General features: G+C 42.3%; 4 protein-coding genes across 5 annotated transcripts; 3 read left to right on the plus strand and 1 right to left on the minus strand.

Moving 5' to 3' along the window:
• Positions 1-38163: 38163 nt before the first annotated feature.
• Positions 38164-73317, minus strand: HEATR4 (HEAT repeat containing 4; the record flags this gene model as incomplete). Its single annotated transcript, XM_079700228.1, is given in 17 exon segments — positions 38164-38322; positions 52390-52448; positions 53858-54017; positions 55351-55429; positions 56111-56300; positions 57161-57230; positions 57795-57975; positions 58681-58799; positions 61148-61252; positions 61897-62057; positions 62937-63116; positions 67196-67339; positions 68687-68890; positions 70195-70226; positions 70228-70258; positions 71284-71474; positions 72422-73317. Coding segments are annotated over 17 exon segments (2946 nt in total). The 5' UTR covers positions 73303-73317.
• RIOX1 (ribosomal oxygenase 1) lies at positions 50302-52655 on the plus strand (the record flags this gene model as incomplete). 2 transcript variants are annotated; one of them, XM_079700230.1, is made up of 2 exons in its annotated part: positions 50302-50661; positions 50758-52655. In XM_079700230.1, the coding sequence occupies 2 exons, from the start codon at positions 50302-50304 to the stop codon at positions 52273-52275; spliced, it is 1878 nt and encodes a 625-aa protein (XP_079556356.1). In that variant the 3' UTR covers positions 52276-52655. The 2 variants fall into 2 exon arrangements, with proteins under 2 accessions (XP_079556356.1, XP_079556355.1); XM_079700229.1 differs by having other exon boundaries at positions 50302-52655.
• A 10601-nt stretch (positions 73318-83918) lies between the features above and the next one.
• LOC307050290 (acyl-coenzyme A thioesterase 1-like) lies at positions 83919-92408 on the plus strand (the record flags this gene model as incomplete). Its single annotated transcript, XM_079700231.1, has 3 exons — positions 83919-84504; positions 89184-89386; positions 91803-92408. 3 exons carry the CDS (start codon positions 83919-83921, stop codon positions 92406-92408), a joined length of 1395 nt encoding a protein of 464 aa, XP_079556357.1.
• Positions 92409-106555: 14147 nt separating this feature from the next.
• LOC307050291 (peroxisomal succinyl-coenzyme A thioesterase-like) lies at positions 106556-109447 on the plus strand (the record flags this gene model as incomplete). Its single annotated transcript, XM_079700232.1, has 3 exons — positions 106556-107012; positions 107878-108080; positions 108857-109447. 3 exons carry the CDS (start codon positions 106556-106558, stop codon positions 109445-109447), a joined length of 1251 nt encoding a protein of 416 aa, XP_079556358.1.
• Positions 109448-138127: the final 28680 nt, after the last annotated feature.

Consider the following 138127-nt stretch of genomic DNA (forward strand, 5'->3'; position numbering starts at 1 on the left):
CCACAACCAGAGAAAGTCGAAGTGCAGCAACGAAGACCCAACACAGCCTAAATAAATAAATAAATAAATAAAAATAACAAATTTTCTTTTTAAAAGTATCCTATCATTCCCTACACAGCTATGCTCCACCTCCTCCCCATTTCTTAGTTACCCTTTACAGCCACACTTCTCAAAAAAGTATCAGCTCTCACCATCTCTAATTCCTAATCTTCCATTCACTATTCAACCTGCTCCAAACTGGTCTGCCTCCACAAATTTACTGAAACTGCCCTTTAAACAGACTTAAACAGATGGCACTCTTAAAGGGATAAATAGAGTTTAAATGGAAAGACTATTTACAAAGGTGTGGGCAGGATTAAGGAGATTCTCCCCCTCCCCCTCCCCCTCCCCCCTCCCCCTCTGTGTATGTGTATCTCAGGGACCAGCAATCAGGAAGCTATTAACTCCTCTAAACTCGTACAAGGTACAAGAGTACAAACTCTCACGTTTGCGAAGCCTGAGGTTACCAGAACCAGAAAAGGCACCATGCAAGTACAGGTAGAGAAATGCAACCTTTGTCTAAACTTCAGCCAGGCAGGAAGGAGGAAAGGGAATAAATATGCTATTTTTCCTTCTGCTGTCCAATCTCCTGTCAATTGTACCTCTACTGGCTGAATGCAACCTGAAGTCAGAAGGCAAAGAAGCCTGAGTCATGTAATCAACAGAGGTCAGCCTTCTGAGGCACAAAGCAGGGAAGAAAAGGGCAAAAATGAATCTGGAGGGACACACAGAGAATAACCAACACAGGATCACCAATAATTTCCATTTTGGTAAATCAAATGAGCACTGATCTTCCCTCCTCTCTTGGTTTCCATGACATGACAAATCCTGGTTTTCCCCTACATAAAAGTCACTTTTCCTCCTTCACCAGACAGCTATATTTGGAGTTCTTCCAAGCTGAGGACCAGACAGTTGATCTCACCCTTTCCTCATGGCTCTCAATCCCATCTATATAATGACAATTTCAAGCAGTGCCTCTCCTTAAACTCCAGCTTCCCATATCCCAACATTATCACATTATCATTTAGGTGTCTCTTGAAAATTTAGAGGTCCAAAACAATGATTCTCACCCTCTTTAAAAAAAAAAAAAAAAGTTCATTTCTCAGTCCTCCTAGATCTCAATAAATACCAAGCCAGTAATCTGAAATAACCCTTGATTCCTTTGATTCCTTTTTCTCCTTCACATCTAATCCATCAGTAAATCTTGAAAATTCTAATGTTATCTTAAATCCATCCACTTCTATCTCTACTTCCACCTCCCTTCTAAATTGCTCTTCCTGCTTTTTCTCTCTTGCTCCCTACCCCTACAATCAGATTATTAGGTAGTAGCCATAATGATCTTTCTAAAATGTAAATCATATTTATATTATCCTCTGCTTAAAATCCTTCAATGGCATCCCATTACATTTAGAACAAATCCAAATCCCCTACAGCAATCTACAAGGCACTCTGTAATCTGGCTTCTTTATATCTAACTTCATCTTAAAAACTATTCTTCCTCACACTCATTAAGCTCCAGCCTCACTTCAGTTCCTCAGAAATTCAAGCTCTTTCCTACTTTAGTCTTCCCACATGCAAAAAATGCTCTACCTCCAGCTCTCCTCAAGGTGGCTCCTTCAAATTCTTCGTATCAATTTAAATGTCAACCCTAAGTGTGGCCTTCGCCAAAAAGATAAAAACTGGTTCCCCTGCCATTCTCTCATAATAACATACTATTCACTATTTTCATCACATATTTTCAAATGGTAATTTTTCTATTTATTTATCTTCTTATTGTACATCACCTTCCACTACTCCATAAGCTCCATTAAGGCAGAGATTATTAAATTAATTCAATTCAAACACCACTAAGGACACACTACACACAAGAAACTATGATAGGCAACTGTGGGAGTTACAAAGAATAAGTCGAAGTAACACGGATCCTGTTCCCAGTATGTACATAATCTAGTTAGAGGGGAAAATGTATACTTCACTATAATGCAAAGCAGACAATATGCCATATAACATTGGTATAAAGTGCTATAGAATCAAAAGAGAAAGAAAAAATGTAGAGAAAGTGATGAATAAGAAAGCCCTCATGTAAGGAGATGGTTCTATTATGGCTTGGAAGGACAACAAAGAAAAAGTATTCAAAGCAGACCAAACAACCTTAATGAAAAGACAAAAAGGGAGAAAGTAAAGGGTATATAAGGAGAAGAGGTTAAAAAGATCAATGCAGCTAGAACTGAGGAACTACAGAGTTCTACTGCAATGTTTGATAATGGTAGTTAGGAAATAGGAAACAAAACTTTCAGTGAGTGTGATATAGAACTCAACTTTATCCACTATAAAATTAAAATATGAAATATTTTCAAGTAAATGAAAACTAATGTCCTTTCCAGGTCTAAATTCCAAATGATGGAGCTTATATAGACAACTAGTTTTAAAGTAGAAGGTACTCATAAAGCATGTTTCATCAATTTCATGTGAAATTTATCATGACTTTTAAAGTGGTTTTAAACTATTTGTCTAAACTACAATTTTTCAAAAATCCTGCTTACTCTTTCCAAAACTGTAATCAAAGAGAGTATGGAATGGGGCAGGGAGTGGGGGGAGCATTCAAGATATTTAATATTACACCCAGCCTAAATTTCAAAGTAATTTAATTAAACATTTCCACAAGGAAAAGCCAAGTATTTTAGTGGTATTCTCAAAAGTCAAGAGTCATATTTTTACTGATATTAACTTGTGACACGTTGTTGTCCATAAGCTTTATAGAGCTTAACTGGCTGTTGTTCATTATACTCATTCAATAAGTAAGTATTGATTACCAAGCAGTATTACAGTACTACACACAAAATCACAGAATTTTACAGGCTAACAGAGAGAAGAAAAATCAAGATAATTTTAAAGACTAATGAAGTGGGGGATGGGGCCTCACCATACCAGACATCTAAATTTATTACAAAGCTACAGTAAATAAAGACAGTGTAGTACTGCCTCATGGATAGGCAAACAGAGCATAAAAACAGGCCCATGTGTATACAGAATATGACATATGACTTAGATTCTCACTGTAGGGCATTCCCTGGCGGTCCAGTGGCTAGGACTCGGTGCTTTCACTGCCGAGGGCCTGGGTTCAATCCCTGGTTGGGGAACTAAGATCCCACAAGCCACGTGGTGCGGCCAAAAAAAAAAAAAAAATAGATCCTCACTATAGATCAGTGAGGAATGGATGCTACTCAATAAATGGGGTGTTAGTACTACTTATTTTCTATATGGAAAAACTGAATTATATTCATTGTATTATTCACTATAATTTTTAGAATAATTTAAATATTTCAGCATCAAAAAAACTTTAAAGATCTAGTCCAATGTCTTTACTTTATTAAAGAAGAAACAAAGACCCAGAGAAGTTAAAACATTTAGCCAAATCACAGAGTGTGGCAGCACAGGAATTAAACTCGTATCTCATGATTTATTCATTCGGGAATTGGCATTCCCTCATTTAATACACACAAAACACTTCCCACTCACCCCAACTTCAAGTTACCCATGATATCAACATATCAACAGACACAAATCAGAAGTGGAGGAAGCCACAAAAGGTGTGGTGAAGGAAAAAGCCGATACTTCTTTCATTTTCTTCCATCTCCAAATCTTCTTTCAAGGAAATTAGCCCAAAAATATAGTCCTCCCCTCAAAGATTAATCTTATCTAAACCCAAACTAATGACAAAGAAGTGTTCCATGGGTCAGTATGCAGGGATTTCAGAAAGAAAGAAAAGAATGTCAAGAACTGTGATTCCCCAACATAAGTATCTATGAACATTAAGTATTTTAGATAGTGCTGTTATTAGGCCCAACATTTTTCAGGCACAAGTTCCATCAACCTCATATCTCACTCAGTTTGTTTCCAGAGTATGTTAAACATTTACACTTAGAGATTTTCACAAAGACCAGTTAAACAAACACTACTGAAGACTGTCCAAAAATAAATGCTCCGATTCCAAGAGTCGATTAAGGTATAGAGAGAAATGACATCTTCTCTAGGAAAGCACTCAATCTCAGGTTACTAGGGTTTCCATCATCTGTTAATTCAGATAAAACTTTCCTTCCATATATCACCCCCCGGGAAACATGACAGGAGTACTGATAGTGAAGGGAGAGAGACTGGTAGACAGCCTATGTGCAAACTTAGAAAACCCAGTTTAAACTCTGACCACCACTACCACACATTCTATAAAGAATGCAAAATTGACTGCATTTGATTCAATTACTTTAGCACTGAGGGGTAAGAATATGAGTCCATCACTTGCTCTATGATTTGGGGCAAACTGCTTAACCTCTGTGCTTCAGATTCCTCAACTGGAAAGTAAGGATAATAACAGTACCTACTCTCGTAGGGATTATCGTAAGGATTAAATTAGTGCATGTAAAGCACTTCGAGCAAAGCCTGGAATACAGTGTTAGCTGTTGGCAGTATTATTATTATTACCTGATACCCTTACTAGACTATCAGTTCTCACGTGTGGCTCAAATACAGAATAGTTTTTGAGCCAGATCATGCAATATTAATGTTCCTGAATCAATGATTCAATTGCAAAAATTCAAAAAGCAGCTCTACAACACACAGTCTGAAGTCTTCCTTTTGAATCATTTACTTATCAAAGTTCTCACAAATATTAATCAATAGCAAATGTTTACTTAACTCCAAGAAACCACTATGAATTATCACTATGATATGGAACTTCTGAAAAATCTTATACTTGAAATATTTTTCATTTTACTTTTAATTACAAATTAATCTCTGATCTTACAAATCAGATAAGTCTAGATCCATTATACAGTAATAAAACACACTGAACCTTCTGTTAAGGTATTTACTATCAATCTGCAAATTTGCCTTTGTAAAAGATTTTAACCAAAAAAAAAAAAAAAAAATCAGTAAGTGCTCAACATCTTTAGTCACCTGGAAATTGCAAATTAAAACCATTCTAAGATATCACTTTACACCCACTACAATGGCTAAAAGTCAAAAAGACTAACAACCCAAGTGGTGGCAAAGACATGGAGCAACTGGAGAACCATTCAGCAATTGCTTATAAAAAACATATATCTGCCCTGTGACCCAACAATTCCACTCCTAGGTATTGGACCAAGAGAAATGAAACATATGTTAAAAAGACTTGTACAGGGCTTCCCTGGTGGCGCAGTGGTTGAGAATCTGCCTGCCAATGCAGGGGACACGGGTTCGAGCCCTGGTCTGGGAAGATCCCACGTGCCGCGGAGCAACTGGGCCCGTGAGCCACAACTACTGAGCCTGCGTGCTGGAGACTGTGCTCCGCAACAAGAGAGGCCGCGACAGCGAGTGGCCCCCGCTTGCCACAACTAGAGAAAGCCCTCGCACAGAAACAAAGACCCAACACAGCCATAAATAAATAAATAAATAAAGCAAACTGTCAACAAGTAAAAATAAATAAACACTATTATATTAAAAAAAAAAAAAAGACTTGTACAAGAATGCTTACAGAGTCTTATTCATAACAGGCAAAAAAAAACAAAAACAAAAAAACAGAAAAAATGCAAACGTCTATCAACAGGAGAATGGAAAAACAAAGTGTATTATATTCATAAAATGGAATACTATGCCATCTAGGAAGTTATCTGGTGTTTACAAAAATGTTTTGAATTTACTATTCAGTGAAGAAGTCTTTTTATTTTCTTCAAATTCTCTCTCATTTTAAAATGCATTTTAAACAATCCCTAGTTGAAGATAATTTTTATTCAGAAAATAACCTTATTTTTTGTTTGTTTAGTAACTAACTTGAGTTTTCTTGCCACAATATAAACTTTTGAGAAATTTTTTAATTGGTGCTTTTAAGAGGCAAATAAATCCCAGGGTTTTATTAAATGATTCTCCCACAGAAACTCTTCAATGTACTGGCACATATATATTTTTTTTTCTTATGCATTCCTGGTGCATGTTCATCCTGAGTAGAGAGCTCTCTCCAGAAATTACCCATGTATAGAAATAAGACTGGCTTAAAATGGCTACTGTGATGGAAATGGTATCTTAGGGAGATACAACTTGGACCTGAGGTAAATTAAATAGTTAACAAACTGTGGTTTAGACAATGCTTTAATGGCATTTTATTTAAAAGGTCATACCATTGCTGTAATTTTCTATTGGTTATGGTTTCCTTAGTAATAAAAGTGTACAAAACAAAATGAATCTCAAAAACATGTTAAACAAAAGAAGTCAGATAAAAAGAGTACATATGGGGTTTTGGTTTGTCTTTTTGGGTTTGGGGGGGTTTTTTGGCCACACCATGCAGCATGCAGGATCTTAGTTCCTTGATCCTCGAACCGTGGCCCCTGCATTGGGAGTGCAGAGTCTCAACCACTGGACCACGAGGGAAGTCCCAAGAGTACATATGGTATTACTGCATATATATGAAATTCAAAAACAACAGTAACTTAACTTAAAGGAAATACTTAAAGGTTAAAGATCACATTTAAAATATTTGGTTAGTGCTCGAATAAATTCAAATTGAAGAAATCAGTTACTATTTTCTCTTTATGTTAACTTTTAAATATTTAAAATACTTTAAAAGGTATATATCTCAATCTTATGTATCGTTAAAGGGAATGTAAATTGGTCCTACAACCTTTCTGGAAAGCAACTGTGCAATGTTTTGCTCTCTTCAAAGCCCTAAGAAATGTATACCTTGACTTGATAGTTCCATTTACAGGAATCTATCTTAAAAATACAGAAATGTGGGACTTCCCTGGTGGCGCAGTGGTTAAGAAGCCGCCTGCCAATGCAGAGTACATGGGTTCGAGCCCTGGTCTGGGAAGATCCCACATTCCGTGGAGCAACTGAGCCTGTGAGCCACAACTACTGAGCCTGCGCTCTAGAGCCCGAGAGCCACAACTACTGAAGCGTACGCCTAGAGCCCGTGCTCCACAACAAAGAGAAGCCAGTGCACCGCAGCGAAGAGTAGCCCCCGCTCTCCGCAACTAGAGAAAGCCCGCGGGCAGCAACTTAGACCCAACGCAGCCATAAATAAATAAGTTTATTTTTTAAATACAGAAATGTGGACAAAGATTTGGGTTTTGCATATTCACTAAAGTTTTGTTTATAATAATTGGAAATTAACAATCTAAATGTGAACACTACGGACACTGGTTGTATAAATGATGTATCCATTATTGGAATATTCTTCAGCTCTTTTAAACTGTTTTCAAATAATTGTAATGATATTAAAATGTATGTTAATAAAAGCAGGTTCCAAAATTATGTATACAGTAAAATATGCAATGAGAAAAATTAAAGACAATAAATGTTAACATCATTAAAAATAATAATTCGGGGCCAACATCATAGAAACTAGTATTATATTTCACAAGTATCTGGATTTTATTGTAAGAACACAAGTGATATCCCTCACTAACTAGGTCTACTGGAGGGGGAAAAAAAGACCAAAAGAATAAGAACATTCATTAAAGGAACACACCATTAGTATTATATTATTTCAGATACGAACAGCAAATGAAGTCAAAGTCCTTCAGGGTATGCTAACAAATCTATAACAAGAAAAACTCACAGAATTCATTGCAGTGCAAGTATATATCAATCATATTTAATTTGAACGGGGGAAAATAATTAGATAATTTAGTGATTTTCCACAGGACTGAGCTCAGCTCTTTTACAAAGCAACAAAAGAAGGGAAAGGCACAGCAAGAAGTCAAGCCAGCAATCTGATTTCCCAGGAAATTAGCTCTTTCTTGGCAAAGTACTGGCCTCATATTCTAAAGAAGCAGAACTCTACAAACAGAGATGAGACACATAAAGTTCAAATACTCTGTAAAAGATGTATACTTTTCCCTTTGCTTGTAAGACCTCCAAAAGAGAATAATTAATGCCTCTTAAAACATAGGAAAAAAGTTAAAAGCCCAATTTAGAGTTAAATGTTCTATAAATAATGTTTCTTTCAAAATGCTAAGTAATCTCACAAGTTATAAAATAACTGTATTTTTAATATTTTTTAAATGAAAGGAAAATACCATGCTATTTCTAACCTTCAACTAGGATTACATGGAAAAGGAAACTTTGATATTATTGATATTAATTCTGGATTTTAAATTTACCAAGGTCAACAAAAATACTTACAATTTCTCTATAATGTTTTCAATCGTCACTATAAAACATTTCCTTCAATCTCCAACTCAAAATAAAAAAGTCTTAGTATTTGATCTTCCTTCAGAAAAAGACTATCTGTTAATAAGCCAAAAGAGTCTTCTTAAGATAAAAAGGTAATAGGATAGGTGAGTTAAAGAAGGAAAAGGGGGGGAGGCGTAGGAAAAGGGGCCATAATAGAAGCTTTTCTTCTTTTAAGTCACATGTTTAAAAATCTGACCCTGATTTCCATTAAATGGTCCAGCACTGAAGCTTCTGCAGAACTATGGGACATGGTTGTTCAGTAGGCAGAAAAATGGCAGCTGAACTTCATTTAGTATTCAAGTATAAAGTAATGTAAGGATGAAATTAGACAACCATATATTTAAATCAGTGGGTTCATTTATAACCCACTCTTGCAACTCTAAACTGTTTCCCTCAGCACCATGACCCCAACTGCCACACTAGACCAAAAGGCCAACAAAATGCTACTTCAAAGAATCAGTAACAAAGCAGAAAATTTTATTAAACTTTTCTAACAAGCCAATAAACAAAAAGTAATGGTCTCAACAAATGGTGCTGAGACAACTGGATAACCATATGTAAAAGAATTACATTGGGCCCCTTCTCCATACCATACACAAAAATTAACCCAAAATAGATCAAAGAACTAAACATAAGAACTAAAATTTGTATAAACTCTTAGAAGAAAACATAGGCATAAATATTCATGACCTTGGATTAGGCAATTGTTTCTTAAATATTATACCAAAAGCACAAACATAGCGCTATATCAAAATGAAAAAGGTTTTTTTTGTTTTTTGAGGTTTTTTTTGCAGTACGCGGACCTCTCACTCTTGCGGTCTCTCCCGTTGCAGAGCACAGGCTCCAGACGTGCAGGCTCAGCGGCCATGGCTCACGGGCCCAGCTGCTCCGTGGCATGTGGGATCTTCCCAGACCGGGGCACGAACCCATGTCCCCTGCATCTGCAGGCGGACTCTCAACCACTGCGCCACCAGGGAAGCCTCCAAAATGAAAAAGTTTTATGCTTCAAAAAAAGTTTTGTGCATCAAGAATGTGAAAATAGGGGCTTCCCTGATGGCGCAGTGGTTAAGAATCCGCCTGCCAGTGCAGGGGACACAGGTTCGAACCCTGGTCCAGGAAGATCCCACATGCCGCGGAGCAACTAAGCCCATGCGCCATAACTACTGAGCCTGAGCTCTAGAGCCTGCAAGCCACAACTACAGAGCCCGTGTGCCACAACTACTGAAGCCCGCACACCTAGAGCCCATGCTCCGCAAAAAGAGAAGCCACCGCAATGAGAAGCCCGCACACAGCAACAAAGAGTAGCCCCAGCTCGCCGCAACTAGAGAAAGCCTGCATGCAGCAACGAAGACCCAACGCAGCCAAAGATAAATTAATTAATTAATTTTAAAAAAAGAAAGGAAGAAAGTGAAAATACAAGCCATACACTGGGAGAAAATATTTGCAAATCATACATCTGACAAGGAACTTGTATCCAGAATATATAAAGGTTTTCCACAACTCATAACTCAATAATAAAAGATGACCCCGTTTTTAAATGAAGACCCAACGCAGCCAAAAATAAATTAATTAATTTAAAAATAAATAAATAAAGTCAATTCCAGTTTTTCTAACTGCCACATTGCTTATAATCACAGTATCTGGGATATTAGCCCTTCCTAGAAAGAGAAGTCTAATATTGTTATAATTACTAATAAAAAAAATTAACATCATCATGTGTTGAGTGCCCACTATAAGCAAGGTACTACATAAAATGCTTTTCATTTAATTCTCAGCTTAGTTAAGGAGGATAAGCTCTATTTTGTAGATGACAAAACTGAGGCTACAAGAGATTTAATAAACTGCCCAATTACTCAATTAGTAAATGACAGATCCAGGATTCAAAAACATGGTCATACAATGATAAAACTTGGACTTTTCTTCCATTCTATCATTCTTACTCAGAACACAATGATGCTTTTTTCAATTTCATAATATGCTAGTTACAAATGTACTTCTGTGATCATCAGGCTATTCTATGACTCCGTGAGATTCCAGGTTGAAAAAAAAGTTTATCTTGATGAAATAATACTGGGAGCTAAAATTCCTGATAACAAAGTCAGCTATATTAAAAATAACTAAGTAAATAAACCCTTATAAATTATGCAAAGCAGTACCACATGACACAATTGAAAGGTACCCATGGAGTACTTGTGCACAGCTGACCAGGACAAAAGCATCACTTTTACTTTTCTAAGGTCAAAGGAAGTCAATCTTAAAGATATAAATTTTGCTTTTTTCTGTGTTCCTGACTTCTCTGACTTTGCCTTTATTCAGGAGCCAAGCAGTGTTCTACGGCTTTAAATCCCTCTTCCTCCCTAACTAAACTGGAAAAAAACTGGATAATAATCATTTTCTTAATTAACTATATCCACCTTAATATAAACAACTTATCACAATTAATATTTTGCTATGTAATCAGAGAACTCAAGACTCTGATCCTGAAGGTAAGGTATCAGCAAGCAAGTAGGGAGAAACAGAGTTTCAGTAGAGAGGGAAAGGGAAGTCACTGAACATTAATTATTAAGCAGCCCCTTGGTTAATCCATTTAAGATGACTGGGAGTCTCTTCCTACTGCCTAATCCCAGACTCCATTAGAAAGGACAACTGGGAAGACTTGGCCTAGTTGAAATTGTTGGGCACCTATTCCCAAGAACTGGAGAAGCAGAGACAAGTGTCCAGCCTTCTAAATCCACATGGTCCTGCAAAGGCTCCCATCCTAGGACTAGCAATTCTCAGTGTATTCATTTGTATTCTGACATGCTTTCCTGAGTGGAACACAACAAAGAAAGAGTTCTAACAAGCACAGCGAAAAATATGTCCCTGCGAGAATGTTGCAAATAGGATCATCCTCCTTTACATATGTCACTCCAGGAAAACTGCCAAGAAAGGCTCACTTCCCTAGACATACTTCCTGCAGATCCTCCGACTCCTCCTCAAACATATCAATATTCTCCTCATTCTCCCTTAGTCTCAAACCTTTTGCCCCAAGATTTACAAGTGCATATTTTATATTCTCAAAAATATATGGCAATAGGATAATGACATCCTATTTATCAGTACCTGTGTCTCATATCTGAACAAACATCCTAAAGCCTTATATAGAATTTCCATCTTTAATAATGAGATTTCCAATACATTATATTACTGAATATAAATTTTCTTTGCAAATAAATTTTTCTTTATTTTCAAAAAATTGTATTTCTTTGCAAATAAAGGATTTATCATAATGTCAAGATAAAAAATAAGATAGCAAAAAAAATTTAAGGAGTACAATTGTTTCCTTTCTCCCTAGCCCCACCAAGGAAACATATATCAGAGTTCAGAAACTGGCAGAATTCAAGATCCATTCCATAGAAATCAAAATTTACTAAACACAATACATGTATTTTGGCAAGTCCAAAATAAAACGTAGCTTTCCGGGCTTCCCTGGTGGTGCAGTGGTTGAGAATCCGCCTGCTAATGCAGGGGACACGGGTTCAAGCCCTGGTCTGGGAGGATCCCACATGCCGCGGAGCAACTGGGCCTGTGAGCCACAACTACTGAGCCTGCGGGTCTGGAGCCTGTGCTCCGCAACGAGAGGCCGCAACAGTGAGAGGCCCGTGCACCGCGATGAAGAGTGGCCCCCGCTCGCTGCAACTGGAGAAAGCCCTCGCACAGAAACGAAGACCCAACACAGCCAAAAATAAATAAATAAATTTATTTTTTTTAAAAAAACACGTAGCTTTCCAAGTACTCTATTAAAAGACTTTTTTTAAGGTAATAAGTTTACCAAGGGACCTTTTCTGATAAAAGGAATTCTCCCAGCAAACTAGAAACCAGACGTTGGGGTTTTGTACTTTCACAGAAATAGATCTTCAGGCAGCACATTTCCATTAGGATTTATTGTATGAGTAGTTGAAGAGAAAGAAGCAGAGAAAGCAGATCAGAAGCAATGTGTAAAAGACAAAACTTTACTGAAATAGAAAATAAACTTAATGAACTAGTGTTAATTGAACTTCCACTTTTAAAAACCATTTACCTGAATAATCTTTGAAACTGGAAAATGAGCCTCACTAAATTGTACCATCAGGAGCAATTTCTCTGGGATTTAAAAACCACCATTTTTTCAACTACAAATTAACAAATCTCACTGTAAAACCGGTTGAGCAATCAGAGCTATTCCTAGATAAGTATGATTAAATTATGGGTGAATAATAAGTCAACTGAATAAAGTCCATTCATTAAACAGAAAGTAAGTAATCAAACTAGTTAAGGTCCACAATTATGATGAATGAATTTTATATTTTTCCCACACTCAATTACTAAGATTTTACATTCTTCCATCAGTTAGTAAAGAACTGAATGATCGGGCTTCCCTGGTGGCGCAGTGGTTGAGAGTCCACCTGCTGATGCAGGGGACACGGGTTTGTGCCCCAGTCCAGGAAGATCTCACATGCCGCGGAGCAGCTAGGCCCGTGAGCCATGGCCGCTGAGCCTGCGCGTCTGGAGCCTGTGCTCCGCAGCGGGAGAGGCCACAACAGTGAGAGGCCCGCGTACCGCAAAAAAAAAAAAAAGAACTGAATGATCTATACAAAAGTGCCCATCAACTGTACAATGACTTAACAACCATTTTGGTGGGAGGGATACTTCATTTAACTCAAAGCAAGGAATTCAAAAGCTTTCATCCTTGGAACCTTGTCACAAAAAATTAGTAAATTTGTTTTATGAAAAGACTGCTTATGTTTTTCAACTCAAAAATGAAATAATTACATGTTTTATAGTCTTCCAAACAAAAATTAAAATTTTGTAAAAATATAATAAAAACATGAAATAGAACTAAAAATTATTTTTGAGAGAAAAAAAATCTAAAAATCCTGATGCAAAGCTACTCCAAAAGTTTCTTCACAATTTCATAAAACATTAATGAAAGGGTTATAAATCCCCTAGATTAAAGATTTTAAAGAGAGCTATAAGACTCTCAGTTTTCAATACTGTTTTCTCTGTCCTTACGTCCATTAAAACAAACATAAATCAACTCTTTCTAAATATAAACCATCTAGTCTTATAGAAGAAAAATCAAACGAAGAACAGCACAAAACATACATATATATTCTTAATATAGCTTAAAATAAGTATATAGATTACATTTGGGTCCCTCAAACAAGTTAAATTTACAACTCTATGCCACATCCAGATCATTCTCAAGGGAGAAAACCATCAAAACAAAAGCTCCTGCTTAATAAACTATTTACTTTGTAGTTAAAACTCTAACCCAGGTGCATCTGAGCATTATTACTATGTCTTCTCTCTTCAAAAACCTAGAAATCTAAAATACACAAGTATATCTGGTTCTCTTAAAAATGTTTTTATATTATATATTTTGTATTAAGGCCATGAAAACTTCAGAATTCCTTACTCTCTAAAAAGGAAACACCCTTTTGCTTTTCTCTTTTGAAATGTGTCTTATTTGGTTTTTGCTTACTTTCTATACACGAACTGTTCTCACACCAGTCTATTTGTGTTGGTTGTTTACTGTCAATACATCTGTGTATACTTAGGTTTTATACAGACAGTGCTTTACAGTACACTGGTAAAAAAAAAAAAAGGTGAACAAGAGGGCATGAGTGAAACAAAAGTGGACCACATCTGAGAAACACCACTCAATTTCACCTCTCTACCTCAAACTCCCTTTAGTCTTCATGTTAAAAGTCTCAGTATTTAAAAAGAAGCGTAACACAATGTATGATAAGGCAAACACAGGAGAAACCAATCAGAAACTGAAGAAATTTAATAGAATGTATCACCACCTGATAAAATTACCACAAAAAGAAAAATAAATAAACAATAAACCCAGTCCCTGGATGTCCCTACTGAAGGGCTGCTTTTGCTGCACTGCATGGCTCAAAACAGTTTTACAAACTCTTTTTAATGTAAGAAATACATTTTACATTGTGACCTAGTACACACATGTATGAGCAAAATTTCCCAAAACAATATTTTTCCTTGCCACGTGCAATGGCAGTCTATTCTGTTCTATTCTATTTTATTTTTATTCTATTTTATTTTTAATCAATTTAACCCACTAAATTGATTTTATAAATTACTAATAAATCATGATCCACAGTTTGAAAAACACAGGCTTAAAATAGGGCATCCCTTATACATTATTAGGATCTTTTTTTTGCAATTTGCTTCTACCTGTCTCTAGCAGGGTAGACAAGTATTTTAAGGTTGCTACATCATTACTGTTTTCAACAAAGCAAGTGGTTCCCCTGACCAACATAAGCCATCACCTGAGATAAATACAAACTCTCAGGCCCCATCCCAGACCTACTGAATCAGAAACTCTGGGTGGAGCCAGCACTCTACATTTTAGCAAGCCGTCCAGGTGATTCTGGTTCAAGTTAAAGTTTGAGAACAACGCATTAAAGAATTCAGGACTTTATTCTCTACACATTTAATAATCCAGTACAGTGCTTACTTTGTGCCAGTCACTATTCTAAAAGTTCCACAGATATTAACTCATGTGAAAAAGCGACCCTAAGAAGTAGGAAGTATTGTTATCTCTATTACACAGATGAAACTTCCACACAGAGAGAGGTTAAGTTGTCAAAGCTAAGTGGTAGAACTAGAATTCAAATTTATTTCTAATTTGGCGAAAGTTAAGCCTGTTCTCTTCATGCCTCTCTTCTTTCTGATTAAGTCCCCGGTCCCACTCCTTTAGTTCAGCTATCCCCTTTTCCCCTTTCAAATTACCCATATTGTCAATGTCCTTATTTTCTAACATTATTGCTCGCGTCCTAAAACAAATTTCTTTTCTAAAGCATTGGAATGTAAGTCACAACCTTGCTTTTAGAACCCTTTCTCTGGTCCTAGATGGCATCTTAGTATTATGAAGCTGAAGGTTCTACTATTTCTGAAGTCCTTAGAACCTATTAAGGGCCCCATGCTAATTTCTCATATCTACTGTTCCGGCCAGTTTCCACAAGACCACTAGCCTCTTCCTGAGCAACTTTCTCGCTCCCTCCTACTACACCCTACCTCCCACTCCCTTCCTACAAGGAAACAACTTCTCCCGCCCACCCCCGTGTCATTTTGCTTGACTTATCTCCAACTGAGAGAACTTCCATTCCTCAGCTAAACCCCTCACCACAGTCTCAAGCCCGAGCTACCACTCCAGGACTTTTTTCAAAACCCTGGTTTCCTGGGGACCCTCAGACCTAGGGGTTCCCAGGCCAGTCTTGGATTTCCCATCCCAGACCAGCGGTGGGGGGCAGGGCGCTCCCGCTCCTCCCCAAGCTGTTCAAGGTCTCCACGGGTCCGACACTCCAAAGCTCCGCAAGAACCCCAAGAGCGCTCCTCTCTCGGACGGCCGCCTTTCTCAGGAGGATCCCCAGGTGCCTCCCTGCCTTTCCTCGACGCCCTCGCTGAGACCCCGGCCGCCCTCGGCCTCCCTTCTCCCTCGGACCCGGGCCACTCCCAGTCTCCCGCCCCCCCAGCTTTCTCCTCTCGGGCCGCTCCCGGGCTTCCCGGGTTCCCCTTCCTCCTCGCACCCAAGCTGTCCTGGGTATTCCCGAGTCACCCCGCCCGCGGACCAGGTCGTGACCGGTCACCCCGGGTCACCCCTTTTCTGGGACCCCAGACACCCCCGTCTCCCCAAGGACCTACCCCTCACACACCGGACGCCGGGCAGTGCCCCAGACCCGCGCAGCTAAGCGTCCCAAGGGACCTCCCGGCCTGACCCGCTTGGGTCCGGCCCCAGCCTACCTTGCCACCACGAACTCCGCCGCCAAGAGCCGGGCTGCTCTCCCACCAGCCCAGTCAGCGCGAACTCGCCGCCGCCGCCGCCGCCGCCGCCCCCGCCCTGGCCCCGACCGGGGCCCGACACGGCCCGCAGTCCAGGCCCCCTTCCGCTGGCTTCCGCCTCAGGAGCGCCGAGCTGTAGTTTCCGCCCCGCGACCGCCCCCAGACCTCAGGTCCGCGTTACCAGTACCCACCTGCCGCTGCCCCCGGCCAACTCCAGTGCCACTGCCTCTACCTCGGGCGCCAGTAGCCACCTAGCGCCACCACCTCCCCCATGACAACAGGCCCACCCCGCTTCATACTTCCTATCTCTCCATTGGGTAGTGGGGCGGCATCTCTCTGCTCTTATTAGTTTAGTTTACCCGTCCGTCAAAGCTTCCTTACCACCCCTTTTCCTGACCCGGTATTACCCCCCCTCCCGGACCTCGCGCGTCCTAGACCAAGCTTTAGTTGTAATTGGTTGATGGTTGGGCAGTTCAAAGTTTTGATAGGCTGCCGAAAGTGTCTGTTAAGTCAATTGGCAAAGGCTGCGGTGGCCATGGTTGGTTCGAGCTTGGGCACAGTTAGGTTGCGCAGTAGAAAGCAAGGGGCAGAAGCTCACGTCCGAGGGGATGGGTTAACTCTTTGTGGTAGAGTGGACTCTGGAAACTCGTCCCTTTTTCCAACTTCCTCCCTATAAGGAGAAGCTTATCACTGCTAGCTTACCCAGAGGGTAGTACTTACAAAACAGCAACATCAGAGGTTGTGTTTAAAAATCATTTACAACCCCTTGAGAGAAAAGCAGTATACAGATTAAAATTTCCCCTTCTTGAGGTCCTAAGATGCCCAGTTTCCTTGACGTTCTTTCCAGAAGTCTCCATGCTAAAGGGCAAAGCACAACCGTTTATTTTGCAGAGGTCAGTCCACTTTGGTTGCAGTTAATAAATTGAAGTGGCGCGTTGAGGGTTCTCCAGCTTCCAGACTCACCCCTGGCTGGCTCCTGCGAAGTGACCAGGCAACCAACAGCAAGTTTGGACTAAATGGGCCATATTTTACCCTTGTGATGCTCTGAACAAGAGAATTCGGCTCCCGCAACTTGATTTTTATGCTCAGCAGTTCTTAAATAGCCCTACTAGTTGTGTGTCAGATACTGAAAAACTTGTCTTTTTTTCTAAACCTCTCCTCTTCCTAAGCAGTCTAAATTAGGACCATTGAAAGACTGCAGTTCCTTTCGCATATTGGCACAATGCACAAGAATAAATGATTGCATTTTTACTCATTTGGGTACAAATCACAGTAGACACTTTTGAGAAATGTGGTGTTGCTATAAAAACTCTTGCGCTCCTAGAAATATATCCATCATTAGTTTTTTGCATTTCTTTTTCATTTCCACCCCTTTTCCTGCTCCTAAAGAGCAAAGTGCTGGCCTAATTATTCTTTCAATTTCTAAATCAGATTTAAATGTATCTTCCTCACAACTCCACCTAGCATACACAAACCTGTGGGTCATGAAACATACACTCAGGAATGGACTGGGACAGGTCAAGGGTACTTCCCTCTTAAGCATCCCTTTAGTGGTTGTGGACTTTCTGTGGCACCAAGAATCTGGACTTTGCCCCTTTCTTATTCCCACTAACTCTTTGTTCCATATCTCTTCTATTTACCCTTCTATCCTGTTCCAGCAAGCTACAGGGAGTTTAAAACTGCATGGTTCATTATCCAAAAAAAAATTGTCTATTTTCTAACATATATTTTTAGTCAGGTTTAAATAAACTACATACCTCTCTCACCAAACTAAGCGGAAATTATTCCTCCAGTAACTGTACATAACAATAAGGTGTCTTTTCCCAGTTATTTTCCGGAACTTTCCTCCCCCTTCTCTCATCCTCACCTTCCAATTTAGAAATAACCTCCCCTTCAATTCAATGACTCATAAAAAGCCTGTAAAAGGAAAGTGGAAAAGCCAAAATAACTTCAGAGATGTCTGAATCATTCAGTTGAAGGAAAGATCAGACATTGACCATGATAAGATGGAATCCAAGACATAAGGCAAGCCTGAACTAACATCCCATAACAAAAGAAGTAACATGTAAATGTGAAGAACCTCCAATGAGAAGAAGGAGGTAGCAGTACGTCCTTTACCCAGCTTTTTAATATATTACCAGCAGCTTTCTTCTCTCTAACCTTGGCAGTGTGTCCTACCTACCAATTTTAGAGCAAGTTAGAAGGCAATTAATGTCCTGGAAGATAGGAAACAATAACGTCATAGGAGGACATGGTCATTATTATGGTACTTTGGGTAATAATGGCTCTTGCACAGCCATAGTGACTATGTGCCATAGAGAACATAGAATTAGGCCAGCCTCACTAAGAGGACTTGTCATCTAAGTTCAGGAACTCAACAGAATTACTATCATAAAACCAGGGAAATTGCCACAAAGGTCAGCTATTCCTTCTATTTCATTTTATTTATTTATTTTTTTTATTTTTTGGCCACACCACACGGCATGTGGGATCTTAGTTCTCTGACCAGGGATCGAACCTGTGCCCCCTGCAGTAGAAGAGCAGAGTCTTTTTTTTTTTAATGTTTTATTTATTGCTGTAATACAAGTGCCTAGAACAAGTGCCTGGCATAGAGAAGATGCCATTAGTGGCTTTGGGGATTTCTGTTTCCTCCTTTTCTTGGGGACTTAAGGAGTGGACTAGGGGTGCATAGTCCCTGGTACCGTCTGCTCACACTGACACCCACAGCGATGGCAGTCACTTGGACTGGGCTTTGAACATCAGCCAGGCAGGGTGCTGCAGAGGTGTCCCTAGATCCCAGCTATATGACTCCTTCAGGTCTGGAGGGCCCCTCTGTGACTTCCCCGCTACTCTCGGGGACACAGAAATCATTTGGTTGCTCCCATGCATGAGAGGGTACAGCAACTCTTCAAGGCTGTCCATCTGCCCAGGTGCTTGCTGAGACTCTCCTTACTGGGCTCTTTCTTTCTTTCTTTTTTTTTTTTTTAACATCTTTATTGGAGTATAATTGCTTTACAATGGTGTGTTAGTTTCTGCTTTATAACAAAGTGAATCAACTATACATATACATATAACTCCATATCTCCTCCCTCTTGTGTCTCCCTCCCACCCTCCCTATCCCACCCCTCTAGGTGGTCACAAAGCACCAAGCTGATCTCCCTGTGCTATGCGGCTGCTTCCCACTAGCGATCTGTTTTACATTTGGTAGTGTATATGTGTCCATGCCACTTTCTCACTTCGTCCCAACTTACCCTTCCCACTCCCTGTGTCCTCAAGTGCATTCTCTACATCTGCGTCTTTATTCCTGTCCTGCCTCTAGGTTCTTCAGAACCTTTTTTTTTTTTTTTTTAGATTCCATATATATGTGGAACAACGCAGTAAGAAGAGAGAAAACCTTAAAGAAGGAAGGTTTTAAGGAACATTCTTTGATCCAACAGAAGGCTATTTTGTTATTGAAGCCCATGCAGTACTGGAAAAGTTAATGCTTGAACCCTACGTTTTAATTTTGTTTTGATTTTGTGTGCACAAAGTAATCTTGTAACGTAATTACTCCATCCAGCTTCTCTTTTCTTTCCTGTGTTATGTGCTTCTCCAACACTCTCAAGGCCCTCTCTTAAAAAGCAAGAGCCCCGGGGTCGGGGAGTCTGCAGCTTTGCGACGCGTAGCTGGCTGTGGAGGTGGTGCAGATGGTATCTGTGCAAAACCACTTGAGCAAGACCAGGACGACAGGAATATTACAGGCAAAAATAACCTTTATAAATCCTGATGAAGCGGAAAATGATGGACTCAGAGTGACGCCCCAATATCTGAGTGGTATGGTTTGCCTTGGGCTCTAGTGTGTGCTGGTGCTTTTTGTTCTCTTTTCTTTGCTACTCCTCTCTTTTCATCACATCACTTTTCAAGGGAGCAGAATCTAAGTCTCTTTTCATTTCTATTTTAGCCCAGGGGTCAGTCTCACTATGGAAAAGCTCCTTTTGGGGGGTTTTGTTTGTTTGGTTTTGGATTTTTTTCTCCCTGGTTTCTACACACAATTCCAAATGGATTAGAGAAACAGACAACTGGTGGAGAAGACAGTCACTCAGATAAGCAGACAAGGGCCAGAGCTGCCTGCTGCTAGCAGTTAGGGGCAAAGCCATGATATTTGATAAGCGATGGTTCCCTGAGTTTGGGACCCCTGAAGGTGGAGGTTGACAGGGATGAAGGCATCAGAGAGAAGGGAGGAAAGACAGAGAAAGAGAGACAGAGACAGAGGAAATGAGAGCTGAGAGAGAGAGAGAGAAAGAAAAAGAGAGAGAGGGCCCATAGAGAAGAGGGTAATGAAATCGAGAAAGAGTCAAGAGGCCACAATCAGAGTGCTGAGCCAGCTTAGAGTCCTACCCCCACCTCTGCAGCTATGGACTTTACACCAGGTTGCACAATTGCACCAACCAGGTGCAGCCTCTGCCACTGGTTGAAAGGAGAATGGGGCCAGAAGGCTACCCTATGGGATCATAGTTCTCCTGCCACCTGGAAATCCCAAGGTGCTGCTTCCGCACCAGGGCAAAGCTGACAAGGAAGGATAGATTCCTGCAGCCAGCCATCGAGTGCATCTTCACTTGATTTCATAAAGGTGACCACTGGCATGAAGCTCTGGATAAACAAAGGGAAATTTTCTGGAAGAAGATGTTTTTGCCATCCAAACTGGGGAGCTTCCAACAAAGGGACGTGCCAAGCTGCTTTCCATGCTGGAACAAAGCACTGTGGTTTCAAAGTTCAAGGCTCTGTTCCATGGAGGGAAGAAGAAAAAAAAAAAAAAAAAGTCAGTGGGAGAGGGTGTTCCCTCAGGCAGAACCATTTGCTTTCCAATTCTAGGGCTTACGTGATTTTTTTTTTTTTTTTTTTTTTTTGCAGTACGCAGGCCTCTCACTGCTGTGGCCTCTCCCGTTGCGGAGCACAGGCTCCGGACGCGCAGGCTCAGCGGCCATGGCCCACGGGCCCAGCCGCTCCACGGCACGTGGGATCCTCCCAGACCGGGGCACGAACCCGTGTCCCCTGCATCAGCAGGCGGACTCTCAACCACAGCACCACCAGGGAAGCCCTTACGTGATTTTTAAATAGCACACCATACCTTCCCATTACTCAATGCATGAATTTTCATCCTCAAGAAAAGTGTGTGTACCCCTCTACCCACCTTGCATAGCACAGGTAAGATAGCTTGAGTGCTTGTAAAATGGATGGGCTGCAGCTCTTAGCTCTGCCATTGTGCTATTGAATGGAACCCCTGGTTACTATCACCAGATCTATGGGTGGACCAGCCATTCTTCTGCAGCAGGGAGTGGGCCGCTCAAAGCACTTTTAAACTTTTGTCCATCCCAGTTTTACACACACACAAAGAGTTTCCTGGAAACATGGCTACACTCCAAGGATTTCAGAGAGTAGAATACCTTCTAGAGCTCCAGTTTCCTAATCACTTGGAATCTCATAAGAAAGTAGACTTGAACTCAGACTCTTGAACCTAAATGTGTTCAGATCCTGGCTCTGCCATTCGTAGCTGTGTGACTTTGGGAAAGTTGATTCATCTACCTAAACTTCAGTTCCTTCATCCACAAAATGGGATATGTATTAGTTATCTCTTGCTGCACAACAAATTATGCAAAAACTTAGTAGCTTAAGACTGCAATTATTATCTCTGTTTCTGTGGTTCAGAAATCCTGATGTACCTTAACTGGGTTCTCTGGCTCTGGGGGTCTCACAAGGCTGCAGTCATCTCAAGGCTCAGTTGGGGGACTTCCCTTGTGGTCCAGTGGTTAAGACTCCATGCTCTGAATGCAGGGGGCCCGGGTTCAATCCCTGGTCTGGGAACTAGATACCTCATGCCGCAACTAAAGATCCTGCATGTCACAACGAAGATCCCCCATGCGGCAATAAAGATACTACGTGCTGCAACTAAGACCCGGCACAGCCAAAGATATAAATTAATTTTTTTTAAAAAAGGCTCAATTAGGATGAATCTGCATCCTAGCTCAGTCATATCATTGTTGGCAGGGTTCCTTAGCTCACAGGCTTTAGGCTAAGGCCTTAGATCCTCATGAGCTGTTAGCTCAGGACTTCCCTCAGTGCCTTGCCTTGTGGATCTCTCCATAGAGCACCTCAAAACATGGCAGCTTACTTCATCAGAGCAAGCCAGCAAGAGGGCAAGAGAGAGGGCCAGTAAGAGTGAGACTGCTAAAAAGACGCAAGTCATAGTCTTTTGTAATCTAATCACAGAAGTGACATCCCAAAATTCTTGCCACATTCTATTAGTTAAAAGCAAGTCATTAGGTCCAGCCCACACTCAAGGAAAGGGGATTACACAAGGATGTAAATACCAGAGAGGGATCATTGGAGTCACTTTAGAAGCAGACTATACCTACTTGTAGGTTCTGTTTAAACATTAAGGGAGAGAATATGTTCAATTCAGGGCCTGGCATATATTATGTACCTGGTGTATACAATAACTACTATTACTATTAATGTTATTATTGAGTATATAATGATTGGTTTTCTCTCCCTTCTAGCTACTAGGAGGAAACTTTTATGAGCAACAAGCAAGATGGGCTAAGTATGGCAGCACCTTCCAGTATGCAGAAATCTGAGCCTGGATCCATTAAAGTTCCAGAGAGAGGGGAGTGTGCCCAGAATGAGCAAGGACTTGGCTGTGTGACTTTTGTCCCTTTCAAAAGAAGCTGGTCACTGTGTAGTCTGCTGTCAGTCATTAACTGCGGATGAGAGAAAGGGGGATTCTACCCAGGCACCGTGGATGGAGTAAGGGCACCCAAGAGGCAGATTGCACACCTGGATTGGGAGAAGTCAGAATCAAGAGACTGAAGAAAGAGAAATTTTGCAATTAGAAAGTTGGAAGAAGAGAGTCCAGTTTGCAACATGAACAAAAGATCACTACAAGGTTAGAGTGACCCAGCAGGGCTGCGTTGAGTGGATTCCTTGTAAGGGAGGAGGATATTGAGGTCTGGCTGGTGGCCAGAGAAAATGAGGAACTATCATCAAGGAAACCCCGTTATTTTGGCTTTGAGTCATTTCTCAGGGCTCACCCATGATTATTATATAGAAAAATGGCAGAGAAATACCCCTAAAGCATAAATGATCTTTAAACCGAAAACATTGTAGAAGAACAAAGGTCCAAGTGCATAGCTCACCTCATCTTTTCAGGCCAGGAGTATCTACTCAAATATTCTCTCCCTCCCTCCCTCCCTCTCTTTATATTTGTACATGTTCTTTCCTTTTGTCTGTGTTCCAGGCAGAAGAACAAACTATCCTCACAAGGAAATGCCCTAGCATCTTTTCAACTGGAGCTGTTTCCTGATCCAGAGTCACCATCTCCAACAGTTCCTTCTGTGGTGCTAGACCATTAGAGCTCAATAAATACTCGTAGGTAATAACAGTTACACCTCTGCCTCCAAATCAAGTCACCTGTGCAGCTGTGATTTAAACAGGCCCCTTGATTTTCTGAGATGCACCAGCTCTGGTCCCTTCTCCTCTGGGCATGTTCCCAGGTGTTTCCAGATTTGCGCACAGAAAGGCTCAAAGCAGAAGTTGCTGGGAAAGTTCTGTGAGGTTAAAGGAGAGGTGTATAGCCACATCAAGTTCCTCTTCCTGTCACTCTTGTCTCTTCTTCTAACTCTGTGTTTCCTCTGTGTTTGAGAAAGGGGAGAATTATAAATAAGGCTCAGTACCACTCAGCAGCCAGAGAAGATCTCTGTCTGCTTTTTTGCAGGATGGCCAATTTTAGAAGGCAAAGAAGGGCTGAGGAGATGAGGACTTGCCCCCAGGAAGTCTGCCTACACAATAGGGATGATGTGTTTATTTATTCAGCCTTTTCCTACAGGCAGCCAGAGCAACAGCCATTTCATTTTGCCCTCAGGAAGTGTATTTAGTGGTAGGCTTTCTTTCTTTTCCTGTTAGTTTCCTGCAAAAGGACATCAGTGTCTTCTCAGAGCAGCAGCTGATAAGAAGGATTTTGTTGCTCAAGTGAAGGCAGACAAACATATTTCCTGAGGCAGACCCAGCACATCCCAAGGGCATGGAGAACTGAGCTTGGGTGTGGAAATAGAAGAACTTGATTTTCACACCTATTTCCCTCATGCCATCTTCCTCCCTGAAATAGTCTCTCTAGTGGGATACAATAATTACATCTTGCACTTCTGTAGAATTTCACACTTACCCAAGGTCTCGTCACACTGTACAGAAGCAGACTCCAAGGCACTGTATTTGAAGGAGCCTGGGAGTTACTTTGGAGGGTTGATATAAGGAGGCAGCTTTGGGTTTAACTCTATGTTCTGGGGAAATTATACCAATAGTATAGGTTTACCCTAAGCTGGATTCCATTTACTAGCTGCTACTCATCCTACAGATCTCACCTTCAAAGTCACTACTACAGTGGGGCCTGCTGACACCTCCTCTCCCAGCCATCACTGGGTTGGATGACCCTCTTATACACACTGCACTTCTGTGTGGAATACACATATCCCATGTGTAAACTTGCACAGTGCCTATCTCCCCTGCAGCACTGTGATACCAGGAAACTCATCCATCCTGCTCACAGCTCCTAGCACGAGGCCTGACCCAAAGTAGCTCACTAAATGTTTAGTGAATGAATGACAGTCAGGAGTTGTCTCTAGGAGCAGCCTTCCCACTCTACACCATCATTTATTTTGGGGTGGTGCTATGGGAGTTATAAAAAAAGGCATGTGCTAATTATCATACAATGATCACTAGTGGCTACAGTAATTAGTAGGTAAAAGCACAGTGGGGGGACATGACTAAATAAAGCCTTCTACCAGTGTGTACAGGGCCTTCCCTGCATTATGAATTTGAAATCTCATTGCCTGTCTCTGTTGGACTCCCATAGAGAGACAGGGTCATTCCTTCAGTTGCCAACAGTGGGGAGAGGGAGAACTCAGTTTCCTCTGACTCAGTGAAACTGTTCTGGTCTGAAAATTAAATTAAAATGCTGGGCTGGTGTGGCCCTCTGCTACTTCCCTTTCAGGCTCTGGGATGGATTTCCCCATCAAGGGTCTGCACTGAGTCATTCCTGCTCCAGACAGAAAACAAAAAAATTCAACTCCCTCAGGATGAGTGATGCAAGCAAAGACTCATCCTGCTAATCCTCCTGTTGGGGGTCATTGTTGATGGCCTCGGCCTCCTCCTTGGGAACAAGAGGATAAACTGCGAGAAAAGACAAAACTTTTCCTTCCCATTCCTTCCTACCTCGAAAGCTCTTGGTCTGTGGTTTTTTCTTCTTCTGCAGAGGGGAAGTGAGGATGGAAATAGGGAAGGAAGAAGGATACACCACAGGACACAGCACTCTGATGGCCCTGAGATTGTGGGGGAGCTGTGAATGGGGATGAAGGATGACAAGACATGAAGAATCCCTAGAGATCCTCCAACAGTTCTCACATTCCAAACAACCAAGGCACAGCCCACTTGCCAGGACACAGGGAATCAGAAATGCAGTCAGTGGGAAGTGATGACAGCAAAGAAGCAGGCAGATCTGACACACAGGCCCTACTAAGAAATATGCCCCATGGGAGCACAGATTGCTGCAGATTGGGTAGTAAAGAGAGGGAGTGAGCGTTGAGTGTGAGGTCTTGGATCAGGAGGCCCACACTCTATTTCCATTAGTTGATGGAAGGACCCCACGCAAAAGATGATTGTCAGAAATGTGGCTTAATCAGCTACCCAAGGAATGGGCAGATGTTTGTGAAACGCTTTGAAATCTCTAGATGAAAAGACATGCCAGGAAAAGTTATTATGTTGATTGTTGATTCTTAGAGGACCCAGAGCATCTTTGAGCTCCTGTACTGGAATCAGAGGCCACAGTATTTTCATCTTGGGTGGACCAGTCCCTGGAGATCTGTTTTCTAATAACCTCAGTTGAGAACATGTTCATTGCCGAGGTCTGTAAGGAATACAACCAAAAATCCCCATCATTGGAGTATTGCAACTTTCCAGCCAAGCACCAGTAAGTTTTCTGCGCAACAGATCCTGGCCAGGCCTAATTTGTGTGGAGGGATGTGTAGGCTGTGACCTGGTAACACTTCTCCCTCTCTCTCTCTCTCTCCTAAGCCCTCTCTCTCCTATCCTCTTTTTTACATGTGTGTAAGGCTACTTAGAAACTTTGACTTATCAAAGGATATTTGGAGACTCCAAAATGATCACCCCAATTGTGGCTCTCCATTTCCCACCACTTAGCCCTTTTTTTTTTTTAAGGAAGTGGTTAAACCAGACCCTTTTTCATTCTAGTTGGCAGGTATGTGACCCTGGTATTCTACTTCTCTATTCACTCCCTTGTATACTTTGCTATAAATGCACTACCTCTTCTGGTCTCTGTTCCACAAACCAACCAGACTGTCATTCCAAAGTGATATGTTAGTCATTGAGTTCTTAAGTGAAAGTATATTCCCCTTCCTGGTGTCTCCAAAGCTAACAAGCTGACTAGACTCATAACAGGACTTTAACCTGAGCCTGTAACAAGTACTTACCTGTCCTGAATGACCTAAGCAGTAACAATCCCGGGTCACAATCATCACAGGAACAGATATTATTTTTCTGCTATTGCACAAAGTGGACAAAGGTTGTCGAACTGATGCAGAATGGATCACTTAATAAAGCCAGATCTGCTTGTAAACCAAGAAAAATCTCAAGAATGGGCATGTGACTGCTAGGCATGCTTTAGGGGGAGAGCTGAGCTAACTCTGTAGTATCACAAACAGCATGGGTAAGATCAACATGAACTCTGCTCTCAAATCCCCAAATCCTAGGATTATAACATCATTGACAAACTTCCAGTAGAGTTAAGATGAGGACTGGTAAAAAAAAAAAAAAAAAGAATACTTTAAGGTGTAGGTAATAAATGCATGGAACTCATTATCCAGGGAGGGAATATAGTCAGAATACAGAAATGATTAGAGCAAATTTATGAATTGCAGAGCCATACATGAATGAACCAGTCATTTTTCAACCCCAGTCCTACTGCAGAGTCCCAGATCCCTTTCCTAGTTCCAGGGGTTCCACTTCATTAGGTTGGAATAGGGTCCAGGGATCTGTACTTTATTTTTGCAAAGCTCCACCAAGTGATTCTGATTCATAACCAGGTTTAAGAACCACTACTTGAATAACCTTTCGTCCAAGGTAAGAGAATATTAAATGGACTATAGGTCTGTCTCAACCTGGTAATCCTTATGGTCCTAACTGTCAAACTGCTTGGTTAGTGAATGACAACTCAGAGACATAACAGCTGGTATCTTTGTGATACGGAGCAAACTCCAGAGTAGCCATTAGACTCTGGATCCACTGATCAAATGTAGTAATATAATAATTCTCTGGCCCCTGGCTCATTTAGAACCTTCTGCAAGATCTGTGAGACTTTCCCACCTCAGGGATGAATCAACTGGAGCTTTTTAGAACAACCTTTGGAAGGAAATATTCAAATCTGCTTACCAGAATACAGTGCAGACTTCTTTTTTTTTTTTTTTTTTTTTTTTGTGGTACGTGGGCCTCTCACTGTTGTGGCCTCTCCCGTTGCAGAGAACAGGCTCCGGACGCGCAGGCTCAGCGGCCATGGCTCACGGGCCCAGCCGCTCCGCGGCACGTGGGATCCTCCCGGACCGGGGCATGAACCCGTGTCCCCTGCATCGGCAGGCGGACTCTCAACCACTGCGCCACCAGGGAAGCCCCCAGTGCAGACTTCTTTAAACATTTCCCTTGTGACTCTTCATGTGCAGTGCTTAGAATACTAGGCATTCACTCATTCAGTAAATATCCATTGACTAAAAATTAGACACATACTCTATGCTAATAGTTTGCTGCTGAGGGTGTAAATAAGCTAATAAGACAGTGGTAAAACAGATGTGGTCCCTAGCTTCTTAAGTAACTAATAGGCTCTCAAATTCTTTTTGTTTTTTTATAATGGCTGGGTACAGTGGAACAGCCATCCCAGGAAATTCTATGAGGGCCATTCTACCCTCTTAGGGACATAGCATTTGAGTTATAGATATAGCTCGCCTGAGGCCAAGAACAACTGTAAAATGAGATGCCCCCCCTTTTTTTTCCAAATGTACCTACAAGTAAAGGATAAAATGAGCTTCCAGAGGATAAGAACTATACTTTGTTCACCTTTGGATCCGCAATTCCGTGTATAGTACCTTGTGCATAGTAAGGTTCAGTGTTTTTGAATGAGTGAATGAATGAATGAAGCTTGAATCTAAGTTCTGCTGCTTACTGTGCATCCTGTACAAGTCACGGAATCTTTCTGACCCTCTGCTTCCTCATGATAGAGGCAATAACTACCTTGCCTACTTGTCATACGATTAGAAATCACATGGTCACTAGTTCTGTAGCTGGCATAAGGCAGGCAGGTACTCAACAAATGGTTGTAGGGATGGAACATGGCTGTTACTGTGAGAACAGGTAAACAGAAGCGTCCAGGAACCAACTTGTATGGTCAGACTGACACCTGGTGGTGCAATCTTAGAACCTATGCCAAAAGTATAGTCAATTGCTGGATTGAAATTTAAGTTAGGGAGTAACTAGGAACTAGTAAGACGGGCTTTACCCAAGTAACAATTTTTTTTTTTTTACACAAGTAATATTATTTAATCCTCACCAGTGATTTTCAATCCTGACTGTATATTAGAATAATCTACAGAGCTTTTATAATCTACTGCTATCTGGATCTCACCCTCAGAGATTTTGACTTAATTTGTAGAACAGGCTGCCACATTTTTTTTTAATTAAAAAAATTTTTTTTGATGTGGACCATTTAAAAAATCTTTATTGAATTTGTTTCTATCTTTTTTTTTTTTTTTTGGCTGTGTTGGGTCTTCGTTGCTGTGCGTGGTCTTTCTCTAGTTGTGGTGCGCGGGCTTCTCATTGTCACGGCTTCTCTTGTTGTGGAGCATGGGCTCTGGGCACGCAGGCTTCAGTAGTTGTGGCATGTGGGTTCAGTAGCTGTGGCTTGCGGGCTCTAGAGCTCAGGCTCAGTAGTTGTGGCGCACGGGCTTAGTTGCTCCATGGCATGTGGAATCTTCCCAGACCAGGGCTCGAACCCGTGTCCCCTGCATTGGCAAGTGGATTCTTAACCACTGCGCCACCAGAGAAGCCCACTTCTGTCTTATGTTTTGGTTTTTTTTTTTTTGGCTGTGAGGCATGTGAGATCTTAGATCCCCAACCATGGACCAAACCTTCACCTTCTGCATTGGAAGGTGAAATCTCAACCACTGGACCACCAGGGAAGTCCCAGGCTGCCACATTTTAAAAAGCAATGTTAATGTGCAACCAGGTTGAGAACCACTGCAAAAGACCCGTGAGATAATTATCATTCTTCCCATTTTACAAATGATGAAAGTAAAACTCAGAATGATAAAGTACTTTTCACAGAGTCACAAAGTTATTCGTAGCAGAAGGGAGTATGAACACGACTCTACCATTTTTCTCTATATCACATTTTCTTTTTTTATTTTTTTAACATTTTTATTGGAGTATAATTGCTTTACAATGGTGTGTTAGCTTCTGATTTATAACAAAGTGAATCAACTATACGTATACATATGTTCCCATATCTCTTCCCTCTTGCGTCTCCCTCCCACCCTCCCTATCCCACCCCTCTAGGTGGTCACAAAGCACCGAGCTGATCTCCCTGTGCTATGCAGCTGCTTCCCACTAGTTATCTATTTTACATTTGGTAGTGTATATATGTCCATGCTACTCTCCCACTTTGTCCCAGCTTACCCTTCCCCCTCCCCGTGTCCTCAAGTCCATTCTCTAGTAGGTCTGCGTCTTTATTCCCGACTTGCCCCCTAGGTTCTTTTTTTTTTTTTTTTTTTTTGCGGTACACGGGCCTCTCACTGCTGTGGCCTCTCCCGTTATGGAGCACAGGCTCTGGACGCACAGGCTCAGCGGCCATGGCTCACGGTCCCAGCTGCTCCGCGGCATGTGGGATCTTCCCGGACCGGGGCATGAACCCGTGTCCCCTGCATCGGCAGGCGGACTCTCAACCACTGCACCACCAGGGAAGCTCCCTGCCCCTCTAGGTTCTTCATGACCATTTTTTTGTTTTGTTTTTTAGATTCCATATATATGTGTTAACATACAGTATTTGTTTTTCTCTTTCTGACTTACTTCACTCTGTATGACAGATTCTAGGTCCATCCACCTCACTACAAATAACTCAATTTCGTTTCTTTTCATGGCTGAGTAATATTCCATTGTACATATGTGCCACATCTTCTTTATCCATTCATCTGTTGATGGACACTTAGGTTGCTTCCACGTCCTGACCATTGTAAATAGAGCTGCAATGAATATTTTGGTACATGACTCTTTTTGAATTATGGTTTTCTCAGGGTATATGCCCAGTAGTGGGATTGCTGGGTCATATGGTAGTTCTATTTTTAGTTTTTTAAGGAACCTCCATACTGTTCTCCATAGTGGCTGTATCAATTTACATTCCCACCAACAGTGCAAGAGGGTTCCCTTTTCTCCACACCCTCTCCAGCATTTATTGTTTGTAGATTTTTTGATGATGGCCATTCTGACCGGTGTGAGATGATATTGCATTGTAGTTTTGATTTGCATTTCTCTAATGATGAATGAGGTTGAGCATTCTTTCATGTGTTTGTTGGCAATCTGTGTATCTTCTTTGGAGAAATATCTAGGTCTTCTGCCCATTTTTGGATTGGGTTGTTTGTTCTCTGATATTGAGCTGCATGAGCTGCTTGTAAATTTTGGAGATTAATCCTTTGTCAGTTGCTTCATCTGCAAATATTTTCTCCCATTCTGAGGGTTGTCTTTTCGTCTTGTTTATGGTTTCCTTTGCTGTGCAAAAGCTTTTAAGTTTCATTAGGTCCCATTTGTTTATTTTTGTTTTTATTTCCATTTCTCTAGGAGGTGGGTCAAAAAGGATCTTGCTGTGATTTATGTCATAGAGTGTTCTGCCTATGTTTTCCTCTAAGAGTTGGATAGTGTCTGGGCTTACATTTAGGTCTTTAATCCATTTTGAGTTTATTTTTGGTATGGTGTTAGGGAGTGTTTTAATTTCATTCTTTTACATGTAGCTGTCCAGTTTTCCCAGCACCACTTATTGAAGAGGCTGTCTTTTCTCCACTGTATATTCTTGCCTCCTTTATCAAAGGTATGGTATCACATTGTCTTGGTAGAGGCTTTTGGAAGTCTGATGTGCTCCACTTAGCTTCTGCCTGTGAAAGTCTCAAACTCAGAGGCACTGGAGAATTCCATGACCCTATGGGGTGAAGTACTCCAAACAGCATTTTGGTGTTGAGAAGGTAATATGGCCTAATGAAGGCACTGACTTCCTGAATTCTCTCTATAGAATCCCTCTTCCCAGAGCTTTAAACTCTACTGCTCTGTTGATGGACAAATGAGCAATGTAAATTTGTTTGACTTTGAATTGAATAGCTACAAGATATATTTAAAGCTTTTTATTTCTTTTCTGAGATCTGGGATATGTTAGAGAACTAAAACAGATTAATTATCCATTACTGAGTTCCAGGAAACAGCCTCCCATACAACTAGTGTGCACTTATATGTTTGGTCAAAAACAGTTGAGGTGACAGGTATCAGCAGATAAAGAAGAATGAAAGGGCTAAATCCTAACATCTGAGACTGTGTCCTAAATTGGCCTCCCAAAGAGATTCTCAGCGTACAGATGACCTTGAAAGGTATGGGAAGCACAAGTGCCTTCCAAACCTACCCTGTAGAAAGTGCCAGCTCAGCCCAGGCATGGAAAATGAATGGTGCCTCATTGGGTCATTGAGGAAGCCTGCAGCATCTTATAGAGATGGGTGAGATCCAGGCCACTGCCCAGCTCAATTACTTGCTAGGACGATTTTCCTGAATTTTTGAGGAATTTTTCTTTGGTTGGTGCTGGGCAGCACATGGGAACAGGCTGAGGGTGCTGAGGTTCAGCCAGGTGAGCAATAGCCTAGAAACTCACCATCTGAAAAGCCTACATCAGGGGTCACAAACTCTCAGCCCAAGGGCAAAATTTGGCTCACAGATGTGTTTTGCACAGTGTTAGTTTTCAGTGTTTTTAATATTTTTAAAGTAATTGCCAATGTTTTACAGTGGACAAGTTTCATGTAAAAATCTAGATTTTTTTGCATGAGTTATAATGTAGAGAGCCTTGACTATCCTGGTCACTGCTGTATCCCAGAACCTAGAACAGTTCCTGGAATGTAATAACTCTTTAATAAATACTTTTTGAATCAATGGTTTTTTAAAAAAAACAAAACCCAGTCCTATGAAGTGGGAATTATTGTCACCATTTTACAGTGAATGAAAGAAATCTCAGGGCTTCCCTGGTGACAGAGTGGTTAATAATCCACCTGCCAATTCAGGGGACACGGGTTCGAGCCCTGGCCCAGGAAGATCCCACATGCCGTGGAGTAACTAAGCCCGTGTGCCACAACTACTGAGCCTGCACTCTAGAGCCTGCAAGCCATAACTAGTGAGCCCATGTGCCACAACTACTGAAGCCCGTGCACCTAGAGCCCATGCTCCACAACAAGAGAAGACACTACAATGAGAAGCCCGTGCACCACAATGAAGAGTAGCCCTCACTTGCCGCAACTAGAGAAAGCCCGCACGCAACAACCAAGACCCAATGCAGCCAAAAATAAATAAATAAAATAAATTTATTTTAAAAAAAAGAAATCTCAGAGAATTTAAGTCATTCACCTAAGGTCGCATAATTAATAAGCAGCAAAATATTTGGACTCAGGCATGTTGACTTCCAAAGCCAGTGTTCTGTTCGCTACTCCACACCGCACAGCAACCTACACTTGTGGACCTTTCACAGTCACAAAAGCCTTTCAATTTAGATTTTTTAAAAACAGCCAAATTGAGGTACAATTAACATACTATACAATTCACCCATTTAAAGTGTATGATGGGGCTTCCCTGGTGGCGCAGTGGTTGAGAGTCCGCCTGCTGATGCAGGGGACACGGGTTCGTGCCCCGGTCCGGGAAAATCCCACATGCCGCGGAGCGGCTGGGCCCGTGAGCCATTGCCGCTGAGCCTGCGCGTCGGGAGCCTGTGCTCCACAATGGAAGAGGCCACAACAGTGAGAGGCCTGCATACCGCAAAAAAAATAAAAATAAAAAAATAAAGTGTATGATGCAATGTTTTTTCATTTTATTCACAAGGTTGAACAATCATCACCACAATCTAATTTTATTTATTTATTTATTTTAATTAGTTAATGTATTTATTTATTTATTTTTGCAATACGCGGGCCTCTCACTGTTGTGGCCTCTCCCGTTGCAGAGCACAGGCTCCGGACGCGCAGGCCCAGTGGCCATGGCTTACGGGCCCAGCCGCTCTGTGGCATGTGGGATCCTCTCGGACTGGGGCACGAACCCCTGTCCCCTGCATTGGCAGGCGGACTCTCAACCACTGCGCCACCAAGGAATCCCACCACAATCTAATTTTAGAACATATCTGTTCCCCCACAAGAAACCCCATTAACAGTCAATTCCTATTCCCCTCTCCAACTCTCCCTCCCCCATTCCCACCTCTCCCAGCCCTAAGCAATCACTAGTCTACATTTTGTTTATAAATTTGATATTCTGTAATCTACTGCAAAGGAGGCAAGAATATACAACGGAGAAAAGAGAGTCTCTTTAGCAAGTGGTGTTGGAAAAGCTGGACAGCTACACGTAAAAGAATGAAATTAGAACACTCCCTCACACCATATACAAAAATAAACTCAAAATGGTTAAAATACCTAAATATAAGACATAACACCATAAACTCCTAGAAGAGAACATAGGCAAAACATTCTCTGACCTAAATCGTAGCAATATTTTTTTGGACCTGTCTCCTAAGGCAAAGGAAACAAAAGCAAAAATAAACAAATGGGACCTAATCAAACATAAGCTTTTGCATAGCAAAGGAAACTATCAACAAAATTAAAAGACAACCTATGGACTGGGAGAAAATATTTGCACATGATGCAATTGACAAGAGATTAATATCCAAAATGCACAAACAGCTTATGCAACTCAATATCAAAAAAAAAAAAAACCCAACCCGATCAAAAATGGGCAGAAGACCTAAACAGACATTTTCTCCAAAGAAGACATTCAGATGGCCAACAGGCACATGAAAAAATGCTCAACACCGCTAATTATTAGAGAAATGCAGATCAAAACCACAACTGGGCATTACCTCATACCGATCAGAATGGCTATCATCAAAAAGTCTATATAAAGATGTTAAAAAAAGAAAAAGTCTATAAAAAAATGCTGGAGAAGGTGTGGAGAAAAGGGAACCCTCCTACATTATTGATGGGAATGTAAATTGGTGCAGCCACTATGGAGAACAGTATGCAGGTTCCTCAAAAAACTAAAAATAGAGCTATCATATATCCAGCAATTCCACTCCTGGGCATATACCTGGAAAAGTTGTTGAAAAGACACATGCGTGCCAATGTTCATAGCAGCACTATTTACAATAGCCGAGACATGGAAATAACCAAGTGCGCATCAACAGACGATTGGTTTAAGAAGGAACAGACAAATACAAAAATTTGTCTATTCTGGAAATTTCATATAAATGAAATCATACAATATGTGATCTTTGGTAACTGGTTTCCTTCACTTAGCATAGTGTTTTCAAGGTTCAGCCACACTGTAGCATTTATCAGTACTTCAGTACATTGATTTATAATACATTAGTTTCATGTATACAGCAAAGTGATTCAGTTATACATTCTTTTTCAGATTCTTTTCCATTATAGGTTATTACAAGATATTGGATATAGTTCCCTGTGCTATACAGTAGGTCTTTGTTGTTTATCTATTTTGTATATAGTAGTGTGTATCTGCTAATCCCAAACACCTAATTTATTCCTCCCCACCCCTTTTCCCCTTTGGTTACCATAAGTTTGTTTTCAATGTCTGTGAGTCTATTTCTATTTTGTAAATAAGTTCATTTGTATCATTTTTTTAGATTCCACATATAAGTGACATCGTGTAATATTTGTCTTTCTCTGTCTGACTTACTTCACTTAGTATGATAATCTCTAGGTCCACCCATGTTGCTGAAAATGGCATTATTTCATTCTTTTTTATGGCTGAGTAGTATTTCCATTGTATATGTGGGTATACATGTATATGTATGTATATGTGTATATATATATATATATATATATATAATCACATTTTCTTTATCCTTTCTTCTGTCGATGGACTAGTACTTGATTACTTTTTTTTTCATTACTTTTTATTGACAAATAATATTTTATTGTATGGATACACCAAAGTTTATTTATCCATCCATCAGTTGATGGACATTTGGGTTGTTTCCACTTCTTGGCTATTATGGATAATATTGCTATGAACATTCATGTTAATTTAGATTTTTGACATTGTTTCAAAAGTTAGTCATTGCAATTTTTTGTGTTAAAAGCAATAATTTAAGTGTATACATTAAAAACCTACTGTATTTTTAGAAATTTCATTTTGGCACTTCGTTTTTAAAAATATAGCTGAAGTCTTAAAAAAGTCAGAGTATCCAGCTCACTCTTGACCTCTGAGAGGCCCTGATGCTGCTGCCTCCAACAAATGAGCCCCTTTTATCCAGTAAGAGAACAAACTCCTCAGAGTCAGAAAAACTGTCTGACACTTCCTGGCACAGCCATGATGCCTAAATATAATACATGCATTTGGTAACTATCTGCTGACAGTATAGCTCTTCCAGAAAGGATGCAATGGAGTGGGAGGATTAAGTGATAACCAATGGGAGGTTGTGGGATGGGAGAGAACAAATTCTAATGCAGGTGTTTTCCTTCTGACCCACTGCCCCCTCTTTGCTGTTAGTCTGGTCAGGAAGATTTCTGTTGATGTAGTTCACTAAGGGATGCTAACTTAGATGGAATATGTAAACTAATAAGGACATGAATCTTTGTTGAAAAATGGAAAATTTCTCTAGATCTCTACCAAGAGAAGGTCAGCATAGCGTTTCTCCCACAAACTGGGCCAAACAGAAGCTTCCTTTTAAAGTAGGATAGGCGTCCGCGTACCGGGCGGTGGGGTGGGGGGAAGTAGGATAGGCAGCAATCCCTTGTCTAATCAACGTGTGGAGTTAGCGAATGTCTGTGGCAGAAGAAAGGAGACGAAAAATGGAAAGAGGAGCAATGGAAAGGAGACAGCCGAAACATTCTGTGCGGGAAGACTCTCCTACAGCTGCCTCAGTCTGGAAGGACAGGCAAGGATCTCTGCAATATTTTGTCATTATAACAGTTTATTAATATGAATAGATACAGCTAGAAAGCACAAGGGCAAGGAGACTGGATGACCTGATTCTTTATTGTGAAGCAACAAGTGAACCAATTTGGAAGCAGAAGAGGAAAATGGAGCTGTCGTGGAGCCCTGCCGAGTTCTGTCCTCCAGCTTTTCTCCTGTCCTTCCCCCGACCTGGAAGATCTTCCCTCCTCCCCTCACTCTATCTAAGGCTCATGCTATCCCTGAGACCCATGACTACTCCAGCGCCCTTCTCCCCTGGACTCCTACAACACATCTGCTGTGTACCCCACAATTCCTACTAGATTAAGCATACTGTCTTTCAAAGGTTCTTATATGTGTGTTTTATAGAATCCTTTGTACACTCCTCAAAGACAAGGGCCATTTCTGCTGCTTCTGCTACATCTCCCAGAGTGCCGGAGGCCTAATAGACCCCCTGTTTGGCCTTGCTGACTGACTGAAGGGTTCCGTTCAGGCTTCTTGTTCCTGCCAGTGATGCAGAGAGCACAATAAAGTCCTTTCATTATGAAATGACACAGTCAAAGATAGAGGGGCTGAGAAAGTACTCATACAGAATTATTTATTGTCTCAAATGTCTCATGGCAGCCAGATCTCAGAATCTTCAGACTTGATAGATGTGGAAATAATTTTGATGTATGTGATGGTGCTTTTTGGATTAGTATTTAACTTGAAGTGTGTAAATTAATAAATAAAAACGTGGGTTACATGAGTCAGGAAAAGGGAAGATTTTCTTTTACATACTTAACTGATATCCCCCAAAGTTCTTTTTCCCCCCATGTTCAATAGCTGCTAGATGTTCATAGTGGAAATTACTGCTTTTTATATTTCTGATCGTAATGGTGCAACCAGAAGAGAGGATCTGATTAGGGGGAGAAAAATGGAGAGAGAGATTCATATTGGCTTTATTTTAATCACTGAATGTCCCAAAGCTATTTAGGGTGTAAACAGCAATCAATATTTAGGAAAGAAAGCTGGATGCACACTACTATGAGTTCTGGATCTTTCCTCTTCCATGGCAATTTTTTGGGTGTTGTGTGCTCTTACGGGATCCCGGCTTAGGATACAGATACAGTTTGTAACTCTCCCATGATGCCTTAATCTTTTAAGCATTAAGTACATTAAGGAGGCTCATGAGAATTGCTAATCAGCCTTGTGAAACTGCAGCAATGCTTCCTAGGGATCTAAAAGTCTTCACACCCAACCACGCAGTACAAGGTGGAAAATATTGTACTAACTCTGTTTTCTTGTAACAGTCCAGTGACATGGCTTCCTTATTGCCTTCTGGGTTGCAGTTAAAGAACTTGCTCTAGAACAAGACTAGACTTGTAGATAGAAAACATCACTTAAGATTTTCTTTCCTAGACTAATGGGATTCTAGTTTGGGTTTCAAAGGGCTCTTTGTATAGCTTACAAAAGATTCTGGGTCTTTGAATATTTCTATTCTAGTAAAATTTGGAGTTCTGACCTATATTTAGTATATGACTTTTCTGGGTTATGGAAAAATATGGACTGTCACCTAATGTGATGTCAATTTTCTTTAACCCTCTGTGTAAATGGTGCACATTATAGAGCCAGGTTTACTGTTAAACAGATTTTTCTTTATAAACATAATGACAAAGAGATTACACAACATCAGTTAAAGAGAAGAATGTGACTAGGTCCACTGCTGCCTGTGTCTTGGAGCAAGAGGAGGGCTCATCCTAGAAATAATTACCTTTCCTTCTAGGGGAAGAGGACATGACCCTGGAAAAAACTTGAGTTTTTACTTAGCTAGAGATCTTGGTTGTCAGATCCAAATGCTCCCATCGCAATCCTTTTTTCCCGGACAGTGCGTAGATCTTTGACAAGTGATGGATGACCTCTGCTTCTTGTGTTTAGGCCCGGGACTGGACTCTGTGACCAGGGATTTGGTGTGCGGGGCCTCACAGGCTGCAGAGAGATATTAACATGTGAGTGCATGTGCAAAATGTGGTCTCATGTGACAGATCCAAAGAGGAGGCCTCTTCAGCCATGGTTTTATCAGAATAGCTCTGTGAACTACCATAATAAATAAGGGAATAGAATCTATGAGTCCAAGACCTGCCTGTTTTGATTGCAGTCAGCAGCCTAATGTGGAGAATATGCCTGAATTTCCCATCCAAGGCTTGGACCTCCACATGGTGATCTTTGGGGTTAGCCTGTGTTTTCTATGTCTTTATTAATATGTAGTAGCAGCAGCAGCTATGGGAACTGTAGTAGCAATGACTAAAGAGCTTTATTCTTCATGTGTGCTAAGGTGGATTCACTCAGGGTGAACAGCCCCTGGGGACACAGCACTGCTTTATTTTCACCTTATAAACCAAAGTATTGATGGCCATGGTTGAGTTTGTACCTAGGTTAAAGCGTTCCCAGGAATCTAGGCTGTTCTAATGTTAATCTAGGTTTCTGTATTACTCTATGAAATAGTAAGAGAGTTATCTATCTCATTCCCAAATGTATTCTTAGCTTAGGGCCAAAGTACAAATGGAATCCCATTTACTAAATGTCTAAATATTTAAATGTTATAAATCAAGCTAGCGGGGATTTCCCTGGTGGTCCAGTGGTTAAGACTCCCACTGCAGGGGGCCCGGTTTGATCCCTGGTCAGGGAACTAGATCCCGCAACTAAAAGATCCCGCGTGCCGCAGGATCTTCTAAGACTGGGCATGGCCAAATAAATAAATAAATATTTTTAAAAAATCAAGCTAACAAACTGTTTTTTAAAAAATATATACATTTATTGACTTGGCCGCACCACGTCTTAGTTGTGGCATGCGGGATCTATTTCCCTGACCAGGGATCGAACCCGGGCTTCCTGCATTGGGAGCACGGAGTCGTAACCACTGGACCACCAGGGAAGTCCCCAAACTGTTAACTAAAATACATACTATCACCTACATTGACAAAAAGACCAGGTTTAAATTTGTAATTTTTGCAGTCTTTGGAGCTCCTTACCAGAATGTGGTGGTGCAGGAAAACTGCATTATAAATAAATGCACCATGTTTTTCTTTTGTGATAGGAATCAAGCAAAATAGAATATATCAGAATTGTGTATTTGCAGGGAGCAAACCTGTAGTGGTACTACAAATGGTGAATTTTTTTAAAATTTAATTTAATTAATTTTTTTTTGGCCATGCTGTGAAGCATGCAGGATCTTAGTTCCCCAACAAGGGGTGAAACCTGTGCCTCCTGCAGTGGAAGCATGGAGTCTTAACCACTGGACTGCCAGGGAAGTCCCTTGTGTATGTATATATCTTCCTCCTTCATTAAGTAAATAGGAAAATTTTTATTATGATGTCTAATGAATTTAATAGGATTATTTCTGATTTTATATATTGGGTTGGCCAAAAAGTTCATTCGAGTTTTTCCCATAAGATGCTACAAAAACCCGAACAAACTTTTTGGCCAAGCCATACTTGACTATTCTTTAATTAATCTCAAAAGCCTAACCCCAAAGTTTGATATATGCCCACTTACATATATGCAGAAAGAACACCATGCCTTGTATAATATTTCTTATTTTACAAATAACTTACAAGTTCAGCTACATATTATATTGTATTTTTGCTATTTAAGGAATAAGAACCAACACATTATTTATTATCTTGTTTTTCATTAGTGAAAAAATTGAATAAATCAATTGTGACTGGCCATATCATTTTAATTTTAACTTTTAATTTTGACTTTCAAGATTTATTCCTCTGTCAATTACTTGTATTATATTCTTTGAATATTATACTTGAAATGAAAAATGAAGTCAAAATAAAAAGTAAGTCTCACCTGCACATGAATGTTTGTAGCAACTTTATTCATAATCATTAAAAACTAGAATCAACCTTCAGTAGGTGAAATGAAAAACAAACTGTGGTACATCCATACAATGAAATATTGTTCACAGACAAGAAATAAGCTCTCAAGCCACAAAAGACTTGGGTGAACCTCCTTGAATATGTATTGCTAAGTGAAACAAGTTAGCCTGAAAAGGCTACATATGTATGATTTTAATTATATGACATTCTAGAAAAGGCAGAACTACAGAGATAATAAGATCACTGACTGTCAGTTGTTTGTGGGGAGGAAGAGAGGATGGAAAAGAGGAAGCACAGAAGATTTTTAGCGTGGTTAAACTATTCTGCATGATACTGAAATGGTGGATACATGGCATTATGCATTTGTGAAAACCCGTAGAACTATACAGCACAAGAATGAAACTTAATGAATATAAATTTAAAAAAATCATTTAGGAGGTCAGGGAATCCCAGGAAAAACCCAGGCTATGACGAGAATATAACCGTAACCTCAATTTAAATACATATTTTTATTACAGAAAGTGTTATGAGGATGAAAAATATTTTCAAGCATAAACATATAGTATATTAGAATAAAATTCTGTCTGGAAGTTATTTCAAAATGGAAATGTAAGCTTAAAAAAAGACATTAAATTTTCAACTTCAAAGAAGAGCTTGTTTATTTTATAATTTTTTAAAATGGATGATGGTAGGTATCAAACTGTTATAGATTTAGTTGGATCCATTTTAAAGTGATGTAACAGTTTTTTGGGTTTTTTTTTGCGGTACGCGGGCCTCTCACTGTTGTGGCCTCTCCCGTTGCGGAGCACAGGCTCCGGACGCGCAGGCTCAGCGGCCATGGCTCACGGGCCCAGCCACTCTGCGGCATGTGGGATCCTCCCGGACCGGGGCACGAACCTGCGTCCCCCGCATCAGCAGGCGGACTCTCAACCACTGCGCCACCAGGGAAGCCCGATGTAACAGTTTTAGTTTAAAATATCAATATATATAAATGCTGGACTATGTAGATGTTAGAAATTAGATGCTTTGTGTCTATTTAAACTTAAAAAAAGTTTGATGTCAATGAAAAAAGGTGAAGAGGTGACATAGCTTTTCACAATTCTTTTAGAGGGTCCATGAGCAAAAGAGTTGGAAGTTCAACATCCTAGACAGCATCTTACATGATGTACTGCAGGACTTGGCAGACTTCTGTGAAGGGCCAAATATTAATAGTATATATTTTAGGCTTTGTGGGCCTGATGGCCTGTGTCAAAACTGCTCAGCTCTGCTATTGTAGTATGAGAGTAGCCACAGGCAGTTTGTAATGAATGAGTGTGGTTTTATTCCAATAAAATTTATCTGTGGGCACTGAAATTTGAGTTTTGTACAAATTTTATTTCAGAAAATATTCTTCTTCTTTTGATTTTTTCAACCATTTAAAAATATGAAAATCATTCTTAGTCCACAGGGTGTGTAAAAACAGGAGCCAGGCCACATTTGGCCTGAGAGTTATAATTTGTTGATCCCTAATTTACAGTAATTTGGTAAGAGTTTTACAAATTAGTGAGTCAGTAGTCTCAAAGTTAGACTGTGATCTGTCTCACATTTGCCAAAGCAAAGTTCTATATCCTTGAGGTCTTAAGCAAAATTATTCAGAAATGTATAAAGTTAAACATGAAAGTTCTTCTATTGCCAATAATGTCATTCCCCAGAGGCAACCTCTGACTTCAGATATTCAACTGTGCAGTCACACACATAAATACAACATATGTGGTTTTAAAGAAACTATATACAAATGTATATGGATTTTTTTAAAAAGGGACAACATATATTGTTCTGCAATTTGATTTTTCAGTGTACAATATATTTTCAACATCTTTCCTAGTCATTATTTTTAACAAGAATTCTTGAAACTTAGTCGACATTTGAGTCATTTCCAATTTTGAAATGATAAGCAATGAGCATCTGTATATATCTGTCTCTATTTCTGTCTCTATCTCTATATCTATATATGTTTGTACACATGGGTGAATATTTTTGTAGGATAGATTCCTAGAAGTAGTATTACTGGATCAAAGATATCCACATTTTTATGTTGATGGGGTCATCCAAAAGTTTATCCTAGGGTTTCTCAACCTTGGTACATTTAGGGCCAGACAATTCTTTGTTGTGGGGCTGTACTGCACATTGTAGGATGTTTAGCAGCATCTCTGGCCTCTACGCATTAGACGTCAGTAGCATCTCCCCTGTTGTGACAACCAAAACTGTCTCTTAATATTGCCAAATGTCCCCTGGAAGGGAGGGGGGCAAAATCATCTTGGGCTGAGAACCATTACCCTGGACACTTGTTTTTCTTTTTTCTTTAATTTCTTTTTCTCCCTATCTCCCTTTCAACAACTTATCATGTTATCCTTCCTTCAAAAAGGAAAAGTGCTTAAAGGAATTTGTGACTTAGTATATATCACCCCTCTGTTATGGGATAAATTGTGTCTCCCAAAATTCATGTGTTGAAGTTCTAACCCCCAGTACCTCAGAATGTGACTGTATTTGAAGATAGGGTCTTTAAAGAGGTTATTAAGTTAAAATGAGATTGTAAGAATGGATCCTAATCTAATATGACTGATGTTCTTATAAAAAGGAGAAATTTTAACACAGAATTGTACAGAGGGAAGACCATATAAAGATTGGGAGAAGGCAGTCATCCACAAGCCAAGGAGAGAGGCCCCAGAAAACAGCCCTGCCAACACCTTGATCTCGGACTTCTAGCCTCCAGAAATTGTTGTCTGAAAATAAACTTCTGTTGTTCGAGTCAGCCAGTCTGTGCTACTTTGTTATGGCAGCCCTGGCAAATTAATACACCTTCCCAGTGTATTTGAATTTTAAATAAAGAATGAATGAAAAAGGCAATGACTTATCCAAAGGTATAACTATCTAACAATGAGATTTGGTGGGGGAGATAACTTTTCTGAGAGGATTCAGATCATTCTATGTAGATTTAAACATGGGATTGGCTCTATTCAACTTCTTGTCTACAGCAGCTTCTCTGATGAACAATTAGTAACTTCTATAATCTCAATGTCAAATTTCTTTCATTAAACAAAGATAATATCAAGTCAAAAAAATAAGAGCAAGGCAAGCAATGATTAGATATCCGAAGAAATGAAATGAATTAGGGAGAGTGAAGTTTGTTGTTTAAAACAACACTATATATGTTTTTCTTATTTTTTTTGGCCATGCCCTGCAGCTTGCGGGATCTTAGTTCCCCAACCAGGGATGGAACCCATGCCCCTGCAGTGGAAGCACGGAGTCCTAACCACTGGACTGCTAGGGAATTCCCAAAAAACACTATATTTTTAATTGCACAAATGATATGTACAATGTAGAAAACCCAGACCATGCAAATATGCAAAGAAGAAGAAAATAAAAATCACCTGAAATCCCACCATCCAAAGACGATCACTGTTAAATATTGTGGCATAAAGACTCCCAAACTTTTTTTAGTATTACGTATATATGGATGGATGTATAGATAGATAGAAATACACATACATATCGACACACACATATATATCTCCCAAATGGGATCCTACCGTAATACCTATTTTGTCTGCTTTTTTTCTTATTCAATGATATATTGAGAACATTGTTCCATATCAGTAAATATATTTCTTTTTCTTTCTTTTTTTTGGCTGCGCTGGGTCTTCATTGCTGTGCGCGGGCTTTCTCTAGTTGCAGCGAGGAGTGGGGGCTACTCTTCATTGCGGTGTGCAGGCTTCTCATTGCAGTGGCTTCTCTTGTTGCGGAGCATGGGCTCTAGGCGCACAGGCTCAGTAGTTGTGGCTTGCGGGCTCTAGAGCGCAGGCTCAGTAGTTGTGGCGCTTGGGTTTAGTTGCCCTGTGGCATGTGGGATCTTCCTGGATAAGGGATCGAAACTGTGTCCCCTGCATTGGCAGGCGGATTCTTGACCAGTGTGCCACCAGGGAAGTCCCAGTAAATATATTTCTGAAAATGGTTATTAATAGCTGCTTTTGTTGAACTACGTAGAGCCACAGGAAAATGATGAAATTAAAAGTAAGTCAGGGCCTCCCTGGTGGCGCAGTGGTTGAGAGTCCGCCTGCCGATGCAGGGGATACGGGTTCGTGCCCCGGTCTGGGAGGATCCCATATGCCGCGGAGCGGCTGGGCCCGTGAGCCATGGCTGCTGAGCCTGCGCATCCGGAGCCTGTGCTCCGCAACGGGAAAGGCCACAACAGTGAGAGACCCGCATACCACAAAAAAAAAAAAAAAAAAAAAAAAAAAAAAAAAAAAAAAAAAAAAAAGTAAGTCAGTCTCCAAAAGGTGTCTCCCAGTCACAAGGGAAACTAGAAGACAGATAGCAACAACATTCTTTACTTGAGGAAATCACAAAATGTTGAAAAAAGAAAAGGATGAGGTCACAGGAAAGACTAAGAGGAGGAGATATTGTACAGGATGTGGAAAAGACAAATTTACAGCTCTCGTCTAGCTAAGCCCAGTGTTTCCCAGCTTTGCCAGCAGAGAAGCATAGCTCATCCCCCCAGTTCACTACAGGGTGTGTCCACTGTCTATTGAAAACCACTCCCTTTGAAAAAGCAATGAAACCTCCCAGTGACATCCTTGACCTGCCCTTTGCAATATTTCCCTGGGGAATCTGATATCAGGGTCTGGCCAGCACACACAGCCTGTATGTCAATTAGGAAGAGGGCACCCCCTCTGCTGGCCCTTCCTCCAGACACTGCAGCCCTAGAGTAGGGCACGGGACTTTCAAGGATAACATCGGTTGGTTTCAGACCTTACTCTGGCCCTTGGCCAGGTAACTTTGTGCAGAGCGATACCTCACACGATGGCCTTGTCTGAAACGGTCCCACTGACCCATTTAAACTTCCACGGGGCACAGGCAAAAATAATCTTAATCTTCCCATCCCATGCTGTCATCCTGGCCAATTCAAGAACATCTCTGACTCCCCCACTCCTAGTTTCTCTGAACTAGGCCAGAGGAACAAAAGCCATCATACAGGTCCTTTCTCCATAATAATAAATTATAGCTACAATTTTTTAAGTGTTTAGATCTGTACCAGATCCTGTGCTAAGTGCCTTGCATGCATTATTTTATGCTCACAACCAAACATTATTTTCTCCATACATCTATGAAGAAGTATGTTCAATGACTATTCCTACTTTACAGATGAGATTACCGAGATCTGAGAGAGTAACTTGACTGAGCTAATGCCACAGATAATGAGTAGCAGGGACTCATTTCTGGTTGGTCTGCTTCCCACAAACATTTCCTGTGCATCTACCCTGTGAGAGCAGTGTGCTAAAAGCAAGAGAAAGAGGCATAAGGAAGTCCTTTGCTTGAAGGAGTTTACAGTTTAGGAAGTTTAAGAAGGAATCTGACATATAATACACCAATACATGCACAATGTGCTAAAGCAATGTGAAAGGGCCAAAGTTCTCCTGTGACTAGGGAGATGGGAGAGCCTTTGGGGAGGAGATGGAATGTGAAATGCGCTTTAATAAGGGTATTTTTTTTATTTAAGATTTTTTTTGATGTGGACCATTTTTTTTTTTTAAATCACAAACATTTATTACGTTCCCCAAAGCAGTTTGCAAAACATTTGGGAGGCAATGTAGAAGGCCCACTAGGTAGAATTAAAAGGCTTCTTTCTTTCCTTTTTTTTTTTTGAAATATAGTTGATTTACAAGGTTGTGCTAGTTTCTGGCGTACAGCAAAGTGATTCTGATATATACATATTCTTTTCCATTATAGATTATTACAGGTATTGAATATAATTCCCTAATTCCTTGTGCTAAACAGTAGGACTTTGGTGTTTATCTATTTTATATACAGTAATGTGTATATTAATCTTTTTTTTTTTTTTTTCTGGTACGCAGGCCTCTCACCGTTGTGGCCTCTCCCGTTGTGGAGCACAGGCTCCAGACGCGCAGGCTCAGTGGCCATGGCTCACGGGCCCAGCTGCTCCGCAGCATGTGGAATCCTCCCGGATCGGGGCACGAACCCGCGTCCCCCGCACCTGCAGGCAGACCCCCAACCACTGCGCCACCAGGGAAGCCCCTGTATATTAATCTTAATCTTAATCTCAAGATCCTAATTTATCCCTCTTCCCCCCTTTCCCCTTTGGTAACCATACGTTTGTTTTCTATGTCTGTCAGTCTGTTTCTGTTTTGTAAATAAGTTCCTTTGTATCAATTTTTTTAGATTCCACATATAAGTGATATATGATATTTGTCTTGGTCTGACTTATTTCACTTAGTATGATAATCTTTAGGTCCATCCATGTTGCTCCAAATGGCATAATTTCATTCTTTTTTATGGTATATATATATATATATATATACACACACACACACAGACACAGACACACCACATATTCTTTATCCATTCGTTTTTGGACACTTAGGTTGCTTCCATGTCTTGGCTATTGTAAATAGTGCTGCTATGAACATTGGGGTGAATGTATCTTTTCAAAATAGAGTTTTTGTCTTTTCTGGATATATGCCCGGGAGTGGGATTCCTGGATCATATGGTAGCTCTATTTTTAGTTTTTTAAGCACCCTCCATACTGTTCTCCATAGTGGCTGCACCAACTTATAGTCCCTCCTACAGTGTAGGAGGGTTCCCTTTTCTCCACACCCTCTCCAGCATTTATTATTCATAGACTTTTTGACGATGGGCATTCTGACTGGTGTGAGGTGGTACCTCACTGTAGTTTTGATTTGCATTTCTCTAATAATTAGTGATGTTGAACACCTGTTCATGTGCCTTTTGGCCATCTGTATGTCTTCTTTGGAGAAATATCTATTTAGGTGTTCTGCCCATTTTTTTAAAAAGATTTATTTATTTATTTTGGCTGCGCTGGGTCTTAGTTGCAGCACACGGGATGTTCTTTGCAGCATGTGGGATCTTTTAGTTGCAGCATGCGGACTTCTTAGTTGTGGCATGCATGCGGGATCTAGTTCCCCGACCAGAGATCGAACCCAGGCCCCCTGCATTGGGAGTGCTGAGTCTTACCCACTGGATGACTAGGGAAGTCCCTCTGCCCATTTTTTGATTGGGTTTTTTGTTTTTTTAATATTTAGCTGTATGAGCTGTTTGTATATTTTGGAAATTAAGCCCTTGTTGGTCACATCACAGATATTTTCTCTCATTACATAGGTTGTCTTTTCATTTTGTTTATGGTCTCCTTTGCTGTGCAAAAGCTTATACGTTTGATTAGGTCAAAAGGCTTCTTTCTTGAACTGAAGTTTCTCTCCTATTCTTGATCAGGTCTCTTGTTTTGAGTTCCAGAGAATATGGCAGGGGAAACCAGCAACACTGTTTCTCATCAAGGCCCAGTATAAGCCCACATGTTGAACTGCTTGGAGAGTTTGCAATTTCTTTTTTTTTTCTCTTAATCATTATTGGAGTATAGTTGCTTTACACTGTTGTGTTAGTTTTTACTGTACAGCAAAGTGAATCACCTATATGTATACATACATCCCCTCTTTTTTGGATTTCCTTCCCCTTTAGGTCACCACACAGCATTGAGTACAGTTCCCTGTGCTATACATTAGGTTCTCATTAGTTATCTATTTTATACATAGTATCAATAGTGTATATATGTCAATCCCAATCTCCCAGTTCATCCCAACCCCTGCCTCCCATTTCCCCTTTGGTATCCATAGGTTTGTTCTCTATGTCTGTGTCTCTATTTCTGCTTTGTAAACAAGATCGTCTATACCAATTTTTTCAGATTCCACATATATGTGTTAATATACGATATTTGAAAGTGTTCCCTGGGGAGGCAAAATTGCCCCCACTTGAGGACCACTGTAATAGACCATGTGAGAAATTAAAAGGGTAGATGTGACACCTGGGTAGGGGTAAAATCTAAATGCTTTCTCAAGGGTTTGGATAGGAATGTGAGGAAGAGGATTGAGAGATCAAACAGAACCACAGAAAAGGCCCTAGAGACCATGTAGTCTAACCTGCTCATAATTGCTTGCAAGGTTGTAAACTCTTTGGGAGGGAGTTTGGTAAAACCTATAATAATCACAAAAATTATCTTGCCCTATAATAATCACAAAAATTAAATTCACCCAGCAATTCCATTCTTGGTAATCTATCATAAATGATTCAAATGAAGACAAGTAATCTTTATGTATAAAGCAACAATAGTTACATGGGGACAGTGACCATGTTCTCAACAATTGCACCCTCATGCCTACCACAGTGCCTGTTAATGAGAGGCCCAGATTTAAGAAGTCGATTTAAGGTTCAGAGGAGGTGAGTTTGAAGATTCTGGAGAGAGAACTTGTAGCTAATAAAACAAAATCCCAGAGTGGGTGGGAAGGGCAGTTATCAAGAATACAAGAATGGTCCCGGGGGCTTCCCTGGTGGCGCAGTGGTTGAGAGTCCGCCTGCCGATGCAGGGGACACGGGTTCGTGCCCCGGTCCCGGAGGATCCCACATGCCGCGGAGCGGCTGGGCCTGTGAGCCATGGCCGCTGAGCCTGCGCGTCCGGAGCCTGTGCTCCGCAACGGAAGGGGCCACAACAGTGAGAGGCCCGCGTACCACAAAAAAAAAAAAAAAAGAAGAATGGCCCCGATTCCCCCGAGGCGGCGCAGGTCGGCCCCCTCCCCACCCCTGCCACCCGAGTGAACTGGCTTGACGAGGGACCAAAGTTCCCCTAGACCAAGCATGGGCAGCTCGGAGAGAACACGTGGGACTCAGAGTTGGTCTCCCGCAGCCGCTCCGGGACACAGGAAATTTTTTGGATGGACGCTCAACTGCCACCAAAAACAGTGAAGATGTCGCTCACCTCTGCGTCCCCGGTGTCTACAAGAGCGCCTGGCATATGGTCACCTCTCAAGACCTTCTGAAGTAGGATAACACTAGACGTGGACTCTAAAAAGATTCTTAGGCAGCCTGTCTGTATAGTGAAGCTCCTTTGAGCCACTGACTGGAGAAACTTGGGTCACTTGGTTAAGCACAAGCCAATCATTGTGGCCTTAAGATACGGGATTCCACTGATGCTCCAGGCCTTCCATAGTCTGGGAGCATTCACTGTGTTCTGCAGCACTTCTGGAGACCAAGTTGAGCCCCAGCACAGGATGGTTCTCCAGAGGAAATTCAGTGTCTTTCGTGGTGGTGGGGGGCGGGGAGGGGATGGCCAGGATGGATGCCGGGCAGGTAGAGTCAGCATATGTTCACTGAATATGGAATTATTAAGTCAGAAAATATTCCTTTCCAGTTTAATTAAGAAGTAGCCTTGGAGATGAACTTGAAGTTTGAGCTGGATTAAACTAGCAAAGATGAAGGGAAGAAAAAGGAAAGTGTGCATTTCCTTGCAGGTTGATCGTGTGCTCTGAAACGTTAAGCCCCATGAAGGCAGGTGATAGTCTGTTTCGTTGTCTTGTTTATGATTGTTACCCCGATGCCATCGCAATGTCTGTCACTTAGTAGTCAGTAAACATTTGTTAAATTAAAAAAATAAAATAAAAAAAGAATACAAGTAGAAAAGTCTGTAGCTTCATTTTCAGAGAGAGAGAGCAATGACTGAAAATTTGTAATGGAGAGAGGAGGAAGGGAAGTTAGGCGGAGGAATTTAGGGCTTCAATCAGTCTGTAAAGAGACCCAGGTGGACCGAAATTTGAACCTAGAACTTTGCCTGAGGGCATTCCTTGAAACCAAGAATTGTGCGCTTTCTCATGCAAAGCTGCTGGGGAACGTGTTTTTCAGAAACGGGGACCTCCCGAGGAACACTGCAATTTGCAGACACTAGAAGGAAAAAGTTCAGTAGCTAACTCTTTCTCCTGGAGTCCCTGGCAACTTGATTTGTAAACTGCCCCCTAAATATGGAATCCGTGTTAATTTGGCAGAGACTCCGCCGCTCTAGCGGGAAGCCATGCATTGAATTAACATTTTCTAATGGGGCCAGCGGGAGGCGCCGGCGGAAGAACGGTGGGCGGGGACAACTCAGAAGCGGCTGGAGCCCCACCCCTTTCCCAGAGTACACTGCGGAAGCCGCCTGCCTGAGCCGGCTTCTCGCCATCTCCCGCCGTGCTCGGGAGAAGGTAGGGTCATGGACGGGCTCCGGGCCAGCGCTGGGCTGCTGAGGCGCGGGCGGTTGAGGCGCCGGCGCCAGCCACAGCCACATAGCGGGTCGGTCCTGGCCCTGCCCCTGAGGCCCAGGAAGATCCGAAGGCAGCTGAGGAGAAGTGTCGCGTCCCGGATGGCCGCGCTGAGGGCCCAGGCGCTGCCGAGCGAGGACTCGGAGGACTCGAGGGTGGAGTCGATGGTCGACGATCGCAGGGACCCGCTGGCTGGAGGGGCGGCGGCCCTCTCGGATGTGACCCGGCGGGAGCCGTACGGCCACCTCGGGCCCGCGGAGCTGTTAGAGGCCTCGCCCGCGTCCCGCTCCCTGCAGACTCCCCGCGCCCTGGTGGAGGCGCAGACCCCGCCGGCGCGCTTGGTGGAGGCGCAGACCCCGCCGGCGCGCCTGGTGGAGGCATCCGCCCTGCCGGCACGCCTGGTGCAGGCCTCGGGCCCCCCGCCGCGCTTGGTGGAGACCTCGGCCGTGCTGTGCTCTGCCCAGCACTTGGCGGCCGCCCCGCCGTCCATGGCTCCAGCGACGCTGTCGGGGCCGCAGGGGGAAATCGCGGGCGGGGAGCTGCCCTGGGACTCCCCTTTGCAGCGCGTCTTGGCTGAGCTGAACCGCATCCCCAGCAGCCGGCGGCGGGCGGCGCGCCTCTTCGAGTGGCTCATCGCGCCCATGCCGCCCGACCATTTCTACCGGCGCCTATGGGAGCGCGAGGCTGTGCTGGTGCGGCGGCAGGACCACACCTACTACCAGGGTCTTTTCTCTACCGCCGACCTGGACTCAATGCTGCGCAACGAGGAGGTGCAGTTTGGGCAGCACCTGGACGCCGCGCGCTACATCAGTGGGCGGCGCGAGACCCTGAACCCACCCGGCCGCGCCCTGCCCGCCGCCGCGTGGTCCCTGTACAGGGCCGGCTGCTCCCTGCGCCTCCTCTGTCCGCAGGCTTTCTCCACCACCGTGTGGCAGTTTTTGGCTGTGCTCCAGGAGCAGTTTGGAAGCATGGCAGGCTCCAACGTTTACCTCACGCCCCCTAACTCGCAGGGCTTTGCCCCCCACTACGACGATATCGAGGCTTTTGTGCTGCAGCTGGAAGGTAGGAAGCTCTGGCGGGTCTACCGACCGCGGGTTCCGACCGAGGAACTAGCCCTGACATCCAGCCCCAACTTCAGTCAGGACGACCTAGGAGAGCCGGTGCTACAGACGGTGCTGGAACCTGGAGATTTGCTCTATTTTCCCCGAGGCTTCATTCACCAAGCCGAATGCCAGGATGGAGTGCACTCTCTGCACCTGACCTTGTCCACATACCAGCGCAATACCTGGGGCGACTTCCTGGAGGCTGTATTGCCTCTGGCAGTGCAGGCTGCAATGGAGGAAAATGTGGAGTTTCGTAGGGGACTGCCCCGAGACTTTATGGATTACATGGGGGCCCAGCATTCGGAGTCTAAGGATCCGCGAAGAACTGCTTTCATGGAGAAAGTGCGGGTCTTGGTTGCCCGCTTGGGACACTTTGCCCCTGTCGATGCTGTGGCTGACCAGAGAGCCAAAGACTTCATCCACGATTCTCTGCCCCCTGTGTTGACTGAGAGGGAGAGGGCACTAAGCGTTTATGGGCTCCCAATTCGCTGGGAGGCTGGGGAACCTGTAAACGTGGGGGCCCAGCTGACAACAGAAACAGAAGTGCACATGCTTCAGGATGGTATAGCTCGGCTGGTGGGTGAGGGAGGCCATTTGTTTCTCTATTATACAGTGGAAAACTCCCGAGTTTATCATCTGGAAGAGCCCAAGTGCTTGGAGATATACCCCCGGCAAGCTGATGCCATGGAACTCCTGCTCCGCTCCTACCCAGAGTTTGTGAGGGTAGCAGACTTGCCGTGCGACAGTGTGGAGGACCAGCTTTCCTTGGCGACCATGTTATATGACAAGGGGCTGCTGCTCACCAAGATGCCTCTAACCTGAACTAGTTACTCCTTGATTGCCAGAAACAAGACATTAATGATTCTCTCCTACCACCACCACTTTTTTGGGGGAAAAATTCATTCTTACCTTAATCATCACTGTGCTTACATTTACCTTTATGACTGCTTCAATGTCACAGAACTCAGACGGTCTTCTAGGAAACACCACCTCATCTAGGCACAAAAGTAAAAGCAGAAGTTGGAGGTGGAAGAAGGAGCTTTTTCTGAAGTAACCTTGATTCCTGATCGTTTGAGAGTACCAACTTCATCATCACCCTCAGGCTTCCGTGTACTGTGTGGCATTTGCTGTGTTACTCTGCTTGAGACATTAGAAGTTTTTATTTGGAATTTGCATCCTTCATTTGAGTTATCTTTCATCAGTTTGGGGGGAGGGTTGGGGTCAGTATCCTGTTTATTACTGTGAGTTTGTGTGAATGTTAGAAAAGTTATTAAAGTGCCAGAGAATGTTTTCCTTTTTCTAGGGCTAGATTATTATGTGGCATGGTCTGAAGAAATGTGGGAGGAGGGAGGTCGATAGGGAAAATCAACAGCTGAGGTGAAAGGTAACTTGGGGCCGTTGTAGGATTGGGACCAATTCTGCAACTTTGGGGATAATTTATTCATTTTAATCATGTTACTCGAACCCCAAACAGCACAATCCTATTAGAAAAGTTATGAGTATATTATGTTTTAAAAAGTGTATTATGGTTTTGCTCAGTGCTTGCTTGCATCAGTGGCTGGCACTGCTCCCAGAGAGACAGAATGTCACCTAGTTGTGCTGTCATAGGCCTCAGTCAGCCAACTTGTAGCAAGCTGGCCATGAGGGAAGGCTGGTGTTCAAGTTACTTTCCACTCTCATTTTTTTCTGGCAGTTGGAAGAAACTTCCCCAAATCTGGCAAGTGAATATTCTCATGGTTGGTGGAAAAGAGCCTGGTGTACCAGAGAGAGCACTGGACTTGGAACCAGAAGACCTGGGTTTGGGGTGGTGGCTGGTGGGCAGCTGGCTGAATGACCTGAGGCTGCTGCTGCGCCTGGGCACACTGATTTTGTAAGTATGTTTTGGTACAGCTTGATGTCTACACCTCATCATTTAGGTTGTATCTGGAACTTTTAAGATCCTTTCACCGTAACTGATAGGTTGAGTTATGTAAAGCTGAGAACTTTATGAAATCGTTTTTTCTTAAAGTTGCAAAAGCGTAGATGTACGTATAATCTCACTTTCCAGAGGTAATATTACTGTTCAAGGTTAAGCTTCAAGGATTTTTCTGAGTGCTTAACCAGTCGTACACATGGCAGTTTTTTGTTTTTCTAAGGCGTCCTTTTTTTTGACCTAACTTTCAAATTGGTTCAGATAGAATTACATCATTTTTTTTTTTAAGGGGCAGATAGCAAATCAGAGCCTGGGGGAGGGGGACAAGGAAAAGATAACAGAAGGACTGAGAGGATGGTGGCCAAGAAGAAAAGAAAGTGTCCTTTCCTGGCTCTCATCCTACAGGGCTCACAACTAAGTCCCCAAACATCCAATCCTGAAAAAGGCTTGTTAAAGGAGTCAAGGCGTAGGATTCACCCCTAGAAAACTTACCCTGAAAAGTTTCTTGGAGAAAAGTACGGAATTTCAGTGGTTTTTGCCCCTGTTTGGGTTGCATGTAAACACGTTTTGCTTCCTCCTTCACTTTTCCTATGACTGTCTCAATCTTGAATATTTTCTGTATCAACAGTTCCTTTTGGCTTAGTGTTTGAATCTGAATCAGAACAAATGTTGAAAAAATCAACTATACTAGGCTGTAAATCATCAAAAAACGTTAATAAAGTAGCATTGCCTCATGCTTATTAGTATTAGGTGGTACGTAAATGCCTGAGAACATTGTTCTCTGGTGATATTGGTTGGACATTTTTCACATCTATTATTGAAAAATTTACTTTAGCTTTTTGGGCATGATGAAAGGAATCTGCTAAGAAATGCTTGCTTGATGTGAAATTGGTTTTGTGAATTATATGAAGAATCTTTTGCCTTTTTAAAGTCCTTTTCCCTCGATTTTTCTTTTTTTTTTTTTTTTGCGGTATGTGGGCCTCTCACTGTTGTGGCCTCTCCCGTTGCGGAGCACAGGCTCTGGACGCACAGGCCCAGCGGCCATGGCTCACGGGCCCAGCCGCTCCGCGGCATGTGGGATCTTCCCAGACCGGGGCACGAACCCGTGTCCCCTGCATCGGCAGGCGGACTCTCAACCACTGCGCCACCAGGGAAGCCCATCCCTTGATTTTTCATCTCCTCTAACAGCTTTGAAAAATTAGAACCACCTATTCAGCTAGAGTTCCTTTGGTGAAAGAGCCCAGATTAGGAATTAAGGAAAGTTTAAAAGGAAAAAAGAAAATCTAGGGACTTCCCTGGTGGCGCAGTGGTTAAGAATCCGCCTGCCAATGCAGGGGACATGGGTTCGAGCCCTGGTCCGGGAAGATCCCACATGCCACGGAGCAACTAAGCCTGTGCGCCACAACTACTGAGCCTGTGCTCTAGAGCTGGCGAGCCACAACTACTGAAGCCCGTGCGCCTAGAGCCCATGCTCCTCAACAAGAGAAGCCACCGCAGTGAGAAGCCCGTGCACCGCAACAAAGAGTAGCCCCCACTTGCAGCAACTAGAGAAAGCCTTGTGCAGCAACGAAGAACTAACGCAGCCAAAAAAAATTAATTAAAAAAAAAAAAATCTAGGGTGCCTATTCCAGTCCCTCATTCCTTCTTTATGCCTATCTGCAAAAAAGAAAGAACTTGGGTTTAGAGGATGGTGGGGAAAAAAAGGGAAGGAAAGGAAACAATATGTCAGAAACAACTGATTTTGAGGGCTACTTGATAGGACTAAGGGGATTTTTGCTTTGTTTTACTTTTTACTAGTAGGATTTTATAATCCTATCTTGCACAGATGTATTTTGTATCTTCAAGTGAGATATTGTATCTGGGGCTATAGAAAGTATTTCTGTGTTGGGGAAGAGGGTACGTACATGCTTAGGGGGAAAAAGGGGCCTGAGGAACTCTTGAGAGCCCTGAATTTTTTCTTGAAAACATAGCTTGTACTTATCTACCCTGTTCTTGATCTTCTGAAGCATTTCTTGGTTTCCTTCATTTTCTAAGTTGAGTATCTTCATTGCATGATGAATTTCTCTGAAAGGTAAGAAGGACTTCTTAGGTTGTTCTTCCTATCCTTAAAGCATGGAGGTGGAAAATACAGGACTTGGAATCAGACAAGAATCCTAAGTTCCAATCCTAACTGCAGTTTTGCTGAGCTTTATTTTCAAAAATCGTATGATGCTTAGCTTGTAGGGGTGTTCTGTAGTTTTTGAGATGATATACTTGAAGGTACTAGTAGATATTATTTATTGAACACCTTTATGACAGGTACTAACATGTTATCTCATTAATCATCACCACAGACCCATAAGGCAGACTGCCGTCTGCATTTGATACATGAAAAAATGGGCTCAGAGAATTTAAGTAACTTACCCAGACTCACAAAGCTAGAACATGTCTGAGCTGGGGTTCAGATCCTGGTCTTTTTGACGCTAAAGCCTATTGTCACTAAGTAGGCACTTGATAAATGTAAGTTGAATAAAAAAACCCACCTGGGATGATGAACAAGTACATAAACTACATGAGCTTGACTTTTAATCTAATTCAGGCCAGTTTTTTTGTTACCCACTTGCTAAGTAGATGAATGGCCCAGGTGAGCCTGTGCTTTTTACAGCCATTAAGCAGCCTGGAAAGGCAGGCACATACTCTGTTAACAAGGGTGGGAGAGTTGGCAGTACAAGAGGTCATGGCAGGAACCAGAGGGTTAGTGCTTACTTTAGAACAGCATCATGGTTCTCTAGGAGCAGCACGTCTAGGAAGGTGTCCCTGACTTTGTCTCCTTGAAGTTTGAGGGCTAGGATGCTGCGGCAAGCCTCTAGTCGTACACCGGGTGATACTTCATAGTGGATAGCCCAGAGCAGGAGGTCTGTCAGTTGGGGACTCACGTGGCCAATTTGTCCCAAAGCTGCAGAGATTAGAGGGCAGCGTGTTCCACTGTCACTTAAGATTGAGCTTGCTATATCCTAGCATCCAGAAATGGCCTTATTAATAAATAATAATAATAATAAGGTATAGGCAACCACTTGCTAAATTAAATATTGCAAATACTAAACTAAGTATTTTGTCTTTACCGTCCCTTTTGGATGACAATTACCATTAGAATTTTAGGAATGGGTTAGAATAGGACATTATCCCCAGAGAATTCCCAGAAGGGGGGTATTCCATGCCATCCTTGTCCATTAGGATGTGAGAATATACTAATTTACCTATTTATCTAGGAATGAGATATGGGATAGATAACTCAGAAGACCAACCTAGTCAAGGCAGGGTAACGGGGAAAGAAGGCACAATTACTTCGCAGCTTAACCCAGGGCTGATTCTTATAGGGACCTGCCAGGCTGTCAGAGAGAAACAATGCCAAAAATCCCTAAAAAGAAACTCTAGGAAATTTGAGGGCAGAATTTTAGGTTTGTAGCAGTCTTGAATCTGGTCTGACTTTTACAGAGTCCTATGGTTGAAACCTCCAGGGAAAGCAAGTATATCCAACAGTGGATACCTACTTGGAACTCATACCTAATTCTGTTGGCAGGGATTGTCCTGTCAGCCCTTTGCCTTAATGCATTTGACATAGACCTAGACGCCTTAACTAAAAATTAAAAAGAACAAAAAAATAATCTTTAATTTCTCAGGCAAGGAACTTCTGAGAAGCTGTGATTATCCCCTCCCTTACACTCTACTTTCTTCCTAAAGAGATTCTGGGGATCATCTATACTAAAATACAGGAAGGGATTAGAGGTTGAGGAGCTGGGGCCACTCCTGTAATACCTTGAATGGCAAAGGCCTTGATTTTCCAGCAGGGATCTCTCTGTATGAGATTCAGAAGGCATTCAAGGACCTGGGATGGATAAAAGGCAGTGCTGAGTGGAGAGAATCAGAGCAAGAATGAACCAGAGACAGGGACCCCTCTTGTCTAAATGTGCTTTAACTGGAAAAGTGGCCTTCTATCAAATCTAGTGAAAAAATGAGCTGGAGCCAGAAGTACTGGCTTAGGCGCATAGTGTTCTTATCTCCTATCTGTAGATTGATTTTCCCAGCTCACAGATCTATGGCCATATAGGCTTCTTTGAATACCTCCATCAGCTTTTCCACTAATAACTAGGGATTATAACTCGATTCACTGGAGTCGATCCCTAAGCCTATCAGCACCCATGTAATGAGAAGCTAGTTAACTGAGGTGAGAACAGGATTCAGGGGTGTGCTCTAAAATGAAGTCTAGGCTGGCTTGGAGCTAAGTGTGGTCCTAACTGTTGTTGTGGCCTGTATATCTCCTCACCTTCCCGGTTCTGATCTCTCATTCTGTGTCCCCACAGAATGGTGAGTATACTATGTACGAATGAAGCACAGGGTAATGCCCTCTTGGGTTAATCAGGTAAGATGGGTACATGTTTCCTTGACTCACCATATTATCATGGATCTGCAGGGCACCAGCAGCCAAGCAAGCTGCCTGCCGAACTGCCGTGAAGTCATCAGAGAAGCAGTTCAGGAAGCTTGGGAGAAGTTTGGCGGTCATGAGCTTGAGCCCACGAATCAGGGAGAGGGCTTCCACACGCTCCTGGAAGTTTCCTTGGCCCAGCTTGACTCTGTAAGGCACAGGTGCTTTTATTTTCCCTCCTTAAACTTTTGGTCCCTCTCCTTACACCCACCCCCAGTGCCCCCAGGATAAAATCCAACTTCTGTAGGCTCTCCATTATCCATTCCCACCCTTTCCTACTTAGCCTTATGCACATTAAGTTTCACCAGGTAGAGAGACCTCAACTGTTTTATTTACTTGAATCCCTATTACCTAAAGTATGCTAGGTGCTAAACTATGTTGAATGACTGAATAAAGGAAACTTTAAACATGGATCTCTTGCTACAGTCAAGTTCTCTTCCCCACTGCCCTCACATGTGCCACGTTCATTTCTGTATTTGGCTCCCGGTGTGGAAGGTCTTGCCTTCTCTCTGCCTACGTAGTCTTACCCATCCTTCATGAAACTTGTCTTTGCTAGGCATTTGTGTATCCTGCCTGCATAATCAGAATCATGTCATACATTTGAACTCTCAAACATCTAAAACAGTGCCTAACACCTAGTGGGCATTCAATTAATGATTCTTCCCTTAGCCACATTGTTAGTGTCTGTAGGGGCTGTTAATGTTTTATTTTATTAAAAAAAAAATCCTGCAATGGGATCTATACAATGCTGAGCAGACAGAGCAGCTCAACAAATGCTGGCTGGCTGGAGCCCAGGCTCCCTGAACACTTTAAGAATAAAAAAGCTTCTTTCTCCATGTTGACAAGGTCTTACCTGATGGTGTCATGCACCTCTTTCCCAAGGCTCATTTGCCCCAGAGCTTGGGCAGCTGCTTGTCTCACTTTCTTATTCCAGTCACTGAACATCAGCTGGATCAACTTATGTTTCATATCCTACACATAGGTGTAATAATTAGCTACCATTTATTACCAAGTCAATTTTGTACTTGGCCCTGTGCTAATAAGTATTCTTACCCATCACATAATCCTCTCAAACAATCCCATAAGGCAGATATTACCATTTATAGGTGACAGAATGGAGGCTTAGATTTCTTGCCCAAGGTTAACCTGTTGAGTGCTGGAGCCAGGACTCAGACCCAGGCCTGTTTTTGGAGCTTATGCTTTATTTATTCATAAATTTATTTATATTTATTTATTTGTTTATTTATGGCTGTGCTGGGTCTTCGTAGCTGCATGTGGGCTTCAGTAGTTGTGGCTCGTGGGCTCTAGAGTGCAGGCTCAGTAGTTGTGGTGCACAGGCTTAGTTGCTCTGCGGCATGTGGGATCTTCCCAGACCAGGACTCAAACCCATGTCCCCTGCATTGGCAGGTGGATTCTTACCCACTGCACCACCAGGGAAGCCCGAAGCTCGTGCTTTAAACTACTATATTATATCGGGGCCAGCATAATCTGTACTTGAGACTCTTAAAATTTGAAAGTGATACATTAGTAGGGTGACCAACTCATTCCAATTTGCCTGGGACTTTTCCTGGGTTTAGTACTCAAAGTCCTATGTACTGGACAAGCTAGGACAGTTGGCCACCCTATGTGTTAGTACGTCTCTCAAAGGGGAAGGGACGAAGATTACTAGTTGGTGATTATGTAATGTGCCCAAAGCTATTCTCCCTGCCTGAAACATCTCCCTTTTCCACCCCTATCTGATACCTGATGTTTTCCTCTTCTTTTAGGATTGAACTCAAAAAGCATCTCCTCAGTGAACTCTCCTCTGCCTTCTGTAAGCAATAGGAAATCCCCATACTACTTTACAGCTACTTCTGTTATAGCTATTTACATGTAACATTTACCAAGATGTGTTATCTTTGCATCCCCAATGGTAGCATGCTGCCCAGCATGTAGGATGTGGTCAGAAACTGCTTGCTTACTGAATGAGTGAAAGGACTGATGGACATTATTGCTTAACCCCAGCAGTCTGATGTGAAGTTCTCATCTTTACCCCGCCCCCTGCTTGCTCTGCATGGCTTTTCATTTTCATGTCTTTTTTTTTTTTTTTTTTTGCGGTATGCGGGCCTCTCACTGTTGTGGCCTCTCCCGTTGCGGAGCACAGGCTCCGGACGCGTAGGCTCAGCGGCCATGGCTCACGGGCCCAGCCGCTCTGCAGCATGTGGGATCTTCCCAGACCGGGGCACGAACCCGTGTCCCCTACATCGGCAGGCGGACTCTCAACCACTGCGCCACCAGGGAAGCCCGGCTTTTTATTTTCAGTTGGCCATCCTGAGTAACAAGTGCTGAGGAGGTGAATGTGCAAATTAATCAGATGTTGTGAAAATGGTATTGTTAAATGCAGGTTCTGATTGAATTGACCAGAGGTGAGATTTTTCACTTCCAGCAAGCTCCCAGGTGATACCTATGCTGCTGGTCCAGGACTTTAGCAGCAGGGTACTACTATGGCAGTCGAGGCAGAATTAACCCAGACGAGAATTATACTGATTACACTGAATGGCCAGGTTTTGTGCTTCCCACATCAAAATGTGAGGGTCAAGATGGAGGGTGCTCTCTTCTCGTGGGAATGGCAGTGTCCTGGCCATTTTGGAGTTACTCAGTGTTATAAGGAAAAGACAGTGGCACATAGGAAGAAGGGAAAAGTCCCATTTGGACAGCTGAAGTTGATTTTAAAATAATGGCAAGAAGGAGGTCAGGTGAAAGCCTAAATGATGGTCACGGTTTCCCATGCCTGGAAGTCTTTTTTTCAGTTCTGTCCCAAGTCTTGCTCAGCTGACCCACACTCCTTCCTTCACAGAACTTTAACGGATAGGTTCAGCCCACACTAATCTCTCTCTGAAAAGCTTTGAGTACATTACATTTATCACTTGTTCTTGAATCATTTGTGTATGTTAGTCTTGTTACTCTAACTCTAATGTCACGTTTTTGAAAGTAGGGACAGTATTGACTGATACTTATAAAGTACCTTGATGTGGAGGCAATGCCAAATTACTATAAAAGTTTCTAAACTTTTCTCTTTTTTTTTTTCTTGCTTACTTCATTGTAGGTAGGTTACAAACAGTTTGTGGACTGCCACCAGGCTGAGAAGCAGTGGCTTAAGTAATAGAACGATATGCTGGCATTTGAAGAGGATTCTGGGTTAGGAGTAAGAGGTAGCAATATGGGAACAGAGATCTGTTTGGCAAGAATGGGATACTAGATAGCAGCAAAAAGTGGAAGAGCTCCCTAGCTCAGTTTTGCTTAGACTTTCTGTCCTGGAAACACAGGGAGAGAAGGCTTACCACACTGACATTTCCACCAATCTGGGAGAGAGCTCGGCAGGCTACAATCCGGTCTTTCCATTGATAGCTATTCAGCTCCACGGCAAGCATGGTATGTATCAGGGTCTGAGGAAATGGAAGACGTGTATGGATATCCATGATCACTTTTAGAGATGCTGGGACCTTGAAGAAGTTATATCCTAACCTGGCATCCAGCATAGTTAATGTCACAAACACATGAGATGCCCGTTGCTAGCAAAGGAAAGAGTGGGTTTACAGTGGGGCACTCTTCCATCCAAGCCAACTGATTTCTGGGGAACAAATCAGGGAACAAAATACAGATTTAGTAATCTGAACAGAAAATTCCTGGGACCTTCTCTTCTTAATTTAACTATCTTTCCCCCTAAAATGATTTGTATATGCCTCAATCTGTGAGTTTCACATTTCTACTGGAAGTAAACAGAATTGTAGGTCTGTGTGGTTTTCAATGGTAAACTTCTAGCAGAAGCAAATTCTGCATAGCACAACTTTTCTTGCCTACAAAGTTAGAAACCATCTGCCGCCTACTTTTCTCACCTTTCTCAGCTAGCTGTTGTCACGTTTCCTTGTATACACCCCGGTTCACCCACACTTAGTCCGGTTTTACCTGTGCTTGAGATTGTCCCTACCCAACCACCTGCATTTTCAGTTCCTTCCATGGGCCGACCTCAAAGACCCAATTGTTCCCCCCAAACTCGGTTTCTTTCTCTGACCCTGTAATGGACACATACTGTCTTCCCACTTAGATGGCTCAGGAGCATACAAGACTGTTGCTCAGTGTCCTCATTCTTCTTGTTAAACAGCTGATGGAGGATCCTCTTAATCACGGGGTAAGTGGCAGCACCTTCCAGAGCCAGGCACTGAGCTGCAGCCCAGCTGTCCACGCTATTACCTGCCACAGTGGGGTGAAAAAGGAGTCCAGAATGGCGGTCTCTTCTCCCCACAGAGAGAGCAGCCTTTGGGTTGGTACACAAGGCTGCTACCTGCCTGATATCTCACTTCCCTCTGCCCCCTGTCTCGAAATTCAATCCCTTATTTAAATCACATTTAAATGGATTGTATCAAGGTTCTAAATATAGACTGAAAATCTTAACCTGAAAAGTCAAATCCTAATATGTTTTTGTTAGGTAACAGCAGGAAGGCACTTCCAGCCTGGGTGAGAGATACAGTTGTCCCTCTCACTAGAGATTGGGAAGTCTGGAGTGGAGGCTTTCTTAAGACAGACGAGTTAAATTGTTGAGTATCTCCATGCCGAAGGCCAAACTGGTCAGCCAGTTGTCCTCCACCCCTGCCGCCACGCAAGGAGCAGGTACATCTTTCAGACAGCATTTGGGCACCTTGGGCCTATCATCTGACAGAACCTTTTTGCTTGTATTACTCCAACAATGCTTGTGGACAATGCCTGTAAGTTAATGTGCAAAAATGGAAGCAAGATGTGTTCAAGTGGTGATTTAAAAAATTTTTAGAACCTATTCTTTAATATTATTACATTATCTTTTCAATTGGAAATCTGGTTGTATGAAAGGGGACATGGTTTCTGTTCAAATGCACCTATGAAACGTTTAGCCCAGGTACCACTAGGTGGCAGTATACCTATTTTGTAAAGTACCTGGGAAGAACAAATCTCTGAGTATCTAATGGAAGCCCAGACCCAATACAGTAGACATCATAGAGCATGATGGTGGAGAGGAAAGAATTAGGAAAAGCTGATGGTGAGATGTCCTCTCTTTACCCCATACTTCCAGGTCAGAAGTTACAAGGAGTTACTCACCCTTCAAAAGGGCAGTCTGCATGATTTCCCGGGCAAGAAGATTATGTGACTGTATGGCATATTGGCATACTGCTGCTGCCATCCGCACATTGGCATTCTTGTCACAAAGAGCAGCCTTTAGCGGGGGCTGTAGAACCTCTGGCAAGTCCTGGATAGATGGAGCTTTGACGGTTTCCTTGTCTGTGATCAAAAGAAAGCCAGTAAGAGGGTGCTAGCTAGCCCCTTTGCTTTTCTCTGAAACACAGCTTTTTCCTCTAGTCACATGGTGGCCAACCTCAGGCTCAGTTGCAGATGCTTACTGCTTCTTAATATAATTAGAGTTTAGCTGAGCCCCTACAATGGGCAGGATTTTAAGGCTGACTTTTGTGCTGGGTATTCCTGTTCCCAATCCTTTATCATCTGGCCTCTACAGAGCTGTATTTAAGCCAAAGGAGAATGTTTCCAGCTAGGCTATGGTGACCATCACCATTAGTTTTAGTGATGAAAATCAACCTATTTATATATTTTTGTATTTTTAATAATAATAGCAAATATATTTAGGTAATGCTTTGCTGCTTATATAGTGTTTCATATTCATTATCTCATTCAGTCTTCTAACCCTCATTGAAGTAGGCAAGGCACGTATGATTGCAGAGCTCACCTGAAATATGTGTATTGCAGGAGTCCTTTCAGGTTTAACTAAATAGTCTCACAAGACTATCATAGGCCACACATGGCACTAATCTTTGGAAGGAAATAGGATGGAAGCATAGTTTGCCAACAGGACAGCATCAGGTGTTCCTTTTGGCAAGAGTTCTTGAGGTGGTTTGTCTAGCGTTCCATGGAGCCTTCTGGGGACAGCGCAGGAGCATGGAATCGATCCCCAGGTATGTATGTGTCTTATGTTCCACCAGAGTTATTATCTCTTTTATATAACAACTCCATAGATATAACTCCAGGGTCCTCAAAGGGCATGCTTTGACAAGTTACAGCATTCGTGGGAGCCCAGAGGATGGTGCCTCCTTCAGGCGTGTATATTTCACTTACAGTTCTTCCCAGTCCAGATGTAATTTATCAGTCAGGGTTCATTTTTATCATAAGCAATGTTGCCTACAAAGATAGTTCCTATCCTTATCAGGTTATCGGGACAACAGGTAGGCATTTAACTAAAACTCATTTCTCAAGTAAGAGGGGAAAGCGTTTTGTTAACCTTTTGTCCACAACTAGTTTCATTTTATAGATAAGGAATTTGAAGTTCAGAGAGGTTAACTGACTTCCCAAGATGTGGCAGAGCTAGTTCTATAGCTCAGGTTTTAGAATTTCTAATCTGTCCTTTTTGCTACTACTGTGGGCCACTGTGCCATCTGTTAAGAATGGGCTAGGTGGAAATATGTGCATTTCAGGGGAACAGATAGAAGTCAATTATTTCAAGAAATAATGAGTAAGATAATTTTCTTTGGGAAGTTGTGGGGAGGAAACAAGACAAATCAAAATCTAGACACCCAGGAAAGGGATCACATGAAAGGGAATGACAAAGGTGTTCTCTAATGTATGTGGAAGATTTGGGGATAAGATAATCTCTTGCCACCTATTGAAGGTTTTCTCTATGTACCAGGCACTAACACACATCATCCCATTTAATACCCAAGGAAATAAGCGTTTAAAATAAAGAATGTGTGGGCTTCCCTGGTGGCGCAGTGGTTGAGAGTCCGCCTGCCGATGTAGGGGATGCGGGTTCGTGCCCCGATCCGGGAGGATCCCACATGCCGCAGAGCGGCTGGGCCCGTGAGCCATGGCCGCTGGGCCTGCACGTCCGGAGCCTGTGCTCTGCAGCGGGAGAGGCCACAGCAGTGAGAGGCCCGCGTACCGCAAAAAATAAATAAATAAATAAATAAAATAAAGAATGTGTACATGTGGAAGCATATTAGCAGGGACATCAAACCAAGTCTGGGTGGTGGGGCAGGGAAGACTCCTCAGAGGAAGTGATACCTTAGCTGAAAATTGAAGGGCATGTCTAGAAGTTAATCAGGTGAAGAGGGAGAGGTAGAGTTTCCCAGCAGAGGGAGCAGCAAATTTGAAAACCTGGAGTTAAAATGCCCGTATCTGGAACTCAGAAGACAGGAAATAAGTGAAATGAAACTTTAAAAACCTGACAACTTTGTAGAGATAAAATTACTTCCCACCTCTAAGAAATTCCTTGTTTGGTAGAGATGGCAGAAAAGTAAACAGACAATTATGACAGAATAATAAACACTAGGGCAGAATAATATCAGGATGCTACCGGACTTCCCTGGTGGTGCAGTGGTTAAGAATCTGCCTGCCAGTGCAGGGGACACAGGTTCAATCCCTTGTCCGGGAAGATCCCACATGCCGTGGAGCAACTAAGCCCCTGTGCCACAACTACTGAGCCCACACACTGCAACTACTGAAGCCTGCATGCTGCAACTACTGAAGCCCATGCGCCTAGAGCCCACGCTCCACAAGAGAAGCCACCGCAATGAGAAGCCTGCGCACCGCAGCAAAGAGTAGCCCCCGCTTGCTGCATCTAGAGAAAGACCTCACGCAGCAACGAAGACCCAGCGCAGCCAAAAATAAAAATAAATTTAAAAAAATTTTAACAGGATGCTACCATCAGCAGAGAAGGAAGAAGTATCAGCCCAGGCTTCTCACAAAAGGTGGTATCTGAGAGGGCACTTGGGGGTTAGTAAGAGTCAGTTGGTTTTATGTCCTTTCAGCAGCATTTTATAGTTTCTGTCGTCTGGGTCCTGTGTCTTGTTAAGCCAGCTCCTTGGTAGATTACAGTTCTGGCTCTTGTAGATGGGAAATTTTCCTTTTTAACTGCTTATTGCTAGCAAAGAAAAAACTATTGACATTTCTTTTTCAAAAGATTACAGACCATTGGGAAAAATGGCCAAGTCCTTAATTCATTTTACAAGGCTAGTAAAAACTAAAACTTGATAAAGATAGTATAAATAAACACAAAACCACCGATTTCACTTACAAATGTAGTAAAACATTCTAAAATATTAACAAATCAAACCCAGTGGAATAGTAAAAGAAAGATCCATTAGGATTTTTTCTAAGAGTTTAACAACAGAATTCATTATATCCACAAATTAAAGGAGAAGAAACTAGAAAATGGCTGGTAAAATTCAACACTCATTTTTGTAATAAATAGAAAAGCTCACATGTATGTGGGCATATGTTTGTAAAAGCATAGGGAAAATGGTGGAATGCCAAACTAAACATTAATTACCCTGGGGAATGGCATGGGGGTGGGATTGGGACTGGGAAGTGAGTTGGGGGAAGGTAATCACCTCTTTTTTTTTTAAATTTTTTTGTCTGCGCTGGGTCTTCGTTGCTGCATGCGGGCTTTCTCTAGTTGTGGCGAGCAGGGGCTACTCTTCGTTGCGGTGCGAGGGCTTCTCATTGTGGTGGCTTCTCTTGTTGTGGAGCAGGGGCTCTAGGTGCATGGGCTTCAGTAGTTGCGTGGGCTCAGTAATTGTGGCTTGCGGACTCTAGAGCACAGGCTCAGTATTTGTGGTGCAGGGGCTTAGTTCCTCTGTGGCATGTGGGATCTTCCTGGACGAGGGATCTAACCCATGTCCCCTGCACTGGCAGGCAGATTCTTAACCACTGAGCCGCCAGGGAAGTCCCACCTCTTTTTATACTCCTCTGTGTTGACTGATAATGACACTTTATATTTCTTTCGTAATAAAAAAATGTTTAGGAAGCAGAATCTGTAGAATTTATTGGTCGATTGGTTGTGGGAAGAGGAAAGATTATATCCAGGATGACTCCCAGGGTCCTAGCTCAGACACTGCATGGATTGTGGGGATGCTGATTGCGATGTGGAATGTAGGGAGGGGTCTATGGAGAGGGTGATGAGTTCAGTATGGGACGTGTTGAGTTTGAGATGTGCTGTCAAAAGAAGAGCTAAAATGGAGTCGGGAGAAAAGTGTGTGCATTCACACACACATACACATATACTTTTTGGCTATTACGAATGGGATCTCTCAAGGCAGAACAATGTGAACTTACTTGTAAGCTACTGAGCATCAAAGGGTGATGAAATTCGTGCAAAAAGCACTAGACTAGAAGTCAGGAATTTAAAATTCATCTCTATTGCTGATAAGTTGTGTATATTCAGGCCAGTCTCTGGGTCTTGGTTTCCATTTTGTGAAATGACCTCAGATAAGCTTCAGGGTCTGCACCAGTTCATAATGTCTATGGCTCTGTGAATTGCTTATATTCTCAAGCAGTCCAGTTCTGGCTCTCACCTGAGTCCCCCTGGCTGATGGCAATACGGGGCCGTTCTAAAGCAGCTGTGGCACAAGTGATGATGGCTTGGATGCGGATGCCATCATGGATGTCCACCAAGCTCTGCAGCAGGCCCTCTATTGTCTTATGGTGCCACTCGATGACTGTACCATGAGGAGGAAAATCAGAAGAGAACCACCTGGTTAGGGCTAGACATTGTGCTTCAGGCAGGTGACAAGAAGTCCCCTTCCCCTAGGACAATTCAAGCAAAACAGCTCAGAAGAATAAAGGGCTCCAGAGGTGGAGTCCTGTCCTGAGGGGAGTTATTTCTCTGATGATCCATGTACCCTCTTAGGTAGTTCCCAAACAAAACTCCTAATCCCATCCTATATTCTTTTTTTTTTTTTGGCTTAAATAACTCTTTATTGTTATCATCTGGTAAATAGTTAGGTACAATAAAACATAGCAATTAAGGGTACTTTGTCGTCAGACATACTTGGTTTGGAATCACAGTTACTAGCTATGTGACCTTGGACAAGTTACTTAACCTCACTGGGCTTGAGATTTCTCATTTGTAAGATGAGAATAATGCTGGAACCCATTGTATTGAGTTACGTTGAGTGTTAAATGAGTTAACTGGACAAAGTGTTTAGCAAAATGCCTGCAAGATAATAAGGGCTCACATGTTAATGATTGTGGTTATCATTAGGTTTCCTTGACTTCTAGGGCTCTTCCATCTGGCTTTCAAGGGCTTCTTCCTTTTATTGCTAACTGCTCTCTTTGTAGCTTTGGAACTTTTATTTTAGTGCTCCCACCACCTGTAGGTGCTCCCTACTGGTAGCTTTTACTCAGAATCTCTTTTTCAACTCTTTTTTTGTTTACCTGAACCAGTTTATGTGATGGATCACCTCTCTTTTTCCTGCACTAACTAAACTAGTTTTTCATGTTCTGAAAGCCAGCAGCCCTTGAGTCCTCAAATCTTGCAGCTTTCAACACTCCTTGCTGGGCCCTTCCTCTGTCCCAGGCACTCAGCCTTCTATTCCCGTATCGCTGAAGGCAAAGTAAATATATGATAATCCCAAATTTACAAATGAATTTTGGAAAAGGGTTGTATATACCACAGCCAACTGAAGTTTCTTTTGATCACTGCATTTCCATTGCTTGGGCAGCACATTTCACCCTTTCTTTCATGCATCATTTATTGAGTGTAAAGTTTCAGAGGTCAGTAAGATAGGGTCTCTGCCTGTGAAGAGTTCTCAGCATAGTGAGTTTCCACAAATTACTGATGTAAAACCTGCCCATGCAAAAAGTATCTAGATAAATGCAACTGTCATTGTGTGAAAAGCTCTTATCTAGTCTAACCTTGATGAGGCAACCAGATTTTTATGTCTCACAAGAGAGGGATGGATTTTCAAAGATTGAGAAACACTAGTCCAAGGTGAGAACCTCCTCCTTCACAAATAACATGCTGAAATGTCAGGACCCCCGCCCGCCCCACCCCCTTCACTCACTTAGAGCCCAGGCCATCTTCCATTCCTGCAGCATCCTCCGCAGGACCATCAGTTCCCAAGTCACATTCTCCTTCAGTGACTCTGCCTGCTTCTTCATTCTCCTGCTCTTCATGGGCATGTCCTCCTCACCCACCTGCAGCAGCAGATCCTTGGCCGGTATGGGCAAAGCTGTCCAGCGCATGGCTCCTTTCACAGGCCTGCAAGCTGTGCGGGGCAGCAGTATGAGGTATTCTGCCCACTGCCATAAGCGTGTGTTCCCAGACAGCATCACATTTCTATTCCTGGCTAGCACTAAGGCAAAACAAAACTGTCAAGAGCCAACTTTCCTGTGATTATGTAGGAAACTGAGTACAAGTCCCACAGGGAGTTATGAAAAGTCCTGACTACAAACATGATAAAGCCATGATGATGGGGCAGAGAAATTTGGGGAAGAAAAGTTGAGATACATATAAGCCTTTTTATAAGTTTAATAAATCTTTAGGAATATAAATGTTTATATGTAACAACGTTTGCTTATAAAATTCAATATTTGATATATTGCCATTTAAAGTAGAATCTAATTGGCCATTAATTCCTAATTTATTAAGTTTTCTTTTTAATGTTTTTAATTTGGGAGGAGGAATGGTGCTATAAGCTGCTAAGTGTTTACAAGTGCCTTGCTGTAGGAATGACTAGTGTCTCAGTTTTAATGAGGCAGCTGAAGCCCTGGAAGGTGACTTGGCCAAGACCCAACCCAAGGCTTTGCTACTTGCTTTCTTCACTGCTTTATAATCGTAGCCCTCAACAAAGGAGGAGGCTGTGTGAGTTTCGTGGAAGCTGCCCACACCTGCTGTCATTAGCACCTCCTCTGCTTTAGTGGCTATTGCCTCTAGAGCCAGGCGGCACTAGAGACAGAGGTTTGGGGCTGGTGGGAAAAAGAATGTTTCACTACTGCTGCTAGTTTCTGCACACCAGCGGGCCCATCTGAACGGTGACATTGCAAAAAAAAGAGTCATGGGGAATGGAGACATAGTCTCTGGAGGATGGGCACATTTTGTTTCATAAGTTTATTTCTTGGTTAACTCCTTTCCCTCTACCTTACCTAACTTACAGAATGAAGGATGATGTACTCATGAAACAGAAATTTGAAACACAGGTTGATTCTAGGGCCTGAAGCAGGTATGGGCCTGAGAATGGAGTGGGAGGGTAGAGCCAGCCCAAGGAAAAAGGGCAGAGTGCTAGATCAGGGGTTTGATGTACTTCCTTTGGAAGCATTAAGGTGGGATCTGTCTTATTAGGAATTACTGGCCCTAAACCACTTGGTTACAACTAAGTTCCGTCTCATTTCAGCTGAATGGGCCACAAAGGCTTTTCCTGTTACAATTAGTATTTTATAATTTTATGAGATTATTTTTAGTTAGTAGGAAGGGACTCCCCTAGATGCTGGTGGTGTCCCAGCCTATGAAACAGGGGCCTTAAAGAACTAACCCCACTTCCACCTTTACCCCCATTATCAGCTTCCTGCTTACATGGTTCAGGAACTGGCTGGGAAGTCCACCTTTGCACCAATCTGGTGGATGATCTGGACTTTATCTGTGAACAGATAAATAATGAGTCCCTAGAACCCGCCTCCTTCCTCTCTTCCTGGGTTTTTGGTCACCAGGATCAGACCCAGTTTCCTTTTGCCCTACTCTAAGCCTCTAGGACTCATGACTACCATGCTCTGGGGGCATCCCTTGAAGGTGACTGTTGCTTGGAAGTATGACCTGGTGGCCTCATAAAAGCCTGGAAGCCAAGTCAGAACCTAACTTACAGGCATTGTCCCCTATGAAAAGCTAGATACTAATGAAGGGTTACCTAATTCATCTCTTATCAGTCATAAATACCTTTGTCTGAATAATTTTGTTAAACATTCTAAGAAGACTTTCAGTTGAAAGCAGTTTTGGAACAAGATGGGGGTAGGGAAGAATAAACAGCTTGGAACGTACAATCCTAGACTGTGTATCCTGGAAGCCCAGGCATCTAAAGGATAGCAGGATGGAAGGGGAAGGTAGTGGACATTCATGGGTATTGGGCAAGAAGCACTATATTTCTTGTCTACTTAAAGTGCATTTTTGTTAATATTGTTTTACAAATAAGGTATGTAAGGCTCAGACGGCTTATATAATTTGCTGAAGGTTAGTAGGAAGGGGCTAAGCCAGGATTTAAGCTCAGATCTCCAGAGCCTGTGGTTGTTTTTTCCAACATAGCACCTCATTGGGGGAATTATCTCAGTGAGAGAAGGGAGAACAGAGAAGAGGTAGGTTGTTCCCAAAGCTGAATCTTGCTTACTTTGCAATGCTACCTCCACTACCTCTTTAGTAAACATAAAGGGATAGAGAGAGGGGAAAGAGGAAGAAGAGTTTCCTTCCTATCAGATACCTACCCCCTGTCCCCGGCCTCCACCCCACAAACCCAAAAAAAACCTCATGTGCTAGTAACCAGGAGGTGTCAACATGAACACTTGGTTCATCCAGGGCCTCTCATCCACACCCATGACTGTTTTATCCCCCAGCTACCTTCCACCTCCCTGTTCCATGTCCCCCTAGGCCCCCACTACAGGGCCCCAGGTCCAATACCAAAGTAAATCTCCTGTTCAAAGGTGTTGTCTGTGGAGTAAGCAAACTTTCCAGCTCGGGGATTCACCTGTCGGAAGTGGCTCTGCCTTGGGGGCTGGTAGACGCTCCCCTTTCCATCAGCGTCCTCAGCAGTCTTATTGATGCCAGGCATGCTTTCAACTGTCTGCACTTGTGGCAAGGAATTGGGCAATCTTGGAATGAGTGACATGGGGAGAAAAGGGGGGACAGGTAGCTTTAAAACTGGTGCCCTTAGAGGGTACATGGACTTGGGGAAGGGAACCCACCTCCTACATTACCTCACTTTACCTATTATGTGTGTGGTTATTTAGTGGACAGACTGTAAACTCTTTAAAGGATAGGTCCATGTCGGTTTCATTTACATTGTATTCCCAGCACTTTGCAGAGTGCCTGGAAAGTGGTGGCAATGCAATTTATATTTGTCCAATAAATGAATAAATGTTTCCACTTATCTTTAGTTCACTTTTAGGAATCAGGGATGTTATAGCTCCAGTCTTCCTTCCAGTTATAAATGAAAAGGAAGCAATGTGAGAAACATGCAGTAATCCTCTTCTCTAAGCTTGTTTAGGTCTCTATCCTGCTGCCTGTCAGCTTTCGAGTCAGTTGACACACTGGCTCCTTATTCAGACTGAGGCAGGACCAAACCTCATGAGGCCTCTGCCTTCCTCACTCCCACCATGGATTCGTTTCTGGGAGCACCTGGATAGTACCAGGAACAGCAGAATGGCTCAGTCTGCTGGGAAAGGCTGAGAATCCATTCCTTTAAAGGCAGTGGTTCTCAGCTGGGAGCAGCTTTGTCCCTCAAAGGGACACGTGTCAATGTCTGGAGACATCTTTGGGTGTCATACCTGGAGAGTGCTACTGGCATGCAGTAGGCTGCTGCTAAACATCCTACAGTGCACAGGACCAGCCCCACAACAAAGAATTATCCAGCCCAGCACGTCAGGAGTGCTGAGGTTGCGAAACCTTACTTTGTGGCAATCTTAGCAGGTTGGTGGTGGAAAACACAAGAGGTTAATGTGACAGTGTGTTCTGAAATAAGGAGTGTGAGGCCACCCAGGAGTCCTTGAAGGGGAGCCAGGGATTCTCAAAGGCGCGCCCGAGGCCCCAGCCAGTCTACCTATAATAGACAGGAAGCAGCAGCTCTGGCTTCTTTTCCTCCTGGGTTGGCAGAATGACACTTCGATCCTCAAATTCCGCTGTCTCTTCTTCCTCCAGCTGTTTCAAGAGCTCCAGGTCGCTGGAGGAAGTGAGCTCATCCCGGATGTGGCTCCAGTCGTATTGCTGGTGCAAGAAGCTCTGCCACTTACTGGGGGACACCCCAGGCCTCAGGGGACGCTTGTTCTGGATCCATCGGGCAGTGCGCTTGTTAAGCTTTTCCAGCACGACAGCCTGCTGTGCTCTGGCCTCCTTCTCAGGAGGGGGAAGCCAGGTTTCCCTCTCCTCCAGGTTCACATCTGGAGAAAGTGACAGATCCAGCACGTCTAGCTCCCTGCTTGGATGAAGATTGAGAGGACCAGGTGCTTCCTGGACTGCGCTTGCTGTCTTTGATTTCTTCAGCTTCTTAAGATTGGCAGAGCTTTCCGTCTTCATAGCCTGGGAGGTGACCCTTGTTGAGGGACCTGAAAAATCCAAGAACTTGAAGCTGACGGGCTTCTCAGCTCGGGGCTTCCTGACTTGGGGAGGCTGGATGATGCCGTCTGCATCGTAGAGATGGTCAAAGCTGTTTTGGCTATAAGGAATGCTGGCCAGCCCTCGCTGCTGCACCACCTCCTGAGAAAAGGTGAGGTTTGCAGCTGCCTGTTTCAAATATTGGTTCTTGAGGTTTGCACAGTGCTGCAGGCTGGAGTGGAAGACTGGAGGCACACTGGAAATGGAGGCGCACTCCTCCTTGTTTCTTGGTTTTAAGTAGGAGAAAACCATGCCCCAGCCCAGCCGTGGGGGGAGTGACTGACGGAAACGCTGGGAGAGAAAGGTCTTTCCCTTCTCGGTCTTAGTCATTGTTTCCCAGCAAATGCTTCCTTCCACACTGCCTGGTCCAGAGGAGGCCCTGGAGGCATGACCAGGCACCTGTTAAGGGGATGGGAAGAACTGGTGAGAGCTCTAGGTCAGTAGAAATTGGTAGCCCATAGCAGTCAGTAAGAAAAGAACTTGGAGAACAGGGAGGGGAGGGGGGAAGCCATGGGAATTAGAAAGACAAAAGAAAGAAATGCTGCAACATGTGAAATGGTCCTTGTTCAGACCTTTGCTTCCAGTTCTCACATTTGTCCCAAAGCTCAGACCCTCATCTCCTTATGAAGGATTACTGCTTTTCAGCAGTATCCCACGTTTCCAGTTTTCCCCCAAAAGTTGCTTTCTTCCTGTTCAAAGAACTTACAGCGTAAAGTTCAGACAACTCAGCCTGGCATTCAGGGTTCTCCCTGAGTATGACCCCAGTTTATGACCTTGTCCTGACATGTAGCCTCTCCTCTCGACTCTCCTAGCTCTTCTCCGAGTGTTCTTCCCTCCACAAGTAGATCTTCCTTCTGTGCCATGTGAAGACTTTCTTCCATACTTGACACAAATTCTGTCCATCCTTCCAGGCCCAGCTCAATTCCTGCCTACTCCGTAACGCTTTCTTGACCTATCCAGGCCTCCCTGTCATACACAGATTTACAAATCACTCCTAGTACATTCCAGTTATTTTAACTTTTAACCCTGTGACACCTCACATCGTTAAACATTTGGCTCCTTAACTGCACCGTAAGGACCACGTCTCCAGTCTGTTGTCCTTCAGAGTCACCCAGTACGTTTCCATATTGTTACATAGTCTTCATTGTTAAAATGGTCTACAGCTACAGAATATTTTATCAAATAGGTAAATCACCTTAGCTCTTAATTATCAGGCAAGTTGTTGCCAGGTTTTAGCTAGCATGGAAAACACCGTAGAGAACAAATGCCTAGAGTTAGTGCTTTTTAAAAATTTTTCCTTCTGAAGCACTTCCTTGGCCTAATAATGATAATTGACAGTTATGAGTACTTTGCTAAGGGCTTTACACTGGGATGATATTATGGTCTTTACTGCCTGTGGGAAGAAGCTGAGGCTCAGAGAGGTAGGTAAATTACTTCAGATCACATAGGCCATAAGTAGCAGAGTCAGGCTTCAAAGTCAGCTGCCAGATTCCACCCCAGAGCACTTAACTTCCGTGCCACACTGGCTTTGGCTCCCTACCACTCATTTTGTTGGCCTTGCCATTCCCAGGGGCAGGTGACACTGTCCCCCCCAACCTCTGCCCCAAGCATGAAGGTGAGGCCATTATTCTGTTGTGCTTACTGCCAACTCCTGCCTTTCCTGCCCTGTGCACAGGGTACCCCTTAGCCTGGATCTGACTCTTCTCTCTCTCTTTCACAACACCCAGCACAGTACCTTCTCTTTTTAGGGCTTGCTTTATTCCATTGTCTTCTGTGTATGAAATCTGTCCTTTTGGTGTGTCTTTTTGTTAAGGGTCAGCTTTTACCTAGATGTCACTAGGACAGAATTAATGACCTAACTCACATTAAGTCACACATGATTAATGTGATGTCCCTCCAGGAATTTTTGCACATAAGGTTAGATTTAGTTGTTCCATCTCTTCACAGTCATGAAGGCAACATGGCCACCGGGCACTGAGTATTTTAAAAGTCGGACAAAAAATTAGGGCAAGGCTAGAGGGTGGTCACAAGGTGCTGCTTTTCTTTCTTTTTTTTTTTTTTTGCGGTACACGGGCCTCTCACTGCTGTGGCCTCTCCCGTTGCGGAGCACAGGCTCCGGACGCGCAGGCTCAGCGGCCGTGGCTCACGGGCCCAGCCGCTCCGCGGCACGTGGGATCCTCCCAGACCGGGGCACGAACCCGTGTCCCCTGCATCGGCAGGCGGACTCGCAACCGCTGCGCCACCAGGGAAGCCCTGCTTTTCTTTAAACAGTGTCTACTCTCACTGGTTGAAAATGAACTGCGAGATGAACACAATATTAGTATTCTCCTGCCTTGTGTATAGCCTAATAGAACATCTTATTCTTAACATATCAGTGTGTCAGTACCTTGCTCCTAAGTCAGGAGGCATTTTGAGCCTGAACACTTGAAAAACAGAATGAGGACTGGTTTCACCCTAAGATGACTACCTATATGGAATGATTTGGGATGTCCCCAGATATATGCCCATTAGCCTGTGACATACAGAATCTTTGGTTACAATGCTATCAGCACAGAAAGAATACCATGTTATCATTATCAGTTATTATAAATTCTCAAGGAATAGTTATCATCATCTAAGATAATGGCTCGTTGAAAAAGGATGAAACACATGATAGATATGTTTTTGTAAAGGAATTGGGACAGGACAAAATGTTCTAAGGTTTGGTCAAAAGAGGTCTGTCCTGGACGGACCTAGAGTCAGAAGACAAGTGTCAGGCCAGGTTCTGCACTTCCCAGCCATATTTAAATGATTTAATATCCCTGGTTTGCCTTAGTTTGCCAATCTGAAAATAGAGTCTGATACCTGTTCTAATATAGTGTTGATATGAAGCTCAAAATTAGGGAACATGTATGAAAGTTCTCTGCAAGCCGCAAAGTATTACATAACTGTGAGGAATTGTTATTGATTTAGAGCCTGGAGTATTGTCCTTAGAAGGCAAGTCTCTGGGGCCCCACAGGTAGATGCACTGGGCACTTAGGGAAAAGTTTAGGAATACTGGGGCCCTAGGCAATTAAGAGAGGGAAGAAAAGACCTACAAACAGAGTTTGGAAGCTCCATATTATCCAAACTTAAATGTTACTTGAACTAACATTGAGGCAGGGTCCCCTCCCAACAAATAGCCCTTAAGAACCAAAAGCAGAGTGGCAGGTTCCAGGTGCTTTTGTGCACTGACAGCATGAGAAATTGAATAAACTGCATCCTACAGTTATTCAAACCTGGCATAACTGCAGATCAGGCCCTGTAATCTGGTAAGCAGCAACCACCAGATTATCTCTTGCATTTCTAGGAACTTGGCTAGACAGGCAGGAGGGGCTGGAAGGTTTATGCCACATGTGTCCAGTTAACACCTGATATAAAAATCCGGACTCGGGGCTTCCCTGGTGGCGCAGTGGTTGAGAATCTGCCTGCTAATGCAGGGGACATGGGTTTGAGCCCTGGGCTGGGAGGATCCCACCTGCCGTGGAGCAACTAGGCCCGTGAGCCACAACTACTGAGCCTGCACGTCTGGAGCCTGTGCTCCGCAACAAGAGAGGCCGCGATAGTGAGACCCGTGCACCGCGATGAGGAGTGGTCCCCACTTGCCACAACTAGAGAAAGCCCTCGCACAGAAACGAAGACCCAACACAGCAAAAATAAATAAATAAATAAACTCCTACCCCCAACATCTTCTTAAAAAAAAAAAAAAAAAATCCAGACTCAAAATGGATGCTATCTCAGAGGTTCCAAATTTAGTTCCACTCTTCTGTTCACCTTCCCAGTCCCCTACCCTCACCCCCTGGTCTGTTGCCTTTATTCTGCAGAAATAGTTGAAGTGGGCTAAATAATACATGCTGAAAGGAGAAATATCTTGTTTTTTCCCTTCTGTTACTAAAGCAGTGGAAACTGCCACAGAAGAAAAGGCTATAAACCTTAGCACAGTATCTTGAGAGGTTTTTTTTTAAATATTTATTTATTTATTTAATTTATTTGAGCTGCGCTGGGTCTTAGTTGCGCCACGCGTGGTCTTCGTCACAGCATGTGGGATCTTCTTAGTTGTAGCACTCGGGATTTTAGTTGCAGCACGTGGACTTCTTAGTTGCGGCATGCGGGATCTAGTTCCCTGACCAGGGATGGAATCCGGGCCCCCTGCACTGGGTGTGTGGAGTCTTACCCACTGGACCACCAGGGAAGTCCCATCTTCTGAGAGTTTTAGACAAGTAATACACTCTGATCTACACCCACAGATTCTGAAGTTCTGAGGAAGGGCCCAAGAGGGGACAGTCAGCTTCTGTGCCAGTGCTTGTTAGATAAAGGACCTTCTGCATCAAGATCACCTGAGGAGTTTGTTAAAATGCAGATTCCTGTGTCCCACACTCTAGAATATTGATTCAGTAGGCTGCAAGTGAAGCCTAGAGATCTGCATTTTAACAAGCTCTCAGAGGTTTTTATACACATTAAATTTAAAGAAACCATATCTCCAAAATGTATCTGTCGGATTTGTGAAGGAAGTTTGGTTAGTAGGGAGAGTGGAATCAGGGAACACAGCCTTTTAACCTGGCTTATTTCAAATACCCTCTCTCTGCTGCCTCTTTTTTTTTTAAGTTAAGTATTTTTAAAATTAATTAATTAATTTATTTTTTGGCTGTGTTGGATCTTCGTTTCTCTAGTTGTGGCGAGCAGGGGCTACTCTTTGTTGCGGTGCATGGGCTTCTCATTGCGGTGGCTTCTCTTGTTGCGGAGCATGAGCTCTAGGTGTGCAGTCTTCAGTAGTTGTGGCACGTGGGCTTCAGTAGTTGTGGTGTGCAGGCTCAGTAGTTGTGGCGTGCGGGCTTAGTTGCTCTGCGGCATGTGGGATCCTCCCAGACCAGGGCTCGAACCCGTGTGCCCTGCATTGGCAGGTGGATTCTTAACCAGTGCGCCACCAGGGAGGTCCCTGCTGCCTCTTTCTTAACAGAAAGTTCCCTTCATTTTTTTCCCCCTCTACTTATTTTTTTCTTTCTTTCTTTTTTTTTTTGGCATGCTGAGTGGCTTGGGGGATTTTAGTTCCCCTATCAGGGACTGAACCTGGGCCACAGCAGTGAAAGTCCTAACCACTGGACTGCCAGGGAATTCCCTCCCCTCTACTTTCTAATTCCCATTCTTTGCCATGCACTCATACAGTCCACTCATGCTGTCTCATGAGATTACTCTGGAAATGCTACCATAAAGATAATCCGTTACAACTCTTTTATATTAGGTTTCAAAACCAAGGTCCGAAGAGCAGACATGTGACTAAGATCACAGTACTGCTTAGTACCTGAAGCAACACACTGACACTTTGACACTTAATCCAAAATATTTTCAACTACTTCCGTCTGCCTCTCATCATTCATCTGATGCTAATAAGCTCCTTTCACATACTGATGAAGCAGCAGTGTTTTGAAATTACCTTCAAAGTGGCTTCCCACACACAGTCTTCAAAGGGAAGCAAGCTTCTTCCATCTTAAACCTTCCTTAGTTTTAGGTTCCAAAGCTGCTAATATTGGTTACTAGGCAACCACCTCTTTAGAATTCCATGAGGCTACTCACAGAACCTATGGGTTCAATCAGGGGTATCTTCAGCTATTTATTAAATTTCCTTCTTTGTAAATTGAGCTTTGGGAAGTTGCACTGTATTTACTGATTGGTGGCAAAATGGATTTCTTGGTCATCCTTTGAAAAATAAACCTCTAGGTCTATGCAGCTCAGTGTCCCCCCCCGCCGGCCCCCCCCATTCGTTCATAAGTCCTACTGAGAAAGAGACAGAGCAAGGGAACACATGAACACCCAGCTCTGGCATGCTCCAGACCACCAGGTTGATGGAACAAACGGTAAAGCAGAATGAGTGTCTCTGGGACCTTTCCCATTCCCCTTTCATCTCTGCCCCTGCTTAATCGCCTTCCTTCACACAGTTCAGTTCCATCTCCCCTGCTTCCCAAATTCTGGCTAGGTTGTCAGCCAATAACACTATTTTTTTTACAAGGGGACTCTTCAAGTCCTTTTTTTTTTCTTTTTTGCGGTATGCGGGCCTCTCACTGTTGTGGCCTCTCTTGTTGCCGAGCACAGGCTCTGGATGCGCAGGCTCAGCGGCCATGGCTCATGGGCCTAGCCGCTCCGCGGCATGTGGGATCTTCCCAGACCGGGGCACGAACCCGTGTCCCCTGCATCGGCAGGCGGACTCTCAACCACTGTGCCACCAGGGAAGCCCAAGTCATATTTTTAATAATAAAATTCCAGGCCTACAGAATACTGGTCTTCAGGCTTCCCCTTGTGAAATGAACTAATTTGTCCTGACAGTAAAGAAGATTTCTGGCCATAAAGTTCTGTCTGTCTCCTTGATCTGGGGCTGTGCTATTCAGGTGGTCACCATCTCTTGCTGACCAACCTGAGCACTAACTTTAGTGCCAGGGCTCAATTTGTGCTCAGGCCCTGGGTCCCTCACAAAAGAGTGAAAGGACATGTTCTGTGAGATGAAATGAATGAAAGAATTAAAAAATTAAATATTAAAACACTGGTTAAGGTTCCTCAAGAAATTAAAATTACCATGTGATCCAGCAATTCCATTTCTGGGTATATACCCAAAGAATTGAAAGCAGAGGCTCATACAGATGTTTGTACGCCCATGCTCATAGCATATTCACAACAGCCAAAAGGTGGAAGCAACCTAAACGTCCGTCGATGGATGAATGGATAAACAAAATGTGGTATATACATACAATAGAATATTATTCAGCTTTAAAAAGGAATAAAATGCTGATACATGCTACATATATGGGTGAACCTGGAAGACATTATGCAAAGTGAAATAAGCCAGATGCAAAAGGACAAATACCGTATGATTCCACTTATCTAAGGTACTTAGAATAGTCAAATAATAGCTACAGAAAGTGGAATAATGATGTCCAAGGGGCTGTGGTGGAGAGGAAGGAATGAGGAGTTGTTTAATAGGTACAGAATTTCAGTTTGGGTGATGAAAAAGGAGATAGGGTTAAAGGTTGCACAACAATGTGAATGTACTTAAAGGTTGCACAACAATGTGAATGTACTTAGGTAACTATGCATTTTAAAATGGTAAATTTTATCTTTGTATATTACCACAGTTTAAAAAAAACAACCTTGTTTAATTATAAAAGCCATGAGTTTTTTGGTGATAGAAATTCTGCACAAAGAAGAAAATTAAAACTACTCATGATACCCCAAAGCCTAAGAGACAACAGTTTAGGGTAGATTTCTACTAGTCTTTTTTTTTTTCTTTAATGTTTATATATATATATATATATATATATATATATATATATATATATATTAAGTTCTACAAACTGTTCTCTACCTGCTTTCAATGTCATGAAAATTTCCTCATCATATTCTTCTGCTACATCATTTTTAATGGCTACATCTCTTCTGTTGTATTACTGCATTACAATTAAATTGACTAAACCAAATTTATATTGCTAGTTTCTTTTTCCTCTCTTAAAACAACGATACGGTAAACATTGTTATAGCCAGATATTTACACACATTTATGAATGTTTATTTAGGCAAAGTTTCTAGAAGTGGAATTGTGAGTCAAAGAGAATGCATCTTTTAAATATTTTTAACCAGGTTGCTCTGAAAAGGTCATACCACTGTATATATCCACCAACAGTATATGAATGTCTGTTTCCCAAATCTTCTCAACTAGGACATCATCATGTGAGAGACAAAGCATAATGGTTCAGAGCACAGGCTCTGGAATTGGATTGCAAAGGTATAAATCCCAGCATTTCCACTTTCTAGCTGTGTGATCTTCAGCAAATCAATTCACCTCTCTGGGCCTTAATTTTCTCATAAGGTTCTTGTCAGGATTAAGAGTTAGCTATTATTATTTTTTTTATTTTTATTTTTTTTGCGGTACGCGGGCCTCTCACTGCTGTGGCCTCTCCCGTTGTGGAGCACAGGCTCCGGACGCGCAGGCCCAGCGGCCCTGGCCCACGGGCCCAGCCGCTCCGCGGCATGTGGGATCCCCCCAGACCGGGGCACGAACCCGCATCCCCCGCATCAGCAGGCGGACTCTCAACCACTGCGCCACCAGGGAAGCCCGAGAGTTAGCTATTATTATTTACCGTCTTTAGCTTGAGTCTCTTGTGCACAAAATACACTGTGAAGTATCCCACAGAACCAGTACAAAAGTAATTAGAGCTAAAGGGAGTTGCGAGATTAATGACCAGCAGGACAGGAGAACATTTGAAACTAGGTAAAAAGTCTTGTCTGGGAAGCTCATGGGGGTGGCCTTATTAGGAGCAAAGGCAAACACAGGTTTTGTGGGCTTGAAGCTTATACAATTTGCAGGTTTCTCTAATAGAAAGGTGTAGAAGGGTAACTGAGGACATGAGAAGAGACGTGACCCAAGAATCAGCTCACCTACCAAGCTGGGTGCGTGAGAATGTTTCAGGACTGCAAGCAGTACTGATTATTCTGGGCACTGATCCACGCATGTCCTTGGTATAATTGGGAACATAAGAAAATAAGGAGGTGCATTGCTTAGATGTTCAAGGACGACGCAGCCTGTGCTAAAAAGAACCTTTTTGTATTAGATAAAGCTTAAATAAATACACCATAGTGGACTGAGGGCTTTGCTGTTTTGCCTGAGCGAGCAACAGCCCTCTACCACTGTGCTTTAACGCATACGTCTCATGTGTTGGACTCATTTTCGTCTCTGACTGAACAACTGCAACAGAAAGGATATGAATTCATGAATGTAAAATCAAGTACAGGGCCTTGGAAGGGGCCTGCAGTTAAGTTTGAAGAAAAATTCACCACTGGATGGAACCCATGGCTTATGAAATAGTGGGAAAAGGTGAGCAGTCCAGGGCGAGAGGGAGATAACGTTTGCCTAAATGGAGCAATATAAGAGTCCAGATAACAAAATAACAACTATTACCTCATTTGGCTGTTTTTACACCCATAAGGAATGAAAGTGAGGTCACACAGCTAGTAAGACGCCAGGCCCCTTAGTTGTGGAATGGTGTGGAAAAATAATCATAATACACAAATAACATACAAGCAAAACACCATGGTGCACATTTTATTTTTATTTTCATTGTTTTTTTGGCCGTGCCGCACAGCATGGAAAACTTCCCCTAACAGGGATCGAACTCATGCCCCCTGCATTGGAAGAGCAGTGTCTTAACCACTGGACCGCCAGGGAGGTCCTTTTTTTTTTTTTTTTTTTTTTTAATGGTGCACATTTTAAAAGAAAAGACCTATGATTATTATTAGCTGGTGTGAATTACGCAACAAAGTGACAAAACTCAATTCCAGTCCACTCCTCTGGCTATTAATGTTACCGAACATAAGTCCCTGTGCCTGATGCACAGTGAGGCCAAACAATACCAAAACGTTGGAGTTTGGAACAGAGAAAGGTTTATTGCAGGGCTATGCAAAGAGATTGGTAGCTCATGCCTTAAAAACCCCAAACTCCCCTAAAGCTTTCAGCAAAGCCCTTTTATAGGAAGGGTGGAGGGAGCGTGGTTGTTGCAAACTTCTTGATGTTAGATCCTTTAAAAAAAAAAATTATGTATTTATTTAGTCTGCGCCGGGTCCTAGTTGCAGCATGCTTGCGGGATCTAGTTCCCCGACCAGGGATCGAACCCCGGCCCCCTGCATTGGGAGCGGGGAGTCTTACCCACTGGACCACCAGGGATGTCCCAGATCCTTTGTTCTTGAGGTCAGGTCAGGTCAAGGTCAGGTCACGATGTTCTCATAAATCTCCACCAAACAAATGTTACTCTCTGTTCCGGCCTGAAAGGGCAAAGTCCCAAGGCACAACTTTCACCCACAGCGCCGGGTCCCCAGACCCTGCCCAGCCGTCATCACTGAGGGAGCAAGGCGTCCAGGACCCAACTGGCCCTCAGGCTCCTCAGGCCGCCCAAAAGGCAGGGGTCAGGTCCCACAGACTGCGACCCAGGCAGACTACCGCTGCCATTAGGTCACAGAGACGGGCATGGGGGAGAGGTTCACCACTGCCTCAAGGCCTGGGCACCGCCAGTGGGCAGCCTTGGCAAGGGCTCTGAAGCCCTACAGGACACAGCCCCCAGCCTGTCCTGGGGCTCCCCAGCGCACTTGCTGGCAGGAGGCTGCGGAGGGCCTGGAGGGCCCCAGGGAGAAGGCCGGGATCTGATCCACCTCTTACCTCACTCTCCGCTGGAGGACCACCGCCGGTCGGACAGTTGGCGGAGCAGGACCGCTAATCGCCTCTCTAACCTTCCCGCTTTGGGGTTCTCACGGTAACCGGTCGCCCAGGGTAACTGCGTGCAGCAACGGCTGCGCGCCAAGGGCTGCTCGCTGCCCCGCTCCACCGCAGGATCCCGGGCAGGCTCAGGGGCTCGGTCCCGCCGAGGGGCGGGCGCTGCCTCAGCTGCCGTCTGCCTTAGCAGCTGGGCTGGGGGCGGGGGCAGAGACCGGGGTCGCCACGGTCGGCCCGGGGCCCGCGTCGGAGCCAATCGGGCGGCTGGCTGCTGGAGGCGGCGGCGGCCGCACGCTCCTACATCATGGAGGCCCCGGCGTCCGGCCGGCGCGCCCTGCCCTATTACATTAATTTTGGAGACTGGACACTTTGTTAAGTGCCAGGCTCCTTCAGGGGCAGCCCGGTCCAGCCCACGCTGCACGAGCCAAAGAGCTTCTGAGAGGCAAAACTAGGAAAATTCTTCCCAACGTAAAGTTCCTGTGTGTCTGCTTTCGCTCTTGCTTTTAAAGGTCGGACACTGATTGGCAGGACTTCGCGGCCCTCCAAAGAGTTATAGCAGGATGCTCGGCCCCATTAGGCCTTAGGCTGCAGATAGGCAGCCTGTCGCTAGAGGGACTCTAACTAGTTTCTAACTTTCTTCACAGTCCTCTTCAGTTGACCCGAGATCTGAAAAAGGCGAGAAATGGTGGCCTCATTTCCGGCTCTCCTGCGACCCTTCCGACTCTGTCGATGGGACCCGACACCCTGGGCGCGGTTGGCAGGGCCTACAAAGCTGAGGACCGGTGACCCAAACTCTTGGGCCCCTGCCAGGATGGCGGTGACAGTGACGCTGGAGCCCGCGGGCCGCTGCCGCTGGGACGAGCCGGTGCGCATCGCCGTGCGCGGCCTGGCCCCGGAGCAGCCGGTCACGCTGCGCGCGTCCCTGCGCGACGAGAAGGACGCGCTCTTCCGAGCCCATGCGCGCTACTGCGCCGATGCCCACGGCCAGCTGGACCTCGAGCGCGCGCCCGCGCTGGGCGGCAGCTTCACGGGCCTCGAGCCCATGGGGCTCCTCTGGGCTCTGGAGCCCCAGAAGCCCTTGCTGCGGCTGGTGAAGCGGGACGTGCAGACGCCTTTCGCCGTGGAGCTGGAGGTGCTCGATGGCCACGACCCGGAGGCCGGAGGGCTCCTGGGCCGGGCGGTGCACGAGCGCGACTTCCTGGCGCCGGGGGTGCGGCGCGAGCCCGTGCGCGTGGGCCGGGTGCGCGCCACGCTCTTCTTGCCGCCGGGTAAGCCCCCTTCCTCCCTGTTTATCTTGTCTGTGAGAGAGAAAGGCAGTAAGTAGGTAGCTCCCAACATTCCGAAGGTCTGTGGGGCCTGAAAATTTCGAGGAGACAAGAATGGAACGTAAGGCTGGCTGGGGAGGTGGCTCTGCTGCTCCAAGACAGAGGTCAGAACGAAGACATCGCAAGGAAAGGGTAAAGATAGTTGTAATTTAAAAAAGTAAAAGGAGTTTCCAGTTTTTAAAGTTTTCTTTCTAAAGTTTCTCAGTTTTACAACTTTGCTTCTAATTCCCGGAGTATATTAAGATTTAAGAAAATTACCATGCAGGAAGAAGGCCTCTTGCTATCCACTGGAAATCTTCTGAATTATTGGTTTATTTTACCATTACATAAAAAGCAACAGGCCAATAAAAAAGTTGAAAGATGTTTATCCTGATTAGGATCAGGGAAATGCAAAGTAAAACTAAACACTACACTCAACACCCTCAAAATTTAGAAGTCTAACATTACCAGTTTTTGACCAGTATGTGGAGGAAGAGGAACTCCCATACACTGCTAAAAGGAACACAATTGGGGCTTCCCTGGTGGCGCAGTGGTTAAGAATCCACCTGCCAATTCAGGGGACATGGGTTCAAGCCCTGGTCCGGGAAGATCCCACATGCCGCCGAGCAACTAAGCCTGTGCACCACAACTACTGAGCCTGCACTCTAGAGCCAGTGAGCCACAACTACTGAAGCCCGCGCTCCACAACAAGAGACGCCACCACATTGAGAAGCCCATGCACTGCAAAGAGTAGCCCCTGCTCACCGCAACTAGAGAAAGCCCGCCAGCAGCAACAAAGACCCAACGTAGCCAAAAATAAATTAAAAAAAAAAAAGAGGAACACAATTATTCATCTACTCTGGAAAAAATTGCTTTTACTTAGAAAGTTGACTGTCATTCTACTCCTGGTGCACCAATAGGTATTTATGTTTGTAAGAGCAAAAACAACTGGAAACAGCCTAAATGTCCATCAGCAATAAAACTGATGAATAAATTGAGGTATATTTATAGCACAAAAGTGATTGAACTGTAGTCACAAAAATCAAGGGACTTCCCTGGTGGTCCAGTGGTTAAGAATCCGCCTTCCAATGCAGGGGACGTGGGTTCGATCCCTGGTGAGGGAACTAAGATCCCACATGCTACAGGTCAACGAAGCCCGCATTCCACAGCAACTAAGACCCCACGCAGCCAAAAATAAATATTTTTTAAAAACCAAGAAGCAGGGCTTCCCTGGTGGCGCAGTGGTTGAGACTCTGCCTGCCGATGCAGGGGATACGGGTTCGTGCCCCGGTCCGGGAGGATCCCACATGCTGCGGAGCGGCTGGGCCCGTGAGCCACGGCCGCTGAGCCTGCGTGTCCAGAGCCTGTGCTCCACGATGGGAGAGGCCACAGCAGTGAGAGGCCCACGTACCGCAAAACAAAACAAAACAAAAAAACCAAGAATCAAAATGGATGAACCTCAAAAACAGTGTTGACGGAAACATCAAGTCCCCAAAGAACACATGCAGTATCATTACATTCAGATAAAATTCAAAAAATCGGCAAAATAAACAAAATGCCATTTAAGGAATACTTACAGTAGTAAGACTGTAAAGAAAATCAAGAGATTGATAAAATTCAGAATAGTGGAAAGTGAGGGAAGGGGAACAGGTACTGACAGGGCTTTGATGGTTAGTACTGAATTATTAAAGTTCTGCGTATAAAGTATTTGCCTTATAAATAGTCCTTAAAATTTGCACATTAAATACAAACTTTTAATGTAAATAGTGAAAATGTGACATAAGTAGACTTATACACAGTAGGTAGCTTTTTGAGTCTAGCATAATGTATTTCAGATTCATTTCTGTTGCTGCATATATTGGTAGTTCCTTCTTCTTGTGTCTTAGAAGTTTCCCATTAGATGGATGTGGCAGAGTTTGTTTATTCTTTCGCCAGTTGGAGGACATTTGGGTTTCAAGTCTTTGGAGATTAAGAATAAAGTCACTGGAAACGCTTGCATCCCAGTTTTTGTGTGAACACAAGTTTTCATTTTTCTTGGGTAAATACCAGGCAGTGAGACTGCTGGGTCATAACCTAAGTGTATGTTTAACTTTATAAGAAATTGTAAGCTGTTTTCCAAAGTGATTGTATCATTTTGCATCCCCACTGTTGCCCTTAAAAATAAAAGTTAGTTATTTGACTAACAAAAATGGGTTAATTTGGGAATAGCAGAGAACTGCACATTGGAACAAGCAAGCTACGGCTAAAACCATAGGCAAGTGCAACAAAGCAAGGAGAAGAACGCTATTTTATAGAGAAAAAGGAGGAAGCTGGGAGGGGTTGTTTTGAACAAGAGTCCATCAGAGAAAAGAGAGTTTGGGATAATGGTGATTTTTCATTGCTGAGTTGCTGAGGTAGTCAGTTTCTTGGCAGGGAGGCCATTTACATCTTTTGCTGTTGGGGCCTGTAGTTGATGGTTCTTTCCTGTTGATGATCTTTCTGTTGTGATCTGTAATTGACAATTCTTCCTATAATTGACATGGAGTGGTACTGCAGGAAAGCTCCCCAATTCTGACTCCATTGTAGTGTGGTTTCCCTTTATTAGTTTTCACATTTCTCCCTTTTAATCACGATCTTTCTCCAAAACCATCGATGATCAAGAGTCAGTGGAGTGGCGTTTTGTCCTTCTGTGTCAGGAAGGACCTTTCCTGGGTGTCATGTCCCTTGTTAGAGGGAAAGTGCACAGAGTGGAAACCTACTGAGGTCACACTTGAGTAACAAGGAGGGGTAGGAGGGAGAACTTTCAGGAACCTTCCATCTATAGTCCATATTTCTCAAGGCCCTAAGAACTAGAGATCATCTCTTTTGGTATATATCATTTTTACAGAGGTTTGACAGGAAACAAGTATAGAATCAAAAGTAACATGACAATTCCAAATTGTATGATGATTCTAAACCAGGATCCTAGGCCTGAAGATAGTCAACTGAACAAATATTTATTGGCACTTATTCTGATTTTGGGGAGAAAAGTTCTCCCTACTGAGGCGAACCCAGAGCCATGGATGCCTCCTGGAAGTCCCCGTTTAAAGCAGCCAGGAAAGCAAAATAGACTAGCGAATACAACAAGGGCACAGTCCATCTAAAACAATTAACCAAGTGCATTCAGGAAGGTACAGTGCAGGCATAAACATGAGGCAACAGCTAATGAACTCTTCATGAAGATAGCAAAACTTCAAAGACATTTTAAAACAGTATTCTTAAAAGAAATGTTTGTAACCAAATGTGTTATTAGTGGCATAGCATGTGAGGTTGCAAGTTCAGTTACCCTGAATTTGGATAAGAATCCAGAGTCAGTTAATAGTCCAGATGAAAAGACTAATGTGAATCCTGAACTTTCTAACAGTACTGGCCCTGACATCTTAGCAAAGCTGTCTGGTCAGATGTCATGTGCTTCAATTCTGGGAATGCTTTACTTTCAGGTCATCCTATGATGTGAGGTCCAGTGAGGGTTTGGTGCTTTGTTTAGATGTGTCATGTAAATGAAGAGTCTGTTCCCTGGAGTTTGGCGGCACAAGGGTTGGTAAGCAGTACTTGAAAGGGGCCTTCCCAGTGGGGTTAAAAAAGTCTTTCTGGAGGTGTCTTTTTCAAGAGGAAATCTCCAGAATACAAGGTATGATGCTTAAGGTCTTCATCTCCTGGGATTGCTCTGTGACAAGATTGCTCTACCAAAGCATGATTATTTTTAATGGAAGCAACTAGGTCTTTACAGTATGAAATATACCTCCTTTTATCAGCTGTGAATCAAAAGAGGCAGGGGCCAGGTGCATTGGATGTCTTGTGACTATCTCAAAGGGTGAGAGTTTATGAGTTCCAAAGGGGGTGGATCTGAGATTTAGAAGGACCAATGGCAATGCTTTTGGCCAAGGTATTTGGAGGGTTTGTACGAATTTTGGCAATTGAGTCTTTTTTTTTTAAAAATTATTTATTTATTGGTTGCGTCGGGTCTTAGTTGTGGCACTTGGGATCTTTCTTGCGGCATGCAGACTTCGTAGTTGCAGCATGTGGACTGTTAGTTGCGGCATGCATTCGGGATCTAGTTCCCTGACCAGGGATTGAATCCCGGCCCCCTGCATTGGGAATGCGGAGTCTTACCCACTGGGCCACCAGGGAAGTCCTGCCAATTGAGTCTTTGTTGTTGTTGTTGTTTTGGCTGCATTGGGTGTTCATTGCAGGCTCTAGAGCACAGGCTCAGTAGTTGTGGTGCATGGGCTTAGTTGTTCTGCGGCATGTGGGATCTTCCTGGACCAGGGTTTGAACCCATGTCCCCTGCATTGGCAGGTAGATTCTTAACCATGCGCCACCAGGGAAGTCCCTTTAAATTATCTTTAACCACAAAAATAGTACATGCCCTTTGTAAAAATCTGTGGGGCTTTGAGGCCCCAGGTATAGTGGGGAATGTGGGTTTAGCCTATGCCACAGTCTGGATCTTTGAAGACCAGAGCCGTTCAGCATTTCTGCAGTCTGGATCTTTGAAGACCGGAGCCGTTCAGCATTTCTGATTGTCAACAGAAAACTTTGACATCACCAAATAGGTAAAAATGGCTTTTGACACCACTGCAAAGAGTTTTAGTATAGTTTAGTTTTGTGTTTTGTTTCTTCCCAAGGACCTGCACCCTTTCCTGGGATTGTGGACATTTCTGGAACTGGACGTGGCCTTCTGGAATATCGAGCTAGTCTGCTGGCTGGGAAGGGTTTTGCTGTGATGGCTCTGGCTTATTATAACTATGAAGACCTCCCCAAGAGCATAGAGAACCTCCACCTGGAGTACTTTGAAGAAGCTATGAATTACCTGCTTAATCACCCTCAGGTTGGAACTTCCTCTAATTTTTATGTTCTGCGTATCAGTTCTCCTTCTCTTAAATGCTCTTGGTTTTCACAGAACTTGACAAATTCATGACAGCCCTTCCCTGCCCCCAACACACATTACCTTTCATAGTCGCTTTTCCCAGACAGTTTCCATGCAATTAGATGTTACCATATTAGATTTCCTGCTAGTAAAGATGTCCTAGCTGGAATCATGGAATCTTAAATTCCAGTATTTTATACTATTTCATTACAAGCCCAAACACATTGAGAACCCTGGGTTTGACACAGGAAGTAGAGGAAAAGGGGAAGGAGATCAGTGTCTCTAGTTTAAATGTTTGTGTTTAATAAACCTCTCCTCCATGTGCCCCTCTGAGAGCGGAGGATTCAGTTTTAAAGAAGAACCTGGTGACAAAGAACCTAGGTAGTACAAGAGCGTTTGGAGGGCTCAGGATATCAGAGGATTAGAGGATAGACCTTGCTTATTTTATAATTCAATCAGAGCTCAAGGGGGATGGAAGTGCTGGAGCTCTTAGAAAATGTGATGGGGTGTAGTGGAACCAGCACAATATGTTTGATAGAGAAAAGTTAAATTTGAGGTTTGATTTTTCCACTGAACTAGCTTCATGACCTTGGGGCCTCTGTTTCTTCCTCTCAAAAGTTGAGATGACAGTAATATCCCATTCCGAGTATCTTTATGAGAAATAAGTGGCTGAAAACAGTTAAGGGTGCTCTTGTAGAAACCATGACCAAAAAAAAAAAAAAAAAAGTGCTGTTGAGAGGTCAATAAAAAGGCATTTGTAACAGAAGAGTTTGGTAATTGACAAGAAGAGTCCTTTTGGAATAGGGCAAACCCAAATTACCCTGGAGGGGATTGAGTAGAAAATGAAGAAAGAAAATAACTACAAAGTTTCCCACAAGTTTTGCTGTGAAAGGGAGTAGAAAACTGGGGCAGAGTGGATTTAAGCTCAAAGGATTGTTATTAAAATGTAAGAGGTACTAGAGCTTGCGGTACACTGATGGGGATGAGCCAGTAGAGAAGAATGTTATGAAGGAGAGAGAGAAGGAGGAAGTAATTGCAGGAGCAGAGTCCCTGAGGATGAGAATAGATGGGATCCCAAGCACAAGCAGAGGGTGGCCTTGAATTAGAGATACTTTGGAAACAGGAGGGAAGGAGGAGAGCTTGATTCATGTAGAACTAAGTAGACTTGGAAGGGAAAGTTGAGGACAAGTTCCTACCTGATAGCTTCTATTTTTAGTGAAGGGGAATAGGAGTTAAAGGGGCTTACAGAGGTAGGAGACAAGGTGGAATGGCCTTTTGGAGAAGTGGAAAGCAAACATCAGGGAAGCAGGATTGAGGGGCAATATGGATGCTTATTTGAAATTTGTGGTCATGACATGAAAGTAAGATCTGTCCGCACGAGCATATATATATATTTTAAATTAATTTATTTATTTTTGGCTGCGTTGGGTCTTTGTTGCTGCGTGCAGGCTTTCTCTAGTTGTGGCAAGTGGGGGCTACTCCATTGCGGTGCGCAGGCTTCTCATTGCGGTGGCTTCTCTTGTTGAGGTGCATGGGCTCTAGAGCACAGGTTCAGTAGTTGTGGCGCACGGGCTTAGTTGCTCCGTGGCATGTGGGATCTTACTGGACCAGGGCTCGAACCCGTGCCCCCTACATTGGCAGGCGGATTCTTAACCACTCCACCACCAGGGAAGCACATCAAGCATGTATTTTTTTCTCCAGCAGTGTTCATTTGCACAAATGCAGGCCTGGAGGAAGTGAATAACAGGTGCTAACTGAGGTTAGCACTTTTCTGGCGAGTAGGACCAAAGGGAGAGAGGTATTAAGGGAGTTAGGGGTGTTTGCAGGGGAGCGATAATAACGATGAAGCTTGAAATCGAAGCTTGAAATCGAAGCTGGATGAGGTGGGAAGTGAGAAAATGAGAGAGGTACTGATAGGGAAAAAATGGTAGTCAGGGTGTCAAAGAGGTGGGAGTGGGCAGTACTAGAATTGCTAAACTGGAGGTAAATAAGAGGGTGATTAGAGAGTAGAATGCTTGAAGCTGAGATTTTGGAGATGATGTACTTATTGATGACTTGGTTTAGGTTATGACAATGGGAGTGTGTGTCTCAGGTTGGGGAGAGAAAAAGATAATGGGAGGTTTGGAGGTCAAGGAACTGAGAGGCCAAAGTATTTAGTTGTCATCCACATGGTTGAAGACACCAGGAATGGTGATGGAGAAATTGTGGAAAGCAAGGTAGAGAGGAAGGATAAGTCAGTATCCCAAGGCTGCAAACCCTGATAAGTGGGAGAGCCCAGATCCACGCTCAGTTCTAACCGACTCTCAAGTCCAGGCGCTACTCGCCACACTGCACTGTTCATGGACTCATTCTCCTTTTCCCTTTGGCCTTTCCTCAGGTAAAGGGCCCAGGGGTAGGGCTGCTTGGGATTTCCAAAGGAGGCGAGCTCTGCCTCTCCATGGCCTCATTCCTGAAGGGCATCACCGCGGCTGTCATAATCAATGGCTCTGTGGCCAGTGTCGGCGGAACCTTACACTACAAGGGTGAGACACTGCCGCCTGTGGGTGTCAGCCGAAGTCGATTCAAGGTGACCAAAGATGGCCTAGCAGACATTTTGGATGTCCTGAACAGCCCTTTGGAAGGACCTGATCAGAAGAGCTTCATTCCTGTGGAAAGGGCTGAGTGTGCCTTCCTGTTCCTTGTGGGTCAGGATGACCACAACTGGAAGAGTGAATTCTATGCTAATGAGGCCTCTAAACGCTTGCAGGCCCATAGTAAGGCGAAGCCCCAGATCGTCTGTTACCCAGGGGCGGGACACTACATTGAGCCTCCTTACTTCCCCATGTGCCGGGCTTCCCTGCACACCTTGGTGGGCAGTCCTGTCATCTGGGGAGGGGAGCCCAGGGCTCATGCCAGGGCCCAGGTGGATGCTTGGCAGCAGCTCCAGACTTTCTTCCACAAACACTTGCGGGGGGGAAAGAGGACAATCCCCGGAATGCTGTAATCGTTTATCCTGGGAACAGCTGCCACAATTAGTGTATATGTGTAGTTTTTTTCTTTTTAATAATTACTTCAGCATTAAAGTGAATGTACCAAGACATTTTCAAGATATTTATAAATTACATACTTTTTCAGTTGTTTGGGAGGAGTGATTCTACAGAAAACACAACAGATGGAGAAAGCATGCCCTTTAGTGTCTAACAACACATAACTGACAAGGCTTTAACTCTGAAAGGAAAAGAGTAATACCTGGTACACAATTGGGGCTCAGTTATTATTTGAATAATTTATTATTGATTTTGTTTAATAATTAATTTATAAATAAATGATTACCTACTGTGGAAGAAAAGCATATAAAATATCAAAAATATTATCAGATCTGAGTTTCTCATTTAAGAATGGAAATGAACATCTTAGCTGTAATTACTATACTAGTTATAAAACTACTTCGATGAAAAAAGTTACTAAAAATTTTCAAAGCAAGTATGTTTTTAGTTCTTTGATATCTTCTCCTTGAATGAGTGAGCATTCTCCTCATGCAAGTGTATTTTAAGTTATTTTTGTGTCTCCACATATGGACCTTTGTGATCTAGTTATTTGGAAAGCTGGTAAAACATTTAGATGAATTTCATAAGTGACTTTAATAATGATTAGCGTGCAAATAAATGATTCAGTTTTGTACCACTTGATATAAATAGTTCCATATTAAACTTACTAAACTTTTCTAAAGCTTAATGTGTTTAAAATAAAAAACACCTTAATTTGTGATATGGTGTTCCGGTTCCTCAACTTTCTTTTTCAGTAAAGCAATTCCTGACAGGTGTTTTTTCTCGAATTCAAAAACAGTACAGAACTCTTTTTGTTTTGCCAGCTGTTTTTTTCTTCTATACCATTGTGAGGCAGGTGTCATCTTTATTTTACAGATGAGGAAACTGAGACTCAGTACCTGCATGGTACCTCTAGAGCTGGGGCCCCGGCTCCCCACATCAAGTTTCTTCTCTCTTGAGCCCGTCCATGCCCTGTGCAGGGCAGCAGCTCCAGCCACAGGCAAAGGAAGTGGCTCGTCTTTCTCCTGCCTAAGTTCTCAGGGGAGTTCATGGACTTGCAGTGGGGGGGTAGGGGTATTTCAGGGCACTGATGTTGAAAGAGTAGATCTGGAACCGTGTTTAAACCCTTGACATAGTAGTATGGTTTTGTGGGAGCTGGCAGGCAACTCAATGCCTACACTCCTTCCCTTGATTGTTAACAATGTGTATGTGATTTGCCCTCCTCTTCCTCTTTCCTCTCTATCTCTCTTTCTGCTACTTTCTGTAAACAGCGTCTTCCGTGACACTTGAAGGAATCGCGCCATCTATTAAGCTGGAGTGTCAGTCTTCTCTAGATGCTGATCATGAGTGATAAAAGGCAGAAGCAGCAGAAATTTGCGGGCCAATTAATGACGAAGTTAAATTGTAGACCATGTATTTCAAAAGACACAAAGATGATTTCCTCTTTAAATTCTCTTGAGTAGGAGGATCTAAGAAAAGGGGAAATAGAGACACCATAGGCACATGTTCTGGAGGGGAGAGTGAAACTACATACTATGATGTGAAGATGAGAAAAGAATTCAGAGTGATAGTGGCTTTTGATATGGGTCTTAACTGATAGGATCTCTTTTTCTCTGAATCTAGAGTAATAAAAATTCATAGAAAACTTGGAAAATAGAGAAAATTATTCACTAGAAAAGGAGTTGTATATAATCCAATCACTAGAAACTAGCACACTTAACATTTTAGAGTATTTCCATTTTCCTCTAGGCTTGTTGTTGTGTGTATTGAGTTTTTACTCAATTAAGTGTACATCCGTTTTACCTCAGTATTGTATGATGTTTTTCTTACCATGTTATTATATTCTTCAAATACATGAATTTTTAAAAACAGTGATATGTATTCCATTGATTGGTGCTACAACCCTTCATTTAATCAATCCCCTATTGTTAGCCCTTGACATTGTTGATAGTTTTTCTTTATAAAGTCCGTTCCTATGGTGAAGGGACATATACATGTATAAGTCTTTGTGTGTCACTGATTATTTAAGAGAGATTCTTTGAAAGGAAATTACTGGGTCAAACTTCTAAACAGTATCATGATCCTTTACTATGCATACCAGAAACAACTACACCATCAAAGACACTGTATGAGACAGCCATGTTGTCAGTACTGGTGTAATGTGTGTGTATAGGTGTGCGTGTGTCTAATTTTTATAATTTTATAAATTTTATAGGTTGAAAATAGAATCTCATATTGTTGTGCTTTGTTTGTTGTTGTTGTTGTTAGTGAGGTTGAATATTTCCCTCTCTTATTGGGAAAATATTTGTATTCCTTTTAATCTACATTTCCCATTCCTTTAGAATGTTCACCTGTTTCTTCATGACCTAGAGCAGCATTTCATTATGTATTTCAGAAGTAGATAATTCTACTATATGTTGGCAACATTATATTACCTTGTTATTTGCCATTTAAACTATGTGTATGTGTGTGAATGTATGTGTGTCAGGATTTGCAAGATGGACTTGATGATGGAAGGTGGAAATGATAAGAAATATGTGTACTGGTCTCTGCCTGTACCTTTCTCCCAACTTCCAGCACAGAGCTCCTAAACCCTTGTAAATTCCTAACTGATAAAAGCACTAGTAGCATCTTTTGTTCTATCGAGGCGACTCTGGGTGGGCTCCTGGATGGCTCCTGGATGGGGACTGGTAACCAGAAAGACCAATCCATGATTAGAAGCTTGGAATTTTCAGCCGTCTTGCCCCATTCTCCAGGGGAGAGCAGGGCCAGAAACTGAGTTAATAATTGATCATGCCTATGTGAGGAAGCTGCCAGAAAATCCCAATAGTATGGGGTTTGGAGAGCTTCCAGGTTGCCAAACACTACCACACAGGCAGGGTGATGCACCCCAACTCCATAGGGACAGAAGTTCCTGTAGTCGGGACCCTCTCAGACCTCGCCCCATGCATCTCTTCATCTGGCTGTTCCTCTATATCCTTTGTGATTTCCTTTAATAAGGTAGTTGATGTAAGGGTTTCCCTGAGTTCTGCGAGCTGCTCTAGCAAATTAGTTGAACCTGAGGAGGGGGTTGTGGAAACCTCGGATTTATTGCCAAATCACACAGAACTTGTGGGTACCCTGGGGACCTATTACTTGCAATTGGCAGCTGAGGAGGGGTGAGAGCAGTTTTGTGGGACTGAGCCTTTAACCTCAGGGAACTGACACCATCTCCAGGTAGATAGTGTTAGGACTGAATTAAATTGTAGAACATCCAGATGGTTGTCTCAGAGATATGCCTGGTTTGGAGATAAAAACCTCCACACATGTGGTAACCAGCAGTGTCAGAAGAGCAGTGTTCTGTGTGAGTAGTAAAGGAGACACACAGAAAAGAAAGACACAGGAAGAGAACTGTAGGTTTTTCCTTATATACAGAAGACATTTTAGGAAGTCAAAATAACAGGCTCAGTGGTGGAAAACTCAAGTGTGTTCAAGTATAGTTGTCCATGTTAGAGTATAGGGTACACATAAAATAGCAGTGGGTAAACACTACAAAAGGAGGAGAATGCTATGTGATAGACAGTCTTAAATGTGTTTAATTGTACAGGCAAAGGGAGACCTTAAAGATTGGTAAGAAAGAGGGTGATATAGTTGCCATTGTACTTTAGAAAAAGAATATGGTGTGAAGTACCCACATGGACACTATTGCAGTAGTGAAGGATTCTACTGCAGTGGCTTATGGGAAGAGTGGACCCTTTCTATCTTACACACTTTATGGGATCTCAAAATTTCTTGATACTTTCTAGTTAAACCTAGAAGCTGTAGGGAGGGAGGAGACTGTTCCTTTTCCTAAAAGAGGTTTCATTCTGAACAGTACTTGGACACCAATTCTGCATGGACATCAGTTTGGATCTGGAGAAGCCCCAGGGTAGGAACTAATCAAACCTCATTTTAGGAGAGGACAGTGCTCTTCAGGCTTCTTCATGCCTTTAGTGGCCATTGACTGGACCACATCTAGCTAATCAGACCCCCTTGACATCCTCTGTTACCTCAACAGTATCCCTTTGTTTGTGCTCTATTTCAATACTTGTTACTATTCGAATATCAACAAAATTTCTACTAGGAATGAATGTGATTTTACCTTATCTCACCTGTGTAGGGGAGGAAAATTTTTACCTATACTCTTTTGGAGTTTCTGACTAGGCTTGAGAATAAAATTGACATAAGACAGATTAACAAGAGAAAAGAATACTAAGTTTTTTTTTACATGAACATCAAGGTCTCAACAAGGAAATGAAGACCAGAAGAAGAGGAAAAAACGAAGTATTTATATAGTAGTTTGAAGAGAGTGCAAACTGTGGAAAAGTAAAATATACGGGGAAACTAAAGGAAGATAAATTATTGTGACAGTCATGTGCAGAATTCTCTCAGCCTTGACTCCTATTTCTGGTGATAAGACTGAACTTTCCTCCCGTATAGGGAGGCACCACTCACAAGGGAGTCTCCTCTTCTGCTTTCAAGGAAAAAACGGGGGATAAGTGCCCTTCTTGCGCCTGCTGTTTTTCAAGTGCCTTTAGCTCTAGTCAGTATGCCAAAGTGACATACTTTGGGGTGGCATCCGCTGAACCCTTCACCTGAATTGTTTCCACAGTATCTCTCATCCCCACTTGACTTTGAGAACTGAGGATAAACTGAGGGAGAATTTTCATCTTGCTGTGAAATACTGTGTGCTTAATTTCTTCATGTTTCCCAACATGTTTTTTTCTAATGGCAAATTCTGAGTTCAAATCTAAAACACAAGAGTATTCTAAAAGTTAACCTCTAAATTCCTTAACTGGTCCCACTAATAGTCATAATTCTTATTAGTCCCATATTTTCCTTCTGTAAATTCTAAAATATTCCTTTCTTGTTCTAACTTCTAGAAAGCCACCAATACCGTAATGGGTCTCCTCCACTGCTCTCAGGGATGTTGTCAAGTGCTTACCCAGCAAACATTACCCCTCCTCCTGGTATAAGACTTCCGGATTTTCATTCAGGAATTGGCCATCCTCTGCAGCTATGGGCATCAGGGAAAGCTAACTCCACCCTGATGGCAAGGGCAATGACGGTCATCCCTGTTGGGTTTAAGTCAATCTCAACATTCCATCCAGGGGAAAGTATGTAATTTAGGTGACATACTTGGAATTCTGGATTTTTTCCCTCCCATTAAACATGAACAGGGCTTCCCTGGTGGTGCAGTGGTTGAGAGTCCGCCTGCCGAGGCAGGGGACACGGGTTCGTGCCCCGGACTGGGAAGATCCCACGTGCCACGGAGCGGCTGGGCCCGTGAGCCATGGCCGCTGAGCCTGCGCGTCTGGAGCCTGTGCTCCACAACGGAAGAGGCCACAACAGTGAGAGGCCCGTGTACCGCAAAAAACAAAACAAAACAAAACAAAACAAAAAAACATGAACGAAGATGCAGGAAGCCCCAGTTATTCCACCAGTCACCATGTGACACTGTGATTGTCAGAGCAGACAGAAGGAAATTGTTCTTGGTGTCATCACTGAGCTATCGGATCAATCAAATATGAAGCCAGACCTATTCCTGATTTTCTATCAAATAAATTTCCTTATATTTTTAAAGGCTTTAATTTTTTTAGCATGTTTAGGTTCACACTAAATTGAGGACAGAAATTTCCCATAGACCCCCTTCCCCCACATATGCACAACCTCCATCAACATCCCACACCAGAATGCTACATTTATTACAACTGATGATGCTACATTGACCCATTATTATTACCCAAAGTCCCTAGTTTACATTAGGGTTACCTCTTGGTGGTGTACATTCTATGGCTTTGGACAAATGTATCGTAACATGAATCTACCCTTATTGTACCATACAAAATTGTTTCACTGCCCTAAAAATCCTCTGTGCTTCACCTATTCAACCCTCCCTCCCTCCAACCTCTGGCAACCACTGATCTTTTTACTGTCTCCATGCTTTACCTTTTCCAGAATGTCACAGAGTTGGAATCATACAGAATGCAGCCTTTTTAGATTGGTGTCTTTCACATAGTAATATGCATTTAAGGCTCCTCCATGTCTTTTCATAGCTTGATAGCTCATTTTCTTTTTATTGCTGAATACTGTTCCACTGTCTGGAAGTACCAAAGCTTGTTTATCCATTCACCTACTGAAGGACATCTTGGTTGCACCCAAGTTTTGTCATTCTCCTCACATTTTGAAGCAAGTTAGGCACCAGTCTTCACTAGCTCTTATTTAAGCCTTGACTTATGGATCCAGGCTTTTTTTTATGATGTAGCTTTGCCAACTGGAACATCTGCAGTAGCTTCCAAAATTAGCATGGAAAGGAAAGAATATAGGGAATCATGTTTTATGACCAGCCCAGGGGGTATCATTTTTGCCCTCACCCCGCTGGTAGAACTCAGTCATCTAAACCTACAGAACTACAGAGGAGCCTGGGAAATATTATCCTGTTTTCCAGGAATGAGAAATAAACTGGTAGTGTTAATTAATTTTAAAGTGTATTCAGGATGGTTGTGGCATTGGGAACCAGTCAGACTCTTCCGCAAACACATCCTAACTGAGCTACAGGCCCCTGGGACACTTAGCCCCAGGTAATACTTGAGACCACACTCAATAAAATGTGAAGAATCTGGTTAGGGAAGCTTTCTACTGGTAAGTATATAAGCTTAAAATCTCCACAATAGACAGGGGATGGGGGTGGGGGAGGTGGACAGGAGAAAAGGCAGCTCTGACCAGGGAGGGGACTATACTAAGTAAATATCTCCAGTTTAAGGAGAAAGGAATAAAGTCCTCCTTCTTTAATAGGACAGGGAGGTTGTCCCCAGTGAGTCAGCATGTTCAGTGAACTGAAATTAAGCCTGATAGTGACATTCACATACCCCACACATTTATATAGAACCTACAGTCACTTCCCATTCAGGAGAAGGCTGCTGGGGCAAAAAACTTCTATAACTGCAGAAGAAACATGCAAGCTACGTAAATCAGTGAGTCTAACCCTTCATTTGTGAATATAAATGGACCAAGAGGAAAAACCAACAGCACGAACCATAAGCGCCACATTGAGCAAATAGAACCACTGACCCAAGAATAAACACAGATTATCCAGGGAATCATATACAACTTAGAAAAAACTCTCACTGACATCCTCAGATATGATATTTGAGAATATTTTATCAGAAAACAAGAAAAAGTTGCAAGTTTTAAAAATCAGAGAAAAAGAATTTATTGGAAATTACAAATACGATTGCTGAGATACACAATTCAGTAGATGAGCTGAAAAACAAAATGGACACGACTAATAGCCAAATTAGAGATTCGGAAGGAAGACTTAAAATCTCTCACAATTTGCTGAAGCAAGAGGTGGGAAATGTGTGAGAAAAAATTAAGGCATAGAAGATTGTAACACATACTCTGCTCTACTAGCAGCAATGGTCTTGGTTTTGGATTACCAAATTTACCAAACAGAATAGGCTTCACCCAGCACCAAGTTTACTTAGATTTAAGAATTCAGAATAAGAGAAGATACAGCCACAGTATAAAGTCATTATGCACTCAGGATGCATGTGGTCACACAAGATGAGGCTGAGTATATATAGACAACTTGTGGCTTCAGATTAAAAGGCTCTATACAGAAATGAAGAGAAAGCCATTAAAAATGTCCAATTTTGGGGGGCTTCTCTGGTGGCGCAGTGGTTAAGAGTCCGCCTGCCGATGCAGGGGACACGGGTTCGTGCCCCGGTCCGGGAAGACCCCACATGCCGCGGAGCGGCTGGGCCCATGAGCCATGGCCGCTGAGCCTGCACGTCCGGAGCCTGTGCTCTGCAACGGGAGAGGCCACAACAGTGAGAGGCCAGCACCGCAAAAACAAACAAACAAACAAAAAGAATCCACCTGCCAATGCAGGGGACATGGGTTCAAGCCCTGGTCAGGGAAAATCCCACATGCCATGGAGCAACTAAGCCCTTGCGCCACAACTACTGAGCCTGTGCTCTACAGCCCACGAGCCACAACTACTGAGCCCGTGTGCCACAACTATTGAAGCCCGTGGCCTAGTGTCTGTGCTCCGAAACAAGAGAAGCCACCACAAGGAGAAGCCCATGCACCGCAACAAAGAGCAGCCCCTGCTCACCACAACTAGAGAAAGCCCACGTGCAGCAACGAAGTCCCAACACTGCTAAAAATAAATAGATAGATAGATAGATAGATAACCAACAAGGACCTACTGTATAGCACAGGAAATTCTGCTCAATATTCTTTAACAACCTAAATGGGAAAACAGTTTGAAAAAGAATAGATATATGTATACGTATAACTGAATCACTTTGCTGTACACCTGAAACTAACACAACATTGTTGATCAACTATACTCCAATATAAAATAAAAATTAAAAAATTAATATACAGAAATCTATTACTGGCTTTCCTGGTGGCGCAGTGGTTGAGAATCCACCTGCCAATGCAGGGGTCATGTGTTCGATCTCTGGTCTGGGAAGACCCCACATGCCGTGGAGCAACTAAGCCCGTGCGCCACAACTACTGAGCCTGTGAGCCACAACTACTGAGCCCGTGTGCCGCACACTGCAACAAAGTGTAGCTCCCGCTCGCCACAACTAGAGAAAGCCCTTGTGCAGCAATGAAGGCCCAACACAGCCAAAAATAAATAAATTAAATAAATTAAAAAAAAGAAATCTGTTGCTTTTCTATACACTAACAACAAACTATCAGAAAGAGAAATGTAAAAACAATCCCAGTTACAACTGCATCAAAAAGAATAAAATACATGGTAATAAATTTAATCAAAGACATGAAAGACCTATACTCTGAAAACCATAAGACACTGAGGAAATAATTTGAAAATGATAAAAATAAATACAAATACATACAGTGCTCATGGATTGGAAGAATTAATATCTTTATTTTTAAAAATTTTTATTGGAGTACAGTTGACTTACAATGTTGTGTTAGTTTCAGGTACTTTTAAAAAATAATTAATATCCTTAAAATGTCCATACTACCCAAAACAACCTACAGATTCACTGCAATCTATCAAAATATCAATGGCATTTTTCACAAAACTAGAACAAATAATCCTAAACTTTTTATGGAAATACAAAAGACCCTAAATAGCCAAAGCAATGTTGAACAAGTAGAACAAAGGTGGAGGTATCATGCTCCCTGATTTTAAACTAAACTACAAAGCTACAGTCATCAAAACAGTATGGTACTGGCATAAAAATACACACATAGATCAATGAAACAGAAGAGAAAGCCCAGGAATAAACTCATGCTTATGTGGTCAATTTACCTATGACAGAGGATGCAAGAATATACAGTGGGAAAAGGCAATCTATTCAATAAATGGTATTGGAAAAACTGGTCAGCTACCTGCAGAAGAATCAAACTGGACTACTTTCTCACACCATATACAATAATAAACTCAAAATGGACTAAAGACTTAAACATAAGACCTGAAACCATAAAACTCCTGGAAGAAAACATAGACAGTATGCTCTGTCATTGGTCCCAGCAAATTTTTTTTATATGTCTCTTCACACAAGGGAAACAGAGCAAAAATAAACAAATGGAACTATATCAAAATAAAAAGCTTTTCCACAGAAAAGGAAACTATCAACAAAATGAAAAGGCACCCTATTGAATGGGAGAAGATATTTGCACACAATATATCTGATAAGGGGTTAATAGCCAAAATAGACAAAGAACTCATACAATGCAACATGACAAAAACAAACAGCCTGATTTAAAAAAAATGGGCAGAGGACTTGCATAGACATTTTTCCAAGAAGACATACAGATACCCACCAGGCACATAAAAAAGATGCTCAACATCACTAGCCATCAGGGAAATGAAAATCAAACCCACAATGAGATATCACCTCACACTTGCAGAATGGCTGTTATCAAAAAGACAACAAATAACAAGTGCTGGCTTGAATGTAGAGAAAGTAAATCCTCATGTACCATTGGTGGGAATATAAGTTAGTGCAGCTGCTCTGGAAAACAATATGGAGGTTCCTCAAAAATAAAAACAGAACACCCATATGATCCAGCAATTCCACTTCTGGGTGTTTTTTCCAAAGAAAACAAAAACACTAATTCAAAAAGATATATGTACCCCGATATTCATTGTAGCAGGATTTATAATAAACAAGATATGGAAGCAACCTAAGTGCCCATGAATAGAAGAATGGATAAAGAAAATGTGATATATGCAGGTATATATGTATATGTATACACACACACACACACACAATTACTGAGCCATAAAAAAGATTGAAATCTTGTTACTTACAATACATGGATGGACCTAGAGGGTATTTTACTAAGTGAAATATATCAGACAGAGAAAGACAAATACCATATGATTTCACTTATATGTGGAATCTAAAAAACAAAACAAAACAAGACAGAAACAGACTCACAGATACAGAGAAGAAACAGGTGGTTGCCAAGGGGGAGGAGGTAGGTGGTTCAGTGAAAGAGGCGAGGGACATTAAGGTACACACTTCCATTACAAAATACTTGAGTCACAGGGATGAAATGTACGGCATGGGGAATACAGTCAATAATATTGTAATAACTTTGTATGGTGAGAGATGATAACTAGACCTATGTACATTTTGTAATGTACAGAAATACTGAGTGCCTACGTTGTGCACCTGGCACTGACATAATGTTGTAGGTCAATTATTCTTCAATGTTTAAAAAATGGGCAAAAGATATGGATACCTCACCAAAGAAGGTATATGGATGACAAGCATATGAAAAGATGCTCAACATCATATGTCATTACAGAACTGCAAAGTAAAATTAACAATGAGATACGACTACATACCTATTAAAATGACTGAACTCTAAAATACTGATAAAATTAAAAGCTGGAGAGAAAATGGAGCAAGAGGAACTCTCATTTGTTGCCGGTGAAAATGCAAAATGGTACAGCCACTTTGGAAGACAGTTACCTATTTCTAACAAAGCTAAACATAGCCTCAGCATATGATCCAACAATCACTCTATTGTATAATACATCCATACAATAGAATGTTACTCAGCAATAAAAAGAAATGACATATCAGCCTTCAGAAAAACATGGAAGAGGCTTAGGTGCATATTGCTAAGTGAAAGAAGCTAATATGAAAATGCTACGTACTGTATGACTCCAACTATATGATGTTCTGGCAAAACTACACCTAAAAATATCAATGGTCACCTGCGGATGGGAGGAGGGGACGAACAGGTGAAGCACACAGAATTTTTAGGTCGATAAGATTATTCTGTATGATACTGTAGTGATGGATACATGACATTATGTATTTGTCAATTTTTACAGGCATACCTCCGAGATATTGCAGGTTTGGCTTCAGACCACTACAATAAAGCAAATCACACAAATTTTTAGGCTTCCCAGTGCATATAAAAGCTATGTCTACACTGTACTGTAGTCTGTTAAATGTGCAATAGCATTATGTCTTAAAAAAAACAATGTATACACCTTAATTAAAAAATAATGCTTAGGGGTAAGACAGGAATAAAGACACAGACCTACTAGAGCGTGGACTTGAGGATATGGGGAGGAGGAAGGGTAAGCTGTGACAAAGTGAGAGAGTGGCATGGACATATATACACTACCAAATGTAAAATAGACAGCTAGTGGGAAGCAGCCGCATAGCACAGGGAGATCAGCTCGGTGCTTTGTGTCCACCTAGAGGGGTGGGATAGGGAGGGTGGGAGGGAGACGCAAGAGGGAAGAGGTATGGAAACATATGTATACGTATAACTGATTCACTTTGTTATGAAGCAGAAACTAACACACCATTGTAAAGCAATTATACTCCAATAAAGATGTTAAAAAAATAATAATGCTGTTGAGAAAATAACGTTGATAGACTTGCTGGATGCAGGGTTGCCACAATCCTTCAATTTGTAAAATACTCAATATCTACAAAGAGCAATAAAAGGAGGTATGCCTATATAACCTAACTTAGACTTCGGTTAATAATAATGTATCAATATTGGTCCATCCACTGTAACAAATATGCCACGCTAACACAAAATATTAATAACAGGGAAAATTGTGTGGGAAGGGAAAGTGGGGATATGGGAATTCTCTATACTTTCTGTTGAATTTTACTGTAAAGTTGAAACTTTTTCAAAAATAATGCCTATTAGTATTTTTTTTTTTTTTTTTTTTTTTTTTTTTTTTCGTTATGTGGGCCTCTCACTGTTGTGGCCTCTCCCGTTGCGGAGCACAGGCTCCGGACGCACAGGCCCAGCGGCCATGGCTCACGGGCCCAGCCGCTCCGCGGCATGTGGGATCTTCCCAGACCGGGGCACGAACCCGTGTCCCCTGCATCGGCAGGCGGACTCTCAACCACTGCGCCACCAGGGAAGCCCGCCTATTAGTATTTTAAAAATCAAAATTTATCTTAAACAAGTGGTTGAAGTGGGAAAATAATACAAAGTATATAACTTTTTTATTTAAAAAAGCAAACAAACAACAACAAAAAGAATAGTACCGTAGCGTGTTCACACTCCCATATATGTACGTACTTTAAACATTCAGAATCAAAATCTAGTTGGATGCACTCATCTTTGGGGGAAAGCAGCAAATGAACAGAGAAGACTATGTCATTCACACTGTAAACGTTTCAGTATTGCTTACATCTGCTTTGGAAAATGTTTTTTTCCTTTAAAAAGAATTTAAAAAGCAGGATGCAAACCTATGGCAAATATCTCATGAGAAACAAAACACTGCATGGGCTCAATCTCTGCCTCTATGAAGTCAAACATGACATTTTGCTTCTCAATATTCTTCTAAGACTTTCACATACACTATCACCTTTTATCTCCATATAGGACACTTCCATCACGTTACGCACAAGAACTCTTAAACCCCAAAAGATATAAACTTACTTAAGACTTCAGAACTAGTCAGTGCTGAACTCAGAGGTAGAATTCTAATATATTTCACTGCAATGCTGCTGCTCACTGTTGAGTTCCACGTTTGGAGTTAAGTCATGGTTCTGACAGTTATTAGAGGCTAATCCTCAGCATCTTAACATTTTCCAAGCCTTAGTTTCCTCCTTTCCAATATTTGAAAAATACTCCCAGTGTTTTATAAACTTGTTAAATTTTGTATGTACAACAGGTGGGACATTGCTAAAGAGTAGCCATTACTATACTACATATAAAATGCTGGGCATCCCTGAACATTATATCTATATTGCTTCTGACGTGACATTCAAAAGCTTGACATTTAGTATCTACTAAGGCCGAACATTCTTATTCTCTATAGTACAGCAATTCCACTCCTAGGTATTCACTCCACTGAAACACACATACATGTCCATTAAAATGGACACATGTTCACTGAATGCTCAGAGCACTATTCCTAAGAATCCTAACGTGAGAACTACCAACTGTCCACAGGCAATAAAATCGTCAAATACATTTACAATCACAAAATGAAATACTATTTCGCAGTGATAATGAACAAACTACACCCAACAAAACGATGAATCTCACAAACGTAATGAACGTTGAGCGAAAGCAGACACTAAAAAAGGCACGCTGAAGGATTCATCACCATAAAAGGCAGAGTTGGGAAAAATTAGCCCGTTTTGTTGGACTCGGATAGAGCACCTTGGGGAAGGGAAAGTGACTGGAGCAGAAATGAGGGTGGCTTCTGGAGAAGTGATGATGTTTCTGGATCCTTGTGCTTGGTTACCCCAAGTATGTTTGGGTTGTGAAATTCATTAAAATACACACGTAGAATTTATGCACTTTTTGTGTGTGTATAACTCATTAAAAGTTAGAAAAAAAAAAAGGTTGTCCTTTTCCATGGAGAGGCTGGAATTCTTGGTATTCTGCCTAAAGTCATTCAGCTCTGGTTTCACCACGAATCCATACCCAACAAATTTCACTCCCACGAGGGAGAGGTTTGAGAAGAGGCGTATACGCGGGCGGGTTGGGCGCTACAGCCGGACAGCAGGACATCCCGGTACGCCCCGCCCTGGGCCTAGAGTACGACCGGGCACTTTTACCTCAGAGTAGTCGCGACCGCAGCCGTGCGCCAGGGATGGCGGTGACAGTGACGCTGGAGCCCGCGGGCCGCTGCCGCTGGGACGAGCCGGTGGGCATCGCCGTGCGCGGCCTGGCTCCGGGGCAGCCGGTCACGCTGCGCGCGTCCCTGCGCGACGAGAAGGACGCGCTCTTCCGAGCCCACGCGCGCTACTGCGCCGACGCCAACGGCCAGCTGGACCTCGAGCGCGCGCCCGCGCTGGGCGGCAGCTTCGCGGGGCTCGAGCCCGTGGGGCTCCTCTGGGCTCTGGAGCCCGAGAAGCCTTTTTGGCGGTTTCTGAAGCGGGACGTGCAGACGCCCTTCGCCGTGGAGCTGGAGGTGCTCGATGGCCACGACCCTGACGCCCAGCGGCTACTGGGCAGCGCGGTGCACGAGCGCGACTTCCTGGCGCCCGGGGTGCGGCGCGAGCCCGTGCGCGCGGGCCGGGTGCGCGCCACGCTCTTCCTGCCGCCGGGTAAGGCTGGGGTGCTGGGACCTCGACAGCATGTTCCCTGGGCTGCCTTGGTTTCTGACACCGCCTCCCAGGGAGTTTGGCTTGGGAGCAGGGTCAGAGAAGCGGATGTTGACTAAATCAGAAACCTGACAGCCACATTGGAGGCTTTTGATATGTTCCGCACTGTGCTACGCGTTTTGCTTGCATTAATTCATTTAATCTCTATACTATCCCAATGAGGTGGATACTGTTATTATGCAGATAAAAAAAAAGACTGGATGGGATCGGTAGGTTCACTTTGCTATTAATAACTACGCTACAGATCTCTACAGGCATCAGCTGATCGCTTTTACACTAAATGATGACGGTCAAGGAATCTATTGCCACGTCTCCCTTCTGTAGTGTCCTGGGTACACTGGGCCCCTTACTCACTTTTTCATGTTCCTCTCTACCACAGATCACTTTTCGGACTTCACTGCCTTCCTCACCTGAAGCCTTGCCTGGTATTTCTTTTTCTTTCCTCTAAGTAGACATCTGAACCAAAAATAACGAATGGCAAGGGTTGGTGCGACACAATATAAAGCTTTGTTTTGATTCTTAACTCTGTGTCCAGTCCTGTAACAGAACACTGCAATTCAACACTGTCTAAAAGGTGAAATTCCTCCTTCAATGATGCAGTCATTAGACTTTGTTACCCTCCCTTACAACTAAAGATTCTTAGAACCTTGGAGATAACTTGGAACTTGTATCCCTTGTCCATAATGACTCAGGAAGCCGTTTTCTTTGATTCACGGGAACCCACTAAATACTTCAGAAAGCTCTCTAAAAGGAAAGCAATTTCTTTAAATTATATAATACCTTCTCTTTATAATATTACCTTCTCTAGGACCAGGACCTTTCCCAGGGATCATTGACATCTTTGGTGTTGGAGGAGCCCTGTTGGAATATCGGGCCAGCCTTCTGGCTGGCCATGGCTTTGCCACATTGGCTCTAGCTTATTGTGACTTTGAAGATCTTCCCAAGAAATTCGACACCATACACCTGGACTACTTTGAAGAAGCCCTGTGCTACATGCTTCAACACACCCAGGTTCTCCTAATGTCCTTTATCATTCTCTCTAGAACTACCTCCAGAGAGGGTGTCACTTTGCACTCACCTGTGCCAGGTGCATTGATGCTGCTCTATTCTTCTTTCACAGAGATTTCTTCTACTCCCCTTTCTCTGTCAGATGGATTAATGTTGCAGAATTCACTGGAAAATTCATGTGATGTTTTATTTTAGGGAATTATGTAGTAATATTAAAATTTCTTTTGCAAGTGGAGTTTCTAAATTTTTAGCTTTGCATGCTTTTTAATCTTTATTTTTCTGATAGCAGAGTATGTTCTCAGATTTTGATCAAAACTTGTCCACCCATTTCACAAGCTTAGAACCACTCAGTTGGACTCTGAAGTTTTACTTTGTTTCTATAAAGTTAATCATTTGTCAGTATATATTTAGATGGGGTCTGACGAAAGAGTCGCTTCTTGGAACAGAATTTGGTTCCACACAGATGCCCAGGAACATTGATGCTTTAATTCAACATGAATGGAGCTCTGAAATTGACAGGCTCCAATGACTCAGCATTCTCTAGTGGATGACTCTCTGGAAGTTTGCAGCCAATTCCCAAATTTGCCAGTGAGTTTAAGATTTGTTTGCCGTGTGTCCAGCAAGATCTCTACATGGGAAGAAACTCTGTCAGCTGAGGTTGAGTCTCTTGTGGCCAATTCACAAATTAAAGCTAGCAGCATCTCTAGTTGCATTTAGAAAAACATTTTTCTGTTGGGTAGGTTCTTGACTTTTGACTCTTGTCCCTTCTTTTCTTACAGGTAAAGGGCCCTGGCATTGGACTTCTGGGCATTTCTTTAGGGGCTGATATTTGTCTCTCCATGGCCTCATTTTTGAAGAACATCTCAGCCACAGTTTCCATCAATGGATCTGGCTTCAATGGAAACAAAGCCATATACTACAAGGAGAATAGCATTCCACCACTGGGCCATGACCTAAGGAGAATGAAGGTAGCTTTTTCAGGCCTCCTGGACATTGTGGATATAAGGAATGATATTGTAGGGGGATGTGAGAACCCCTGCATGATTCCAATAGAGAAGGCCCAGGGGCCCATCCTCTTCATTGTTGGTCAGGATGACCATAACTGGAGGAGTGAGTTATACGCCCAGATAGCCTCTGAACGGTTACAGGCCCATGGAAAGGAAAAACCCCAGATCGTCTCTTACCCTGGGACTGGGCATTACATTGAGCCTCCTTACTTTCCCATGTGCCCAGCTTCCCTACACAAATTACTGGACAAACCTGTGATCTGGGGTGGGGAGCCCAGGGCTCATTCTAAGGCCCAGGTAGATGCTTGGAAGCAAATTCTAACCTTCTTCACCAAACACCTTGGAGCTTGCCCCAAATTGTAATGTCCCAAATTGTAATTGGTCTGTTATTGACAGGAGAGATTCAAGGTCAGATTTTAGTGTTTAATAATCTTATGTGAATCACTTGTCCCCTGGATAACATTAAATTCATGTCATTGGTATTAATGCTATATTTTAGGTAACTTTTTTGAGATTAATTTTGTCATTAATTTTTCTAATGTAACACATGCCTGTTGTAGAAGATTCAACTAGAAGTATACAATACTAAATAGTAAAAAGTATCAACACTATTAAAATTTGTGTTTTCATCTAGATTTTTTAACTTAACACTTTGAGGCACAGATAAAATTTAAAGCTGAACAAATACTGGGCTACCTTTTCCATCACTGGGTATCATTTATATCAGGTCCAGGTGCAGATGAAGTTCCTCAGGTATAATTCCTTGGGTATAGCTCCTTGAGTATCTTTCTTCTCAATCTGAAGATCTGTGAAGTAAAGAGACAAGTTAGCTGTCCACATACACAGACATCCAGAATACGACGGTAGGCAGGTATAAGATAATTCTTACAGATATTCCTGTTCAATAATGGGGAATATGGGAGGCACACGACACTGGCCCCTAGCCATTCTGAAATCCAGCTGAGAATATGTTGTCAATTCTTCCATTGGTGCTCAGTTTACTCTCTGTGAGTTGTTCTCTGTAGCTCTTGGTTCCACCCTCTGAGTTGAAACCTATATTTCCCATAAGAAAATTAAATTAGCAAAAAAGCCTCCTGGATCTGCTTTCTGGATGAAAAAGATGAGGCATCCAAAGATCTCTTTTCATTTTGCACTGTTTCTGTCTCTTTTAGTTCAAACTCATTGTGCTTCCACCAGAACCATTCTCTTAAGAATTATGTAGGTTTTGTAAAAAATATCAGTGGGATTCACTTCCTTAGACAATACACCACTACAAATCTGTTTGAGATAGGAACTTTTCTATCTGGGGTTCCTTGGGAGAATGCTGCAGGCAAACATACTTAAGACTCCCATAAATTCTGTTATATAATAGACAGGATCTGTTAGGTACACCTTAAAATCTTTAGAAGACCTTTGTCATTCTGAAATGTTCTATGAAGCACTACCTTGAATCTTTGAGGTCTTTACAAAGTCTCTCCCACAGACCCACCTTAGGTTTGACTTTGCTCTGAGGTCCTGTCTTAATTACAGAATAATTTACCATCTGGAGAAGCTGGAAAGGAGAAACAGTATTATTGTGAAGCTTGGCAAGTCCTGGTTGCTTCCTATTTAGCAGTTCATTCTTAGCTCACCTCTTCCTCTTGTATATTTTGTCATAGGCAGCAAGGAGAAGCCAGGTGTCACTGTCAGTACTCTGCTGGGAAATCACTTTAGCTAGATCACTGAATTCATTAGGTATATTTACCCTTTTTCACATTACTGCAGGTGTCAGTGTTGCCTCTAGCTTCCAATAAATTTATTTTACTTTCCTTTAGGTCATCAATAATGGCCTTCATGAGTCCCTTTAGGCTTTCACTAATAGTCTCCCTGGAACCCTTCCTATTTCTACCTGCCACCTAGTCCTAAAGCCAGTTGTGATTCCTGTGCATATGAATTTCTACACAGGCTGCTTGAGCTTCCTCACAGCATGATATCTGGGTTTCAAAAGTGAATGGTCCAAGAGAGGAAGGCAGAAATACATGGCCTCTTTATGACTTAGCTTTGGAAGTCACATATCATTGCTTCAGCTGTACTCTACTGGTTGAGGCAGACACAGAGACATTAGGTGCAAGGAAAATGTGTATAGACTATCTCCTGATAGGGGAATGGCAAGTTTCTAGAAGGGCATGTGAGATGGAAGTTATTTGTCATAATCATCTTTGGAAAATGCAATCTGTCCACAGAATTGTTTGTTATGTAGCAAAAGGCAATGGAACACTTCAGAAAAGAAAGACAAAGATTAAAAAATCTCACCAGCAGGCTTCCCTGGTGGCGCAGTGGTTGAGAGTCTGCCTGCCGATGCAGGGGACGCGGGTTCGTGCCCCGGTCCGGGAAGATCCCACATGCGCGGAGTGGCTAGGCTTGTGACCCATGGCCGCTGAGCCTGCGCGTCCGTAGCCTGTGCTCCGCAATGGGAGAGGCCACAACAGTGAGAGGCCCGCGTACCGCAAAAAAAAAAAAATCTTACCAGCAACCACAGAAAAAAGTCAACCTTCAAAGAAGCAGCAGTAAGTCTAACAACTGACTTCTCCACAGCTATGATGGAAATCAGGAACCATTGAAAAACGTTTAAAGTGTCGAAAGAAAACCTCTGACAACCTCGAAGCCTATTCTAGCAAAATAGATTCTTTTTTTTTTTTTTGCAGTACGCAGGCCTCTCACTGTGTGGCCTGTCCCGTTGCGGAGCACAGGCTCCGGACGCGCAGGCTCAGCGACCATGGCTCACGGGCCCAGCCGCTCCACGGCATGTGGGATCTTCCCAGACTGGGGCATGAACCCGTGTCCCCTGCATCGGCAGGCGGACTCTCAACCACTACGCCACCAGGGAAGCCCCTCAAAATAGATTCTTAAATATGAAAGTATATATTGTTCATAAAATTGATTGAAAAAAATTTAACAGAATCAAAATAGTCATTTTCAGAAAAATAGAAATTGAGAGAATTAATATAGCATACCTGCAATAAAGGAAAAACTAGGGTGGTCTTCAAGCAGAATGAAGATGACTGATGGTGGAAATATGGAAATGAAGGAAGAAATGGAATATAATGAAAAAGGTTAAATATGCATATAAATATGAATATTTACAAATAACATATTGCAGGGTTTAAAGTACACATAGAAAAAATGCTTGATATAATTTCTGTCCTCTTAAATTTGTTGAGATTGTTTTCTGGCCTAGCATGTGACCTATCCTGGAGAATGTCCCATGTGCACTTGAAAAGAATGTGTACTGTGCTGTTTTGGGGTATAATATCCTATCTATTAGGTCCAACAGGTCCATTGTCTCTTGGACCCTGTGGCTTGTGAAATCCCAGTTCCCCGACCAGGGATTAAACCTGGGCACCCAGCAGTGAAAGCACTGAGTCCTGGACCATCAGGGAATTCCCCCATTGTCTCATTTAAGATCACTGTTGCCTTATTGATTTTCTATCTGGATGATCTGTCCATTGATGTAAGTGGGGTGGTAAAGTCCCCAACTATTATACTATTATTGTAAATTTCTCTCTTTATATCTGTTAATATAGCTTTGTATATTTAAGTACCCCTGTATTGGTTGCATATCCATTAACAAGTGTAATATCCTCTTCTTGTATTGATCCCTTTATCTTTGCCTTTTGTTACAGCCTTTATTTTCAGGTCTAGTTGGTATGGTATGTGTATCACTACCCCAACTCTCTGGTCATTTCCATTTGCATTTGCATGAAATATCTTTTTCCATCCTCTTACCCTCAGTCTGTGTGTGTCTTTAGTTCTGAAGTGAGTCTCCTGTAGACAGCATATAGATGGGTCTTGTTTTTTTTTTAATCCAATCAGCTATGTCTTAGGAGCATTTAGTCAATTTGACATTTAAAGTAACTATTGATAGGTATGTACTTATTGTCATTTTGTTTCTTGTTTTCCAGTTGTTTTTGTATTTCTTCTCTGTTTATTTCTTCTTCTTTTTCTTTCTTTCCTTGTGGTTTGATGATTTTCTTTAGTAGTGTGCTTGTGTTCCTTTCTCTTTAGTTTTTGTGTATCTATTGTAGGTTTTCTCTTAATATATATTTTTAAATTTATTTATTCTTTTTTTTGTGGCTGTGTTGGGTCTTCGTTGCTGCGTGCAGGTTTTCTCTAGGTGAGGTGAGCAGGGTCTACTCTTCATTGCAGTGCACAGTCTTCTCGTTGCAGTGTCTTCTCTTGTTGCAGTTGCTAAGCATGGGCTACAGACACGCGGGCTTCACTAGTTGTGGTGTGTGGGCTCAGTAGTTGTGGCTCACGGGCTCTAGAGTGCAGGCTCAGTAGTTGTGGTGCATGGGCTTAGTTGCTCTGTGGCATGTGGGATCTTCCCAGACCAGGGCTCGAACCCATGTCCCCTTTATTGGCAGGCTGATTCCCAACCACTGTGCTACCAGGGAAGCCCCTCTATTGTAGGTTTTTGATTTGTGTTTACCACAGCTTTCATATATGATGAACTATACCTAAATCTACTTGTTTTGAACTGGCAGTCATTTAAGTTCAAACACATTCTAAAAGATCTACATTTTTTATTCCCCTCACCCATATTTTGTGTTTTTGATGTCATCTTTTACATTTTCATGTTTATCCCTTAGCTGTTTGTTGTAGTTATAGTTGATTTTACAGTTTATTGTCTTTGAATCTTCATACTAGCTTCTTTAAGTAAGTGGTTAATCTTCAGCTCTTACTTCATATTTTTCTTTCCTAGTGGGATTTTCCCTTTCCTATGGAATCTACTTTTCCACTTAGAGAGGACCCTTTAACATTTTTTTTAGGGTAGGTTTATTATTGAGGAACTTTTTTTCTTTTTGCTTTTCTGAAAAGTTCTTTATTTCTCTAATTCTAAACAATAATCTTGCTGGGTAGAGTATCCTAGGATGAAGATATTTCCCTTCTGGCATTTTAAATATATCATGTCAATCTCTTCTGGCCTGCAGAAAATATCAGCTGATAGCCTTATGCAGTTTCCTTTATATATGACTCTTTGTTTTGTTTCTTGCTGACTTTAGAATTCTCTCTTTAAGTTTTTCCATTTTAATTATATGTCTTAGTGTGGGTCTGTTTAGGTTCATCCCTCTGTGCTTCCTGTACCTGAATATCTGTTTCCTTCTTCAGGTTTGGGGATTTTTCAGCAATAATTTCATCAAATACATTCTAGATCCCCTTCTCTCCCTCTGTCTCTTCTCCTTCTGGGACCCTTATAGTGCAAATTTTGGTATGCTTGATGTTATCCCAAACATCTCTTAAACTATTTTCATTTTTTTAATTGTTTTTTTTTAAATGATAGAGCTGGGATTTTATTTTATTTTGGCCATACCGCACGGCTTGCGGGATCTCAGTTCCCTGACCGGGGTTGAACCTGGGCCACGGCAGTGAAAGCCCAGAATCCTAACCACTAGGCCACCAGGGAACACCCATTAAATTTGTCTTTCTATTTGCTCTTCTTTGGTGATTTCCATTATTCTGTCTTCCCAATCACTTATGTGTTTTCTGTATCACTTAATCTGTTATTCACTCCTTCTTATGTGTTTTTTATTCCAGTTAATGAACTCTTCATTTCTGATTGGGTCTTTTTTATATATTCTAGTTCCTTGTTAAAATTCTCACTGTGTTCATCTATCCTTTTCCCTAATTCAGTTAGAATTTTTATTTGACTGTGACTTTTTTATCTGGTAAACACAACTTTCTAAAATCTATGGGATTCAGCAAAAGCAGTTCTAGGAGGGAAGTTTATAGTGATACAGGCCTTCCTGGAGAAACATGAAAAATCTAAAATAAACAACCTAATGTAAAGGAATTAGAAAAAGAACAAACACAGCCCACAGTCAGCAGAAGGAATAAAATGATGAAGATCACAGAGAAAATAAATAAAATAGAGAACAAAAAAATTAGAAAAGATCAATGAAATGAACCAAGAGCTATTTTTTTGAAAAGATAAACAAAATTAATAATCCTTTAGCCAGGCTCATCAAGAAGAAAAGAGAGAGGATCCAAATAAACAAAATAAGAAATGAAAGAGGAGAAATAACAACCAATAACCACAAGACAATACCATAAACGGTTATAAGCCAACAAACAGAACAACCTAGAAGGAATGGACAAATGTCTAGAAATGTTCACTATGCCAAGACTGAATCAGGAAGAAAAAGACAACTTGAAAAGACCAATCACTAGCAGTGAAATTGAATTTGTAATTTTAAAAACTCCCAGCAAACAAAAGTCCAGTACCAGATGGCTTCACAGGGGACTTCTATCACACATATAAAGAACAGTTTATACCTATCCTTCTCAAACTATTCCAAATAATTGAAGAGGACAAAACACTCCCAAAATCATTCTACAGGGCCACCATTACCCTGATTCCAAAACCAGACAATGACAGTACAAAAAAAAGAGAATTACAGGCCAATATCTTAGATGAATATAGATGCAAAAATCCTCAATGAAATGTTAGCAAATTGAATCCAACAATATATAAAAGGATCATATATTCCCATAAGTGGGATTTATTTTAGGGATGCCAGGATTGTCAAATATTTGCAAATCATCAGTGTGATATACTACATTAACAATAAGAAGGATAAAAATCATATCATCACAATAGATGCAGAAAAATCATTTGACAGAATTCAATATCCATTCATGACAAAAACTCTCATCAGTGTTGGTATAGAAGGAACATTTCAGAAAATAATAAAGACCATTTATGACAAACCCACAGCTATCATCATACACAACAGTGAAAATCTGAAAGCCTTTCTTCTAAATTCAGGAACAAGACAAGGATGCCCACTCTTGCCACTTCTTATTTAACATTATGTTGGAAGTCCTAGCCACAGCATCAAAAAAGAAAGAGAAATAAAAGCATCCAAATTGGAAGGGAAGAAGTAAAACTGTCACTATTTGCAGATTACATGATACTATATATAGAAAACTCTTAAAACTACTGAAAATTATTAGAATTAATAAATGAATTCAGTAAAGTTGTAGAATACAAGAGTAATATACAGAAATATGTTGCTTTTCTATACTCTAATAATGAACAATCAGAAAGAGAAACAAAAAAACCCTGCTTAAAATTACATTGAAAAGAATAAATTGCCTAGGAATAAACTTAACCAAGAAGGTGAAGGACCTATACACTAAAAACTATGAAACACTGATGAAGAAAATTGAAGATGATACAAAGAAATGGAAAGATATCTTGTGCTCTTGAATTGAAAGAATTAATGGTTAAAATGGCCATACTCCCCAAAGCAATCTACAGGTTTAATGCAATTCCTATCAAAATACCCAAGACATTTTTCACAGAAGTAGAATAATCCTAAAATTTATATGGAAAAGCAAAAGGTCCTGAATTGCCAAAACAATCTTGAGAAAAAAGAACAAACTTGGAGGTATCATGCTCCCTGTCTTCATACTATCCTATCAAGGTACAGTCATCAAAACAGCATGGTACTGGCACAAAAACAGATATATAGATCAATGGAACTGAATAGGGAGCCCAGAAATAAACCTACACACCTATGGCCAATTAACCTATGACAAAGGAAGCAAAAATATACAATGACAAAAAGACAGTCTCTTGGGCTTCCCTGGTGGCGCAGTGGTTGAGAGTCCGCCTGCCGATGCAGGGGACATGGGTTCGTGCCCCGATCCGGGAAGATCCCACATGCCGCGGAGCGGCTGGGCCTGTGAGCCATGGCCGCTGAGCCTGCGCGTCCAGAGCCTGTGCTCCGCAACGGGAGAGGCCACAGCAGTGAGAGGCCCGCATACCGCAAAAAAAAAAAAAAAAAAAAAGACAGTCTCTTCAATAAGTGGTGCTGGGAAAATTGGACAGCTACATGTAAAACAATGGAATTAGAACATTTCCTCACACAATATTTAAAAAAAACCCTGAAAATAGATTAAAGACTGAAATATAAGACCTGAAACCATAAAACTACTAAAAGAAAACAGAGGCAGAACACTCTTTGACATAAATCATAGCAATATTTTTTTGGATCTGTTCCCTAAGGGAAAAGAAATAAGAGCAAAAAGAAGCAAATGGGACCTACCTAAACTTAAAAGGGTTTGCACAGCAAAGAAAACCATCAACAAAACAAAAAGGCAACCTACTGAATGGGAGAATATATTTGCAAATGATATGACCAACAAGGGGGTTATATCCAAAATACATAAACAACTCATACAACGAAATATCAAAAAGAACAAAACAACCCAATTAAAAAATGGTCAGAAGACCTGAATAGACATCTTCCCAAAGATGATGTATAGATGGCTAACAGGCATATGAAAAGATGCTCAACACTGCTAATCACCAGAGAGATGCAAATCAAAACCACAATGAGATATCACCTCACACTAGTCAGAATGGCCATCATAAAAAGACTACAAATAGGAAATATTTGTGAGGATGTGGAGGAAAGGGGACCCCTGTACACTGTTGGGAATGTAAATTGGTGCAACCACTATGGAAAACAGTATGGAGATTCCTCAAAAAAGTAAAAATAGTTCTATCAGATGATCCAGCAAGTCCACTCCAGGGTATATATCCAGAAAATATGAAAAAACTATGGTCCAGGGTCTATGTTGCATGTCAGTCCAATCTAAAGTCAGATGAGTTGGACTTGCATTTGAAATTGTGACCACTCACAACACCCAGACTGCCTGAGGTTGGGGGGTTTTACACTACTCTCATTTAAAGGTGAAAATTAGATACTATGGCATTAATATTAATGAGATACATTACTAAGAATCTGTGGAGCATGCTGAGAGTTATAACTGGTTTTCTGGTTTGATTTTCTTTTTCCTCAGAGTATCATCAAAGCCAAGAAAGATAGTTTTACCTGTATGATACGATGTAAATATGTATCTAGACTGATTTTAAATGTGTTTCTTCATGAATGCTTCATTTGGACCCAGAAAGTCTGTGTCACCTGTATAAGTTGGGATTATTTGGGCACTTTATATTTTTCTAAAATCATGTTTTGGATCCTGTACACTAATCATAAGTTTCTGTTTAAAAAAATTATTTAAAAAAATGAAAACACTAATTTGAAAAGATACATGCACCCCAATGTTCATAGCAGCATTTTTTAAAATAAATTGATTTGTTTTATTTATTTATTTTTGGCTGCATTGGGTCTTCGTTGCTGTGTGTGGGCTTTCTCTAGTTGCGGCGAGCGGGGGCCACTCTTCATTGCGGTGGCTTCCCTTGTTACGAAGCAGGGCTCTAGGCGTGTGGGCTTTAGTAGTTGTGGCTTGCAGGCTCTGGAGCACAGGATCAGCAGTTGTGGCACACGGGCTTAGTGCTCCACAGCATGTGGGATCTTCCTGGAACAGGGCTCGAACCCGTGTCCCCTGCATTGGGAGGTGGATTCTTAACCACTGTACCACTAGGGAAGCTCCATAGCAGCATTTTTACAATAGCCAAGATATGGAATCAACCCTGGAATCAACCCAAGTGTCCATGAACAGATGAATGGTTAAAGAAGGGGTGGTATATGTATACAATGGGATACTACTCAGTCTTAAAAAATAATGAAGTTCTGCCACTGAAGCAATGTGAATGTACCTAGAGAATATTATACTTAATGAAATAAGTCAGACAAAGACAAATACTGTATGTTATCACATATCTGTGGAATCTAAGAAATAAAACAAATAAATGTATATAGCAAGACAGAAACAGACTCACAGATATAGAGAAAAAACTAGTGGTTACCACTGGGGAGAGGAAAGGAGGGAGAGGCAAGATAGGGGCATGGGATTAAGAGATACAAACTACTATGTATAAAATAGATAAGCAACAAGGATATATTGTACAGCACAGGGAATTATAACCATTCTCTTGTAATAACTTTAAATGGAGTATAATCTATAAAGAAATTGAATCACTATGCTGTAAACCCCTGAAACTAATGTAACATTGTAAATCAACTACATTTCAATATAGATAGATAAATAAATAAATAAAACACATAGAATAAATAACATATGTAGGAGGGCACAAATGGATGTGAAGTGTTCCAAGATCATTGCATTTTTCAGAACGTGGTAAAAATATTGATTTATATTAGATATTAATAAACCATCAGAGACATATTACAATAAGCTAATCGACAAGGCAAATGGGATATCTTTTTTTAATCCAAAGGAAGAGAAAAAATCATACAGAACAAGCAGGATGGAAAATAATAAAGTTGTATATTTAAACTCAAGTAGATCAGTAATTACACGAAATGTAAATGGACTATATACTCCAAAAAAGGACAATAAAAAAGGTTGATTATCCTGGGATGTTTAACTCTGTGTTCTTAAGAAAAGGTACTAGGACTTCTCTGCTGGTGCAGTGGTTAAGAACCTGCCTGCCAATGCAGGGGACTCTGGTTCAAGCCGTGGTCCAGGAAGATCCCACATGCCGCTGAGCAACTAAGCCTGTGTGCCACAACTACTGAGCCTGCGCTCTAGAGCCTGCGTGCCACAGCTACTGAGCCCACATGCCACAACTACTGAAGCCCATGCGCCTAGAGCCTGTGCTCCGCAACAAGAGAAGCCACTGCAATGAGAAACCCGCGCACCACAATGAAGAGTAGCCCCCACTCGCCACAACTAGAGAAAGCCCACGTGCAGCAATGAAGACCCAACGTAGCCAAAACTAAATAATTTAAAAACTAAAAAATAGGGCTTCCCTGGTGGCGCAGTGGTTGAGAGTCCGTCTGCCGATGCAGGGGACACGGGTTTGTGCCCCAGTCTGGGAAGATCCCACATGCCGCGGAGCGGCTAGGCCCGTGAGCCATGGCCACTGAGCCTGCGCGTCCGGAGCCTGTGCTCCACAACGGGAGAGGCCACAACAGTGAGAGGCCCGCATACCGCAAAAAAATAAAAAAAAATAAATGAATAAAAAATTAAAAAATCTTAAAAAACAAAGGTATTAGATCATGTATAGTATTGATTTCCTGTCAGAAAATTAAAAATGGACACCTTAACCTCAAGTGGCAGCAGGGACCATACCATGCAGGATATAAAGTAAAAGTATAAGATAAAAGAATTCTTTTTTTTTTTTTTTTGACTTTTTATTTAACATCTTTATTGAGGTATAATTGACACACAATAAACTGCACATATTTAAAGTGTACAACTTGATACATTTTGACATATGTGTATACCCATGAAATCAGCACTATAATTGAGATAATGAACTTATTCATCACCCCCCAAAAGTTTCCTTGGGCTTCATTGTAACCGTTCCTTTTCATTCCTCCCTACCACTCCCAGGCAACCACTGATCTGCTTTCTGTCACAATCCATTAGTTTGCATTTGTTAGGAATTTTATATAAATAGAATCATACAGAATGCACTTTTTTTTAATTTGGCTTCTTTTATTTGGCATAAGATTCATTCATGTTGTAGTATTTTTTTTTCTTTTTTTTTTTTCCTGCAAAGGATTCTGTTCTATGGTTACACCACAGTTTGTTTATCCATTCACCTGCTGATAAATATTCGGGTTGTTTGCAGCAGTGCTGGACTACTACAAATAAAGCTCCTATGAACATTCATGTACAACTCTTTATCTAGACAAATGACTTCATTTCTCCTGGGCCAGTATGTAAGAGTAGAATGTTTACATTTTATACTAGGTGTATGTTTTTTTTTGTTTTTTTGTTTTTTATTTATTTATTTATTTATTTTGCTTTATAACAAATTTAATCAGTTATACATATACGTATGTTCCCATATCCCCTCCCTTTTGCGTCTCCCTCCCACCCTCCCTATCCCACCCCTCCAGGCGGTCACAAAGCACCGAGCTGATCTCCCTGTGCTATGCGGCTGCTTCCCACTAGCTATCTACCTTACGTTTGGTAGTGTATATATGTCCATGCCGCTCTTTCACTCTGTCACAGCTTACAAAAAAATAAAAAAATAATAAATGAATAAAAAATTAAAAAATCTTAAAAAACAAAGGTATTAGATCATGTATAGTATTGATTTCCTGTCAGAAAATTAAAAATGGACACCTTAACCTCAAGTGGCAGCAGGGACCATACCATGCAGGATATAAAGTAAAAGTATAAGATAAAAGAATTCTTATATTTAAACCTTGTTCTAAGATTTTATCATGGATAAATAATGAAATTCAATCTCATTGAAAATTAGTCAGTTTAACCAATCTGTTTAAGCTCTGTATCTCCTACGTATATTCAAAATTGATTTATATTAGGTATTAATAATATAGCATTCACTTTGTCAAGGTGAAACAAATTTGCTGAGTACCTTGTTGAAAAGAACTCCAAGGTAAGAGAAAGCTTTTATTCTCTATTTCCTTTCCTGGTGTTGCCTTCAGCCATCCAACTTCATTCAAATATTTATTGAAAGCCTACTACGTGTAAGGCAGAGGTCTAAGCTCATGGTAAAGATGAACAAAGATAACAAAGTCTTTGCTGTCAGGAGTATTTATCCTGGTTTGGCAGTCAGAAAATAAAATGATAAATGACATGAAGAATAAAAAGCAGAAAAAGAATACAGCATGATGAGGGAGGTAATATTTTAAATAAACTGGTCAGGGAAGGCATATATGAATAGGTCATCTTTGAGCAGAAACCTGATTGAGGATGAGGGAGAGAGTCGAGCTTCAGGCTGAGGGAATGGTGGAGGCAAAGACCACAGTGGAAGCATGTGCTTGGTCTTAAGCCAAGCGGGTGAGGGAAGGAGGAGTAGAAAAATGAGGTCAGAGGAGTAGCCAGGGGATCTCTCTGATTATGGGAAGACACTGGGGAATTGAAAGTAGGGAATTGGCAAGATCTAAATTAACCTTTAAAAATACCATTCTGGTTTCTCTATGGAGAAACTGTAGGCAGTGTTAGCACTGAAGTAGTGAGGCCGATTGGGAGGCTACTGTAGTCATGCAGATGAGAGATAATCATTTTAGAGTAGGGTGCTAGCAGTGCAAGTGATGAAAAGTGGTCAGATGCAGGATACATTCTAAAGTACAGCAGCAGAGTTTGCTGATGGGTGGAATACGGGATGGAAAAAGAGAGCACAAGAATGACTCCAAGTTTTTGGTTTTGTTTTTTTTTAATTCCTTAAACTAATGGATGAATAGTGATGCCATTTACTGAAACAGAGAACCCTGGGGAAAGAGCAGTCTGGGGAGAAAAAAGTCAAGATTTCTATTTCTGTCATGGTAAATTTTCCTATTGGACATCCAAGTGAAGAGGCCAAATAGGAAGTTAGACCTACAAGTGTGAATCTCAAAGGAGACATGAGAGCTGGAAATATAAATGTGAGAATCAATAATCAGGAAACTGGAAGATGAGTGATAACAAAAATCTGGGATGTAAGAGGATCAATGTTGATTTTACATTAAAATCCACCATGAATTCTGGCTAACAAAAATACATTAAATACTGACATATAAAAATGTATGGGCTTTTTTTTTTTTCCATGTGAGGTACCTGAATCAATTCTCCCACTGTAAACAACTAATACTCCTGGATAAAATATCTTCTAAAAGCATTTGTCAAGCTGCCAAGAAAGAAAAGTTCTCAGATCAGGGACTGCGTAAAGATGGGAATGCTGATGTAAGCAGAGCAAGGCAACTTGTTTCCTGAGAGCATTTGCTAAATCCCAAATTGATGTATTAATACATTTCATTATACAATATCAAAAAAATCACATTAGCGATTACACACTACTGATCTCATTTTTTTTTAAATGTCTAAGTATCAGGAAGCTATCAAGCTCACAGTGGTTGATAGGCAGGTTTTCCTAAATTCTCATTTTCTCTCGAAAAGTCAAATTTCATCATTAATGACAAAGTTGTTTTCTTTGAAGCAGCAGGCTAAGTTCACTTTTGGAAAAATGTCTGCCAAATACCCAAGCCTTACTGACAATAGTTAATCAATCATTCTTTCAAGTAAGTTAGTGTTCTGTGAAAAAAGTGGCTAGTTCAGCTCACAACTCAATCACATAGGTGCTTTTACTTAAGATAACTGTAATATTCCTGTTGCAGCAGAAGTGCTTTATGTGTACTTCTCAATTTGTCAAACAATATTTTAAAAACATGTATTTAAGGTAAAGATTTAATAAAACTTTATTAAAAGATTTATTAAAACTTTACTAAAGATTTATTTAAAAGATTTAATAAATTTTACAGCTTCATCAAGGAATTCCTAATTGTAACTGGCTTTTTTCTTTTCTTTTTCTTGCTAGTGCATGGTGGTGAGGAATGCATGACTACTGGTACTGTTTGTTATACTGTCTTTATTAATGCTAAAGCAGCAGCAATTTTACCTGTCATTGCTTTTGCAACATCAGTACAAATGTTAACACAGTGAAAAAGGCACATGTCATCTTAGTATTATTATAAAATAGTTTTGATCTGTACTCTGGGGTCTGTAGACCAACTTTGAGAATATTTATCCTAGAGAAACTCTTTGTTTATGTACCAGGGAACAAAAAGAATATTCCTAGCAGTACTGTTTGTACTAGCAAAAAACTGTAAACTATCAAAATGTCTATTAACAATAGAATGGATAAATAAATGGACTATTCATAAGATGAAATATGATGAAGCAGTGAAAATTAATGAACCGCAGTGACCCAACACGTAAAATAGATGCGTCTCAGGAAAAATATTGCATAAAAAAAGCAAATCGCAGAAAAATAATTTTTTTTTTAACTATGACACCAAAAGCACAAGCAAAACACTAAATAAGTTGGGTATCTTTAAGATAAAAAACGTTTGCACTTCAAAGGACACTGTCAACAAAGTGAAAGATAAGTCACAAAATGGCAAAAATATTTGTAAAATCTATATCTGATAAGGGACTTGTATCTAAAATATACAAAGAGGGACTTCCCTGGTGGTCCAGTGGCTAAGACTCCACAGTCCCAATGCAGGAGGCCTGGGTTCAATCCCTGGTCAGGTAACTAGATCCCACACGCTGCAACTAAGAGTTTGCATGCCGCAACTAAAGATCCAGCATGCCACAACTAAGACCTGGCACAACCAAATAGATATTTTTAAAATAAATAAATAAATAAAATATACAAAGAACTCTTACAACTCAATAATAAAAAGACACATAACCTAATAGGCAATGGTTCTTTTTTTTTTAACACCTTAATTGGAGTATAATTGCTTTACAATGGTGTGTTAGTTTCTGCTTTATAACAAAGTGAATCAGCTATACATATACATATATCCCCATATCTCTTCCCTCTTGCATCTCCTTCCCTCCCACCCTCCCTATCCCACCCATCTAGGTGGTCACAAAGCACCGAGCTGATCTCCCTGTGCTATGTGGTTGCTTCCCACTAGCTATCTATTTTACATTTGGTAGTGTATATATGTCCATGCCACTCTCTCACTTTGTCCCAGCTTACCCTTCCCCGTCCCTATGTCCTCAAGTCCATTCTCTAGTAGGTCTGCGTCTTTATTCCCATCCTGCCCCTAGGTTCTTCAGAACCATTTTTTTTCTGGATTCCATATATATGTGTTAGCATACGGTATTTGTATTTCTCTTTCTGATTTACTTCACTCTGCATGACAGACTCTAGGTCCATCCACCTCACTACAAATAACTCAATTTCGTTTCTTTTTATGGCTGAGTAATATTCCATTGTATATATGTGCCACATCTTCTTTATCCATTCATCTGTCGATGGACACCTAGGTTGCTTCCATGTCCTGGCTATTGTAAATAGAGCTGCAGTGAACATTGTGGTACATGACTCTTTTTGAATTATGGTTTTCTCAGGGTATATGCCCAGTAGTGGGATTGCTGCATCATATGCTAGTTCTATTTTTAGTTTTTTAAGGAACCTCCATACTGTTCTCCATAGTGGCTGTATCAATTTACATTCCCACCAACAGTGCAAGAGGGTTCCCTTTTCTGTAGGCAATGGTTCTGAATAGACACTTCCCCAGAGAAGATATACAAATGGCCAATAAGCACATGAAAAGATGAACAATATCATTAGGCTTCAGGAAAATGCAAATTTAGCCACAGTGAGATACCACTTTATACTCACTAGAATGGCTACAATAAAAAAAAGAAGAAAAAGTGCTGGTGAGGGGGTGATGAAATTGGAACCCTCATGCACTGCTGGTGGGATTGTAAAATGGTGTAGAAACTTTGGAAGCCTTGCTTTGCCTCAAAAATTAAACACAGAATTGCAATATGACCCAGCAATCCCATTCCTAGTTATATATCCAAAACAAATGAGAACTGAAAAACACACAAAAACTTAAATACATGACTGTTCACAGATGCAATATTCCTAGTAGCCAAGAAGTGGATACAACTCAAATGTCCATCAGTCGATGAATGGATAAGGAAATTTGGCATATCAATATAATGGACTATTTAGCAATAAAGAGGGAAGGAGGTACTGATACATGCTATGACATGGATGAAACTTGACAGCACTACATGTAAAAGAAGTAGTCACAAAAGACCACATATTTATGATTTCATTTATTAGAACTACCCAGAATAAACAAATCTACAGAGACAGAAAGTAGATTAGTGATTACCCAGGACTGGAAATAAAGACGGTTGTGGGGAAATGGAGATGACTACTAATGGGTACTGGGATTCTTTGGGGGATGATGAAAATGTTCTGGAATTAAGTAGCGGTGATGGTTGTACAACCTTCTGAATATACTAAAAGCACTGAACTGTACACTTTAAGTAAATGAGTTTTATGGAATATAAATCATACCACATAAAGATGTTATTTTTTTAAGTAGAATGCACTCATAAGATTTGCATACAGCTAAATAAAATTTAACTTTAACCAAGTGAAAATAATGTTTTCATTTATGTAAGATTCAAAAGTTGGCAAAACAAAAAAACATTGTTTAAAGATACAAATGTGAGTCAGAGCAGTCCAAGAGGCCATAGGAAAACTCTGAAATCACCTCCTCCCATGGACACACCAAATTTACAGCTACAATTGGAATACTTTTCCTCTGAAAAGGACCTGAGAACATGCACCTCCAAAACAAAAGACAAAGTTACATCAAAAATGGTAGAAGAGGACTTCCCTGGTGGCACAGTGGTTGAGCGTCCGCCTGCCAATGCAGGGGAGATGGGTTCGTGCCCCGGTCCGGGAGGATCCCACATGCCGCGGAGCGGCTAGGCCCGTGAGCCATGGCCGCTGAGCCTGTGTGTCCGGAGCCTGTGCTCTGCAACGGGAGAGGCCACAGCAGTGAGAGGCCCGCATACCGCAAAAAAAAAGAAAAAAAAAAGAAAAAAAAAATGGTAGAAGAGGCACAGACGTGGCCTTACCTGGGACCTCACCCTAGATGCCGTGACCCCATAATAAGGAGGGATCCCATAAATACAGAATTCTCCCTCAAGGTGTGAATGGATTGTGCCCCACATCAGGCACCCTGACCCTGGGGGTCAGCACTGGAAAGACGACCCTCACCCCTGAAAAAAATCTGATTTTGAAACTCAACTGGTACTAAGACCAGGAGAATCATAGAACTGTAGGGAACAGAGATCCCACTCTTAGAGGACTCTCATACAAACCCCCTGGCCCTGAGATCCAGCACAAAAGCAACAGATTGAAAAGCGCCTAGACCATAAGTGAGGTAGACCCACTTACTAACTTTAAAGTGGCTGACAGCAAGACAAGAACCTGCAGCGTCTTTATCTGGGGACGGAAGCACTAGCGGACACCATTTTTGCAACCTCAATCTAAGTTGCTGGTGACAAGCCTACAGGCGCCATTTTTGGTGCCCTTCCTCTAGCCTGCTAGCACGGGAGGGCATGTTCTGCCCACCTTGCATGCTCTGCCCACCTTGCACTATAACCAGGCTGGACGAGCACCCCACCCTGTGCAGAACCCCAGGTGCAACGCAACCTGGCAATTGTCCTGCCCTCCCCACACAGCAGCCGAGCCACAATTGGCCTGGGAGGCACCCTGCCCTGAGCCCCACCCAACCCGCACAGAGACGGAGCTGCAACCCTCTCTGCAGAGTAGCTGAGCCAAAACTGGACCAGGCAGAACCCCGAGCCCTGCTCACCCCAGGCAGCAGACAAGTCACAACTGGGCCAGCAAGCGTCCACCTTCCCCTGACAGCAGCTGAGCTGTCATCAGCCTGGACAGGCACCCCAAGTTCCATCCACCGCACGCTGCAGCTCAGCCGCAACTGAATTGGGCAAGTGACTTGAACCCTGCTCTCCCCACACAGTGGCTGAGCCACAGTTGGCTAGGTGAGAGCTCCCAGCCCCGCCCTATGCAACGCTGTCACAGCCATCAGAATCAAGCAGCCCACACAGGTGATGCCCATAGAGTGCCTGGCTCTGGTGGTCAGGGGAGACTGTGCTTCTGGACCACACAGAACAGCTCCTACCCAGGACCACTCTTTCAAGAGTGAGGGTGCTAGCCATTTCGCCTAATTACATGTAACACTGAGAGGCAAAATGAGGAGACAGGAATTTGTTCCAAACCAAAGAACAAGGCAAATACCCAGAAAAAGACCTTAATGAAGTTGAGATTTAAAAAACTGACCTGATAAATAGTTTAAAATAATGGCCATAGGCAGGGGCACAACACCCCTTTATTTTCAGGTGCAAACATCACCAGCCAGCAGAACTGGCACCGAGAACAGGAGTGAGGCCGAATCGCGGCAGCTCTGCCACGGGGGCAGCACCGTGCGTGTCCGTGCAGCGCGTTTCCACGGGGCACGGCCTGGTCCTGGGCTCGCACTACCCCCGTGGGTCGCCAGCCCACCCCACTCCAGCGAGCCCCGGCCTGGCCAGGGGCAGTTAAGAATCTGCCTGCCAATGCAGGGGACACGGGTTCAATCCTTGGTCTGGGAAGATTCCACATGCTGCAGAGCAACTAAGCCCATGTGCCATGACTACTGAGTCTGTGCTCTAGAGCCCGTGTGCCACAACTACTGAGCCCACGGGCCGCAAATACTGAATTCAGGTGCTGCAACTACTGAAGCCTGGGTACCTAGAGCCCGTGCTCCGCAACAAGAGAAGCCACTGCAATGAGAAGCCTGCGCACTGCAATGAAGAGTAGCCCTAGCTCGCTGCAACTGGAGAAAGCCCGTGCGCAGCAATTAAGACCCAATGCAGCCAAATATTAAATAAATAAATAAAAATAAATAAATAAAAGCAAAAATAATGGTCATAAAGATGCTCACCAATCTCAGGAGAATAGATGAACATAGGAGAACTTTAACAAAGAGAGAGAGAAAATATAAAAAGTACCAATCAAAGATTATAACTGAAAAATACGCGAGAGGTTCAACAGCAGAATGGATGAAATAGGAGCACGAATCAATGAGATGGAAGACAAAGCAATGGAAAACAGAGCAGAAAAATGAGAAAAAGAATTAAAAGAAGCAGGGATACCTTAAGGCATCTCTGGGACAACATCAAGCAGAATAACATTTGCATTATAGGGGTCCCAGAGGGAGAGGAGAGAGAGAAAGGGCCAGAAAAAGTATTTGAAGAAATAATGGCTGAAAACTTCCTCATCTGGGAAAGAAAGAGACATCCAGGTCCAGGAAGCCTAGAGAATTCCAAGTAAGATGACCCCAAAGAGAATCACACCAAGATACATTATAATTAAAATGGTAAAAGTTAAAGAGAAAGAGAGAATCTTAAAAGCAGCAAGGGAAAAGCAACCTATTATGTACAAAGGAAACACCATAGGTCTATGAACAGACTTTTCAGCAGAAACTTTATAGGCCAGAAGAGAGTAGCATGATATACTCAAAGAGCTGAGAGGAAAAAACTGCCAACTGAACATTCTCTACCCAGCAAGGTTATCATTCAGAATTGAAGGACACATTAAGAGTATTCCAGGTAAGCAGAAGTAAAGGAGTTCATCACCACTAAACTGGCCTTTCAGCAAATGCAGCAAATGTTAAAGGAACTCCCCTAAGCTAAAAAGAAGAAGCACTAATGAATAAAAAGAAAACATATATAAGTAAAAATCTCACTGGAATATGTAAATAAATAATAAAGGTAGTAGATCAATCACTTATAAAGGGTAAAAGACAAAAGTATTAAAATTAATGAAAATACCATAGTTAAGGGATACATTAAAAGATGTAAAACGTGTCATCAAAAATATAAAGCACAGGGGGGAGTAAAAATATAAAGCTTTGGAATGTGTTCAAAATTAAGTTACTATCAACTTAAATAAAGACTGTTATATACATAAGGTGTTATATGTGAACTTCATGGTAACCACAAAGAAAAAACTTATAGTAAATACATAAAGGAAAATGAGAAAGGAATCTAAACATAACACTAAGAAAACAGTCAAACCACAAGGGAAGAGAGAAAGAGAAAAAAGAAACAGAGAGGAACTACAAAAAGAACGAGAAGACAGTTAACAAAATGGCAATAAGTGTATAACTATCAATAATTACTTTAAATGTAATGTATATCTGCCAATCAAAAGATATAAGGTGGCTGAATAAAAAACAAGACCCTTCTATATGCTGCCTACAAGTGACTCACTTCAAACACAAAGACACTTACAGACTGATAGTGAAGGGATGTAAAAAGATGCAATGGAAAAGAAAAGAAAGCTGGGGTGGCAATAATTATATCACACAAAAGAGACTTTAAAACAAAGACTGCAACAAAAGAAAGAACAGTCTATGATAATAAAAGTGTCAATCCAGAAAGAGGACATAACATCTGTAAACATTTATATACCCAAAATAGGAGCACGTTATATATTGGGTTAGCCAAAAAGTTTGTTTGTTTTTTCCCATAAGATGACACTAGTAGTGCTTAGTCATCTTTAACTTCATTCGAAACAATTCTGTTAGATTGTATTATGACAGCTGACATATCAGCGTGCATTAAAAAAAAACATCAAAACTGGTGAATTTTTGTGTAGCCATTTTAACATTGAAGATGGAAGAAAAATAACATTTTTAGCATATTGTGCTTTATTATTTCAAGAAAGGTAAAAACGCAACTGAAACACACAGAAAAAGATTTGTGCAGTGTATGGAGAAGGTGCTGTGGCTGACTGAACATGTCAAAAATGGTTTGTCAAGTTTTGTGCTGGAGATTTCTTGCTGGACGATGCTCCACGGTCGGGTAGACCAGTTGAAGTTGATAGCAATCACATCGAGACATTAATTGAGAACAATCAACGTTATATTACGCGGGAGATAGCCAACATACTCAAAATACCCAAATCAAGCATTGAAAATCATTTGCTCCAGCTTGGTTATGTGAATCGCTTTGATGTTTGAGTTCCATGTAAATTAAGCGAAAAAACTCTTCTTGACCATATTTCCACATGCAATTCTCTACTTAAACGTAACAAAAACTTTCTGTTTTTAAAACAAATTGTGACGGGTGATGAAAAGTGGATACTGTATGAGAATGTGGAATGGAAGAGATGGTGGGGCAAGTGAAATGAACCACCACCAACCACACCAAAGGTCGGTCTTCATCCAAAGAAGGTGATGTTGTGTATACGGTGGGATTGGAAGAGAGTCCTCTATTATGAGCTCCTTCTGGAAAACCAAACGATTAATTCCAACAAGTACTGCTCTCAATTAGACCAAATGAAAGCAGCACTTGATGAAAAGTGTCCGGAATTAGTCAACAGAATACACATAATCCTCCATCAGGATAACGCAAGACCACGTTTCTTTGACGACCAGGCAAAAACTGTTACAACCTGGCTGGGAAGTTCTGATTCATCTGCTGTATTCACCAGACATTGCACCTTCGGAATTCCATTTATTTCAGTCTTTACAAAATTCTTTTAATGGAAAAAATTTCAATTTCCTGTAAAAGGCACCTGGAATAGTTCTTTGCTCAAAATGGTAAAAAGTTTTGGGAAGATGGAATCATGAAGTTGCCTGAAAAATGGCAGAAGGTAGTGGAACAAAAGGATGAATATGTTGTTCAAAAAGTTTTTGGTGAAAATAAAAAATGTGTCTTTTATTTTTACTTAAAAACCGAAAGCACGGGATTTTGGATACAGGATCAGACATAATGCGAATTCCTGGAAACTTCAATCAAATGGGAAAGACTAAGTGTTCAAGGATATGGAAGAGCAAGGATCTGACTGAGGTGGACAGGTTTTACTACCCCTACAAGTTGGACACAGAGGACCAAAGGAATCCTCTAGGGTGGTTTTATCACTTCCTGGTATCTTAACTTTTTATTTTGCAATAATTTTAGACTTACAAAAATCTTGCAAAAATAGCCCAGCTATACTCTTTATCTTGATTTCCCTTAATGTTAACTTCTTACATAACCATAGTACAAATATCAAAATCAGGAAGTTAACATTGATACAACACTATTAACCATGAGATGATTATTGAAATTAAGTTATTGCAATCTTGGAGAAAGAACATACTCAAATGGATAGATACTGGCTGCTAAAAACAGAAACGTGGAGCTCTCTTGTCCCCAAATGGTAATAGGAAATAGTACCAGGCCCAGGATCATCAGTGAAACCACACCTATGATACTGGAATAACTGGGAGTCTGTTCCCACCTCCTGCCTCTTTCCCCTTTAACTCTCACTTGGGGTTATCAGAAAAGCAGATGGATCTGGGTGTTGACTGAGAATTACAGAAAACAGTGAATTTTGTGTTAACTATGGCTGACACTGTTTCTCTATAGGAAGAGCTTTCTAAATCACTCCTGACTGAAATCCTTTTATTGATTTTACAAGCATTGTTTTCAATCCCAATACGTTTTAAATATCAACAGCATGTGTGCTCTCACTCGGCAGCCAGCAATTTACCTTTACAGTCTTGCCTCCAAGATATTTCAATTCTCTAACATTTGTCATAATCTGTGAAGGTGGGATTTAAACAGGTGTCCTAAACCTAATTCAGATAGTAAAATTACTCATTATATTGATGGCATACTGGTCAGAGGTGACTCAGAAGCAATTGTTTCTGAAATTCAACCTTTCCATACTGAATTTATAACTGAAAGGCAGTGTGCTGTTAAACACAGAAAAGTTCAGGAGCCCTCTCAGAGAGAAACCTTTCTGGGAGTGTACTTATCTGGGATAACCACAGAAATTCTACCCTAGATCAAGCAAAAGCTTTCATCCGTGCATGAAGTCCCTACCCCTAAAATAGAGGCACAGAAATTAATTTTTATGTTTAACACTGAAGATAGCATGTCACATATCTGGATATTAAGCTACAGCCACTTCATCAAGTCACTAGACAAGCACTGGAATTTGTAAGAAGCCACTCCTCTCTTATGAAAGCAAAGTGTATTCCTTTTTTTTTAAAATTAATTTATTTTTGGCTGCGTTGGGCCTTCATTGCCGTGCGCAGGCTTTCTCTAGTTGCTGCGAGCGGGGGCTACTCTTCACTGTGGTGTGTGGGCTTCTCATTGTGGTGGCTTCTCTTGTTGCAGAGCACAGGCTGTAGGTGTGCAGGCTTCAGTAGTTGTGGCACGTGGGCTTAGTAATTGTGGCTCACGGGCTCTAGAGCGCAGGCTCAGTAGTTGTGGCGCATGGGCTTAGTTGCTCTGCGGCATGTGGGATCTTCCCGGACCAGGGCTTGAACCCATGTCGCCTGCACTGGCAGGCGGATTCTTAACCACTGCGCCACCAGGGAAGCCCACAAAGTATATCCTTATAGCAGCTGATTCTTTTGCAGATTATGGGTATCCCCTGGCGGTTAGCCTGCATAGTACCTACTTCTTCCATGGAGTTCCTAAGGAATTCCCCAAAGTAGGGCGGTTTTGAATGGCCCAGCTTAGGCCTCCTCCTTAGCTGCTTTTCCGTCATGTGCCTGGGAGCCATTTCTGTGCCTCTTCACAGCAACCTGGGCATCAGGGAAGGGGAAGGAAGAAGCCATCTTTCTCTCTGACTTTCTGAAATCTGAGGGCAATTGTGCTGGTGGCTGTAGCAGCCCAGTTCAATTTTTGTAAGCTGAGTGTTCCTAGATTGAGGAAAGTCTGTAACACTTGAAACCACAGGTATTTAAAATATGCTGCCGTAGTTACTTCAGGAGATGGAATGGGGAAAATTCATGGAACTCTGTGATCTGTGGCCTAGTCTGATGTCTTTTTCTTCAGCTTATTAGTATTTATTGAGCCTCCATTTCCTGGACATCTTCTACGTGCTCCATCCACAGGTAGGCTGAGCTGAATGGCTGTGTTCAGCCAAAGACAGGCACTCGCAAGACACTGAAGGGCCAGAGGAGAGTGAGGTCAGGTGTTTACTCCTCCCACTCTTGCCACCTCACCACAGGTGGCCTGCCTCCCTCCATGAAGGCATGGCTCCTGCAGGCAGCCCTCTCCTTCAGCCTTCAGGCCCAAGGTTCTGCACCAAACCGTGCTGCATGTTGTTTTGTTTTTTATCCTTGCCTATGGCTTTGCAAATAGTCCCTTTATGAAACTCTGTTCCAATTACCCAGTTTGAAAGTGCCACTTGTTTCCTGCCAGAACCCCAATACAACTCAACACTGACACTGGAACTTCCCTGGTGGCGCAGTGGTTAAGAATCTGCCTGCCAATGCAGGGGAAATGGGTTCAAGCCCTGGTCCGGGAAGATCCCACAGGCCGCAGAGGAGGTAAGCCCACGTGCCACAACTACTGAGCCTGCGCTCTAGAGCTTGGGAGCCACAACTACTGACCCCGCGTGCCTAGAGCCTGTGCTCCTCAACAAGAGAAGGCACCTCAATGAGAAGCCCGCACACCGCAACGAAGAGTAGCCCCTGATTGCCGCAACTAGAGAAAGCCCACACGCCGCAACGAAGGCCCAACACAGCCAAAAGTAAATTAATTTAAAAAAGAAGAAAACAAAACAAACAAAAAAAACACTGACACTGCCAGTGACCAGATTTGTGAGTTGAAGAACAAAACTCTTACTGAGCACCTACTACAGTATCAGTGCAGTGTCAGGCCATATGTTTGCCCATTTAACCATCACAATAAATCCTTTACAGATAAGGAAAGTGGATTCAGAGGCTTAATTACGTACCTTGCTAAGGATCACCACGCTGTTAAGGAGCAGGATCAGACTGGAACCCAGGAAGTTCTCTCTCCAGAAACATCTCCCTGCTCTGGAAGCCATTGTAGGTATCCTTAGCTCTAGGAAAAAGGCTCAGTAAAGGACTGAGGGTTAAGGGTAGGATTAGGACTATGTTTCCAGTGATCCCCTGAATTACAATCACCTGGGATGTTTTTTAATACTGATAAATCAAATACTTATAAATTGAATGGAATTTTTTTTTTTTTTTTTTGCAGTACGCGGGCCTCTCACTGTTGTGGCCTCTCCCGTTGCCGAGCACAGGCTCTGGACGCGCAGGCTCAGCGGCCATGGCTCACGGGTCCAGCCGCTCCACGGCATGTGGGATCTTCCTGGACCGGGGCACGAACCTGTGTCCCCTGCATCAGCAGGCGGACTCTCAACCACTGTGCCACCAGGGAAGCCCAAGTCCTATATTTTTAATAATAAAATTCCAGGCCTACAGAATCCTGGTCTTCAGGCTTCCCCTTGTGAAAAGAACTAATTTGTCCTGACAGTAAAGAAGATTTCTGGCCATAAAATTCTGTCTGTCTCCTTGATCTGGGGCTGTGCTATTCAGGTGGTCACCATCTCTTGCTGACCAACCTGAGCACTAACTTTAGTGCCAGGGCTCAATTTGTGCTCAGGCCCTGGGTCCCTCACAAAAGAGTGAAAGGACATGTTCTGTGAGATGAAATGAATGAAAGAATTAAAAAATTAAATATTAAAACACTGGTTAAGGTTCCTCAAGAAATTAAAATTACCATGTGATCCAGCAATTCCATTTCTGGGTATATACCCAAAGAATTGAAAGCAGAGGCTCATACAGATGTTTGTACGCCCATGCTCATAGCATATTCACAACAGCCAAAAGGTGGAAGCAACCTAAACGTCCATCGATGGATGAATGGATAAACGAAATGTGGTATGTACATACAATAGAATATTATTCAGCTTTAAAAAGGAATAAAATGCTGATACATGCTACATATATGGGTGAACCTGGAAGATATTACGCAAAGTGAAATAAGCCAGATGCAAAAGGACACATACTGTATGATTCCACTTATCTAAGGTACTTAGAATAGTCAAATAATAGCTACAGAAAGTGGAATAATGATGTCCAAGGGGCTGTGGTGGAGAGGAAGGAATGAGGAGTTGTTTAATAGGTACAGAATTTCAGTTTGGGTGATGAAAAAGGAGATAGGGTTAAAGGTTGCACAACAATGTGAATGTACTTAAAGGTTGCACAACAATGTGAATGTACTTAGGTAACTATGCATTTTAAAATGGTAAATTTTATCTTTGTATATTACCACAGTTTAAAAAAAACAACCTTGTTTAATTATAAAAGCCATGTGTTTTTTGGTGATAGAAATTCTGCACAAAGAAGAAAATTAAAACTACTCATGATACCCCAAGGCCTAAGAGACAACAGTTTAGGGTAGATTTCTACTAGTCTTTTTTTTTTCTTTAATGTTTATATATATATATATATATGTATATATATGTTCTACAAACTGTTCTCTACCTGCTTTCAATGTCATGAAAATTTCCTCATCATATTCTTCTGCTACATCATTTTTAATGGCTACATCTCTTCTGTTGTATTACTGCATTACAATTAAATTGACTAAACCAAATTTATATTGCTAGTTTCTTTTTCCTCTCTTAAAACAACGATATGGTAAACATTGTTATAGCCAAATATTTACACACATTTATGAATGTTTATTTAGGCAAAGTTTCTAGAAGTGGAATTGTGAGTCAAAGAGAATGCATCTTTTAAATATTTTTAACCAGGTTGCTCTGAAAAGGTCATACCAGTATATATATCCACCAACAGTATATGAATGTCTGTTTCCCAAATCTTCTCAACTAGGACATCATCATGTGAGAGACAAAGCATAATGGTTCAGAGCACAGGCTCTGGAATTGGATTACAAAGGTATAAATCCCAGCATTTCCACTTTCTAGCTGTGTGATCTTCAGCAAATCAATTCACCTCTCTGGGCCTTAATTTTCTCATAAGGTTCTTGTAAGGATTAAGAGTTAGCTATTATTATTTACCGTCTTTAGCTTGAGTCTCTTGTGCACAAAATACACTGTGAAGTATCCCACAGAACCAGTACAAAAGTAATTAGAGCTAAAGGGAGTTGCGTGATTAATGACCAGCAGGACAGGAGAACATTTGAAACTAGGTAAAAAGTCTTGTCTGGGAAGCTCATGGGGTGGCCTTATTAGGAGCAAAGGCAAACACAGGTTTTGTGGGCTTGAAGCTTATACAATTTGCAGGTTTCTCTAATAGAAAGGATATGAATTCATGAATGTAAAATCAAGTACAGGGCCTTGGAAGGGGCCTGCAGTTAAGTTTGAAGAAAAATTCACCACTGGATGGAACCCATGGCTTATGAAATAGTGGGAAAAGGTGAGCAGTCCAGGGCGAGAGGGAGATAACGTTTGCCTAAATGGAGCAATATAAGAGTCCAGATAACAAAATAACAACTATTACCTCATTTGGCTGTTTTTACACCCATAAGGAATGAAAGTGAGGTCACACAGCTAGTAAGACGCCAGGCCCCTTAGTTGTGGAATGGTGTGGAAAAATAATCATAATACACAAATAACATATAAGCAAAACACCATGGTGCAAAATTGTTTTTCATTTTTATTTTTTTGGCCGTGCTGCACAGCATGGAGAACTTCCCCTAATAGGGACAGAACTCATGCCCCCTGCATTGGAAGGGCAGTGTCTTAACCACTGGTCCGCCAGGGAGGTCCTTTTTTTTTTCTTTTTTATGGTGCACATTTTAAAAGAAAAGACCTATGATTATTAGCTGGTGTGAATTACTCAACAAAGTGACAAAACTCAATTCCAGTCCACTCCTCTGGCTATTAATGTTACCGAACATAAGTCCCTGTGCCTGATGCACAGTGAGGCCAAACAATACCAAAACGTTGGAGTTTGGAACAGAGAAAGGTTTATTGCAGGGCCATGCAAAGAGATTGGTGGCTCATGCCTTAAAAACCCCAAACTCCCCTAAAGCTTTCAGCAAAGCCCTTTTATAGGAAAGTTGGAGGGGGCGTGGTTGTTGCAAACCTCTTGATGTTAGAGCCTTTTTTTAAAAAAAAAATTATGTATTTATTTAGTCTGCGCCGGGTCCTAGTTGCAGCATGCTTGCGGGATCTAGTTCCCCGACCAGGGATCGAACCCCGGCCCCCTGCATTGGGAGCGGGGAGTCTTACCCACTGGACCACCAGGGATGTCCCAGATCCTTTGTTCTTGAGGTCAGGTCAGGTCAAGGTCAGGTCACGATGTTCTCATAAATCTCCACCAAACAAATGTTATTCTCTGTTCCGGCCTGAAAGGGCAAAGTCCCAAGGCACAACTTTCACCCACAGCGCCGGGTCCCCAGACCCTGCCCAGCCGTCATCACTGAGGGAGCAAGGCGTCCAGGACCCAACTGGCCCTCAGGCTCCTCAGGCCGCCCAAAAGGCGGGGGTCAGGTCCCACAGACTGCGACCCAGGCAGACTACCGCTGCCATTAGGTCACAGAGACGGGCATGGAGGAGAGGTTCACCACTGCCTCAAGGCCTGGGCACCGCCAGTGGGCAGCCTTGGCAAGGGCTCTGAAGCCCTACAGGACACAGCCCCCAGCCTGTCCTGGGGCTCCCCAGCGCACTTGCTGGCAGGAGGCTGCGGAGGGCCTGGAGGGCCCCAGGGAGAAGGCCGGGATCTGATCCACCTCTTACCTCACTCTCCGCTGGAGGACCACCGCCGGTCGGACAGTTGGCGGAGCAGAACCGCTAATCGCCTCTCTAACTTTCCCGCTTTGGGGTTCTCACGGTAACCGGTCGCCCAGGGTAACTGCGTGCAGCAACGGCTGCGCGCCAAGGGCTGCTCGCTGCCCCGCTCCACCACAGGATCCCGGGCAGGCTCAGGGGCTCGGTCCCGCCGAGGGGCCGGCGCTGTCTCAGCTGCCGTGGGCCATAGCAGCTGGGCT

Source organism: Hyperoodon ampullatus (assembly GCF_949752795.1).
Source record: "Hyperoodon ampullatus genome assembly, chromosome: 3".
NCBI classification, from domain to species: Eukaryota; Metazoa; Chordata; class Mammalia; order Artiodactyla; family Ziphiidae; genus Hyperoodon; species Hyperoodon ampullatus.